The sequence below is a fragment of the Oncorhynchus keta genome, chromosome 35 (assembly GCF_023373465.1).
Source record: "Oncorhynchus keta strain PuntledgeMale-10-30-2019 chromosome 35, Oket_V2, whole genome shotgun sequence".
Lineage (NCBI taxonomy): Eukaryota > Metazoa > Chordata > Actinopteri > Salmoniformes > Salmonidae > Oncorhynchus > Oncorhynchus keta.
In genome coordinates, this window is record NC_068455.1 from 15,700,483 (window position 1) to 15,827,635 (window position 127,153).

At 44.2% G+C, this 127,153-nt stretch overlaps 3 protein-coding genes across 10 annotated transcripts in view; all 3 read left to right on the top strand.

The window, feature by feature from the left end:
• Positions 1-50,730, top strand: part of gphna (gephyrin a) — a 136,542-nt gene extending 85,812 nt beyond the window's left edge. For 3 of the 8 annotated variants that reach the window (XM_052496635.1, XM_052496639.1, XM_052496641.1), the window contains 14 exons: positions 14,658-14,700; positions 14,856-14,993; positions 33,626-33,718; positions 33,905-33,960; positions 37,544-37,663; positions 38,039-38,097; positions 41,872-42,025; positions 42,260-42,381; positions 42,617-42,704; positions 46,033-46,106; positions 46,241-46,305; positions 48,718-48,821; positions 48,947-49,043; positions 49,267-50,729. In XM_052496635.1, the coding sequence (XP_052352595.1) occupies positions 14,658-14,700; positions 14,856-14,993; positions 33,626-33,718; positions 33,905-33,960; positions 37,544-37,663; positions 38,039-38,097; positions 41,872-42,025; positions 42,260-42,381; positions 42,617-42,704; positions 46,033-46,106; positions 46,241-46,305; positions 48,718-48,821; positions 48,947-49,043; positions 49,267-49,400 (1,347 nt within the window). In that variant the 3' untranslated portion in view covers positions 49,401-50,729. Of the gene's footprint in view, positions 1-14,657; positions 14,701-14,855; positions 14,994-33,625; positions 33,719-33,904; positions 33,961-37,543; positions 37,664-38,038; positions 38,098-41,871; positions 42,026-42,259; positions 42,382-42,616; positions 42,705-46,032; positions 46,107-46,240; positions 46,306-47,020; positions 47,149-48,717; positions 48,822-48,946; positions 49,044-49,266 lie in introns of those variants that run through there. The other 5 variants (XM_052496637.1, XM_052496636.1, XM_052496638.1 and 2 more) reach the window with 4 other exon arrangements.
• Positions 50,731-52,400: 1,670 nt separating this feature from the next.
• On the top strand, positions 52,401-106,150 carry pals1a (protein associated with LIN7 1, MAGUK p55 family member a). The gene is made up of 12 exons (XM_052496643.1): positions 52,401-52,598; positions 80,057-80,600; positions 81,880-82,088; positions 88,902-88,979; positions 92,363-92,506; positions 92,922-93,161; positions 94,573-94,756; positions 96,185-96,328; positions 97,330-97,497; positions 101,833-102,035; positions 102,191-102,301; positions 102,619-106,150. The coding sequence occupies exons 2-12, from the start codon at positions 80,228-80,230 to the stop codon at positions 102,793-102,795; spliced, it is 2,031 nt and encodes a 676-aa protein (XP_052352603.1). The 5' UTR covers positions 52,401-52,598; positions 80,057-80,227; the 3' UTR covers positions 102,796-106,150.
• A 609-nt stretch (positions 106,151-106,759) lies between these two features.
• eif2s1a (eukaryotic translation initiation factor 2, subunit 1 alpha a) lies at positions 106,760-111,069 on the top strand. The gene is made up of 8 exons (XM_035760603.2): positions 106,760-106,928; positions 107,501-107,749; positions 107,847-107,926; positions 108,201-108,352; positions 108,570-108,676; positions 108,815-108,912; positions 109,124-109,267; positions 109,871-111,069. The coding sequence occupies exons 2-8, from the start codon at positions 107,509-107,511 to the stop codon at positions 109,994-109,996; spliced, it is 948 nt and encodes a 315-aa protein (XP_035616496.1). The 5' UTR covers positions 106,760-106,928; positions 107,501-107,508; the 3' UTR covers positions 109,997-111,069.
• The last annotated feature ends 16,084 nt before the right edge of the window (positions 111,070-127,153 follow it).

The window sequence follows — 127,153 nt, forward strand, 5'->3', positions numbered from 1 at the left end:
GTAACCATGACCGTTTGCTTTGTTTGTGTTTAGAAACAGTTTGGGTTCCTTGCCCTTTGGATTTTCAGATTGAGTCAATAAAAGTGAATGTAGAAATTGTAGAGCCATATCCATATCCATGTGGTTCAGTGCGGTTTGAGTTTTTTTCCATATTTGATTTGGCTCCATTTGTTTGGCTAAATGTCTGCAGTCTCCATCCCATACCAGTCCCTGCAGGCGTACTTCCTTTGTAGTGTGTTTGGCCAGTGTGTGTCAGGACAATTGGGAATTGGTGGGTAGTGTGCTTGTGTGTGTATGCGTTACCTGTGGTTGTGTGTGTGCTTGAGACATACCTGTGTTTGTGTCTGTGTGAGCCATACCTGTGTTTTTGTGCACAGATGAGCCTAATTTGTATGTGCCATGTTTGGTGTGTGTGTGTGTGTGTGGTCCAGGCGAGTGACTGTCCTGTGGCTTTCTCAAGGCTGCACGGAGAGAGTTCAGGGCTCACCTGGATGAGGTCATCACGCTCCGGTCTAGGTACTCTACCTTGGACCAGGTAAATGGTTACACACACACACCACGCCCAGGGCCATCAGCAAGTCTTCCTGTCATCTCAGGTTTGTGACAGGCTCACTTTATCACTAGAGGACATGACATGTTGTCCTGTTAACACTATTGGAATCCTGGCCCACAGGCGCTGATCAATCCCTCTGATTGGGTCATCTCCTAGTAAGTATTTTCTTTTGATTGGGCTTGACAGTCACGTCTTTCTTTTAGTCCAAAGGTAATCAGAGTCCTTATTGGCATTCATCAACATGCTGACTCATCTGTTTCTGCTTGACCCTCATCTCATCTTGATGACTTTGTGTGTGTGTGTGTGTGTGTGTGTGTGTGTGTGTGTGTGTGTGTGTGTGTGTGTGTGTGTGTGTGTGTGTGTGTGTGTGTGTGTGTGTGTGTGTGTGTGTGTGTGTGTGTGTGTGTGCGCGCGCGTGCGTGCATTCACTTGTTTATTCATCCAATCCTTCCCTTCTATGTTTGCCTCACTTTCATTCATGACCTCTGTTGTGGGAGGAAGGGAGAGAGAGCGGTAGAGAGAGAGCAGAAAGGGAGGGAGAGAGAGAGCAGAAAGGGGGAGGAAGGGAGGGAGAGACGAAAGTGATGGAGAGGTGAGAGAGAGAGGAGAAAGGGAGGGAGAGAGAGGAGAGGATAAGGGAGGGAGAGGGGGAGGGAGAGAGGAGAAGGGGAGGGAGAGATGAGGAGAGATAGGGAGGGAGAGATGAGGAGAGCTAGGGAGGGAGAGATACAGAGGAGAAAGTGAGGGGGGGAGGAAGGGAGGGAGAGACAAAAGTGATGGAGAGGTGAGAGAGAGAGGAGAAAGGGAGGGAGAGAGAGGAGAGGATGAGGGAGAGAGAGGAGAGGATGAGGGAGGGGGGAGAAGGGGAGGGAGAGAGGAGAAGGGGAGGGAGAGAGGAGAAGGGGAGGGAGAGATGAGGAGAGCTAGGAGGGAGAGTAGAAAGTGAGGGAGAAAGGGGGAGAGGAGAGTGAGAAGAGAAAGTTATGGAGAGAGTGCTGGCAGATGGACAGCATCAGCGACCATACAGTGAAGAAAGTCACTGTGTTCTTACGATGGCAGTCCTCCTCTCCTCTTGTCATGTTCCCATGAGCCCGTTGTCATGGTAAAGGCAGTCAAGCCTGCTGTACATAACATATCCCACAGGCAGCTGTGTCTCCTCTGATATTTTCCCTCCAGTCTTGTTGTGTCCTCGCTATTGTGATGATCTTTCATCCGTGCCTGTTGTTTGACTATTGTAATGTCGTTAGTGTTTAGGTTGAGTGCTTAAGGAGGCTGACCTCCTGTCCTACTATTCTTCATGTAGTCCAGAGTGTTCATCTCCAGCTTAGGTGGATAGATTCATAGGGAGAGATGAAGAGACAAGTTGTTTAAACTCTTGTGGTTAGGGATGTTTCACAATAGTATCACAGAAGGCCCATGTTGACAGGATTTCTCAAATCACTGCTAGCCTTTGTTACCTGCACGACCATATCCCACAGCACCTATGGTACTGAGAGTGTACAGACCAAGATATCAGGCCAGATGGTTCTACACTGAGCAAAAATATAAACAGAACATGTAAAGTATTGGTCCCATTTTTCATTAAATAAAAGATCCCAGACATTTTCCATACGCACAAAAATCTTATTTCTCCACAAATTTGTTTACATCCCTGGGCTCCCGAGTGGTGCAGCGGTCTAAGCCACTGCATCTCAGTCCTAGAGGCGTCACTACAGACCTGGTTCGATTCCAGGCTGTATCACAACTGGCCGTGATTGGGAGTCCCCATAGGGCAGCACAATTGGCCCAGCGTCGTCCAAGTTAGGGTTTGGCCGGGATAGGCCGTCATTGTAAATAAGAATTTGTTATTTACTGACTTGCCAAGTTAAATAAAGGTTAAAAAGCTGATTTAGTATGATCATTACACACGTACAATTGTGCTGGGGACAATGAAGGCCACTCTAAAATGTGCAATTTTGTCACACGTGTCAAGTTTTGAGGGAGCGTGCAGTTGGCATGCTGACAGCAGGAATGTCCACCAGAGTTGTTGCCAGAGAATTGAATGTTAATTTCTCTTCCATAAGCCACCTCCAACACTGTTTTAGATCATTTGTCAGTATGTCCAACCGGCCTCATAACTGCAGAACACGTGTGTGGCGTTGTGTGGATGAGCAGTTTGCTGATGTTGTGAACAGAGTGCCCCATGGGGCTATGGTATAGGCGGCCATAAGCTACAGACAGTGGACACAATTGCATTTTATCGATGGTAATTTGAATGCACAGAGATTGCGTGATGAGATCCTGAGGCCCATTATTGTGCCATTCCTCCGCCACCATCACCTCACTGTTTCAGCATGATAATGCACAGCTCCATATCGCAAGGATCTGTACACAATTCCTGGAAGCTGAAAATGTCCCAGTTCTTCCATGGTATACATACTCACCAGACATGTCACCCACTGAGCATGTTTGGGATGCTTTGGGTCGACATGTCCCAGTTCTTCCATGGTATACATACTCAGCAGACATGTCACCCACTGAGCATGTTTGGGATGCTCTGGGTCGACATGTCCCAGTTCTTCCATGGTATACATACTCAGCAGACATGTCACCCACTGAGCATGTTTGGGATGCTCTGGGTCGACATGTCCCAGTTCTTCCATGGTATACATACTCAGCAGACATGTCACCCACTGAGCATGTTTGGGATGCTCTGGGTCGACATGTCCCAGTTCTTCCATGGTATACATACTCAGCAGACATGTCACCCACTGAGCATGTTTGGGATGCTCTGGGTCGACATGTCCCAGTTCTTCCATGGTATACATACTCAGCAGACATGTCACCCACTGAGCATGTTTGGGATGCTCTGGGTCGACGCGTGCAGCAGCGGTTTCCAGTTCCCAGATACTGAATGGTTTTCTGATCCACACCTCTACCTTTTTATTAAGGTATCTGTGACCAACAGAAGCATATCTGTATTCCCAGTCATGTGACATCCATAGATTTGGTCCTAATTCATTTATTTAAATTGACTAATTTCCTCATATGAACACTAAATCACTAAAATATTTGTCTTGCGTTTTGACTTTTTTTCAGTATACTAGATATACCCACTACCACCCGGGTCAGAACTGCTCAATGTGGTACTGTTCATCTGTGTTAAGCTCAGTAACACTGTTACACTACATCATGCCAGCTGCTGTTGATCCGTTCTCCTTTTCCCAGAGTCCACTTCATTCTGTATTCTCTCGTTCTTTTCTTCACTTCATCCCCTACCTCGCTTTTGACCTCTGGTACAGCTGTTCACTTCTCAACGACCTCTTGTCCAGTCATAGATCTTTGTTTCATTCAACGGTGGTGGGTTACCTATTAAAATGCTCATGTTGATAACTTCTAGTTATTCTACTGTCTCCTAGCATTCCTCTGTCTGTCTGTTGTAAACCTCTTGACTCTGTGCTGTTCTGTCCATACGTTACTGTACTGTAGCTCCACTCGAGGATGGGGCTCAACAATGACCACAGAGGCCATAGCAGGACCTATGACCTCTCCCTCCCTCTATCTGTCTCTCAATCTATCACTCACTCTTTCAGTTGCATTCTATGTATTCTTGTAACATACATGTTCTCCTTTGAGAAGCTGTATGGTGTGCTGGTGGATTCTGGAGATGTTCCAGTCAGTTCTCTAGTCGTCTTTTTCTCTCTGCTCATACTCCGTTCTTTTCTCCATTTAGATGCAGTGTATCCTCTGTTCTTTTCTCCATTTAGATGCAGTGTATCCTCTGTTCTTTTCTCCATTTAGATGCAGTGTATCCTCTGTTCTTTTCTCCATTTAGATGCAGTGTATCCTCTGTTCTTTTCTCCATTTAGATTCTTTTCTCCCATTTAGATGCAGTGTATCCTCTGTTCTTTTCTCCATTTAGATGCAGTGTATCCTCTGTTCTTTTCTCCATTTAGATGCAGTCTATCCTCTGTTCTTTTCTCCATTTAGATGCAGTGTATCCTCTGTTCTTTTCTCCATTTGATGTATCCTCTGTTCTTTTCTCCATTTAGATGCAGTGTATCCTCTGTGTATCCTCTGTTCTTTTCTCCATTTAGATGCAGTGTATCCTCTGTTCTTTTCTCCATTTAGATGCAGTGTATCCTCTGTTCTTTTCTCCATTTGGATGCAGTGTATCCTCTGTTCTTTTCTCCATTTGGATGCAGTGTATCCTCTGTTCTTTTCTCCATTTAGATGCAGTGTATCCTCTGTTCTTTTCTCCATTTAGATGCAGTGTATCCTCTGTTCTTTTCTCCATTTAGATGCAGTATATCCTCTGTTCTTTTCTCCATTTAGATGCAGTATATCCTCTGTTCTTTTCTCCATTTAGATGCAGTGTATCCTCTGTTCTTTTCTCCATTTAGATGCAGTGTATCCTCTGTTCTTTTCTCCATTTAGATGCAGTGTATCCTCTGTTCTTTTCTCCATTTAGTTCTTTTCTCCATTTAGATCAAATCAAATCAAATCAAATTTATTTATATAGCCCTTCGTACATCAGCTGATATCTCAAAGTGCTGTACAGAAACCCAGCCTAAAAACCCAAACAGCAAACAATGCAGGTGTAAAAGCACGGTGGCTAGGAAAAACTCCCTAGAAAGGCCAAAACCTAGGAAGAAACCTAGAGAGGAACCGGGCTATGTGGGGTGGCCAGTCCTCTTCTGGCTGTGCCGGGTAGAGATTATAACAGAACATGACCAAGATGTTCAAATGTTCATAAATGACCAGCATGGTCGAATAATAATAAGGCAGAACAGTTGAAACTGGAGCAGCAGCACAGTCAGGTGGACTGGGGACAGCAAGGAGCCATCATGTCAGGTAGTCCTGGGGCACGGTCCTAGGGCTCAGGTCCTCCGAGAGAGAGAAAGAAAGAGAGAATTAGAGAGAGCATATGTGGGGTGGCCAGTCCTCTTCTGGCTGTGCCGGGTGGAGATTATAACAGAACATGGCCAAGATGTTCAAATGTTCATAAATGACCAGCATGGTTGAATAATAGTGCAGTGTATCCTCTGTTCTTTTCTCCTTTTAGATGCAGTGTATCCTCTGTTCTTTTCTCCATTTAGATGCAGTGTATCCTCTGTTCTTTTCTCCTTTTAGATGCAGTCTATCCTCTGTTCTTTTCTCCTTTTAGATGCAGTGTATCCTCTGTTCTTTTCTCCATTTAGATGCAGTGTATCCTCCGTTCTTTTCTCCTTTTAGATGCAGTGTATCCTCTGTTCTTTTCTCCATTTAGATGCAGTGTATCCTCTGTTCTTTTCTCCATTTAGATGTAGTCTGTATCCTCTGTTCTTTTCTCCATTTAGATGCAGTGTATCCTCTGTTCTTTTTTCCTTTTAGATGCAGTGTATCCTCCGTTCTTTTCTCCATTCAGATGCAGGTTATCCTCTGTTCTTTTCTCCATTTAGATGCAGTGTATCATAAATGACCAGCATGGTCGAATAATAATAAGGCAGAACAGTTGAAACTGGAGCAGCAGCACAGTCAGGTGGACTGGGGACAGCAAGGAGCCATCATGTCAGGTAGTCCTGGGGCACGGTCCTAGGGCTCAGGTCCTCCGAGAGAGAGAAAGAAAGAGAGAATTAGAGAGAGCATATGTGGGGTGGCCAGTCCTCTTCTGGCTGTGCCGGGTGGAGATTATAACAGAACATGGCTCTGTTCTTTTCTCCATTTAGATTCCTCTGTTCTTTTCTCCATTTAGATGCAGTGTATCCTCTGTTCTTTTCTCCATTTAGATGCAGTATATCCTATGTTCTTTTCTCCATTTATATGCAGTGTATCCTCTGTTCTTTTCTCCATTTAGATGCAGTGTATCCTCTGTTCTATCCATTTAGATGTTCTTTTCTTTTCCATTTAGATGCAGTGTATCCTCTGTTCTTTTCTCCATTTAGATGCAGTGTATTTATATGCAGTCCATCTGTTCTTTGTACTCCATTTAGATGCAGTGTATCCTCTGTTCTTTTCTCCATTTAGATGCAGTGTATCCTCTGTTCTTTTCTCCATTTGGATGCAGTGTATCCTCTGTTCTTTTCTCCATTTATGATCCTCTGTTCTGCAGTGTATCCTCTGTTCTTTTCTCCATTTAGATGCAGTGTATCCTCTGTTCTTTTCTCCATTTAGATGCAGTATATCCTCTGTTCTTTTCTCCATTTAGATGCAGTATATCCTCTGTTCTTTTCTCCATTTAGATGCAGTGTATCCTCTGTTCTTTTCTCCATTTAGATGCAGTGTATCCTCTGTTCTTTTCTCCATTTAGATGCAGTGTATCCTCTGTTCTTTTCTCCATTTAGATGCAGTGTATCTTCCGTTCTTTTCTCCATTTAGATCAAATCAAATCAAATCAAATTTATTTATATAGCCCTTCGTACATCAGCTGATATCTCAAAGTGCTGTACAGAAACCCAGCCTAAAAACCCAAACAGCAAACAATGCAGGTGTAAAAGCACGGTGGCTAGGAAAAACTCCCTAGAAAGGCCAAAACCTAGGAAGAAACCTAGAGAGGAACCGGGCTATGTGGGGTGGCCAGTCCTCTTCTGGCTGTGCCGGGTAGAGATTATAACAGAACATGACCAAGATGTTCAAATGTTCATAAATGACCAGCATGGTCGAATAATAATAAGGCAGAACAGTTGAAACTGGAGCAGCAGCACAGTCAGGTGGACTGGGGACAGCAAGGAGCCATCATGTCAGGTAGTCCTGGGGCACGGTCCTAGGGCTCAGGTCCTCCGAGAGAGAGAAAGAAAGAGAGAATTAGAGAGAGCATATGTGGGGTGGCCAGTCCTCTTCTGGCTGTGCCGGGTGGAGATTATAACAGAACATGGCCAAGATGTTCAAATGTTCATAAATGACCAGCATGGTTGAATAATAGTGCAGTGTATCCTCTGTTCTTTTCTCCATTTAGATGCAGTGTATCCTCTGTTCTTTTCTCCATTTAGATGCAGTATATCCTCTGTTCTTTTCTCCATTTAGATGCAGTGTATCCTCTGTTCTTTTCTCCATTTAGATGCAGTGTATCCTCTGTTCTTTTCTCCATTTAGATGCAGTGTATCCTCTGTTCTTTTCTCCATTTAGATGCAGTGTATCTTCTGTTCTTTTCTCCATTTAGATGCAGTTTATTTATATAGCCTCTGTTCTTTTCTCCATTTAGATGTAGTCTATCCTCTGTTCTTTTCTCCATTTAGATGCAGTGTATCCTCTGTTCTTTTTTCCTTTTAGATGCAGTGTATCCTCCGAGTTCAAATGTTCATAAATGACCAACATGAAAATAATAAGAAAGTTGAAACTGGAGCAGCAGCACAGTTCTTTTCTCCATTTAGATGCAGGTTATCCTCTGTTCTTTTCTCCATTTAGATGCAGTGTATCCTCTGTTCTTTTCTCCATTTAGATGCAGTGTATCCTCTGTTCTTTTCTCCATTTAGATGCAGTGTATCCTCTGTTCTTTTGTATCTCCATTTAGATGCAGTAAATAAATCCTATCAGCTTATCTCAAAGTTGTACTCCCAAACAGCAAACAATTTTGGCTATATAGCAGTGTATCCTCTGTTCTTTATAACTGACCATTTAAATGTTCATAAATGACCAGCATGGTATCAGAACAGTTGAAACTGTCAGGTGGACTTCATGTCAGGTCCATTTAGATGCATATGTGTATCCTCTTCTGTTCTTTATAACTCCATTTAGATGCAGTGGTATCTTCCTCTGTTCTTTTCTCCATTTAGATGCAGTGTATCCTCTGTTCTTTTCTCCATTTAGATGCAGTGTATCCTCTGTTCTTTTCTCCATTTAGATGCAGTGTATTTAGATGCAGTTATCCGTTCTTTTCTCCATTTAGATGCAGTGTATCCTCTGTTCTTTTCTCCATTTAGATGCAGTGTATCTTCCGTTCTTTTCTCCATTTAGATCAGCTGATATCTCAAAGTGCTGTACAGAAACCCAGCCTAAAAACCCAAACAGCAAACAATGCAGGTGTAAAAGCACGGTGGCTAGGAAAAACTCCCTAGAAAGGCCAAAACCTAGGAAGAAACCTAGAGAGGAACCGGGCTATCCAGTCCTCTTCTGGCTGTGCCGGGTAGAGATTATAACAGAACATGACCAAGATGTTCAAATGTTCATAAATGGTCGACCCAGCAGAACAGTAAAAACAAACAGCAAACAATGTGCCGCTGATATCTGTTCTTTTCTCCAAGTGCCAGATTTAGATGCAGTAATTTAATGCAGTGTATCTTATTTAGATCAAATCAAATTTATTTATATAGCCCTTCATAATCAATGATATCTCAAAGTGCTGTAAGAAACCCAGCCTAAAAACGGCAAACAATGCAGGTGTAGCTAAGCACGGTGGCTAGGAAAACTCCCTAGAAAGGCCAAAACCTAGGAAGAAACCTAGAGAGGAACCGGGCTATGTGGGGGCCAGTCCTCTTCTGGCTGTGCCGGGTAGAGATTATAACAGAACATGACCAAGATGTTCAAATGTATCCTCTGTTCTTTTCTCCATTTAGATGCAGTGTATCCTCTGTTCTTTTCTCCATTTCAAATGAGATGCAGTGTATCCTCTGTTCTTTTCTCCTTTTAGATCCTCTGTTCTTTTCTCCATTTAGATGTATATCCTCTGTTCTTTTCTCCATTTAGATGCAGTGTATCCTCTGTTCTTTTCTCCATTTAGTATCCTTTTCTGTTCTTTTTTCCCTTTTAGATGCAGTGCTGTCAGAAACTCCCAAACAGTTGCAGGTTTTCTCCAAAACCTTAGATGCAGTGGGGTATCCTCTGTTCTTTATAACTCCATTTAGATGCAGTGTATCTTCCGTTGGACTTTTCAGGTCCTGGGGCACGGTTTAGATGCAGTGTATCCTCTGTTCTTTATAACTCCAAGATTTTAGATGACAGCATGGTATCTTCCTCTGTTCTTTTCTCCATTTAGATGCAGTGTATCCTCTGTTCTTTTCTCCATTTAGATGCAGTGTATCCTCTGTTCTTTTCTCCATTTAGATGCAGTGTATCCTCTGTTCTTTTCTCCATTTAGATGCAGTGTATCCTCTGTTATTTTCTCCATTTAGATGCAGTGTATCCTCTGTTCTTTTCTCCATTTAGATGCAGTGTATCCTCTGTTCTTTTCTCCATTTAGATGCAGTGTATCCTTCTGTTCTTTTCTCCATTTAAAAGATGGCAGTCCCTAGTATCCGGGCTGTTCTTTTCTCCATTTTCAGATGCAGTGGTTATCCTCTGTTGGACTTTGTCAGGTCCTGGGGCATTTAGATCCTCCGCAGTGTATCCTCTGTTCTTTATAACAGAACATCCATTTAAATGTTCATGACCAGTGGTATCCTCTGTTCTTTTCTCCTCATTTAGATGCAGTGTATCCTCTGTTCTTTTCTCCATTTAGATGCAGTGTATCCTCTGTTCTTTTCTCCATTTAGATGCAGTGTATCCTCTGTTCTTTTCTCCATTTAGATGCAGTGTATCCTCTGTTCTTTTCTCCATTTAGATGCAGTGTATCCTCTGTTCTTTTCTCCATTTAGATGCAGTTTCAAAGTGTTCTAAAAAACCCAAACAGCAAACAATTTAAAAGCTCCTATTTAGAAGAAACCTGCTGTTCCTCTTTCTTTTAACTCCATTTAGATGCAGTGTATCCTCTGTTCTTTTCTCCATTTAGATGCAGTGTATCCTCTGTTCTTTTCTCCATTTAGTTATCCTCTGTCTTTTCTCCATTTAGATGCAGTGTATCCTCTGTTCTTTTCTCCATTTAGATGCAGTGTATCCTCTGTTCTTTTCTCCTTTTAGATGCAGTCTATCCTCTGTTCTTTTCTCCATTTAGATGCAGTGTATGCTCTGTTCTTTTCTCCATTTAGATGCAGTGTATCCTCTGTTCTTTTCTCCATTTAGATGCAGTGTATCCTCTGTTCTTTTCTCCATTTAGATGCAGTGTATCTTCCGTTCTTTTCTCCATTTAGATGCAGTGTATCCTCTGTTCTTTTCTCCTTTTAGATGCAGTGTATCCTCTGTTCTTTTCTCCATTTAGATGCAGTGTATCCTCTGTTCTTTTCTCCATTTAGATGCAGTGTATCCTCTGTTCTTTTCTCCATTTAGATGCAGTGTATCCTCTGTTCTTTTCTCCATTTAGATGCAGTGTATCCTCTGTTCTTTTCTCCATTTAGATGCAGTGTATCCTCTGTTCTTTTCTCCATTTAGATGCAGTGTATCCTCTGTTCTTTTCTCCATTTAGATGCAGTCTATCCTCTGTTCTTTTCTCCATTTAGATGCAGTGTATCCTCTGTTCTTTTCTCCATTTAGATGCAGTGTATCCTCTGTTCTTTTCTCCATTTAGATGCAGTGTATCCTCTGTTCTTTTCTCCATTTAGATGCAGTGTATCCTCTGTTCTTTTCTCCATTTAGATGCAGTGTATCCTCTGTTCTTTAGATCTCCATTTAGATGCAGTGTATCATTTGTTCTTTTCTCCATTTAGATGCAGTGTATCCTCCGTTCTTTTCTCCTTTTAGATGCAGTGTATCCTCTGTTCTTTTCTCCATTTAGATGCAGTGTATCCTCTGTTCTTTTCTCCATTTAGATGCAGTGTATCCTCTGTTCTTTTCTCCATTTAGATGCAGTGTATCCTCTGTTCTTTTCTCCATTTAGATGCAGTGTATCCTCTGTTCTTTTCTCCATTTAGATGCAGTCTATCCTCTGTTCTTTTCTCCATTTAGGGAGATGCAGTGTATCCTCTGTTCTTTTCTCCTTTTAGATGTTCATTTAGTGTGTATCTTCCGTCCTCTGTCTTTTCTCCATTTAGATGCAGTGTATCTTCTGTTCTTTTCTCCATTTAGATGCAGTGTATCCTCTGTTCTTTTCTCCATTTAGATGCAGTGTATCCTCTGTTCTTTTCTCCATTTAGATGCAGTGTATCCTCTGTTCTTTTCTCCATTTAGATGTAGTCTATCCTCTGTTATTTTCTCCATTTAGATGCAGTGTATCCTCTGTTCTTTTCTCCATTTAGATGCAGTCCATCCTCTGTTCTTTTCTCCATTTAGATGCAGTGTATCCTCCGTTCTTTTCTCCATTTAGATGCAGTGTTATCCTCTGTTCTTTTCTCCATTTAGATGCAGTGTATCCTCTGTTCTTTTCTCCATTTAGATGCAGTGTATCCTCTGTTCTTTTCTCCATTTAGATGCAGTGTATCCTCTGTTCTTTTCTCCATTTAGATGTAGTCTATCCTCTGTTCTTTTCTCCATTTAGATGCAGTGTATCCTCTGTTCTTTTCTCCTTTTAGATGCAGTCCATCCTCTGTTCTTTTCTCCATTTAGATGCAGTGTATCCTCCGTTCTTTTCTCCATTTAGATGCAGTGTATCCTCTGTTCTTTTCTCCATTTAGATGCAGTGTATCCTCTGTTCTTTTCTCCATTTAGATGCAGTGTATCCTCTGTTCTTTTCTCCATTTAGATGTAGTCTATCCTCTGTTCTTTTCTCCATTTAGATGTAGTCTATCCTCTGTTCTTTTCTCCATTTAGATGCAGTGTATCCTCTGTTCTTTTCTCCATTTAGATGTAGTCTATCCTCTGTTCTTTTCTCCATTTAGATGCAGTGTATCCTCTGTTCTTTTCTCCTTTTAGATGCAGTCCATCCTCTGTTCTTTTCTCCATTTAGATGCGGTGTATCCTCTGTTCTTTTCTCCATTTAGATGCAGTCCATCCTCTGTTCTTTTCTCCATTTAGATGCAGTGTATCCTCTGTTCTTTTCTCCATTTAGATGCAGTCCATCCTCTGTTCTTTTCTCCATTTAGATGCAGTGTATCCTCTGTTCTTTTCTCCTTTTAGATGCAGTCCATCCTCTGTTCTTTTCTCCATTTAGATGCAGGTGTATCCTCTGTTCTTTTCTCCTTTTAGATGCAGTCCATCCTCTGTTCTTTTCTCCATTTAGATGCAGTGTATCCTCCGTTCTTTTCTCCATTTAGATGCAGTCCATCCTCTGTTCTTTTCTCCATTTAGATGCAGTCCATCCTCTGTTCTTTTCTCCATTTAGATGCAGTGTATCCTCTGTTCTTTTCTCCATTTAGATGCAGTCCATCCTCTGTTCTTTTCTCCATTTAGATGCAGTGTATCCTCTGTTCTTTTCTCCATTTAGATGCAGTGTATCCTCTGTTCTTTTCTCCATTTAGATGCAGTGTATCCTCTGTTCTTTTCTCCATTTAGATGCGGTGTATCCTCCGTTCTTTTCTCCATTTAGATGCAGTCTATCCTCTGTTCTTTTCTCCATTTAGATGCAGTGTATCCTCTGTTCTTTTCTCCATTTAGATGCAGTGTATCCTCTGTTCTTTTCTCCATTTAGATGCAGTGTATCCTCTGTTCTTTTCTCCATTTAGATGCAGTGTATCCTCTGTTCTTTTCTCCATTTAGATGCAGTGTATCCTCTGTTCTTTTCTCCTTTTAGATGCAGTGTATCCTCTGTTCTTTTCTCCATTTAGATGCAGTGTATCCTCTGTTCTTTTCTCCATTTAGATGCAGTCTATCCTCTGTTCTTTTCTCCTTTTAGATGCAGTGTATCCTCTGTTCTTTTCTCCTTTTAGATGCAGTGTATCCTTTGTTCCTCAGTGTTCTTTCTTTTCTCCATTTAGATGCAGTGTATCCTCTGTTCTTTTCTCCATTTAGATGCAGTGTATCCTCTGTTCTTTTCTCCTTTTAGATGCAGTCTATCCTCTGTTCTTTTCTCCATTTAGATGCAGTGTATCCTCTGTTCTTTTCTCCATTTAGATGCAGTGTATCCTCTGTTCCTTTCTCCATTTAGATGCAGTCTATCCTCTGTTCTTTTCTCCATTTAGATGCAGTGTATCCTCTGTTCTTTTCTCCTTTTAGATATTTCTATCCTCTGTTCTTTTCTCCATTTAGATGCAGTGTATCCTCTGTTCTTTTCTCCATTTAGATGCAGTGTATCCTCTGTTCTTTTCTCCTTTTAGATGCAGTCTATCCTCTGTTCTTTTCTCCTTTTAGATGCAGTCTATCCTCTGTTCTTTTCTCCTTTTAGATGCAGTGTATCCTCTGTTCTTTTCTCCATTTAGATGCAGTGTATCCTCTGTTCTTTTCTCCTTTTAGATGCAGTCTATCCTCTGTTCTTTTCTCCTTTTAGATGCAGTCTATCCTCTGTTCTTTTCTCCTTTTAGATGCAGTGTATTTCTGTTTCTGACTGTTGGTGTGTCAGTAGTGCTGGTCCTTTTTGATTTGTGGTTGGTTAGTTGGTTGTTTGATCTTGGTCATACTGTATGTACTGTCGTAGAGAGGATCTCATACGGTCTGTTGCACCAGACCCTAGCTAGCCCATGTGCCACTGTCCTCTAGGCCAGGGGCATTGGGTGTCCGAGGTTCCAGCTAGGGGTTCCTACATACTTTGGGGCGGCAGGTAGCCTAGTGGTCAGAGCGTTGGACTAGTAACCGAAAGGTTGCTAGATCGAATCCCTGAACTGACAAGGTAAAAAAAATTGGTCGTTCTGCCCCTGAACAAGGCAGTTAACTCACTGTTCCTCGGCCGTCATTGAAAATAAGAATTTGTTCTTAACTGACTTGCCTAGTTAAATAAAGGTAAATAAATAATACTGCAGTGTTATATGCTACTGGCCTATGGGGACAGTGGCACATGGATTAGGACAGTCTTACATAAATTAGGACAGCCTTACATAAATTAATTAGGACAGCCTTACTACTGAGATGTGAAGCGAACACCTCCAAAACCAACTGTAAGCCAAGCCTGAAACCCTGGGATCTAACCCCACCCTACCCTGGGATCTAACCCCGCCCTACCCTGGGATCTAACCCCGCCATCCCCACCTCGCTTCCTCCTACCCCATACACATGCTCTGCTCGGCCACACTAAACCACTATCCTTGGCTTGAGATCCTCATCTTATCTATTATTAATTGCCATTCATGTTCTGAAGATTGTTTGATTGTGGTTGTCTTTATGTTCTGCATTAGTAGCATTAGTAGCTGGATGTGTAGATGACCATTCCAATCTGTTGGAGCCAGAATGATTGGATCTATTGTGGTTTCACCTCAACCATGTCTTTCTCTCGTCTTACTCCATTTCTTCTTTCTCTTTATCTATCTGTCTGTAGGTTCAGTCACGGTGTGGCAGCAAAGAGAACATCCTGAGAGCTAGTAAGTTATTTTATTGAGAGTTTTCTCTGTGGCTGTGTGAGAGAGAGAGTGAGAGTATGTGTGTACGCTCACATGCGTGTTTGTGTGGATGTGAAAGACACGTATTCTCTCCGTCACACTCCTCCTGTCTTTCTCTCTCTCACTCTGTCCATCAGGTCACAGTGCAGTGGACATCACCAAGGTGGCTCGCCGGCACCGCATGTCTCCCTTCCCCCTCACCTCCATGGATAAGGCCTTCATCACTGTACTGGAGATGACCCCTGTGCTCGGCACCGAGATCATCAACTACAGAGGTGGGTCAGAAAGATAGGCTGACTGACTGACTGAGAGACAGACGGAGGGACAGAGAGGCAGACAGACAAACAGACGGACAGGAAGCTCAGTCATACCTGCATCACTGGACACGCCTTCCTTTCCACCCCCTAACATCAGTCATACCGCACACTGGGCCTTCACTACTGTCTGTAGTACTGTCTGTCTGTAGTACTGTCGGTCTATAGTACTGTCGGTCTGTCTGTCTGTCTGTCTGTCTGTCTGTCTGTCTGTCTGTCTGTCTGTCTGTCTGTCTGTCTGTCTGTCTGTCTGTCTGTCTGTCGCACTGTGTGTCTGTATGTCTATCAGTCTGTAGTACTGTCTGTCTGGATGTCTGTAGTTATGTCTGTATGTCTGTCTATCAGTCTAGTGCTGTCTGTCGGTCTGTGGTGCTGTCTGGCTGTCTGTGGTGCTGTCTGTGGTTCTGTCGCTCTGTCTGTCTGTCGTTCTGTCTGTCGTTCTGTCTGTCTGTCGTTCTGTCTGTCTGTCGCTCTGTCGCTCTGTCTGTCTGTCGCTCTGTCTGTGTATCTGTCTGTCGTTATGTCTGTCTGTCGTTATGTCTGTCTGTCTGTCTATCAGTCTGTAGTACTGTCTGTCTGGATGTCTGTAGTTATGTCTGTCTATCAGTCTAGTGCTGTCTGTCGGTCTGTGGTGCTGTCTGTCGGTCTGTGGTGCTGTCTGTGGTGCTGTCTGGCTGTCTGGCTGTCTGTGGTGCTGTCTGTCTGTCTGTCTGTCTGTCTGTCTGTCTGTCTGTCTGTCTGTCTGTCTGTCGTTCTGTCTGTCGCTCTGTCGCTCTGTCTGTCTGTCGCTCTGTCTGTCTGTCGCTCTGTCTGTCTGTCGCTCTGTCTGTGTGTCTGTCTGGATGTCTGTAGTTATGTCTGTCTATCAGTCTAGTGCTGTCTGTCGGTCTGTGGTGCTGTCTGTCGGTCTGTGGTGCTGTCTGTGGTGCTGTCTGGCTGTCTGGCTGTCTGTGGTGCTGTCTGTCTGTCTGTCTGTCTGTCTGTCTGTCTGTCTGTAATGTCTGTCTGTCTGTGTCTGTCTGTATGTCTGTGTATAATCTGAAGTAATGTCTGTCCGTCTGTCTGTCTGTCTGTCTATGTCTGTAGTACTGTCTGTCTGGATGTCTGTAGTTATGTCTGTCTGTCTATCAGTCTAGTGCTGTCTGTCTGTTTGTGGTGCTGTCTGTCGGTCTGTGGTGCTGTCTGTCTGTCTGTGGTGCTGTCTGTGGTGCTGTCTGTGGTGCTGTCTGTCTGTCTGTCTATCAGTCTGTCTGTCTGTCTGTCTGTGTCTGTAGTTATGTCTGTATGTCTGTCTATCAGTCTAGTGCTGTCTGTCTGTCTGTGGTGCTGTCTGTCTGTCTGTGGTGCTGTCTGTCTGTCTGTGGTGCTGTCTGTGGTGCTGTCTGTGGTGCTGTCTGTCTGTCTGTCTGTCTGTCTGTCTGTCTGTCTGTCTGTCTGTCTGTCTGTCTGTCTGTCTGTCTGTCTGTCTGTGGTGCTGTCTGTCTGTCTGTCTGTCTGTGGTGCTGTCTGTCTGTATGTCTGTCTGTCTGTCTGTCTGTCAGTCTGTCTGTCTGTCTGTCTGTCTGTCTGTCTATAATCTGAAGTAATGTCTGTCTGTCTGTCTGTCGCACTGTGTGTCAGTCTGTAGTTATGTCTGTCTGTATGTCTATCAGTCTGTAGTACTGTGTGTCTGTATGTCTATCAGTCTGTAGTACTGTCTCTCTGGATGTCTGTATGTCTGTCTATCAGTCTAGTGCTGTCTGTCGGTCTGTGGTGCTGTCTGTGGTGCTGTCTGTCTGTCTGTCTGTCTGTCTGTCTGTCTGTCTGTCTGTCTGTCTGTCTGTCTGTCTGTCTGTAGTACTGTCTCTCTGGATGTCTGTAGTTATGTCTGTATGTCTGTCTATCAGTCTAGTGCTGTCTGTGGTGCTGTCTGTCGGTCTGTGGTGCTGTCTGTGGTGCTGTCTGTCTGTCTGTGGTGCTGTCTGTCTGTCTGTCTGTCTGTCTGTCTGTCTGTCTGTCTGTCTGTGTATAATCTGAAGTAATGTCTGTCCGTCTGTCTGTCTGTGGTGCTGTCTGTCTGTGGTGCTGTCTGTCTGTCTGTGGTGCTGTCTGTCTGTCTGTGGTGCTGTCTGTCTGTGTCTGTCTATGTATAATCTGAAGTAATGTCTGTGTCTGTATGTCTGTGTATAATCTGAAGTAATGTCTGTCTGTCTGTCTATCAGTCTGTAGTACTGTCTGTCTGGATGTCTGTAGTTACAGTGCCTTGCGAAAGTATTCGGCCGCCTTGAACTTTGCGACCTTTTGCCACATTTCAGGCTTCAAACATAAAGATATAAAACTGTATTTTTTTGTGAAGAATCAACAAGTGGGACACAATCATGAAGTGGAACGACATTTATTGGATATTTCAAACTTGAAAAATTGGGCGTGCAAAATTATTCAGCCCCTTTACTTTCAGTGCAGCAAACTCTCTCCAGAAGTTCAGTGAGGATCTCTGAATGATCCAATGTTGACCTAAATGACTAATGATGATAAATACAATCCACCTGTGTGTAATCAAGTCTCCGTATAAATGCACCTGCACTGTGATAGTCTCAGAGGTCCGTTAAAAGCGCAGAGAGCATCATGAAGAACAAGGAACACATCAGGCAGGTCCGAGATACTGTTGTGAAGAAGTTTAAAGCCGGATTTGGATACAAAAAGATTTCCCAAGCTTTAAACATCCCATGGAGCACTGTGCAAGCGATAATATTGAAATGGAAGGAGTATCAGACCACTGCAAATCTACCAAGACCTGGCCGTCCCTCTAAACTTTCAGCTCATACAAGGAGAAGACTGATCAGAGATGCAAGCCAAGAGGCCCATGATCACTCTGGATGAACTGCAGAGATCTACAGCTGAGGTGGGAGACTCTGTCCATAGGACAACAATCAGTCGTATATTGCACAAATCTGGCCTTTATGGAAGAGTGGCAAGAAGAAAGCAATTTCTTAAAGATATCCATAAAAACTGTCGTTTAAAGTTTGCCACAAGCCACCTGGGAGACACACCAAACATGTGGAAGAAGGTGCTCTGGTCAGATGAAACCAAAATTGAACTTTTTGGCAACAATGCAAAACGTTATGTTTGGCGTAAAAGCAACACAGCTCATCACCCTTACACACCATCCCCACTGTCAAACATGGTGGTGGCAGCATCATGGTTTGGGCCTGCTTTTCTTCAGCAGGGACAGGGAAGATGGTTAAAATTGATGGGAAGATGGATGGAGCCAAATACAGGACCATTCTGGAAGAAAACCTGATGGAGTCTGCAAAAGACCTGAGACTGGGACGGAGATTTGTCTTCCAACAAGACAATGATCCAAAACATAAAGCAAAATCTACAATGGAATGGTTCAAAAATAAACATATCCAGGTGTTAGAATGGCCAAGTCAAAGTCCAGACCTGAATCCGTGGAAAGAACTGTAAACTGCTGTTCACAAATCCTCTCCATCCAACCTCACTGAGCTCGAGCTGTTTTGCAAGGAGGAATGGGAAAAAATTTCAGTCTCTCGATGTGCAAAACTGATAGAGACATACCCCAAGCGACTTACAGCTGTAATCGCAGCAAAAGGTGGAGCTACAAAGTATTAACTTAAGGGGGCTGAATAATTTTGCACGCCCAATTGTTCAGTTTTTGATTCGTTAAAAAAGTTTGAAATATCCAATAAATGTCGTTCCACTTCATGATTGTGTCCCATTTGTTGTTGATTCTTCACAAAAAAATACAGTTTTATATCTTTATGTTTGAAGCCTGAAATGTGGCAAAAAGTTGCAAAGTTCAAGGGGGCCGAATACTTTCGCAAGGCACTGTCTGTGGTGCTGTCTGTGGTGCTGTCTGGCTGTCTGTCTGTCTGTCTCTATCATATGTGTGGTGAGCCCATGATGTTTCTGTTCCTACAGCTGTTCCACCTGACCCAGATGCTCTCCATTCCACCCTGTCTATCGGTCTGTCTGAGTCCCTGCCTACCTACCTGCCTGTTCATCTCTTGTTGGCTTGATTGTTTATTGATTGCACACACCTCTTGATTGTTACGTAGCTAGCCATCCAAACCTTTGGGCAAGGGAGTCCCCCAGACCCCACATCGATGGTCCAGGTATTGACTTCACATAGGTCAACGTCAGGTGCTTAGGCTGCTTGTTTACACCAAGTGAGCTGTAGTTTATGAAGAAATACTTGACAGTACATTTTACACCATAAATAGATGTATGTAAACTAGCTTCAGATAGCATTAGTCTAGTGATTAGAGCATTGGACTAGTAACCAAAAGGTTGCTAGATCGAATCCCTGAGCTGACAAGGTAAAAATATGTCTTTCTGCCCCTGAACAGGCAGTTAAACCCACTGTTCTTAGGTCGTCATTGTAAATAAGAATTTGTTCTTAACTGACTTGCCTAGTTAAATAAAAGTAAAAAAAGGCTTTCTAGAATAGGGAACGTTATCATACATAACATTATCATGACTCTCTAGAACAGGGCACATTATCACCCATATATAACATTATCATGACTCTCTAGAACAGGGCACATTATCACCCATACATAACATTATCATGACTCTCTAGAACAGGGCACATTATCACCCATAACATTATCATGGATCTCTAGAAGAGGGAACATTATCACCCATACATAACATTATCATGGATCTCTAGAAGAGGGAACATTATCACCCATACATAACATTATCATAACATTATCATGACTCTCTAGAACAGGGGACATTATCACCCATACATAACATTATCATGGCTCTCTAGAACAGGGGACATTATCACCAATACATAACTGTGTTACTGTTGGGAATATATATGGCTTCTGTTCTGTGGCTTCTGTTCTGTGGCTTCTGTTCTGTGGCTTCTGTTCTGTGTCTGTGGCTTCTGTTCTGTGTCTGTGGCTTCTGTTCTGTGTCTGTGGCTTCTGTTCTGTGTCTGCGGCTTCTGTTCTGTGTCTGCGGCTTCTGTTCTGTGTCTGCGGCTTCTGTTCTGTGGCTTCTGTTCTGTGTCTGTGGCTTCTGTTCTGTGTCTGTGGCTTCTGTTCTGTGTCTGTGGCTTCTGTTCTGTGTCTGTGGCTTCTGTTCTGTGTCTGTGGCTTCTGTTCTGTGTCTGTGGCTTCTGTTCTGTGTCTGTGGCTTCTATTCTGTGTCTGTGGCCTCTGTTCTGTGTATGTGTTCTGTTCTGTGTCTACGTGTTCTGTTCTGTGTCTATGGAAGGGGGTGTACAGTGCTACAGTATGGCTGGCTAGTGCCTTCGAAAAGTATTCAGACCCCTAAACTTTTTCCACATTTTGTTGAGTTACAGCCTTATTCTAAATTGTATTAAGTAAATAAATAATCTCAGCAATCTACACAGAATACCCCAAAATGACAAAGCAAATGTATTAAAAATAAATTATGTAAAGGTATCTGCTTTTTATGTAATTACATAAATATTCAGACCCTTTGCAATGAGACTTGAAATTTAGTTCAGGTGCATCTTGTTTCCTTTGGTCATCCTTGAGATGTTTCTACAACTTGATTGGAGTCCACCTGTGGTAAATCCAATTGATTGGACATGACTTGAAAAGGCACACACCTGTCTATATAAAGGTCCCACAGTTGACAGTGCATGTCAGATCAAAAACCAAGCCATGAGTTTGAAGGAATTGTCTGTAGAGCTCCGAGACAGGATTGTATCGAGGCACAGATCTGGGGAAGGGTACCAAAACATTTCTGTAGCATTGAAGGTCCCCAAGAACAGAGTGGCCTCTGTCATTCTTAAATGGAAGAAGTTTGGAACCACCAAGACTTCCTAGAGCTGGCAGCCCGGCCAAACTGAGCAATCGAGGTAGAAGCCCTTGGTCAGGCAGGTGACCAAGAACCTGATGGTCACTCTGACAGAGCTCTAGAGTTCCTCTGTTGAGATGGGAGAACCTTCCAGAAGGACAACCGTCACTGTAGCACTCCACCAATCAGGCCTTTATTGTAGAGTGGCCAGACGGAAGACACCCCTCAGTAAATGACAGCCCGCTTGGAGTTTGCCAAAAGGCACCTAAAGACCCTCTGGTCTGATGAAATCCAGATGTAACTCTTTGGTCTGAAGGCCAAGTGTCACATCTGGTAGAGACCTGGCACCATCCCTATGGTGAAGCATGGTGGTGGCGGCATCATGCTGTGGGGATGTTTTTCAGCAGCATGGACTGGGAGTCTAGTCAGGATAGAGGGAAAGATGAAAGGAGCAATGTACATAGAGATCCTTGGTGAATACCTTCTCCAGAGCGCTCAGGACCTCAGACTGGGGCGAAGGTTCACCTTCCAACAGGACAACGACCCTAAGCACACAGCCTAGACAATGCAGGCGTGGCTTCAGGACAAGTCTCTGAATATCTTTGATAGACCCAGCCAGAACCTGGACTTCAACCTGATCGAACATATCTGGAGAGACGAGAAAATAGCTGTGCAGCAATGCTCCCCATCCATCCCGATAGAGCTTGAGAAGATCTGCAGAGAAGAATGGGAGAAACTCTCCAAACACAGGTGTGCCAAGCTTGTAGCGTCGTACCCAAGAGGCGGTGTTGTAATCACTGTCAAAGGTGCTTCAACAAAGTTGAGTAGAGGGTATGAATGCTTATGTAAATGTTCTATTTAAGTTTTTTATGTTTTATAAATTAGCTACCGTTTCTAAAAACCTGTTTCTGTCATTATGGGGTATTGTATGTAGATTGATGAGGGGGAAAACATCTATTTAGTCAGTTTTAGAGTATGGCTGTAAAGTAACAAAATGTGGAAAAAGTCAAGGGGTCTGAATACCTTCCAAAGGCACTCTATTGGGGGTGGTTGAGGAAATGTAGCACGTCTATGATCTACAACAACCGACTCTAACCTGCGCAGCCCCCGGCAGGCCTCAGTGGAGCAGACTCCGTTAAGCCCGTTTGGCCCCTGAGTGGCTGTAAAAAGCCCCCTTACTTTATCTCTGCCACAAGAGGAGCGTCAAAGCAGGGGAGGAGAGCCTTGGCTGGGGTCCTGGGTGCCAATCATGTTAATGCCTCCTCCTCCCTGCCACCCTGGCATCACACAGGTCAGTGATGTCATGGGTGATGCCATGCCTCCCTCCTCTCCAACTCGACAACTCTACTGAAAACAAAGCAAAAAAACACCACCACCCCACCGAAAAAAAACACAAAAACAACACCGCCCCACTGAAAAAACAACACACCGCCCCACTGAAAAAACAACACACCGCCCCACTGAAAAAACAACACACCGCCCCACTGAAAAAACAACAACACACCGCCCAACTGAAAAAACAACAACACCGCCCCACTGAAAAAACAACACACCGCCCCACTGAAAAAACAACACACCGCCCCACTGAAAAAACAACACACCGCCCCACTGAAAAAACAACACACCGCCCCACTGAAAAAACAACACACCGCCCCACTGAAAAAACAACACACCGCCCCACTGAAAAAACAACACACCGCCCCACTGAAAAAAACAAAAAACACACACCCCCCACTGAAAAAACAACACACCGCCCCACTGAAAAAACTGAAAAAACAACAACACCGCCCCACTGAAAAAACAACACACCGCCCCACTGAAAAAAAACAACACACCGCCCCCACTGAAAAAACAACACACCGCCCATGCCACACACCGCCCAACTGAAAAAACAACACAACAACACCGCCCCACTGAAAAAAACAACACACCGCCCCACTGAAAAAACAACAATGCCGCCGAACTGAAAAAACAACACACCGCCCCACTGAAAAAACAACACTGAAAAAACAACAATGCCCCCACTGAAAAAACAACACACCGCCCCACTGAAAAAACAACACACCGCCCCACTGAAAAAACAACACACCGCCCCACTGAAAAAACAACAAACCACCCCACTGAAAAAAAAAACAACAACACCGCCCCCACTGAAAAAACAACACACCGCCCCACTGAAAAAACAACAACACCGCCCCACTGAAAAAACAACACACCGCCCCACTGAAAAAACAACACACCGGCCCACTGAAAAAACAACAACTCCGCCGAACTGAAAAAACAACAACGCCGCCCCACTGAAAAACAACAACACCGCCCCACTGAAAAAACAACACACCGCCCCACTGAAAAAACAACACACCGCCCCACTGAAAAAACAACACACCGCCCCACTGAAAAAACAACAACGCCGCCCCACTGAAAAAACAACACACCGCCCCACTGAAAAAACAACACACCGCCCCACTGAAAAAACAACAACACCGCCCCACTGAAAAAACAACAACGCCGCCCCACTGAAAAAACAACAACACCGCCCACTGAAAAAACAACACACCGCCCCACTGAAAAAACAACACACCGCCCCACTGAAAAAACACCGCCTCACTGGAAAAAAAACCACCCCACTGAAAAAAACACCGCCCCACTGAAAAAACACCACCCCACTGAAAAAAAATGCAAAAAAACACCACCCCACTGAAAAAAAACCACCCATTGAAAAAACATCACCCCATTGAAAAAACATCACCCCACTGAAAAAATGCAAAAAACACCACCCCACTGAAAAAAACACCACCCCACTGAAAAAACAGCACCACCCAACTGAAAAAACAGCACCACCCAACTGAAAAAACAATACCACCCCACTGAAAAAAAAACACCACCTCACTGAAAACAAAATAATTCAACTTCATGAAAAAAAGAAACACCTCCCCACTGCTTGCCCAGATTGCCCACTGCCCAGGCTGTGGCGTGTCTTGGGGATACACAACCAGGGGACACAGGAGGGGCTCCAGTGTCCTCTCTCTTCACTCCACCGGGTCAGTTCACCTCCTGACCGCTAAGGGGCGATAGGAGACCTCAGGCCTGGCCCATGGGCTACTACTGTTACTAGTCCTGATGTTGCCATTGCTTCTGAATCTGTTGCATGACCTGGCTTCTAGCATCACCCTGGCTGCTCATCCGTTGTTCTTTACAAATGCTGTTTTGAATTAAAAAGAAAATTGTACCTTCACACTGAAGAAGTCTGTGAAGCTGAAATAACTGTATTCTATCCCAGATGCAGTGAAAATATTACAAAAACATTGAATAATGACGTAACCTTTATGCAAAGTGTTTGGAAGTGCGAACCCATTACACCTTTGTTTCTGTGAATTGGCGGGTTTTTCGCCCCCAGCCAAGCTTCTGGGAGAGCACCATAGTTATCTTTTGATTTTCTAGCAACACCCACCCACTATGCTCCTCCTCCTCATATTACATTAGTATTCTACATTAATGGAGGAAGTTTCACCCTGATGTCCTGAGCAGTTCAGTCCATGCACCATGTTAGAAGAACACAGGAGTTTGTAATGTAAACATTTATGTAAATGATTATTGAACAGCACACACCTCTTAATCACCTCCCAAACCTTTGGGCAACCATCCAAACCTGGAAGACGAGGTTCAGCCAGAGGGTTAACTGGGCAATCTGATACTGGGACCTGTTGCCGGGTAGACCTCACATTGATGGTCTAGCCATTAAGGCCTGTCAGGACCTCCTGGTGGTGGGACAGCATGAACCCGGGTCTGCCTCTGGGTTCGGCTCTGTGTGAGAAACAGTCACTTAACCAACTGAGCCACGAATAGTAGGCAGAACCCAGAAGATGAGGCAGACACAGCAGTACTTGAGATGGTGTATTTAATGAAGTAAAAAGCTAAGTTATTCAGGAAAACATGTAACTCCACAACCTCAAAAGGAATTCCACAAGAACAAAGGTAATCCTCCAAGACAAAAAGGTAAATCCACAAGGTGGAAGGTATAGCACAAAAAGCCTCAAAAGATACTCAAAAACAAACAAGAACAAAAAACAGAATTCCACAAGAGAGTCCACCGGGATCAACAAGAGTTCACAGAGTACTAGGGCTGGGTGCTAACATACAAACACAGAGCAAAGAACTGAGGAAAACAAAGGGTTTAAATACAATCAGGGGAAACGAGGCACAGGTGCAAATAATAATGGGGATCAAGGGAAAACAAAAGGTCAAAAGGCACAATGGGGGCATCTAGTGACCAAAAACCGGAACAACCCTGGCCAAATCCTGACAGAACCCCCCCCCCCTAGGAACGGCTCCTGATGTTCCTACCAGCTCTCTCAGCGTGGAGGGCCCTGAACTGACGAATGAGGTCAGGGTCCAGTATGTCTTTGGCAGGAACCCAGGAGCGCTCCTCGGGACCGTAGCCTTCCCAGTCCACCAGATACTGCCAGGACCGCTGCAACCGGCGGGAATCCAGTATCCGATGGACGGTATAAGCCGGCTGGCCTCCAATGACACGAGGCGGAGGGGGAAGTCTGTCTGCCGGGACAAGGGGAGAAAAAACAACAGGTTTTAATAAGGAAATGTGAAACGTGGGATTAATCTTAAGGGATCTGGGTAAGTGTAGGCGATAAGAAACTGGGTTAACTCTCCTGGCAACCTTAAAGGGACCAATGTATTTTTGGGACAGCTTGCGAGACTCCACCCGTAGTGGTAAGTCTCTTGTGGAGAGCCAGACTCTCTGGCCGGGCGCAGGGTAGGCCCGGGACGGCGACGTCTGTTGGCTTGTTGTTGGTACTTCTGTGAGGAACGCATAAGATTAAGACGGGTCTTCCTCCACATAAGCCGACAGCGTCTGACGAACTTCAAGGCTGAAGGCACTCTGACTTCTGCCTCCTGGTCCGGGAACAATGGAGGGGCATAGCCAAACTGACACTCGTGCGGGGACATACCAGTGGAGGAGGAGCGCAAGGTGTTGTGCGTGTATTCGGCCCAAACAATGAAGGACGACCATGTGGACGGGTTGTTATGAGTCATACATCGGAGGGTGGTTTCCAGCACTTGATTCATCCTCTCTGTTTGGCCGTTGGACTCCGGATGGTACCCTGAAGATAGACTGGCAGAAGCCCCCATGAGTTGGCAGAAGGCCTTCCAAAACCTTGAGGCGAACTGGGGACCTCTGTCAGAAACCATATCTTGAGGAATGCCGAAGACTCGGAACACATGATTAATTACCAACTCAGCCGTTTCCTTGGCAGAAGGTAACTTAGTCAGAGGGACGAACCTGGCCGCCTTTGAAAACCTGTCGATTATGACTAGAATAGTAGTATTGCCATGGGATGGAGGAAGGCCAGTAATAAAGTCCAACGAGATATGGGACCAGGGTCTGTGGGGAACAGGTAAAGGGTGAAGGAGTCCTTGCGGGCGGAGGTGAGAAGATTTGCCCTGGCAGCACATGGGGCAGGCATTGACGAAAGTGGCAACGTCTTCTCTTATGGTAGGCCACCAGAACTTACGCTGGATGAACTCCAAGGTGCGACCTACGCCCGAGTGACAGGTGAGGCGAGAGGAGTGCCCCCACAGAAGGACCTGAGTCCTCACTGCCTTGGGGACAAACAACCGATTGGCAGGACCTCCTTTCGGGTCCGGTTCAATAGCTTGAGCTCGTCTCAAGGTATCCTCAACTTGCCACGAGATCGGAGCCACGATCTTAGCAGCAGGAAGGACAGGCATCTCGAATGGCAGGAGCGTAGACTCGGGACAGGGCATCCGGTTTGAGATTCTTCGACCCGGGCCGATAGGTGAGGATAAACTGGAATCGATTGAAGAAATGAGACCATCTAGCTTGTCTAGAGTTCAACCGCTTCGCCTGCTGGATATACTCCAGATTTTTGTGGTCCGTAAGCACTTGAAACGGGTGAGAAGCCCCCTCGAGCCAGTGTCTCCATTCCTTCAATGCCATCTTAACCGCTAGGAGTTCACGATCCCCCACATCGTAGTTCCTCTCAGCCGGGGTAAGCCGGTGTGAGAAGAAAGCGCACGGATGAAGCTTCTTGTCTTCACCCCTCTGAGACAGGACAGCTCCAACACCAACCTCTGAGGCGTCTACCTCCACCACAAACGTTTCATCCGTAGTCGGTAGTATCAGGATGGGAGCAGAGAGGACGCGCTGCTTGAGTCCTTGGAAGGCCGTCTCAGCTTCTCTTCCCCACAAAAACCTTGCATTGCCACCCTTGGTTAAAGCTGAGAGAGGGGCTGCCACCAAGCTGAAGTTCTTGATGAACTTGCGGTAAAAGTTAGTGAAGCCCAGGAAACGCTGAACTTCCTTAACGGATTTTGGGGTGGGCCAATCCGCTACCGCCCCTACCTTCCTGGGGTCCATTTGGACTCGACCGGGTTCCACTACAAATCCCAGGAATTGTACTCGGGATGAATGGAATTCACATTTTTCCGGCTTAACGTACAGATGGCTGTCTAGGAGGCGTTTGAGTACTTGTCTGACATACTTTGTGTGTTCTTGAAGAGAGCTCGAATAGATGAGGATGTCATCCAAGTAAACAAACACAAATATGTTAAGCATATCCCTAAGCACATCGTTTATGAGCGCTTGGAACACCGCTGGGGCGTTGGTCAGGCCGAAGGGCATCACCAAGTATTCATAGTGACCAGTAGGCGTGTTGAAAGCGGTCTTCCACTCGTCACCAGGTCTGATCCGCACAAGATGGTATGCGTTCCGCAGGTCAAGCTTAGTGAAAACAACTGCTTCCTGGAGCAGCTCGAAGGCTGTGGCCATAAGGGGTAGCGGGTAACGGTTACGGACGGTTATGGTATAGAGTCCCCGGTAGTCGATGCAAGGACGTAATCCACCGTCTTTCTTGGCTACAAAGAAAACCCTGCTCCCGCCGGGAGGGTGGATGGACGCATGAGGCCTGCTTCCAGAGCGTCCTTGATGTAGGTATCCATAGCAGCTCGTTCGGGTGGAGATAGGGAAAAGATCCGACCCTTGGGGGGGCAAGTGCCCGGAAACAGTTCGATGGGGCAATCATAATGTCTATGGGGTGGTAGCATGGTGGCCCTCTGTTTGCTAAATACCAGTTTGAGGTCATGATAACACTCGGGAACTTGGGTCAGGTCGATGGATTCTAAAGACTCGGGAGTAGAACTCGGGGAATTCGGGAAAATACAAGTAGCTTGGCACGTAGGACCCCACTGCTTGATAGTGCCCACAGACCAGTCGATGTGAGGGTTATGGCTGTGAAGCCAGGGGTATCCAAGGACGAGAGGGAACTCGGAACAGGAGATCAAATGAAAGTTAATCAATTCCTGGTGTTGTGACACTGAAAGTCGCAAGGAGGTAGTGACATGAGTAACAAGTCCAGATCCCAAAGGGCTTCCATCCAATGTAGTAACCCTCATGGGGTCACTTAGAGGTTCAGAGGGAAAGCCATTCTCCTTCGCCCAGACACCATCCATGAAGTTACCTGCGGCTCCAGAGTCTACCAAGGCTTGAAGGTGAAGCTTGTGGTTGTCCCAGGAAAGGGTGACTGGAATGAGCAGACGGGAGTTGGACGGATGGGAGGAGGTTGTTTCCCGTTACAGTTCCCCCGGTCTGTACGGGACAGAGCGTTTCCCTGGAGCCCGGGACACGTGGAACGGAAATGGCCCGGTTTGCCGCAATATAGACAGCGTCGCTCCTCATCCGGCGGTCTCTCTCAACCTGGGAGATGCCATTCTGCATGGGTTCCGGTGGAGCCAGCGAGGATAAAGGTGGGGACTCGGAGCTGGGACTGATAGGGGCTAGAGGTCTACGGTTGAGTTCTCTCTCTCTCAGACGCTGGTCAATGCGTGAGGCCAACTTGATCAGGGACTCGAGATTGTCCGGTGGTTCCCGAGTGGCCAGTTAATCTTGGATAGTGTCCGAAAGGCCTTTCAGAAAGCACACCGTGAGCGCCTCGTTGTTCCAGCCACTCGCTGCTGCCACCGTGCGGAACTGGATGGCATAGTCCGTCACGCTGCGCCGACCTTGGTGGAGAGTCAGGAGCTGTTTGGCTGAGTCAGGACCACTGCTTGGGCCTTGAAACACTCGTTTGAATTCCTCAGCAAAGGCAGAGTAGCTGGCACAGCAGAAACTATGAGCATCCCACACAGCAGTAGCCCAGGCCAGGGCTTTTTCCAACAGCAGGGTGATGATATATGCGACCTTAGACCGGTCGGTGGGGAACGACGAGGGTTGCAGCTCGAAGGAGAGAGAACATTGGGTGAGAAACCCTTTACAAGCACTTGGATCACCTGAGAACCGTTGGGGAGGTGGAAGACGAGGTTCAGCCAGAGGGTTAACTGCCATGGGTACGTGAATCTGAGGTACTGGGACGGGAACTGTTGCCGGGGTAAGTCGATCAGATATCTGCTTTATGGAAGTCAGCATCTCCGACAGAAGATGAGAATGTCTAGCCATTAAGGCCTCTTGCTGAACCAGGGCGGCTTCGTGGCGTTGGACAGTCTCCTGGTGGTGGGACAGCATGGCAACAAGGTCCTGGGCACTGGCTGCCTCTGGGTTCATTTTTGGCTCTGTGTTTCTGTCAGGACCCGGTTTACGAACCCGGGTCTCCGGAGTGAGAAACAGTCACTTAACCAACTGAGCCACGAATAGTCGGCAGAACCCAGAAGATGAGGCAGACACAGCAGTACTTGAGACGGTGTATTTAATGAAGTAAAAAGCGGAGTTCTTCAGGAAAACATGTAACTCCACAACCTCAAAAGGAATTCCACAAGAACAAAGGTAATCCTCCAAGACAAAAGGTAAATCCACAAGGTGGAAGGTATAGCACAAAAAGCCTCAAAAGATACTCAAAAACAAACAAACAAGAACAAAATACAGAATTCCACAAGAGAGTCCACCGGGATCAACAAGAGTTCACAGAGTACTAGGGCTGGGTGCTAACATACAAACACAGAGCAAAGAACTGAGGAAAACAAAGGGTTTAAATACAATCAGGGGAAACGAGGCACAGGTGCAAATAATAATGGGGATCAAGGGAAAACAAAAGGTCAAAAGGCACAATGGGGGCATCTAGTGACCAAAAACCGGAACAACCCTGGCCAAATCCTGACAGATGGGTCCAGGTTTTGACTTCACATAGACCAACTTCAGGTGCTTAGAGACATAGTTCTCGCTTTCTCTCTCTCTCATTCGGTCTCTTTATCTTTCTCTCTGTCGGTGTGAATGACCCAGTTCTGGGAGCGTTGGCTGTGTTGTCATGTTCCATTCTCCGTCATCTGCTTATGCCACATCCGCCCAGCGCCGGGACGCAGTCCGACACTGGGGGCAGCCAAGCAATCAGGATCGAGCGAGCAACGGGCAGGAAGGAACAAACACTCTTTGTGACAGGGACACTTACCTCACTAACGTAACAAAAAAAAAAAAACATTTAGGGAGGTGACAATAAAATAATTCACTTAACGGCCAGGTCGCAGTTGTAAATGAGAAACTTGTTCTCAACTGGCCTACCTGGTGAAATAAAGGTGAAATAAAAAATGTTAAAACCAAAGGTCTTCAAAGTGACACTTTGACCTCACCAGTAGACTTACTGTATGACCCTGGTCAACAGTTATTGTAGGTCGCCTGGGGTGCTCTAGCAGTTTGAATCCCACCCACTGTCCTTTAAAAACTCACTTTTATGTCACTCTTTACCTGATTTCTGAAAGAAAACGTTGGGTGTGTGGATACAGTTGAGCATCACTCACACAGTGAGCTTGTGCATTGCAATGAGCCATATGCTCTCTGAGACCAACCCAACGTAAATATGGGCAATAGTGTACTGTCAACATGCTGCTGTTCACACTTTCCGATGGCAGTAAAGTTGTGGACTCAGGTTACTTTACAAAGTGCTATTTTGTCTTGCTGGTTAATATATTGTTTAAATTAACACCTAAAAAATTGATGGGCCCGTAGAGCGATGAAATAGATTGGCTATACATTTTAAACTGAATTGAAAAGGTGGAGGCTGTGTGTGTGTAGCAGAATGGTGTCGTACGATTCACTTTGTTGGTTGTAAAACTATCTGAGGTCTCTCTCTCTCTCTCTCTCTCTCTCTCACACACACACACACACACACACACACACACACACACACACACACACACACACACACACACACACACACACACACACACACACATGGACTGTGTCTAATGGTCACATATTGAAGAATACTGAGAAGCTTGTGTTTTGGGTTGTTCAACAGGGCTAGTGTACACTGTGCATCTGTCTGTCTTCAACAGGGCCAGTGTACACCAAGCATCTGTCTGTCTTCAACAGGGCCAGTGTACACTGTGCATCTGTCTGTCTTCAACAGGGCCAGTGTACACCATGCATCTGTCTGTCTTCAACAGGGCCAGTGTACACCATGCATCTGTCTGTCTTCAACAGGGCCAGTGTACACCATGCATCTGTCTGTCTTCAACAGGGCTAGTGTACACCATGCATCTCAACAGGGGGCCAGTGTACACCATGCATCTGTCTGTCATCTGTCTGTCTGTCTTCAACAGGGCCAGTGTACACCGTGCATCAGTGTACACCATGCATCTGTCTGTCTTCAACAGGGCCAGTGTACACCGTGCATCTGTCTGTCTTCAACAGGGCCAGTGTACACCGTGCATCTGTCTGTCTTCAACAGGGCCAGTGTACACCATGCATCTGTCTGTCTTCAACAGGGCCAGTGTACACCATGCATCTGTCTGTCTTCAACAGGGCCAGTGTACACCATGCATCTGTCTGTCTTCAACAGGGCCAGTGTACACCATGCATCTGTCTGTCTTCAACAGGGCCAGTGTACACCATGCATCTGTCTGTCTTCAACAGGGCTAGTGTACACCATGCATCTGTCTGTCTTCAACAGGGCCAGTGTACACCGTGCATCTGTCTGTCTTCAACAGGGCCAGTGTACACCGTGCATCTGTCTGTCTGTCCTCTAATTAAATAATTAGACCCGAGGAGGTGTGGTATAGGGGCGGCAGGTAGCCTAGTTGTTAGAGTGTTGGGCTAGGAACTGAAAGGTTGCTAGATCGACAAGGTACAAATCTGTCGTTCTGCCTCTGAACAAGGCAGTTAACCCACTGTTCCTAGGCCATCATTGTAAATAAGAATTTGTTCTTAACTGTCTTGCCTAGTTAAATAAAGGTTAAATAAAATAAACCAGCTACAGTTTGGATGTCTTCTCAGTCAGTTTGGCGGTGGTGAGGCGAATGTGTTGTGGCACTCCACTCCCTGTATATTCTGTGTATTCCTCTGTTTCCATAGATACCTCTGTATTCATCTGTTGATCTATATTTAGCTGCTCATCAGATGTGGTATTTCAGAGCATTAAGTCTCCTCTAATTAGCCTTCAACAGAGAAGCCTGCTCTCTCTCTCTTTCTCTCCCTCTATCTTTAGTTCTCTCTCTTCATTAGCTCTTCTCCCACCCACCCACCCTCTCCCTCCCCCACTCTCTCTTTCTCTCTCTTGCTCTCTGTCTCACACACACACACATGTTTGTTTTACTATATTTTTGGGGACCAAACGGTTGATTCCCATTCAAAACCTTGTACCTTATACCTAACACTAATTCTAACACCTAATTCCGGCTGGCAAAATGTCCTTGTCTTACTATCCTTCTGGTCCCCACAAGGATAGATAACCCAAAAGCACACACACACACACACACACACACACACACACACACACACACACACACACACACACACACACACACACACACACACACACACACACACACACACACACACACACACACACACACACACACACACACACACACACACTCAGTCACACTCAGTCACACTCAGTCACACACACACACACACACACACACTCAGTCACACTCAGTCACACTCAGTCACACACACACACACACACACACACACACACACACACACACACACACACACACACACACACACACACACACACACACACACACACACACACACACACACACACACACACACACTCAGTCACACTCACACTATCTTTTTTTCTCTCTATTCATTGCTCTCCGTTTTTTGCTCTTTCTTTCTCTCTCTCTTTGTCTTTCTTTCTCTCTTTCTATTATTCACTCTTTCTATCATTCTCTCTCTTTCTATCTTTCTCTCTCTCTCTATCTGTCTCTCTTTCTGTCTTTCTCTCTCTCTTTCTGTCTTTCTCTCTCTCTTTCTGTCTTTTGTTTCTCTCTTTCTATTATTCTCTCTTTTTGTCTCTCTCTTTTTTCTCTTTTTCTCTGTTATTCCTGTCTCTGTTTTTTCTTCTTTCCTGTGTTGAGTGATCTCCTCACTCTCTCCCTAGAGGTGCTTGTCTCTGAATGCCTGTGTGTGTGTGTAGGAGAGGCTGTAATAAATAGCTCCTCTTGCGTAAGCGTCAGAGCTAGCTAGCGTCACCCCTTTCTCTGTCACTCACATATAGCAAAGGTTTCATGTGATGTAGGCCTTTCTGTGTGTCTGGCTTTTGTCCTCTTCACATTCAACAACAGCTACTCAACACTGTCTTGTCCTACCATCATCTGTCTCTGTGCTGTTGTCAACAGATTGTGACAGCATGGTTATAACTTCTCTGCCCCATCCTCACTGCACTGCGCACACACACACGCACATAGAGGGACTCTGCCTCCCCTGCCGAGGGACACAGCTTATCCCACCAGCATGCATATCACATCTTGTGTACTCCTTAATGTATGTGTGAAATTACAACCTTTTTTCTCTCTCTCTTTCTCTCCTTCCTTTATCCTATTCTATCCTACTCTAGATGGGATGGGTCGAGTCTTAGCTCAGGACGTCTATGCCAAAGACAACCTGCCTCCGTTCCCTGCATCAGTCAAAGATGGTTACGCCGTGCGAGGTGAGACGCCAGTTTTAGTAGGTGTAGAGTTCTGTAGTTTGAGAGATTACAAACTTTTCATGCTTGTTTTTGTGTGAGTTTGACCCTTGCAGCTTGTTTTCAGATATAGAGGCATTACTGTTCTCTCTCTTTCTCTCACCACCTCTCTCTCTTTCTATTTCTCATCCCTCTCTCTGTTCCTTTAAGCGGCCGACGGTCCTGGAGATCGCTTCATCATTGGGGAGTCACAGGCAGGACAGCAGGTGAGCTCCTTACAGTTTGAGCCCTGATATTTTGGAGTATCCCTCCCTCCATCCCTCTCTGTATCTCAGTGTATTCCCATGGGCTATCCTGCCATGTGGAGTTACACAGGTCACTGGCTCACTGTGATTACAAGATAATCCAGAGACTACACAGAGACAGACCCCGTCTCTCTCTCTACCTCTACACAGAGACAGACCCCGTCTCTGTCTCTACCTCTACACAGAGACAGACCCTGTCTCTCTCTCTACCTCTACACAGAGACAGACCCCGTCTCTCTCTCTACCTCTACACAGAGACAGACCCCGTCTCTCTCTCTACCTCTAAACAGAGACAGACCCCGTCTCTCTCTACATCTACACAGAGACGGACCCCGTCGCTCTCTCTACCTCTACACAGAGACAGACCCGTCGCTCTCTCTACCTCTACACAGAGACAGACCCGTCGCTCTCTCTACCTCTACACAGAGACAGACCCCGTCTCTCTCTCTACTCTACACAGAGACAGACCCCGTCTCTCTCTCTACCTCTACACAGAGACAGACCCCGTCTCTCTCTCTACCTCTACACAGAGACAGACCCCGTCTCTCTCTCTACCTCTACACAGAGACAGACCCCGTCTCTCTCTCTACCTCTAAACAGAGACAGACCCCGTCTCTCTCTCTACATCTACACAGAGACGGACCCCGTCGCTCTCTCTACCTCTACACAGAGACAGACCCTGTCTCTCTCTACCTCTACACAGAGACAGACCCCGTCGCTCTCTCTACCTCTACACAGAGACAGACCCCGTCTCTCTCTCTACCTCTACACAGAGACAGACCCCGTGCTCTCTCTACCTCTACACAGAGACAGACCCCGTCTCTCTCTCTACCTCTACACAGAGACAGACCCCGTCTTTCTCTCTACCTCTACACAGAGACAGACCCCGTCTCTCTCTCTACTCTACACAGAGACAGACCCCGTCTCTCTCTCTACCTCTACACAGAGACAGACCCCGTCTCTCTCTCTACCTCTAAACAGAGACAGACCCCGTCTCTCTCTCTACATCTACACAGAGACGGACCCCGTCTCTCTCTACCTCTACACAGAGACAGACCCCGTCTCTCTCTACCTCTACACAGAGACAGACCCCGTCTCTCTCTACCTCTACACAGAGACAGACCCCGTCTCTCTCTCTACCTCTACACAGAGACAGACCCCGTCTCTCTCTCTACCTCTACACAGAGACAGACCCCGTGCTCTCTCTACCTCTACACAGAGACAGACCCCGTCTCTCTCTCTACCTCTACACAGAGACAGACCCCGTCGCTGTCTCTACCTCTACACAGAGACAGACCCTGTCTCTCTCTCTACCTCTACACAGAGACAGACCCCGTCTCTCTCTCTACCTCTACACAGAGACAGACCCCGTCTCTCTCTCTACCTCTACACAGACAGACCCTGCCTCTCTCTCTATCTCTACACAGACCCTGTCTCTCTCTCTACTCTACACAGACCCTCTCTCTCTCTCTACTCTACACAGACCCTGTCTCCCTCTCTCTACTCTACACAGACCCTGTCTTTCTCTCTCTACTCTACACAGACCCTGTCTCTCTCTCTACTCTACACAGACCCTGTCTCTCTCTCTACTCTACACAGACCCTGTCTCTCTCTCTCTACTCTACACAGACCCTGTCTCTCCTCTCTACTCTACACAGACCCTGTCTCTCTCTCTCTACTCTACACAGACCCTCTCTCTCTCTCTACTCTACACAGACCCTGTCTCTCTCTCTCTACTCTACACAGACCCTGTCTCTCTCTCTCTACTCTACACAGACCCTGTCTTTCTCTCTACTCTACACAGACCCTGTCTCTCTCGCTCTACTCTACACAGACCCTGTCTCTCTCTCTCTACTCTACACAGACCCTGTCTCTCTCTCTCTACTCTACACAGACCCTGTCTCTCTCTCTACACAGACCCTGTCTCTCTCTACAACACTCGACTCTGCTTTCTGGGTTAAATCCATAATAATACATTTACATTTTAGAATTCTCACACTGCCTCCGCTATGGACACACAGCCTCCGCTACGGACACACTGCCTCCGCTATGGACACACTGCCTCCGCTATGGACACACTGCCTCCGCTATGGACACACAGCCTCCGCTATGGACACACAGCCTCCGCTATGGACACACAGCCTCCGCTATGGACACACTGCCTCCGCTATGGACACACAGCCTCCGCTATGGACACACAGCCTCCGCTACGGACACACTGCCTCCGCTACGGACACACAGCCTCCGCTATGGACACACAGCCTCCGCTATGGACACACAGCCTCCGCTATGGACACACTGCCTCCGCTATGGACACACAGCCTCCGCTATGGACACACAGCCTCCGCTATGGACACACTGCCTCCGCTATGGACACACAGCCTCCGCTATGGACACACAGCCTCCGCTACGGACACACTGCCTCCGCTATGGACACACAGCCTCCGCTACGGACACACTGCCTCCGCTACGGACACACAGCCTCCGCTACGGACACACTGCCTCCGCTACGGACACACTGCCTCCGCTACGGACACACTGCCTCCGCTACGGACACACTGCCTCCGCTACGGACACACAGCCTCCGCTACGGACACACTGCCTCCGCTACGGACACACTGCCTCCGCTACGGACACACAGCCTCCGCTACGGACACACAGCCTCCGCTACGGACACACTGCCTCCGCTACGGACACACTGCCTCCGCTACGGACACACTGCCTCCGCTGCGGACACACTGACTCCGCTACGGACACACTGCCTCCGCTACGGACACACTGACTCCGCTACGGACACACTGACTCCGCTACGGACACACTGCCTCCGCTACGGACACACTGCCTCCGCTACGGACACACTGCCTCCGCTGCGGACACACTGACTCCGCTGCGGACACACTGACTCCGCTACGGACACACTGACTCCGCTACGGACACACTGACTCCGCTACGGACACACTGACTCCGCTACGGACACACTGACTCCGCTGCGGACACACTGCCTCCGCTGCGGACACACTGACTCCGCTACGGACACACTGACTCCGCTGCGGACACACTGACTCCGCTACGGACACACTGACTCCGCTGCGGACACACTGACTCCGCTGCGGACACACTGACTCCGCTACGGACACACTGACTCCGCTGCGGACACACTGACTCCGCTACGGACACACTGACTCCGCTGCGGACACACTGACTCCGCTACGGACACACTGACTCCGCTGCGGACACACTGACTCCGCTACGGACACACTGACTCCGCTGCGGACACACTGACTCCGCTGCGGACACACTGACTCCGCTACGGACACACTGACTCCGCTACGGACACACTGCTTCCACTATTGATGCTCATGTTAATAAGTATATCTTGTGAAAATTGTATATAGTCGATTTCTGATAATTCAGCTTCCCAATTGAAATGTTGATAACACTACTTCATGCTGGTAGTTATGTTGCAGATATAATGCCTTGGAATATGTGTTATAAGCATGTTTAGCACCTTTATAATGTCCAACCTGCATGTGTGTCTCTGTAGCCGACCCACACAGTGATGCCGGGCCAGGTGATGAGGGTGACAACGGGGGCTCCTGTCCCCTGTGGGGCAGATGCTGTAGTGCAGGTGGAGGACACAGAGCTGCTTCGAGAGTCTGACGACGTGAGTCAACACCCGACTTCTCTCCTTCTTTCCTCCTTCTTCCCTCTCTCTCTCTCTCTGAAGACGTGAGTCAACCAGCACTCTCCCTCTCCCATCTCCTGTGGCAACTTCCTGACCCCCTCTCAATTTATTTCAATGAACTTTATCCACATGGAATATACTATACAAATACATTACAATAACATACAATATGTCTCTCGCCTCTCTGTTTTGCAACTTTCCCTCAATCCTTTCTCCTGTCTCCAGTATCTCCTCTCCACAAACAGACAGGCTTTCTGTATTGTACATGTAGACTTCCTCATCTGCCACAAACCTCTTCCTGCCAATAGTACGGAATGTAATCTCCTTCATTAACCGCTCTGTTTGTCGTTGCAGGGCACAGAAGAGCTGGAAGTGCGGATCTTGGTACAGGCCCGCCCTGGACAGGACATCAGGTGAGTGACAAGTTTCAGGTTGGGCTCCATTTTTATTGAAATCCAGTTAAATCAGGAAGTAAACTGAAATTCCAGTTTTACTCAACGCTTTTCTGTAACAGAACTCTACCTCCAGTGCTGAGAGATGAACCATTTCCCCAACGCGCCGTTTCTCTAGAGAGAAATCAAATCATTCACAAGAGAAATCAAGTTAAGAACCATGTGGGATGCTGAGCGGAAGGGAGTTCTAGTTTTCATGAAGCAAATATTCAATTTAGTTCAGCGCAGAAACGTGGTGATTAACTACAATCATCAAATCAAGTTTTCTTTATACAGCACATTTCAGACATGGAATGCGACGCAATGGTTTTTTTGAACAATGAAAATAAAAGCTGAAATATTTACTACACAACAAACATGAGGATAAAAAAACAGCAACAATAAAGACTGAAAAGCACCCCGAGGTAAAGCAAAGCTAAAAATGTGTTTTAACATCTCTTCTAAATATGTCAACAGTTTCAGCCCCCTCAGGTTCTCTGGCAGACTATTCCAGAGGCTGGGGGTATAGTAACTAAAGGCTGCCTCTCCATGCCTCTTGGTCCTAGACTTTGGGATAGTTAAAAGGCCAGAGGACCTGAGGGACCTACTTGGGTACATGACTTAAAGCATGTCTGACATGTATTGGGGTGCACCATCGTGGATTGATTTAACAACCAATAGAAGAATCTTAAAATGAATTATAAACTCACAGGCAGCCAGTGACCATAATCCATTGTGCTTGTTCTTTCTTTCGCCTGTTCCTTCCAGCTCGGACAGTGATGGATACACCTTTACACCTGCTATGTTAAGTTAGATACACATAGACTGCATAGACTGCATGAGAGAGGAATGTACACAACACAAGGACGAGAGAGAGGGATAGAGACCGTTTGTGAAAGTATACCATATCTACTTTGAAGAAGTAGTAAAATGATTTTGTCAGACAGCTCTGCAGCATACTTAGGCAGGCTAGTCTTGCTAAATAGGATGACTGAAGACAGTACAGTATGGAGAGAACAGAGATCATGTTGTCTGGCTGGCTGACTGTTACTGCCTGAGCAGAGATGAGACGATGACTTTAAGGAGGGAAACATAATTAAAGTAATATACACAACTGCAGTATTTTATTATTTCATAGTAATTTCTACCGAATGTGAACCTTACAAAGACAATGGAATATTTTAAATATTTTGGCAATTGAATGTTAAAAGCTCTAAAGTCATTTTACATGTACATTTTTTATCATTTAGCAGACACTCTTAGACAGAACAACTTACAGTTAGTGCATTCATCTTAAAATAGCTAGGTGGGACAACAACATACAGTTCAATAAATTATTTATATTGCTTGACTTATTCCACATTTTGTTATGTTACAGCCTTTTTTCTCTCGCCCCATCTACACACAATACCCTATAATGACAAAGTGAAACATGTTTTGAGAAATGTTAGCAAATTTGTTGAAAGTAAGTGTTCACACTTCTGAGTCAATACATGTTAGATTCACCTTTGGCAGCGGTACAGTTGTGAGTCTTTCTGGATAAGTTGGCTGTGATTGGGAGTCCCATAGGGTTTTGGTTTGGCCGGGGTAGGCCATCATTGTAAATAAGAATTTGTTCTTAGCTGACTTGCCTAGTTAAATAAAATTTTAACATTTAAAACAAAAGTCTCTAAGAGCTTCGCACATCTGGATTGTACAATATTTGCCCAGTTATTATTAAAATCATTCTACAAGATCTGTCAAATTGGTTGTAGATTATTGCTAGACAAACATTTTCAAGTCTTGCCATAGATTTTCAACCAGATTTATGTCAAAACTGAAAGGTGAATTCATCTCACAGTGTCTGGTGGAAACCAGACTGAACCAGGTTTTTCTCTAGGATTTTGGTTGTGTTTAGCTCCATTCCGTTTCTTTTGATCCTGAAAAACTCCCCAGTTCTTAACAATTACAAGCATACTGATAACATGATGCAGCCACCAGTATGCTTGAAAATATGGAGAGTGGTACTCAGTAATGTGTTGCATTTTTGCAGTATTACTTTAGTGCCGCCTTGTTTAGTGCCAGGATGCATATTTTGGAATATTTCTGTATAGTCTTCTTTTCACTCTGTAAATTAGCTTAGTATTGTGGAGCAACTACGGTGTTGTTGATCATTCCTCAGTTTTCACAGCCATTAAACTCTGTAACTGTTTAAAAGTCTCCATTGGCCCCATTGGCAGTTTTGTTCCTCTCCGGCAACTGAGTTAGGAAGGACGCCTGTGTCTTTGTATTGGCTGGGTGTATTGAAACCCCATCCAAAGTGTCATTAATAACTTCACCATAGTCAAAGGGATATTCAATGTCTGCTTTTTTATTTTTTACCCATTTACCAATAGGTTCCCTTCTTAGCGAGGCACTGGAAAACCTCACTGGTCTTTGTGGTTGAATCTGTTTGAAATTCACTGCTCCACTGAGGGACCTTTCAGATAATTGTATGTGTGGCGAGGTAGTCATTAAAAAATTATGTCAAACACTATTATTGCACACAGAATGAGTCCATGCAACTTATTATGTGACTTGTTAAGTACATTTTTACTCCTGAACTTATTTAGTCCTGCCATAAGAAAGTGATTGAATAGTTAATAACTCAAGACATTTCAGCTTATCATTTTTTATTCATCTGTATATTTTTTTTTTTTTAAGATATTGAAGAACATCATTCCACTTGGACATTATGGGGTATTGTGTGTAGGCCAGTGACCCAAAAATCTAAATGTTATCAATTTTAAATTCAGGCTGTAACACAACAAAATGTGGAAAATGTCAAGGAACGTGAATCCTTTCTGAAGGCTCTGTATCACAGTCGTAGTAAGTACATTTTTCCTCAATAAAGCAGCAAAGTCCAAGCTAGTAAAAGGGAGAAGGGAGTCAAGTGTGAGTCATTTATATATAATCACGGTTCCCAATTCTCCTTTATAACAATAAGACTGTTCTAATTACTGACTACTCCTTTAACCCTTACTTTCCCCTATTGTCTGTGAACTAACCTGTCTTTAGGTTTGACTTCGCTTTTCTTCACGCTGTCTTCCTTTGTCAGTACTGCTCTTGGTTGGTTCGTAGATCTGCTACCATGCTACAGTACTAGTGTAATGTGTGTAGTGTCACGTCTGCTCCCGCTCTTCCCCCCTGGTGCTTGAGGGCGCCAGGCTGCCCTGTATCACTCACTCCTATCATCTATCACTCACACCTGCCTTCCCTCGTCACGCGCATCAGCGATATTGGACTCACCTGGACTCACTCACTCATTTGTATATTTCCTCCCCTATATTTGTCAGTTCCCTTGCTCTGTTCCCCCCTGCTGCATTGATTGTCTTTTGTTTGTGTTACTCGTTTGCTGACGCTGTTCCTGTCTCGTTCCATGTCCGTTCCACATGAAATGTTTGACTCCCCATACCTGCTTCGCCTCTCCAGCGTCATTCCATGTGACACATAGTCTAGATACTGTGATCATTTTTTAACCGAACCGACCTCAAAAAGCACTAATAGCTCAGCACTATGTATTGCACAGCCATGTCTACAGTATCTGAGTGCCTGCCACTCACCCAGCTCCCTCTGTTCCTTCATCCAGGCCTATAGGTCATGATATAAATCTTGAGGTACTACTAGGGATGCCACACTGGGGGTCACGAGTCATGAAGGCAGTGAAATTCCACGTGACCGTAGTACCAGTACTGTCTCTGCCACTCACCCAGCCCCTTCTGTCTCCCCTCCCTCCAGGCCTATAGGTCATGATATAAAGCGTGGGGAATGTGTCCTGTCTAAGGGTACCCACATGGGCCCTTCTGAGATTGGCCTGCTGGCCACCGTAGGAGTCACTGAGGTGGAGGTGCAGAAGTTCCCAGTGGTGGCTGTCATGTCAACTGGCAACGAGGTGAACACACAAACACATATCCATGCACACATATTTTGCCATCGTTCATGGTATCTTTAATACCTGGGATTGCAGTGGCAGGTAGCCTAGAGGTTAGAGAGGTGGGTAAGACATCAACCGATTGCCGGTTTGAATCCCAGGTTCTGACAGGAAAATATTGCAGGATGTGAGATGGTTTCCTGTAGAATATGAACAATAAAGTAAACTTCTGTGTGTGTGTGTGCGCACGTGTAGCTGTTGAACCCAGAGGATGACCTGCACCCAGGGAAGATCAGGGACAGTAACAGATCTACACTGCTGGCCACCATTCAGGAACATGGCTACCCTACCATCAACTTGGGCATCGTCGGAGACAAGTCAGTCAACAACACTCAATCATAAGCCTCAGTAACAATGGCTTCATCTACCCTCCTAGAAAATATTGTGCTGGTTTCCTGGACACACATTAATCCTAGTCCTGGACTAAAAACGCATGCTCGATGGTGAATCTGAAAGCACAAGGCTAAAATCTGTGTCTGGAAAGCTATAGATTCATCTACGATCAGAAAGATGGGAGGGTATGAACTGTGACCTGTGACCTTTCTCATACAGCCCAGACGACCTCCTTAATGCCCTGAACGAGGGGATCAGCCGTGCTGACGTCATCATCACCTCAGGAGGTGTGTCCATGGGAGAGAAGGTAAGATTATATAAAAATAAAAAAAAGTTTAAAAAGAACAAGGTTCTTTTTAAACAGTGACCTCATAAAAATACATCTAAATAAGCGTCACTGCAGACACTGGTTTGATCCCGGGCTGTATCACAAATGGCTGTGATCGGGAATCCCATAGGGCGGCGCACAATTGGTCCAGTGTTGTCCGGGGTTATGGGAGGCTGGGGTAGGCCGTCATTGTAAATTCTTCTTTGTTCTTAGCTGACTTACCTAGTTAAATAAAGGTTAAATAACAAATTAGTGGTGAGGCAGTGTGCTTATTTAGATGTATATTTATGAGGTCACTGTGTTTGTGAGAGCAAATGAAATGGCTAGGGAGTAGGGGCTAGGGGCATTGTCCTTTGTCAGATGGCATCATTCTAATGTTACACGCAGTTGAGACAATGGGGCTAGGGGTGGAGTTTGGTCTCTATGTTGAACCACGAGTACTGTGCATCTGCTGTTCTGTTCCAGCTGTTATTCCTGCTGTTCTGATCCAGCTGTTCTGTTCCAGCTGTTACTCCTGCTGTTCTCATCCTGCTGTTCTCATCCTGCTGTTCTCATCCTGCTGTTACTCCTGCTGTTCTGATCCAGCTGTTATTCCTGCTGTTCTGATCCAGCTGTTCTGTTCCAGCTGTTACTCCTGCTGTTCTCATCCTGCTGTTCTCATCCTGCTGTTACTCCTGCTGTTCTCATCCTGCTGTTCTCATCCTGCTGTTCTCATCCAGCTGTTACTCCTGCTGTTCTCATCCTGCTGTTCTGTTCCAGCTGTTACTCCTGCTGTTCTCATCCTGCTGTTACTCCTGCTGTTCTCATCCTGCTGTTCTCATCCTGCTGTTCTCATCCTGCTGTTACTCCTGCTGTTCTCATCCAGCTGTTACTCCTCCTGTTCTCATCCTGCTGTTCTCATCCTGCTGTTACTCCTGCTGTTCTCATCCTGCTGTTACTCCTGCTGTTCTCATCCTGCTGTTCTCATCCTGCTGTTCTCATCCTGCTGTTACTCCTGCTGTTCTCATCCTGCTGTTCTCATCCTGCTGTTACTCCTGCTGTTCTCATCCTGCTGTTCTCATCCTGCTGTTCTCATCCTGCTGTTACTCCTGCTGTTCTCATCCTGCTGTTCTCATCCTGCTGTTCTCATCCTGCTGTTACTCCTGCTGTTCTCATCCTGCTGTTCTCATCCTGCTGTTACTCCTGCTGTTCTTATCCTGCTGTTACTCCTGCTGTTACCACACCATCTGTCAGACATAGAAACGTGTACACCTCACCATCTGTCAGACATAGAAACGTGTACACCTCACCCTCTGTCAGACATAGAAACGTGTACACCTCACCCTCTGTCAGACATAGAAACGTGTACACCTCACCATCTGTCAGACATAGAAACGTGTACACCTCACCCTCTGTCAGACATGGAAACGTGTACACCTCACCCTCTGTCAGACATAGAAACGTGTACACCTCACCCTCTGTCAGACATAGAAACGTGTACACCTCACCATCTGTCAGACATAGAAACGTGTACACCTCACCCTCTGTCAGACATAGAAACGTGTACACCTCACCCTCTGTCAGACATAGAAACGTGTACACCTCACCATCTGTCAGACATAGAAACGTGTACACCTCACCATCTGTCAGACATAGAAACGTGTACACCTCACCATCTGTCAGACATAGAAACGTGTACACCTCACCCTCTGTCAGCCATGGAAACGTGTACACCTCACCCTCTGTCAGCCATGGAAACGTGTACACCTCACCATCTGTCAGACATAGAAACGTGTACACCTCACCCTCTGTCAGACATGGAAACGTGTACACCTCACCATCTGTCAGACATAGAAACGTGTACACCTCACCATCTGTCAGACATAGAAACGTGTACACCTCACCATCTGTCAGACATAGAAACGTGTACACCTCACCCTCTGTCAGACATGGAAACGTGTACACCTCACCCTCTGTCAGCCATGGAAACGTGTACACCTCACCATCTGTCAGACATGAAACGTGTACACCTCACCCTCTGTCAGACATGGAAACGTGTACACCTCACCATCTGTCAGACATAGAAACGTGTACACCTCACCAGACATCTGTCAGACATAGAAACGTGTACACCTCACCCTCTGTCAGCCATGGAAACGTGTACACCTCACCCTCTGTCAGACATAGAAACGTGTACACCTCACCATCTGTCAGACATAGAAACGTGTACACCTCACCCTCTGTCAGACATAGAAACGTGTACACCTCACCCTCTGTCAGCCATGGAAACGTGTACACCTCACCATCTGTCAGACATAGAAACGTGTACACCTCACCCTCTGTCAGCCATGGAAACGTGTACACCTCACCCTCTGTCAGACATAGAAACGTGTACACCTCACCATCTGTCAGACATAGAAACGTGTACACCTCACCATCTGTCAGACATAGAAACGTGTACACCTCACCATCTGTCAGACATAGAAACGTGTACACCTCACCCTCTGTCAGCCATGGAAACGTGTACACCTCACCATCTGTCAGACATAGAAACGTGTACACCTCACCCTCTGTCAGACATGGAAACGTGTACACCTCACCCTCTGTCAGCCATGGAAACGTGTACACCTCACCATCTGTCAGACATAGAAACGTGTACACCTCACCCTCTGTCAGCCATGGAAACGTGTACACCTCACCCTCTGTCAGCCATAGAAACGTGTACACCTCACCATCTGTCAGACATAGAAACGTGTACACCTCACCATCTGTCAGACATAGAAACGTGTACACCTCACCCTCTGTCAGACATGGAAACGTGTACACCTCACCATCTGTCAGACATAGAAACGTGTACACCTCACCATCTGTCAGACATAGAAACGTGTACACCTCACCATCTGTCAGACATAAACGTGTAAAGACGTGTACACCTCACCCTCTGTCAGCCATGGAAACGTGTACACCTCACCATCTGTCAGACATAGAAACGTGTACACCTCACCCTCTGTCAGACATAGAAACGTGTACACCTCACCATCTGTCAGACATAGAAACGTGTACACCTCACCATCTGTCAGACATAGAAACGTGTACACCTCACCCTCTGTCAGACATAGAAACGTGTCAGTAGAGATAATCAAAGTCTCCGTTTAAACTCACTGATTTGATAAGAAGTTTAACACTGTCCTATGACAACTTCTTCCTCAACGTCAATATAATGAAAGGAATTTTATAATTCAATGAACATAATTCAATTAACTTTATAGGCATGAAATACACTGTAAACAAAACACAATAATATACTCTATATGTTTTTATGTTTCAGGACTATCTGAAGCAGGTGCTTGACATTGACCTCCACGCCCAGATCCATTTTGGACGCGTCTTTATGAAGCCAGGGTAAGACATATTTTTTTATTTTATAGTTTAGAGGTATATGCCTTGTTAATTCATCAAGTGAGGATGGTTTAGGAGAGATGGATAGTGAATCACGGAAGGTCTTAGTTGGTTCATCTTCTGTTTTCTTCTCTTAGTCTCCCCACCACGTTCGCCACTGTGGACATTGACGGGGCACGGAAACTCATATTTGCCCTACCAGGTATGTGTTTATGAGCTGTGCAAGTCGTATGTACTGTGTGTACAGTATCTGTTGTTTGTGTGTAGATCCGTAAATGATGTTGTTGAGTCTCAGGACTGGCAGGGGATCGCCGGCCTTGACTGCTCTGAGTCCAAAACGCCACCATTTAACAACCAAATATAAGTTTCCCTGAGAGAAACATGTTGTATTAATCCAGCAGCATGCCCTCAGACTGAGGTAATGTTTCTCTTTAATTACACCCCCCTTTCAGTTCCTACAGCATCCTGGAACAAAACAGCCTTCCTTCCACAGTAGCAGTTTTTTCCCCGATTGATCATTTACATTTTGTATTTGAGTTGTTGTTTATATTATAAATATGTTTGTGTGAGGGAATGTTTTATAAAAGCCCTCCAAAACCGTGTTCCTAGAGTTTACCTAAGACCCACCCAGCTCTAAACATCAGACCTCAGCCAGCCCCCTTATCCACACCAAACCTGAAATTGGACCCCTATTTGACCCACCCAACCAGCCCTGCTGACAACAACCTCTTGTCCCTCTACTTTCCTAGCCCCCCCTGCACCTTGACCTCTCCATTGCCCCCAGCAGGCCCCCTTGCCTCTGCCTGTCCTATTGCCTCCCCCAGCCCCCCTGCCTTGCCTCTGCCCGTCCTACGTATGTTCGGAGGGCTAGTCTGTGGCTGTGGTGACTGCCACTGTTTTTATATTCCCCCTTTAAGGTAATTTCACCTTCAGAGACACAGGTGCCATTTTCATCGACCATGTCCCCGACAGTGAGGCAAGCAGGGTGCCTGTGCCACCGCGCGGAAGTAGGTGCTACCACCGTGGTTGACCGTACCGTTCAGTGTGCTCACTGCTCTCTACCGGAAAGCAAGCTTACTTCAAATGAGCTCAGAAAACGGAATTTAAACTGAAAATGGGAAGAAAAAAAATTTGCTTTAAGTGATAAACTGAAACTTGGCCCAACCTCAAATGATATGAGCTTAAAATGATCTCAAAATGCAAACTTGAGGCCAAATGAACTTTTTATCTCCCAAACTCAGTTTGGGCATGTTTGGGGGCATTTTTGTTCGTTTTTTTAGTAGTGATTAAGCAAAATAAGATCACTACACCTTTTAGTAAACCCAAACTTGAATCTTAACAAAAAATGTTCACATAAAATATAGAGTTTTTTTATTTTCTTATGTGATTTTCTGTTCGGTTTTCTGAGAGAGAAATATTGTTTTGTTTCTGTGGCGTTGCTGTTGGTTCTGTCGCGCCTCGTTCTGTTTCTCAGTGTGGTCCCGAGCCCCTGTGGGTATCTATCCCATCATTCCATGCTGTTGCTTGTTGTTATGATTTGAGAGCGCTACTCACCCTTCCCCTGCTGTTTGATTTCATTTGACCTTTTTTGACACCTCCCATCACTGCTGCTGGTTGGTGTAAAGACTTTTCCCACTCTCCCCAAAGAGCGCTCACCCACTTCTCCCACGCTCCCCAAAAAGTGCTCACCCACTTCTCCCACGCTCCCCAAAAAGTGCTCACCCACTTCTCCCACTCCCCTAAAGAGCGCTCACCCACTTCTCCCACGCTCCCCAAAAAGTGCTCACCCACTTCTCCCACTCCCCTAAAGAGCGCTCACCCACTTCTCCCACTCCCCTAAAGAGCGCTCACCCACTTCTCCCACGCTCCCCAAAAAGCGCTCACCCACTTCTCCCACTCCCCTAAAGAGCACTCACCCACTTCTCCCACTCCCCCAAAGAGCGCTCACCCACTTTTCCCACCCTCCCCAAAGAGCGCTCACCCACTTCTCGCACTCCCCTAAAGAGCGCTCACCCACTTCTCCCACTCCCCTAAAGAGCGCTCACCCACTTCTCGCACTCCCCTAAAGAGTGCACCCCTCCAGTCCCTCTTCTGTGCAACCTTAAGTCAGAAGCGTACCTGTCTCAACTGTCTGCCTCCTCATCCCCCCGGCCCCCAGCCCAAGTCCCCGGCCCAGCCCCCAGCCCGGCCCCCAGCCCAAGTCCCCTGCCCAGCCCGGCCCCCAGCCCAAGTCCCCCGGCCCAGCCCCCAGCCCGGCCCCCAGCCCAAGTCCCCCTGCACAGCCAAGGCACCCAGCTTGGTCCCCCGGCACAGCCCGGCCCCCAGCCCAAGTCCCCCTGCACAGCCAAGGCACCCAGCTTGGTCCCCCGGCCCAGCCCGGCCCCATACTGACAGGCCAGTGGGGTGAGAAGAGAACCACTCTGCATTGAGCCTTTATCCTGTCCTACAGGGGCTGCCAGCTGGAGCATGTCAATAACAATAATGCTCCTACACCCCAACCCGTCCAAACCTTCTCTGGCCTATCCTGTCATCTCCCACCTTAGCCCTCTGAACAGTGGTAATGTCCCGTCCTTTTCTCCCTCTCATCCTCAGCCCCTCTCTTTCTGTTGGTCAGGTAACCCAGTGTCTGCGGTCGTCACCTGTAACCTCTTCGTAATCCCTGCTCTAAGGAAGATGCAGGGGATCCTGGACCCTCGGCCCACCATCATCAAAGCCAGGGTAAGTTAACAAGAGTTTTTATTTTTTGATTTTTTTACACATAGCTTAATGCAAATACATTGGGGTTTAAAGTTGAGTGTGATGTCATCATTCTGTGCCCTGCTTTCTCCTGTGTGTGTAAACAGCTTTCCTGTGATGTAAAGTTGGACCCTCGTCCAGAGTACCACCGCTGCATCCTGACATGGCACCACCAGGAGCCTCTGCCATGGGCACAGAGCACAGGTATTATCTCATACACACAATACTTTGTCATCAGCACGTTTGCATGTAAAAAATGGATAAGGGAAAGTGTGTATCAAAAAGTTGATCCTTGTCATGTTATTGGCTCTCTCTCTATCTCCCCACCCTCCTCCCTCTCTCTCCCCCCTCTATCCCTCTCTGCCAACACTCTCCTTTTTTTATCTTGCTCACTCTTTATCTCTCTCGGTCTCTCTCCCCCCTAAAGGAAATCAGATGAGTAGTCGACTTATGAGCATGAGGAGTGCCAACGGGCTGCTGATGTTGCCTCCTAAAACAGAGCAATACGTGGAGCTGCATAAAGGAGAGGTTGTGGACGTGATGGTCATAGGACGACTATGATGATGTCATCTTACGGGGACAGATAGATAGACAGGGAGAGAAAGTGGTGCATGTCCACATATCATAACTATTCTGTAATATGCAATGGCACAGCTAGTTTTTGTTGATTTGAAGTTCATCAAGTATAATTAACCAACATCTCGAACACAAAGTAAATGAAGTACATACATTGATCATGAAATCTGAATTTGAAAAGATCATTGTATTTCATAGAAAGACAATGTTATACCTTTTAAAAGTGAAAAAAAATAAGAGATTTATTCTGTATTATATTATTATAATTATTATTATTAATATTATATTGTCATATTAAGCAACTCTGTTTCTCTTTCATCCTTGCAATTGCTTTGTGTGTTCAACCCTAGACCTTATAGATAGATAGCAGTAGCATTTCAATAACAAGCTGTAGGTGCTCAAAAAAAAATACAAATAAATTACTATTTTCTTATCTCACAAAAAAATGACAGTAAATACATATCTTCTTTTTGAACAACGGAAACCCTTTTGAGATAATGTCAGAAGTCCCTCTTGGGGAACGTCCTGATTCTCCACCCTTCTCCTGAAGTGTACACTTGCACACTCCCCATCATTTTTAAAGGTATTGGATTGGTGAAGGTAGGCATTGACTGGAGGGAGTTTCCACCATGACTAGATCCATGCAGGAATAGAGTGAAGAATCAGGATGTAGCCTTGGTGCTCTGTCTTATTAGGAGTGTTTTCAGGGTCCCGAGGGTGCCTTTAGCTATATTTCCCCTTCCTTTAGTATTCTTCTTCTCTTCTATGCCTCATTATATGGGCTTTATAATGCCTCATAATGGCTTCACACACAGCTTTGCTTGTTGTTTTTCTTGTGAGTCGTGTTTGTGTGCAGTTGCCAAAAGTGGTGGGTATCTTGGGCCAAAAGTCATAGGGTCATCATGATGAGACCTGGGCCTGTATTCATAAAGTGGCTCGGAGTAGTGATCTAGGACCAGGTCCCCCCGTCTATATAATCTTATTCATTATGATAAACTGATCCTAGATCAGCACTCCTACTCCTTTATGATTACAGGCCTTGAAGGTGGAGAAAGGCTGCGAGTGGCCTGCCTGTGCCCCCTAGGCTGACTGTTTCCCCTAGCTGCCCCCCAGGCCCACTACTGTAGCTTCCCCTCCAGGCCCACAGGCTGCCCCCCAGGCACCCTAGCTGCCCCCTAGCTACCACCCAGGCCCACTAACTTCCTTCCAGACTGATCGTTCCCCCTAGCTACCCCCCAGGCCCACTAGCTACCCCCCAGGCCCACTAACTTCCTTCCAGGCTGATCGTTCCCCCTAGCTACCCCCCAGGCCCACTAACTTCCTTCCAGGCTGATCGTTCCCCTAGCTGCCCCACAGGCCCACTAGCTACCCCCCAGGCCCACTAACTTCCTTCCAGGCTGATCGTTCCCCCTAGCTGCCCCACAGGCCCACTAGCTACCCCCCAGGCCCACTAACTTCCTTCCAGGCTGATCGTTTCCCCTAGCTGCCCCACAGGCCCACTAGCTACCCCCCAGGCCCACTAACTTCCTTCCAGGCTGATCGTTTCCCCTAGCTACCCCCCAGGCCCACGAGCTACCCCCCAGGCCCACTAACTTCCTTCCAGGCTGATCGTTTCCCCTAGCTGCCCCCCAGGCCCACTAGCTACCCCCCAGGCCCACTAACTTCCTTCCAGGCTGATTGTTTCCCCTAGCTACCCCCCAGGCCCACTAGCTACCCCCCAGGCCCACTAACTTCCTTCCAGGCTGATCGTTCCCCCTAGCTACCCCCCAGGCCCACTAACTTCCTTCCAGGCTGATCGTTTCCCCTAGCTACCCCCCAGGCCCACTAACTTCCTTCCAGGCTGATCGTTTCCCCTAGCTACCCCCCCAGGCCCACTAGCTACCCCCCAGGCCCACTAACTTCCTTCCAGGCTGATCGTTCCCCCTAGCTACCCCCCCAGGCCCACTAGCTACCCCCAGGCCCACTAACTTCCTTCCAGGCTGATCCCCCCTAGCTGCCCCACAGGCCCACTAGCTACCCCCAGGCCCACTAACTTCCTTCCAGGCTGATCCCCCTAGCTACCCCCAGGCCCACTAACTTCCTTCCAGGCTGATCGTTTCCCCTAGCTACCCCCCCAGGCCCACTAGCTACCCCCCCAGGCCCACTAACTTCCTTCCAGGCTGATCGTTCCCCCTAGCTGCCCCACAGGCCCACTAGCTTCTTCATAGTCTGACCTGGTCCTGAAGTCCCACCCAGAGACGTGTATTCTTACACATATCTAAATATATGCCTCTGGTCCCACCCTGTCCCCTGACCTTCTACTTTACCAACACGGCCTGTCTCCCTCCCACCCTCACCCCTCCAGGACTGCTCACCTCACACATACTAGTACAGATATGTGAGGGAACTGGAGGAGGGAGGAAACTTAGTCTTTTATTTGTTTAATTTCAGAAGGAAGAAACAGCTTATTTAAAGTGCTGACTGCCTTTTTAACAACTATTCAAACAATGTACAGAAAAATACATGAATACAAAAGAGTGATATTGTACAGATTATGGTGACCAGCAATCCTGACTAAATTAATGAAGCAATGGGGAGATATTGAACTCTGTACTATAAACGTTTTCTGTAATATTGATGAAACGAATGAAAAATTAAACATCCTTGATCATTATGTAAAACAATTTCTTCAGTCTCTTATTTATAAACTGACGTGTCCAATTTGAAATATAAAACGATTATATTGTATTCTATGCTACATAGAGAGTACATCAAAATATTTCTACAGCATTGGTCCTTGATTTCAGCAAAAGCTTGCCCTGGGTAAAAATAAAAACATCTAAATCAACCCTGTCACTTACAGACGTAAAGCATAGACTGTATATATGTAAAGTCGTCTTTCATTGGACAAAATATAATTGTTTCGGGTCCTGTGAGCAGCATTGTCCAATCGCGAACGTTGTTTCATGCGAAATTACTGGGCGCTGTAGAGCAAAAGGGAGACCCTTCACGTCTGAACAACTCTCGAGTTGGAAATGACTCCTAAACGCACGGCTACGGAAGAGAGGATCCGGACTGATATTGTGGCACAAAGTTAGCAAAGTTTTTTTTATTGTTTTTTTAACTCAACTGATACAAAAAACAGTGGAGTAATATTGGACATGTCAATGAAGAATATATTCTCGACAGGGTTGCGGGAATAAAGTGAGTAGTTCTCTTCCATTTCCTATGTATTTTGGAGTGTCATTGTCTGCGACGCGTTGCCAGGGAAGAGCTAGTTAGCTAGCGCGATCTTTTAAAGTTTGTTCTACCTGATGAACTAACAGAAGAGCATCTTACATCAGTTTGAACTAAAGCTGTTGTTTCAACTTCGTGTGATAACAACGAAATTGTGTATTTACTTTGATAAAATTGTCACCGAATGCCACTTTCCGTCCAATGGCATAGCATTGGACTGGCTAGCAACTGCTACAAGCTAGAAAGGCGGACTAGGTACTTTTGCCCAACCTGTTGCGTGCGTGAGGTGTGGGTGCGCTAATCGATGCACTCTTTAGACATATTTAGTTCGTCCATGTCTTTTGAAAAATACATGTTTTTCCATAACCATCTAGGTGGCTGGGTATTTGTAAAAAGCAGACTAGAATCTAGAACTGTCTGCTACTAGCTAGCTCGCAAGGTGTAATTCTAGCTATGAAAAGGGCTCGTGCATCTAAAACATAATAGTATTCCAGCCAGGACACCCATGTCTCAAAACATTATATTTAACTAATTTACTAATCCAGTACAGATGTATGATAGTCTGTTCTTGACAGTAATGCAATAAAGTCTGACCAGAAAGTCCTCCTCAATCAACATAAGGATGACGGTGATCTTCGTTTGGTCACCATATGGCCTGTGTCAACATGAACATCAGCACGGATGTCTGACACCGAGGTTATGCCCGTATTGTGATCAACTACTCCCTTCAATGGCTGTCTTGGGCATCAGTGACTAACACATGCAGGCTATTTGTTCAGTACAAATATCTATTTTTAGATATATTAGAAAAGCAATACAATCAATGTTGGGGCGGCAGGGTAGCCTAGTGGTTAGAGCGTTGGACTAGTAACCGGAAGGTTGCAAGTTCAAATCCCCGAGCCGTCGTTCTGCCCATGATAATAATAATAAATAAGAAGAATTTGTTCTTAATAATTTAATGAAGCCCACATCCATAACTCAAATCTAATCAAGCAGCAACCACACACTGGGTGCTTATCAGCTACTGCCCAGCCTGATACCATAATGGTAAAAAAATAACAATCTTATCAGTCTCCATACTCACATGCCTCCAGTCACACGACTGTTCTACTAAGTGGGTTCCCTCCTTTTTAGGTGACCTAAATCACGGACCTAAAATTGCTGGGAAGGACCCCACTGACCTTGCTTAAAAACACAATGGTTAATTGATAATCACAGTGTTGTATTGTCAACAATAAGGCCTGAATTCTCAAATTAGCTGATGACCAGCTATAGAATGCACGGCAACCAAGAGTTTTCCCCTTAATTTGACAAGTTCGTCATCAAGGTATTCAGGTGCTGGTATCTCAGATACTTCACCTCATTCGTTAGCAGCCAATCCTAAACTAAAACAGCTCCTAACTGATGTGGAAGTCTCCCACCCCCGGCTCTGCTGTCCACCCTGGCTAGGCCACCCCCATAGTCATGGTTGTAGTAGCGAGGCTTCTATTTATCGAAGTATGAATGTTTTGTTGTGACTGGCAGAATGTTGCCCATATAGTAGTAAAAAGTTCACATTAAAAGAAGTTTGGTTTACAAATTAACTGAGCTGCCTTCGCTTCCGTTTATGTCCACTGCCACGTTGAAGGTCATTGTCCAGTTTTGAGCAGGTAGAATAGCTGAAAGCACTCCACTTTAATTTTTGAGGAGTTCGATAGCTGTTGAGTGTACTTCTGCAACATGTTATCAAAATGTAACACTTACTATAAATGCCATTGTCTTAAATGGACTAGAGACTGTCATAGGCCCCTCTGTCGTTCTCTCCACCTTCATGCATCCCGTCTCTCTGCCCCCTCTCTACCACCCTGGTGCTGTTTGTTTTTATTTCACCTTTATTTGAAACCCTGTTACGAGGTGGTTCAGTATGTTACATGATCTCTCATTTCCTCTTCCCTGGAATCTGGAAGGTTCTTTATTCTGTGTGTGGAGTGTTGGAATGTGGAGTGAGAGTTCTGGAGAAGATCAGAATCCTGGTCTGTTTCTCCTCCACAGTGACAGGCTAAGGGAGGATAGGATACACTGACCCACAGCTGAGGTGTCACTGGGGACTCTCTGATTACATGTAATCAGAATAAATAAGTTCACAGGCCTAGTTGATTTCCCTAGCCTATATTTCTCTCCTTTAAATGTGAGCCAAGAAGTGAGAATAAAAGCAGCGTGTGGGAATGAAAATATCTTGAGTGGAATGTTAGACTCTGCCCAGTGTTGTTTATATTTGGTTTGGCTCAGGACAGTGGGCTGGAGGAGGAGGGCTTCTCAACCCCATCTGTGGTCTCAGAAGGCTAGACCAGGAAAGACCAGACAGACACCACCCTTTAAGAGCTCCCGAGTGGCACAGCGGTCTAAGGCACTGCATCTCAATACAAGAGGTGTCACTACAGTCCCTGGTTCGAATCCAGGCTGTATCACATCCAACCCATGGGGTGGTGCACAATTGTCCCAGTGTCATCCTGGTTAGGGGAGGGTTTGGCCGGGGTAGGCTGTCATTGTAAATAAGAATTCCTTCTTAACTGACTTGACGAGTTAAATAAAAGAATAAGGTTGTCAAGTGGGCTGGTTCTAGCTGCCTGCTGTGCCCGTGACAAGCTGCCTCATGCCCGCGGTAGTACAGGTCTGTCCTGTAGAGATGACACCTGCAGTGCGAGCAGGGCCATGTGTGATTCACCTCGCATAACCTAGCCATCAACAAGCCTCGAGGGTAGTATATGACATTCTAGTGTTGTTTATGGCTACACACCACCAGGTCCGGTCAGGACACGGACAGACCAACCTCACCCCAAACACCACCATGATGTTACCATGCTGTTTGCACAGTGTTAGTCTGTAAATCAGATTTAGCCTGGACCAGGACTGGTATGTTTGGAGGAGAAGACAGTGATGTAGCCTGGACCAGGTGTGGTATGTTTGGAGGAGAAGACAGTGATGTAGCCTGGACCAGGTGTGGTATGTTTGGAGGAGAAGACAGCGATGTAGCCTGGACCAGGACTGGTATGTTTGGAGGAGAAGACAGTGATGTAGCCTGGACCAGGACTGGTATGTTTGGAGGAGAAGACAGTGATGTAGCCTCGACCAGGAGTGTATATGTTTGGAGGAGAAGACGGTGATGTAGCCTGGACCAGGAGTGTATATGTTTGGAGGAGAAGACTGTGATGTAGCCTGGACCAGGTGAGTGTATATGTTTGGAGGAGAAGACAGTGATGTAGCCTGGACCAGGAGTGTATATGTTTGGAGGAGAAGACAGTGATGTAGCCTGGACCAGGTGTGGTATGTTTGGAGAAAGAAGACAGTGATGTAGCCTGGACCAGGACTGGTATGTTTGGAGGAGAAGACAGTGATGTAGCCTGGACCAGGTGTGGTATGTTTGGAGGAGAAGACAGTGATGTAGCCTGGACCAGGTGTGGTATGTTTGGAGGAGAAGACAGCGATGTAGCCTGGACCAGGAGTGGTATGTTTGGAGGAGAAGACAGTGATGTAGCCTGGACCAGGAGTGGTATGTTTGGAGGAGAAGACAGTGATGTAGCCTGGACCAGGAGTGGTATGTTTGGAGAAGAAGACAGTGATGTAGCCTGGACCAGGAGTGGTATGTTTGGAGGAGAAGACAGTGATGTAGCCTGGACCAGGACTGGTATGTTTGGAGAAGAAGACAGTGATGTAGCCTGGACCAGGAGTGGTATGTTTGGAGGAGAAGACAGTGATGTAGCCTGGACCAGGACTGGTATGTTTGGAGGAGAAGACAGTGATGTAGCCTGGACCAGGAGTGTATATGTTTGGAGGAGAAGACCAGCCTGGACCAGGAGTGTATATGTTTGGAGGAGAAGACGGTGATGTAGCCTGGACCAGGAGTGTATATGTTTGGAGGAGAAGACTGTGATGTAGCCTGGACCAGGAGTGTTTGGAGGAGAAGACAGTGATGTAGCCTGGATATGTTTGGAGGAGAAGACAGTGATGTAGCCTGGACCAGGAGTGGTATGTTTGGAGGAGAAGACAGTGATGTAGCCTGGACCAGGAGTGGTATGTTTGGAGGAGAAGACAGTGATGTAGCCTGGACCAGGAGTGGTATGTTTGGAGGAGAAGACAGTGATGTAGCCTGGACCAGGAGTGGTATGTTTGGAGGAGAAGACAGTATGTTTGTTTGAGGAGAAGACAGTGATGTAGCCTGGACCAGGAGTGGTATGTTTGGAGGAGAAGACAGTGATGTAGCCTGGAACAGGAGTGGTATGTTTGGAGAAGAAGACAGTGATGTAGCCTGGACCAGGAGTGGTATGTTTGGAGGAGAAGACAGTGATGTAGCCTGGACCAGGACTGGTATGTTTGGAGAAGAAGACAGTGATGTAGCCTGGACCAGGAGTGGTATGTTTGGAGGAGAAGACAGTGATGTAGCCTGGACCAGGAGTCAGTTCAGTTTGCCCAGTGGTTGAGAGGACCAGGAGGATGACCACTCTGTCTCCACCAGGGTGCTTAGCTAAGCCACACAGCAGCAGATGGTCCACTCAAAGGGCCCAGTGTGTGCAGGGCTTGAAATTGAGGGCGTTTCTTCATCTCAAGGACTTTAAAAAGATGTCTAAGACGGTTCAAAACAGACTTTGGCACAGTCCCGGGACGATAGATCCAAAAATCATACAACCACTGTTGCGTCCAAAGGAATGTTTTGCTTAAAATTTTGATAACTATATTATTTCATATTTTAATTGCAACAATGTGCACACGGCGGCAGGCCAACATGCAAATGTTCCAAAATGCAAATTGTGGGAAAACACATTTTCTAAAATGCACAAAATAGATGGGACTGTGATAGACTGTATCCAGTTTGCTGAGTAGAGTGTTGGAGGCTATTTTGTAAATGACATCGTCGAGGATTGGTAGGATAGTCAGTTTTACAAGAGTATGTTTGGCGGCATGATTGAAGGAGGCTTTGCTGCAAAATAGTAAGCTGATTCTAGATTTAACTTTGGATTGGAGATGTTTGATATGAGTCTGGAAGGAGAGCTTACACCTAGGTATTTGTAGTTGTCGACATATTCTAAGTCAGAACCGTCCAGAGTAGTGATGCTAGTTGGGGGTGCGGGCAGCGATTGGTTGAAAAGCATGCATATAGTTTTACTTGCGTTTAAGAGCAGTTGGAGGCCACGGAAGAAGAGTTGTATGGCATTAAAGCTCGTTTGGAGGTTAGTTAACACAGTGTCCAAAGAAGGGCCAAAAGTATACAGAATTATGTTGTCTGTGTAGAGGTGGATCAGAGAATCACCAGCAAGAGCGACATCATTGATGTATACAGAGAAAATAGTTGGCCCGAGAACTGAACCCTGTTGCACCACCATAGAGACTGCCAGAGGTCCGGACAACAGGCCCTCCGATTTGACACACTGAATTCTATCTGAGAAGTGAACCAGGCGAGGCAGTCATTTGAGAAACCAAGGCGGTTGAGTCTGCCGATGACCTGTCTGCCGATGACCAGCTCGGAAACCGGATTGCACAGGGGAGAACGTACGGTAGGATTCGAAATGGTCGGTCATCTGTTTATTAAATTGGCTTTCGAAGACTTTGGAAAGGCAGGGCAGGATGGATATAGGTCTGTAATAGTTTGGGTCTGGAGTGTCACCCCCTTTGAAGATGGGGATGACTGCGGCAGCTTTCCAATCTTTAGGCATCTCAGACAATACGAAAGAGATGTTGAACAGACTGTTGCAACCCCTATTAACAATGGCAGCGGATCATTTTAGACAGAGGGTCCAGATTGTCTAGTCCAGCTGATTTGTACGGGTCCAGGTTGTGCAGCTCTTTCAGAACATCTGCTAGTTGGGTGAAGGAGAAGCTGGGGAGGCTCGGGCAAGTAGCTGCGAAGGGTGTGGAGCTGTTGGCCAGGGTTGGGGTAGCCAGGAGGAAAGCATGGCCAGCTGTAGAGAAATGCTTATTGAAATTCTCGATCATCGTGGATTTATCGGTGGTGACCGTGTTTCCTAGCCTCAGTGCAGTGGGCAGCCGGGTGGAAGTGCTCTTATTCTCCATGGACTTTACAGTGTCCCAAAACCTTTTGGAGTTAGAGCTACAGGATGCACATTTCTGGTTGAAAAAGCTAGCCTTTGCTTTCCTAACTGACTGCGTGTATTGGTTCCTGACTTCCCTGAAAAGTTGCATATCGCGGGGACTATTCAATGCTAGTGTTGTCCGCCACAGGAAGTTTTTGTTCTGGTCGAGGGCAGTCAGGTCTGGATTGAACCAAGGGCTATATCTTTTCTTAGTTCTACATTTTTTGAAAGGGGCATGCTTATTTAATAACGACCAGGCATCCTCTACTGACGGGATGAGGTCAATATCCTTCTAGGATACTTGGTTGACAGCCTCATTTATCTATTTCAATAGTAGGCCTACTTTTAAATCACTGTCAATTACCTAGGTCCTAGACCCTTATTGTCATAATAATTGTGAAGTGTTTTAATAAAAAATATTTATTAATATTGTTATTACATTTTTGGTTTTATTTGGGACGGTTGCTGTTTGGTTGAAATTGCACTTCGGGATGATTCTTGTACAGTGATGAGAAAATATTAGTCTCGATCCCTGGGTGTGTAGTAGCCCTGGGTGTGTCATTTGTCCTCCTTACGGACACAGCTCTTCTAGGGGGAGGGGAAGGTCTGTCATACTAAATTAGCTCAAGATCTTGAGATGGAATGTGTCAGGCTGCCATTTGTATGTGTGTAGTTAATTTGAGGTGCCTAGTGTGAAAATGGTTGAGTAGTGTGCACCACTGCTCTTAACTACCACTGTATTCTCTAAACTTCCAATTCAGATCTGACTTCCCACCCCCTCTCATAAACAAATATACACTCATCCTTCTCATGACTAACCATGCTACTACTGTTGTTTTAAAAGGGAGCAACAGAGTGACTGGTTGACTGCCCTAAAATATCACTCCTCAGGTTTGTCAGGTGTGTGTTTATAAGAGACAGATGTCAGGCTGGCCTGGAGCTTACTGGAGAGACACAATCTTCAGGCCTGACCTTCCGTAGTTAATCAATACACAGCCCATGGCATAACTGAAATGGCTACTTATAGCACGTCTACTGTGACGTTATAAACTGTGTGGTTCGAGCCCTGGATGCTGGTTGGCTGACAGCCATGGTATATCAGAATGTATACTACAGGTATGACAAAACATTTATTTTTACTGTTCTAATTATGTTGGAAACCAGTTTACCTCAGTGGTTTGTGATATATGGCCAATATACCATGGCATATGCCTGGGTCCAGGCACTCGCGATGCGTTGTGCCTAAGAACAGCCCTTAGCCGTGGTATATTGGCCATATACCAACAGTCCTCGGGCCTTATTGCTAGAGTTGTAATTTTAGAGTAAAAGGAAACTGAACGTAGAGGTTTTTAGAATGGCCATCTTTGTTTGGCTGCACATAGTTCATACTTTAAGCGATGCAGGCTTGTTTTCAACCACTATTGTCATCTTATTGTATGGTCTTCACCTGCATTGATGCTCTTGAAATGGTAACAGGATGGACTTTGAGAGGCTGGGAAGGAAGTCCGTGCTTGTTTGCATGACTCCGTAAGGAACATGGACAATAAGGTGTTCTTCTCTGGCCACCTCATGTAAATTGTGTCCACTGAACACAACAGAGGCGTCAGTATCAACACATGAGTCAGTCTGACACTCACAATATGGTGGGCAAACCTTATCCATACACTGTGTTCTGCAAAATTGTTGTAGCAACACAAAGGGGGCAGGCAACAGGATACTCAAGGACATAAAATATATAGACTACATTGGCCACTGAAGTGTGTGTGTGTGTGTGTGTGTGTGTGCATGTCTTGAAAAATCCTCGTGTGTCATTTGCCTCCATAAATTCCAATTAATTTCTTGAATTTGACTAGAATAAAAAAAATGTAATTGAAGTAGTGAACAGGATACAGAATTTGAATGAAAGGAAATACAATTGAGCTAAATGAAATTGAAATGCCTATTCTATAATAGGTGAAGTCTGTACAAACATACATCTTGTACATAAAACATCAATCATGTCGTTATATACATGCCAGGGCTCGACATTAACGCTTGTCTAGACAAGTTAAAAAAATAAAAAATAGTCGGACAAAATAATATAGATTTAAGAGTAAAAATAAATATCACCATCAAACAGTGTCTAATTTTCATGTAGGCCTAAATAAATAAACAGGCTTGCATGTCAGTGCGCCAGAAAATGTAGCCCAACCTTTAATTACAAAAATGTAAACTCCAGTCATGTTTGAAATAGAACCAGTCAAAGGTTTAGACACACTGACTCATTCCAGGGTTTGTCTTTATTTATTTTTTAAATTTACGTTGTTGAATAATAGTAAGGACATCAAAACAACAAGAAATAACACGAGTGTTAAACAAATCGATATATATTTTATATTCTTCAAAGTAGCCACCCTTTGCCTTGACTGCTTTGCACACTCTTGGCATTTTATCAACCAGCTTCACCTGGAATGCTTTTCCAACAGTCTTGAAGGAGTTCTCACATATGCTGAATACGTGTTGGCTGCTTTTTCTTCACTTTGCAGTCCAACTCAACCCAAACCATCTCAATTGGGTTGAGGTTGGGGGATTGTGGAGGTCAAGTCATCTGATGCACCACTCCTTCTTGGTCAAATAGCCCTTATACCTGGAGGTATGTTGGGTCATTGTAAAGTTGAAACACAACTGATAGTCCCACTAAATGCAAACAGATGTGATGGTGTATCGCTGCAGAAAGCTGTGTTAGACATGCTGTTTAAGTGTGCCTTGAATTCTAAATATATCACAGACAGTGTCACAGCAAAGCACCATCACACCTCCATGCTTCACGGTGGGAACCACACATGCAGAGATAATCCGTTCACCTACGCTGAGTCTCACAAAGACGCGGCGGTTGGAACCAAAAATCTCACATTTGGACTCATCAGACCAAAGGACAGGTTTCCACCAGTCTAATGTCCATTGCTCGTGTTTCTTGGACCAAGCAAGTCTCTTTTTCTTATTGGTGTCCTTTAGTAGTGGTTTCTTTGCAGCAATTTGATAATGAAGGCCGGATTCACACAGTCTCCTCTGCACCGTTGATGTTGAGATGTGTCTGTTACTTGAACTCTGTGAAGCATTTATTTGTGCTGCAATTTCTGAGGCTGGTAACTCTAATGAACTCTGCAGCACAGGTAACTCTGGGTCTTCCTTACCTGTGGCGGTCCTCATGAGAGCCAGTTTCATCATAGCGCTTGATGGTTTTAGCGACTGCACTTGAAGAAACTGTCAAAGTTCTTGAAATGTTTCGCCTTGACTGACCTTCATGTCTTAAAGTAATTATGGACTGTCGTTTCTCTTTGCTTATTTGAGCTCTTCTTGCCATAATATGTACTCAGTATTTTACCAAATAGGGCTATCTTCTGTATACCACCACTACCATGTCACAACCCAACTGATTGTCTCAAATGCATTAAGAAGGAAATAAATTCCACAAATTAACTTTTTAACAAGGAACACCTGTTAATTGAAATGCATTCCAGGTGACTACCTCATGAAGCTGGTTGAGAGAATGTCAAGAGTGTGCAAAGCTGCCATCAAGGCAAAGGGTGGCTACTTTGACGAATCTCAAATATATCTTGATTTGTTTAACACTTTTGGTTACTGCGTGATTCCATATGTGTTTTTTCATAGTTTTGATGTCTTCACTATTATTCTACAATGTAGAAAAAAATCAAGAAAAACCCTTGAATGAGTATGTGTGTCCAAACCTTTGACTGCACGTCTTGTTCAGATGAAATGGTCACAAGACAGGAGAGTGAAGGACAGTGGCTGTTGTGCACCACTCATCACCCACCTTATGTAAGTTCATGAAGCATGTCTTGCCTTGTTTCTAAGTAGGCTAGCCAAAATACAACCATTGAAATGTTGAGGGAATTATTTTATAAATGCTTAATATGCCATTGAAACCAGCATTATTCTCATATTCTATTGGTTTTCAAATCAACTTAATTTTGTCCAGTAGCTAGTCATATTATTATTATTATTATTATAACCCTAATCATATTAGTAACCCATGCTAGTTGATGATAATCCCAATCATATTAGTAACCCATGCTAGTTGATGATAAACCTAATCATATTAGTAACCCATGCTAGTTGATGATAACCCTAATCATATTAGTAACCCATGCTAGTTGATGATAACCCTAATCATATTAGCAGTCCATGCTAGTTGATGATAACCCTAATCATATCAGTAACCCATGCTAGTTGATGATAATCCTAATCATATCAGTAACCAATGCTAGTTGATGATAATCCTAATCATATCAGTAACCCATGCTAGTTGATGATAACCCTAATCATATCAGTAACCCATGCTAGTTGATGATAATCCTAATCATATTAGTAACCAATGCTAGTTGATGATAACCCTAATCATATCAGTAACCCATGCTAGTTGATGATAATCCTAATCATATCAGTAACCCATGCTAGTTGATGATAATCCTAATCATATTAGTAACCCATGCTAGTTGATGATAATCCTATTCATATTAGTAGTCCATGCTAGTTGATGATAATCCTAATCATATCAGTAACCCATGCTAGTTGATGATAATCCTAATCATATTAGTAACCCATGCTAGTTGATGATAATCCTATTCATATTAGTAGTCCATGCTAGTTGATGATAATCCTAATCATATCAGTAACCCATGCTAGTTGATGATAATCCTAATCATATTAGTAACCCATGCTAGTTGATGATAATCCTATTCATATTAGTAACCCATGCTAGTTGATGATAATCCTAATCATATCAGTAACCCATGCTAGTTGATGATAATCCTAATCATATTAGTAACCCATGCTAGTTGATGATAATCCTAATCATATTAGTAACCCATGCTAGTTGATGATAATCCTAATCATATTAGTAACCAATGCTAGTTGATGATAATCCTAATCATATTAGTAACCCATGCTAGTTGATGATAATCCTAATCATATTAGTAACCCATGCTAGTTGATGATAACCTAATCATATTAGTAACCCATGCTAGTTGATGATAATCCTAATCATATTAGTAACCAATGCTAGTTGATGATAATCCTAATCATATTAGTAACCCATGCTAGTTGATGATAATCCTAATCATATTAGTAACCCATGCTAGTTGATGATAACCCTAATCATATTAGTAACCCATGCTAGTTGATGGTAATCCTAATCATATTAGTAACCCATAATCATATTAGTAACCCATGCTAGTTGATGATAATCCTAATCATATTAGTAACCAATGCTAGTTGATGATAACCCTAATCATATTAGTAACCCATGCTAGTTGATGATAATCCTAATCATATTAGTAACCCATGCTAGTTGATGATAATCCTAATCATATTAGTAACCCATGCTAGTTGATGATAATCCTAATCATATTAGTAACCCATGCTAGTTGATGATAATCCTAATCATATTAGTAACCCATGCTAGTTGATGATAATCCTAATCATATTAGTAACCCATGCTAGTTGATGATAATCCTAATCATATTAGTAACCCATGCTAGTTGATGATAATCCTAATCATATTAGTAACCCATGCTAGTTGATGATAATCCTAATCATATTAGTAACCCATGCTAGTTGATGATAATCCTAATCATATTAGTAACCCATGCTAGTTGATGATAATCCTAATCATATTAGTAACCCATGCTAGTTGATGATAATCCTAATCATATTAGTAACCCATGCTAGTTGATGATAATCCCAATCATATTAGTAACCCATGCTAGTTGATGATAATCCTAATCATATTAGTAACCCATGCTAGTTGATGATAATCCTAATCATATTAGTAACCCATGCTAGTTGATGATAATCCTAATCATATTAGTAACCCATGCTAGTTGATGATAATCCTAATCATATTAGTAACCCATGCTAGTTGATGATAACCCTAATCATATTAGTAACCCATGCTAGTTGATGATAATCCTAATCATATTAGTAACCCATGCTAGTTGATGATAACCCTAATCATATTAGTAACCCATGCTAGTTGATGATAATCCTAATCATATCAGTAACCCATGCTAGTTGATGATAACCCTAATCATATTAGTAACCCATGCTAGTTGATGATAATCCTAATCATATTAGTAACCCATGCTAGTTGATGATAATCCTAATCATATTAGTAACCCATGCTAGTTGATGATAATCCTAATCATATCAGTAACCCATGCTAGTTGATGATAATCCCAATCATATTAGTAACCCATGCTAGTTGATGATAATCCTAATCATATTAGTAACCCATGCTAGTTGATGATAATCCTAATCATATTAGTAACCCATGCTAGTTGATGATAATCCTAATCATATTAGTAACCCATGCTAGTTGATGATAATCCTAATCATATTAGTAACCCATGCTAGTTGATGATAATCCTAATCATATTAGTAACCCATGCTAGTTGATGATAATCCTAATCATATTAGTAACCCATGCTAGTTGATGATAATCCTAATCATATTAGTAACCCATGCTAGTTGATGATAATCCTAATCATATTAGTAACCCATGCTAGTTGATGATAATCCTAATCATATTAGTAACCCATGCTAGTTGATGATAATCCTAATCATATTAGTAACCCATGCTAGTTGATGATAATCCTAATCATATTAGTAACCCATGCTAGTTGATGATAATCCTAATCATATTAGTAACCCATGCTAGTTGATGATAACCCTAATCATATTAGTAACCCATGCTAGTTGATGATAATCCTAATCATATTAGTAACCCATGCTAGTTGATGATAATCCTAATCATATTAGTAACCCATGCTAGTTGATGATAACCCTAATCATATCAGTAACCCATGCTAGTTGATGATAATCCTAATCATATTAGTAACCAATGCTAGTTGATGATAACCCTAATCATATCAGTAACCCATGCTAGTTGATGATAATCCTAATCATATTAGTAACCCATGCTAGTTGATGATAACCCTAATCATATCAGTAACCCATGCTAGTTGATGATAATCCTAATCATATTAGTAACCAATGCTAGTTGATGATAACCCTAATCATATCAGTAACCCATGCTAGTTGATGATAATCCTAATCATATTAGTAACCCATGCTAGTTGATGATAACCCTAATCATATTAGTAACCCATGCTAGTTGATGATAACCCTAATCATATTAGTAACCCATGCTAGTTGATGGTAATCCTAATCATATTAGTAACCCATGCTAATCATATTAGTAACCCATGCTAGTTGATGATAATCCTAATCATATTAGTAACCAATGCTAGTTGATGATAACCCTAATCATATCAGTAACCCATGCTAGTTGATGATAATCCTAATCATATTAGTAACCCATGCTAGTTGATGATAACCCTAATCATATTAGTAACCCATGCTAGTTGATGATAATCCTAATCATATTAGTAACCCATGCTAGTTGATGGTAATCCTAATCATATTAGTAACCCATGCTAATCATATTAGTAACCCATGCTAGTTGATGATAATCCTAATCATATTAGTAACCCATGCTAGTTGATGATAACCCTAATCATATTAGTAACCCATGCTAGTTGATGATAACCCTAATCATATCAGTAACCCATGCTAGTTGATGATAACCCTAATCATATTAGTAACCCATGCTAGTTGATGATAATCCTAATCATATTAGTAACCCATGCTAGTTGATGATAATCCTAATCATATTAGTAATCCATGCTAGTTGATGGTAATCCTAATCATATTAGTAACCAATGCTAGTTGATGATAATCCTAATCATATTAGTAACCCATGCTAGTTGATGATAATCCTAATCATATTAGTAACCCATGCTAGTTGATGATAACCCTAATCATATTAGTAACCAATGCTAGTTGATGATAATCCTAATCATATTAGTAACCCATGCTAGTTGATGATAACCCTAATCATATTAGTAACCCATGCTAGTTGATGATAATCCTAATCATATTAGTAACCCATGCTAGTTGATGATAATCCTAATCATATTAGTAACCCATGCTAGTTGATGATAATCCTAATCATATTAGTAACCAATGCTAGTTGATGATAATCCTAATCATATTAGTAACCCATGCTAGTTGATGATAACCCTAATCATATTAGTAACCCATGCTAGTTGATGATAATCCTAATCATATTAGTAATCCATGCTAGTTGATGATAATCCTAATCATATTAGTAACCAATGCTAGTTGATGATAACCCTAATCATATTAGTAACCCATGCTAGTTGATGATAATCCTAATCATATTAGTAATCCATGCTAGTTGATGATAACCCTAATCATATTAGTAACCCATGCTAGTTGATGATAATCCTAATCATATTAGTAACCAATGCTAATCATATTAGTAACCCATGCTAGTTGATGATAATCCCAATCATATTAGTAACCCATGCTAGTTGATGGTAATCCTAATCATATTAGTAACCCATGCTAGTTGATGGTAATCCTAATCATATTAGTAACCCATGCTAGTTGATGGTAATCCTAATCATATTAGTAACCAATGCTAGTTGATGATAACCCTAATCATATCAGTAACCCATGCTAGTTGATGATAACCCTAATCATATTAGTAACCCATGCTAGTTGATGATAATCCTAATCATATTAGTAACCCATGCTAGTTGATGATAACCCTATTCATATTAGTAACCCATGCTAGTTGATGATAACCCTAATCATATTAGTAACCCATGCTAATCATATTAGTAACCCATGCTAGTTGATGATAATCCTAATCATATTAGTAACCCATGCTAGTTGATGATAATCCTAATCATATTAGTAACCCATGCTAGTTGATGATAACCCTAATCATATTAGTAACCCATGCTAATCATATTAGTAACCCATGCTAGTTGATGATAATCCTAATCATATTAGTAACCCATGCTAGTTGATGATAACCCTAATCATATTAGTAACCCATGCTAATCATATTAGTAACCCATGCTAGTTGATGATAATCCTAATCATATTAGTAACCCATGCTAGTTGATGATAACCCTAATCATATTAGTAACCCATGCTAGTTGATGATAACCCTAATCATATTAGTAACCCATGCTAATCATATTAGTAACCCATGCTAGTTGATGATAACCCTAATCATATTAGTAACCCATGCTAATCATATTAGTAACCCATGCTAGTTGATGATAACCCTAATCATATTAGTAACCCATGCTAGTTGATGATAACCCTAATCATATTAGTAACCCATGCTAGTTGATGATAACCCTAATCATATTAGTAACCCATGCTAGTTGATGATAACCCTAATCATATTAGTAACCCATGCTAATCATATTAGTAACCCATGCTAGTTGATGATAACCCTAATCATATTAGTAACCCATGCTAGTTGATGATAATCCTAATCATATTAGTAACCCATGCTAGTTGATGATAACCCTAATCATATTAGTAACCCATGCTAGTTGATGATAACCCTAATCATATTAGTAACCCATGCTAGTTGATGATAATCCTAATCATATTAGTAACCCATGCTAGTTGATGATAACCCTAATCATATCAGTAACCCATGCTAGTTGATGATAATCCCAATCATATTAGTAACCCATGCTAATCATATTAGTAACCCATGCTAGTTGATGATAACCCTAATCATATTAGTAACCCATGCTAGTTGATGATAATCCTAATCATATTAGTAACCCATGCTAGTTGATGATAACCCTAATCATATTAGTAACCCATGCTAGTTGATGATAACCCTAATCATATTAGTAACCCATGCTAGTTGATGATAATCCTAATCATATTAGTAACCCATGCTAGTTGATGATAATCCTAATCATATTAGTAACCCATGCTAGTTGATGATAACCCTAATCATATTAGTAACCCATGCTAGTTGATGATAACCCTAATCATATTAGTAACCCATGCTAGTTGATGATAATCCTAATCATATTAGTAACCCATGCTAGTTGATGATAACCCTAATCATATTAGTAACCCATGCTAGTTGATGATAACCCTAATCATATTAGTAACCCATGCTAGTTGATGATAATCCTAATCATATTAGTAACCCATGCTAGTTGATGATAACCCTAATCATATTAGTAACCCATGCTAGTTGATGATAATCCTAATCATATTAGTAACCCATGCTAGTTGATGATAATCCTAATCATATTAGTAACCCATGCTAGTTGATGATAACCCTAATCATATTAGTAACCCATGCTAGTTGATGGTAATCCTAATCATATTAGTAACCAATGCTAGTTGATGATAATCCTAATCATATTAGTAACCCATGCTAGTTGATGATAACCCTAATCATATTAGTAACCCATGCTAGTTGATGGTAATCCTAATCATATTAGTAACCAATGCTAGTTGATGATAACCCTAATCATATTAGTAACCCATGCTAGTTGATGGTAACCCTAATCATATTAGTAACCCATGCTAGTTGATGATAATCCTAATCATATTAGTAACCCATGCTAGTTGATGATAATCCTAATCATATTAGTAACCAATGCTAATCATATTAGTAACCAATGCTAGTTGATGATAACCCTAATCATATTAGTAACCCATGCTAGTTGATGGTAACCCTAATCATATTAGTAACCCATGCTAGTTGATGATAATCCTAATCATATTAGTAACCCATGCTAGTTGATGATAACCCTAATCATATTAGTAACCCATGCTAGTTGATGGTAATCCTAATCATATTAGTAACCAATGCTAGTTGATGATAATCCTAATCATATTAGTAACCCATGCTAGTTGATGATAATCCTAATCATATTAGTAACCCATGCTAGTTGATGATAATCCTAATCATATTAGTAACCCATGCTAGTTGATGATAATCCTAATCATATTAGTAACCCATGCTAGTTGATGATAATCCTAATCATATTAGTAACCCATGCTAGTTGATGATAATCCTATTCATATTAGTAACCCATGCTAGTTGATGATAATCCTGATCATATTAGTAACCCATGCTAGTTGATGATAATCCTGATCATATTAGTAACCCATGCTAGTTGATGATAATCCCAATCATATTAGTAACCCATGCTAGTTGATGATAATCCTAATCATATTAGTAACCAATGCTAGTTGATGATAATCCTATTCATATTAGTAACCCATGCTAGTTGATGATAATCCTAATCATATTAGTAATCCATGCCAGTTGATGATAATCCTAATCATATTAGTAACCCATGCTAGTTGATGATAACCCTAATCATATTAGTAACCCATGCTAGTTGATGATAATCCCAATCATATTAGTAACCCATGCTAGTTGATGATAATCCTAATCATATTAGTAACCAATGCTAGTTGATGATAACCCTAATCATATTAGTAACCCATGCTAGTTGATGATAACCCTAATCATATTAGTAACCCATGCTAGTTGATGATAACCCTAATCATATTAGTAATCCATGCTAGTTGATGATAATCCTAATCATATTAGTAACCCATGCTAGTTGATGATAATCCTAATCATATTAGTAACCCATGCTAGTTGATGCATCTTTAGATCTCCCCTCTTTCTGGCACATGAATCCTCTCGTGGGTGCGGTGAACTTTTGAAAACTGTTTTCCGGCTAATTGCATTTTGGATCATTTGTGAGTAGCCTTCGGCCTTCAGAGCTTATAATATGAAGGAAAAAGAACTATCAGCATTTTTAAGATAAACGGTCTCATCTGTTGCGTCAGCCTCATTGCTTTTTACATTTGATGTGCAGTGATTATGAATTTTGTATCTGTTGTTCCAGAACTGTCTGTCTGTTTAGAACCATAGACGGGGCCTAAAATGAACACCTGTCAAATGCGGGTCGATTTTGGCATTTGCGGCTAATATGTCTATTTCACCAGCCACGTTGGTGTGTGGTCAGGACTCCACAGTGTGAGCATTTCAATAGCATTTGTGAATAAAAATAGTAAAGTATGATCACAGTTATAGTCAAATAAATGCTGCAGTAGCTGTTTTGTTTCATGGCTGGTAAATATCGCACTCTGGCTGTCTCCCGACAAAAGAATTCTGGGTTGACTGAGAGTTTTCTGTTCTTTCGATTGGTCAACATTTTAAAACATTTTTTTTCAATATACAGTGCAACAGATACCTTATTTACTTAAGTATTCAGACCCTTTGCTGTGAGACTCGAAATGGAGCTCAGGTGCATCTTGTTTCCGTTGATCATACTTGAGATGTTTCTACAACCTGACACAGGATTCCACCTGTGGTAAATTCAATTGATTGGACATGATTTGGAAAGGCACCCAGCTGTCTATATAAGGTCCCACAGTTGACAGTGCATGTTAGAGCAAAACGCAAGCCATGAGGTCGAAGGAATTGTCCGTAGAGCTCCGAGACAGGGTTATGTTGAGGCACAGATTTGGGGAAGGGTACAAAAACATTTCTGCAGCATTGAAGGTCCCCAAGAACACAAACACAAAACAAGTCATGTATAGTGTAGAGAATCATTGTACCATCTAAACCACTGTGAAATATATTTTCAATAACCAAAGATTGTGTGTTTTAGCTTTTTTTTCTAAGCTGGTGTACAAAAATCTAATTGTATATCCTGTCGGATGTGACCAATTTGAATTTCAACTAATGAGTTGAATGGGAGTCAATTCTGAATTGAGCACTATTCATGTGTTGGAATTGACTCCCATTCAGTTGAATTGGCCACGCCCCACAGAATGTAGAGTTTTAGTGACTGGAAGTAGAATTAGCAATTTAAAGAAATTCCACTGTCATAGAGCATTAGATTCAAACTTCAACACCAAAGAATATATCACCTTCCTCTGGAAACGATGTTCAGTTACTCTTTTAACCTTAGTGCTTAGAATAGCCAGTTATATGTCCACCAACCATTTTAATTTGTGTGTCTGACCTCCAGCTCCAAATCATCCAGTGAGTGATACTGTCAGCCATCTAGCCTAATCCTACGTCACTTACAGAAACTACATTATTAATTCAAAACGTCTGCTCTGCGTGTGTGTGTGTGAGAGAGACTGAGTTTCCAAGGACAAACGGGCTCCTTCACTTTTCACCCAGGGAGATTCTCTTCACCAGCCTTAAACGCTTAACATTCTTTCTACTCAAAAACATCCATGTTTTCTGTTTGGTATGACAATTGATACAAGCACTGTCTATTGAGTATGTTAATTTTCTAGTCCTTTTGGAAATACATTTAGCTTGATTTCAATGAATGGGATGTGTATTTTATATTTAATAGGCTATACAAAATACACACAACCTTGGAAAGGCTAGTACCACCCTCTTGCCAACACTGGACCACATGTAGCCTGTGTACGGCATGTTTATGGGTGTTTGTTTGCCATACTTATTTAGTGCAGGTGAGTGGGCAATCCTCTCATCTAATAGAAACGATTACACCAACTTAGGCTTGTTGTTTACACCTCTGCTCCTCCCATTAAGCCCTCTGTGTGTTTACTGTTTGTTGCCGAGGGCTCAGAGCAAGTGTTTTCCATTATAAACCTATTAGATATCAAACAGTACACGCTTCCTTCATCTATCCCTCTGCCACACTCTGTTTCATATTTAATAAGGGAGGAAGTTTGCTTTGATTCCACGCGCGCACACACTGGCAATATAGGTCCCTTATGCTCTGCTCGGGAATGCTGTTTTACATTCTTACCATTTGCATCGTGGGAATTTTCCTCTGTCACTGCAACGCTTTGACCTTTGAGACAGCACAGGGCCCAGTGTAGTGTGTGTGTGCCTGTGCTGTGTTCTTCCTGACTCGGATTAGTGACATGCCTTAGTGTGGCCATATTTTCTCCCTCAGGTAACTTCCTCCATTTATCTTAATTGGTAGATTCCCCATACTACTACCTTGAAGAATAAAACAAATATCTTCACAGTGCCAGCACAGAATAACATTTTATTTTTTTGTACAGTTACTTCCAGCACAACCTGGTCTGAAACAATGTTGTTTTTGAAATGTGTAATGGCGCTGTCATAACACATCAGTCCTCTCCATTCCCACCTGACTGAGCAAGCAGACTGAGTGCCTGCCTGTTGATCCTAAGAGGAGGGTAGAGTCACTGATCCACAGCCTGGGAGAGGACCCACTCCCCTGGGGGAAATCTACAGAGAGGAGAGCCCTCAGCCTAGCTACTACTATAGAGCAGAGCACCAACAAATTAACTAACTAACCAACACCTGGGTAAGGACAGAGGACCCTATTTCTTGCCCCCCCACATCTCCCTCTTTCTACAGTCCTCCCTGTGTGTCTTTGTGTTGTTTCCTTACCTCCTGCCTGCTGACAAAGCTGTTGTCATGGAGATGCATAAGGGTGCTTTGAGGCACATAATCTCCACACAGCAGAGAGCCTGACAGAGAGGGAAAGGGAGGGAGGGGGAGGAGAGGAGAGCCCAGACAAAAAAAGAGAGGCAAAAGAGGTAGATGAGGGATTTCTTGAGATAAGGAGGAGGGCAGATTGAGGTCTTGTTCAGATTCAGACCTGTGCTGAGGAGGTTAGAATGCGTGCCATGTCAATCTCACTCACTCACTGACTCACTGGGACACAGCTCAGTAGTGCAGGACCTGGGGAGTATGTCCAGCTCGGAGTGGAGCTAACTAGGAAGAGGAATGTGACGGGACCTGTGGAGGAGGGGTTGATCCACGGATGGAGGGACAAAGGTTATCTATTCTTCTAGTGTCCGGCTTCATGTGACCAGTGCTGGCCTGTTGGAGCGAGGGAGAGAGCTGATACTGGTTATCTTCCTGAGATTCCAACAGAAAGTGTGTTCCACTGAAATGTCAGCTATGTGTACTGACTCCACAGTCACCTTTATAATCAAATCAATATAATTAAATCAAATGTATTTATATAGCCCTTCGTACATCAGCTGATATCTCAAAGTGCTGTACAGAAACTCAGCCTAAAACCCCAAACGGCAAGCAATGCAGGTGTAGAAGCATGGTGGCTAGGAAAAACTCCCTAGAAAGGCCAAAACCTAGGAAGAAACCTAGAGGAACCAGGCTATGTGGGGTGGCCAGTCCTCTTCTGGCTGTGCCGGGTGGAGATTATAACAGAACATGGCCAAGATGTTCAAATGTTCATAAATGACCAGCATGGTCAAATAATAATAATCACAGGCAGAACAGTTGAAACTGGAGCAGCAGCACGGCCAGGTGGACTGGGGACAGCAAGGAGTCATCATGTCAGGTAGTCCTGAGGCATGGTCCTAGGGCTCAGGTCCTCCGAGAGAAAGAGAGAATTAGAGAGGGCATACTTAAATTCACACAGGACAACGGATAGGACAGGAGAAGTACTCTATATTACATCACACATTATGCTCTCTCTCCTATACCCTCTGTATTTGGGGAGTTTCTCCCATTATTTTCTGCAGATTCTTTCAAGCTCCCAGGTTGGATGGGGAACGTCGCGGCACAGCTATTTTTGATCGCGTTCAAGTCCGGGCTCTGGCTGGGCCACTCAAGGACATTCAGAGACTTGTCCTGATACCACTCCTGTGTTCTCTTGGTTGTGTGCTTATGGTCGTTGTCCTGTTGGAAGGTGAATCTTCGCCCCAGTCTGAGGTCCTGAGTGCTCTGGAGCAGATTTTCATCAAGGTTCTCTCTGTACTTTGCGCCGTTCATCTTTTCCTCAAACCTGACTAGTCTCCCAGTCCCTGCCTCTGAAAAACATCCCCCCAGCATGATACTGCCACCAGCATGCTTCACCGTAGGGATGGTGCCAGGTTTCCTGCAGACGTGGTGCTTGGCATTCAGGCCAACGAGTTCAATCTTGGTTTCATCAAACCAGAGAATCTTGTTAATCATGGTCTGAGAGTCCTTTAGGTGCCTTTTGGCAAACTTGAAGCGGGCTCTCATGTTCCTTTTACTGATGAGTGACTTCCGTCTGGCCACTCTACCATAAAGGGCTGATTTGTGGAGTGCTGCTGAGTTGTATTTTTGGAAGATTCTCCTATCTCAACAGAGGAACTCTGTCCAATCAATTGAATTTACCACAGGTGGACTCCAATCACGTTGTAGAAACGTATCAGGGATAATCAATGGAAACGGAATGCAACAGAGTCTCATAGCAAAGGGTCTGAATACTGATGTAAATAAGGTATATCTGTTTTTTTATTTGTAATACATTTGCAAAGATGTCTAAACCTGATTCCGCTTTGTCATGATTGTGTGTAGATTGGGGGGGGTTGTTATTTGATCCATTTTAGAATTAGTCTTCCCAGCCTGGTGCAGGTCTACGATTTTGTTTCTGGTGTCCTTTGACCGCTCTTTGGTCTTGGCCATAGTGGAGTTTGGAGTGTGACTGTTGAGGTTGTGGACAGGTGTCTTTTATACTGATAACAAGTTCAAACAGGTGCCATTAATACAGGTAATGAGTGGAGGACAGAGGAGCCTCTTAAAGAAGAAGTTACAGGTCTGTGAGAGCCAGAAATCTTGCTTGTTTGTAGGTGACCAAATACTTATTTTCCACTGTAATTTGCAAATAAATTCATTAAAAATCTTACAATGTGATTTTTGTTTGTCATAGTTGAAGTGTACCTATGAAAATTACAGGCCTCATCTTTTTAAGTGGGAGAACTTGCACAATTGGTGGCTGACTAAATACTTTTTTGCCCCACTGTACATGTTTCACGTAAAGCGAGCAAAGGGTTAAACTAATAGGGGTCAACAAATGAGGTATTTCTGTAACAGAACTTTTCAGTCAGAGAAACGAGTAAGAAACAAAATGGCTGTAATTATGTTGCAGCTTTAGCACAGTGTGATAAACACTTGCTGTGCTGTGGTGCCTGTTCACTGAAGGAGAATGGGACAACATGTGCCAGTCACAGGCACTTTTTTGTATTTTTTTTAAATGTTTAAACAGCATGGTCATCGGGCTCCCTCTTGAATCATTTGTCTTAATTATTTAATCAAACTGCATTAAACACTGGAGACACTGGACTTCGAGGGACCTCCCATCTAGCTAACTAGCAGTCATTCTGACTGCAACATTCTAACAGTATAATTAATACATTTCATATATGCTATTGCCAAATTAATCATTTGGTTGTGTTCATGAATGTGTTTAGGTAACATTTAGAATACAATATTTTTTCATTTCAAATAACAAAATAGCATTTTCATTAGTTTTTTTACTATGTAAAAACAAAACACATTCAACTGTTCAAGACATTTTATTTGTGGAGTGCCTAACTATGAAACAGAAACCAGCTTCTTTATATATATATATATATATATATATATATATATATAAATTACAAAATATCCTAACCACAAAGACACACAGTCAAATGATGAAAATATCTCTAGTCTAAACATGAGTAGCCTAAACAGTCTAGTTGATGACCCTGATATGTGGCGTATTATGTCATATTGACATGCATTTGGTTGTAGTGTGTAATAGTATCTGTTTTTTTTATCTTTGTTCTGTCGATGACAGATGCATGGTGCTCATGACGACAGAAACGTTCTTTCTTGCCTTGCATTGGTATAGTGGAAGCGTTGTCTTGTCATTCTTCAGCATTGTACTGCTGTGCAGGTGCCTTATTTTGTGCAGAGGGAGGGAGCTCCCTTCTCCCTTTGGCCATGGTGCCAACAAGGTTTTTATTTTTTTCACAAGCAACTTATTCACCAGTGGAATTGAAGTGAAGTTGTAAGTCGCTCTGGATAAGAGCGTCTGCTAAATGACTTAGACGTAAATGTAAGTTGTCCATGATGATGACATTCCTCTCCTTGCCAACGTAAGGTTCCACAAGCCTCGTCACTGTTTCATTTGGTGGTGTTGCAGACACCTGCTCAATGCGTATTGTTGTGATTTGTTTTGCACTTCGGATATGTAGGTTCAGGCTGTGGCTCAGAATCAGAAGAGAAATCATCCGAGATGTCATGATTAATTCCTTGCCAGAATCTGGGAACCTTTCATTCAGATCTTGTAGCTGCACTAATGCAGCATGTGCATCCATTCTTCTTGGTCTTCTTGCCATTTGTAAATTACACCACACTCTCACTGTGTATTCCTAGTAGACAGATAAGACTGCGTGGATTTTGTGGGCTGGTATAGGGTACATACCATTTTGAGATTAGAATTAGAATATACCAATCCACTAAAATGACTGTTTTAGCGGTTCTAGTGTCAAAGCATCAGACAAGCTCAGTGCATATAGTTGATTTGATTCAAACACATAGGATGTTTTATATATGGAAAATGTAACTTTTAACAATGTTGTCTAATCGATTGGTTGAAAGTAGAGTTCGACCGATGATGATTTTTCAACGCCGATACCGATTTTATTGTAGGACCAAAAAAGCCAATGGCGATTTAAAAAAATAATAATAATTTAAGAGTTTTATATTTTGTAGTAATGACAATTACAACAATACTGAATGAACACATTTTAACTTAATACATAAATTAAATCTATTTAGTCTCAAATAATGAAACCTGTTCAATTTGGTTTAAATCATGCAAAAACACAGTGTTGGAGAAGAAAGTAGAGTTCCTTGCTCAGAACATGAGAACATATGAAAGCTGGTGGTTCAATATTCCCAGTTAAGAAGTTTTAGGTTGTAGTTATTATAGGAATTATGACGTGTCGACTATTTCTCTCTCTACCATTTGTATTTCATATACCTTTGACTATTGGATGTTCTAATAGGCACTTTAGTATTTTCAGCCTATTCTCGGGAGTTGATAGGCTTGAAGTCCTAAACAGCACTGTGCTTCAAGCATCGCTAAGAGCTGCTGTTTGAATGAATGCTTACGAGCCTGCTGCTGCCTACCACCGCTCAGTCAGACTGCTCTATCATAGACTGCTCTATCATAGACATTAATATTATTAACACAGATATGAGCCTTTGGTCATTAATATGGTCAAATCTGGAAACTATCATTTTGAAAACAAAACGTTTATTCTTTCAGTGAAATACGGAACCATAAATATTGCATTGACATGTTATGTCATAATTATGTAAAATTCTGGCAAATTAATGGTGGTCTTCACACAGTTCGCAACGAGCCAGGCGGCCCGAATTGTTGCATATACTCTGACTCTGCGTGCAATAAACACAAGAGAAGTGACACAATTTCCCTAGTTAATATTGCCTGCTAACATTAATTTATTTTAACTAAATATGCAGGTTTAAAAAATATATACTTCTGTGTATTGATTTTAAGAAAGGCATTGATGTTTATGGTTAGGTACATTTGTGAAACTATTGTGCTTCTTTTTCCCACGAATGCGCTTTTGTTAAATCATCACCCGTTTGCCGATTTTAATCGGTCAACCTCTAGTTGAAACAACAGATGACTTGGTCGACCAGGATTTAGTTTTTTTGTCGGGGACAGCCCTAAAGGTTTTACTTCTGAAGTGTAAAACTGCAGAGCTGTTTCTCTGAGTGCCCTTTGACCCTTTTGTTAGAGAGATCCATTGGAGAGGGGAGTGTGTCTGTGGGTCAAGGGTTAAAAGTGTGTGTGTGGTGTTTGACTGACTGTGAGAGACTCTGTTTGTGTGCCTGCGAGTGTGTGTGAGGCCTGAGGTATTTGTTTGGTTTAAAACAGTCTGTGTATGTAATATAAGGTGATTAACTGAGTGATAATGGCCTCTGGTCTGGCCTGGTCTGGCTCAACCAGCTGACAGACTGACGGCGGAGGGAGCTGTAGAGAACAGCAGGGATAACGAAGGGAGGGAGGGACCTTTAGAGAATAGCAGGAACCTTTAGAGAATAGCAGGAACCTGTAGAGAATAGCAGGGACCACAGTGGGAGGGAGGGACCTGTAGAGAACGGCAGTGACCACAGATTGTAGTAGCTTGGTGTCTCTGTTTTGGTTGGCTTATTTAGTATTTTAATATTTTATTAGGATCCCCATTAGCTGTTGCGGAAGCAGCAGCTACTCTTTCTGGGTTCCACGTGTGTAAATAGCTTCGTCTCTGGGTTCCACTTGAAGTGTATTTTAGGTTGTTTACAGTGGGTTGGGGATATTGTTTTTATTTTTTATTTCACCTTTATTTAACCGGGTAGGCTAGTTGAGAACAAGTTCTCATTTGCAACTGCGACCTGGCCAAGATAAAGCAACAATTAAGAAGTCAATAACACAGTAGAAAAAAAGCGAGTCTATATACATTGTGTGGAAAAGGCATGAGGAGGTAGGCGAATAATTACAATTTTGCAGATTAACACTGGAGTGATAAATGATCAGATGGTCATGTACAGGTAATAATAATAATAATAATATATGCCATTTAGCAGACGCTTTTATCCAAAGCGACTTACAGTCATGTGTGCATACATTCTACGTATGGGTGGTCCCGGGAATCGAACCCACTACCCTGGCGTTACAAGCGCCATGCTCTACCAACTGAGCTACAGAAGGACCACGCAGGTAGAGATATTGGTGTGCAAAAGAGCAGAAAAGTAAATAAATATGAACAGTATGGGGATGAGGTAGGTAAAAATGGGTGGGCTATTTACCGATAGACTATGTACAGCTGCAGCGATCGGTTAGCTGCTCAGATAGCAGATGTTTGAAGTTGGTGAGGGACATAAAAGTCTCCAACTTCAGCGATTTTTGCAATTCGTTCCAGTCACAGGCAGCAGAGAACTGGAAGGAAAGTCAGCCAAATGAGGTGTTGGCTTTAGGGATGATCAGTGAGATACACCTGCTGGAGCGCGTGCTACGGGTGGGTGTTGCCATCGTGACCAGTAGAGGTTTTAGATGTTGGCTGGGGAGGTGTGTGTGTAAAAAGCTAATTATTTGGGCTGAATCCTGGATGTTGAATGTACAGTAAGTGTCTGACTGCTCTGTGGATTCATTTGGTGTTTTGTTTTTTTCTGGATAAAAAAACAGGCTTAGGTGGTGGGCGGGGCATTGAGCGTGGTCAGCCAATGGGAACAGGTACATTTTAGAGGCCCCATCTTCGCAATGTAGAGACATTTGTTTTTGTATGCCAATCTACTGCAATTCTACACATTTCTCCATGGAGCTTAGACATTTTTGCAGTTTTAAATTAATTGTTTTTGGAATTATGTCCACTTCTCTCCAAACTTTATCTGATTTTATTTTATTTTTATGTTAATACTGAGATCGTATTTCCATTTGTTTGGACTCAGGCGGCCTGAAAATAAACGCTTAGGCAGCCTGCCCAAAGATTACAGTGGCAGAAAAATCCCTGGTATTGAAATGTAAGGTCGTGTGGCTGTATTATGTTGTGGTTTGTCTGTGACCAACAGCATTGCAGTACCATACTAACCATTCTTCACTTCCTGTTCTGCAGGTGTCCTTCCCTCCTGGAATCCCAGCATCTGCCGAGTCGTCATCAGTAGTGAGTTAGGGTGTCATGGCCGCTGGGTCCCGGACATGCAGAAATCACACCTCATAGTGCTTCCCCCAGCCAACCACTTGCAAACACACACACGGAGGAGGAGGAGAAGGAGCAAGGGTGATAATGATAACCACATCCTATATGAACGGTCACATGACTGAGTCAGACGGAAGAGGAGGAGTTGAGGCCAACCAGGAGGAGCCCCAGCAGTGGCACAGGGAGATGGCGGTGGACTGCCCGGGGGACCTGGGTTCCCGTACCCTGCCTGTGAGGCGCTCTGCCCAGCTGGAGAGGATCCGTCAGCACCAGGAAGACCGGAGGAGGAAGGAGGAAGAGGGCAGGAACAGACAGGAGCTGGATCTGACCGCCTCCATACGGCTCAAGAAGCTGTCTCAGAACCCCAAGGTGGGCATCGATAACCCCACCTTCGACCCCATCGAGGGCCCTGGAGGGCCACTGGGACTGCCACCCAACCTGGGGGCCCCCACTCTACTGGGTGAGTAGGACTGAATATGAGAACAAAGATATACAATATTAAATGCTCTATTAAGTGCCCGTTGTTTGGCATCAGTCTCTGGTCACTAGCCAAGATAAAGTTCTAACAAGTTGGTGGTTGTGTCCTGCTGAATTTAAAATCAACCACACTATGTAAGTATGGCAACATTACTGCTCAGATAGTGTGGTGAAGGAAGTGCCATTTTGCTTAAGTTTATCTTTTTAGATTTACAGGAGTGGGTGGGGTCCATCTAGAATTCAGAATACACCTCTAGAGCTGTCAGAACAGCATAAAGCTATTATTTAACAAGGTTAGTCTCGTTGAGAAACATCTCTTCGAGAGGCCTGGACCAAGCTGCAGCATCAACACATCAGTATCAGACAGACACATTACACCAACCAGACTAAAATGACAGCTTAATAGCCCTGACTTTGACATCTCTAGCTTTTATAATCATCCATCTCTTTTCTCTCAGTACACATGTATCCTTTGTGTCGGTCTGTGGCTTTCCCTCAGTCTCTTAACCCAAGTTCACTGTTCCAAGTAGGCTTATGAATGACACAACACCCCCCCTAGTCTGTAGGCCTATGGTGGGTGCATTCCTGTTCTAAAGCTCTGTGAGTGAGTGATCCTCTGGGGGAGGGGAGGGCCCTGTGAGGGGACATTAATTAAAAAGTCTGTTCCAAAACATTCTGAACTAGGGTACAATGGCTGCTCTCTCTCCTTGAGTGGCTGCCCCATCTCCCGCCTGGCCGAACGGGTCGCATAGCCCGCCTGGCCTAAAAAAAACTATATGGAGAGAGACAGTAGGTCCTCCATCAGATGAGATGACACTAGCCTCCTAATAACATACCCCCTTAGACACACCAACCCTCTCCTTATTTTGGCATTACTTACACTGGACAGATATGCCTAAAAGAGGGGTCTGGATTTGAGAGAGCTGGTAAGATTGAAGAATTTGATTTATTTTGGAGTTGTATCCCAGCTATTAATATTCTGTCTTGGCGGGCTATGTGACCCGGTAGGCCAGGCGGGCTATACAACGCGTTATTAACTTGGCAGGAAGAGTGGTAGAGCAGGCAAGAACAGCGATGGGGCAGCCATTTTGTAGCCTGGTTCAGAATGTTTTGGAACAGAATCTTTTTATTTTTTTTATTTTTTTTTGAGTTCACTGTTATTTTTTTTTCTGCATGTGTGTGTCTGGCTTTTGTGTACTATATTTCTATGGGTGACCTGTCAGTACAGTATATGTATGCCTGACTCACTTTCCTCCGTACAGAGTTGGAGGAGCTGCTGATGTCCCTGAAGCAGGTGCAGCACTGCCTGTCCGATGGCCAGAGCCAGGAGGATGTGGAGCTGGTGCTGCAGCTGGTCCAGAAGACTGACTTCCAGAAGGCCTTCAACATCCACAACGCTGTGGCCCAGCACATGAACAGGCCCAGCCCGCCCTTCCCACACACAGACCGCGCTCAGGGCCTGGCACACGAGGTGAGTCCTGGTCTGGAGTCATTTTGGGGTGTTCTGATTAGAACGGTTCAGGTTAGGGTAAACTGATCATAGATCAGGGCTTACAGATCTCACAGCAGCACGTGAACCGGCCCAGCCCACCCTTCCCCACTCTTACAGACAGCTTGGGTATTTAGCAACAAAACCGACGCCTGGGCAACTATGGGACAAAACAGTGAGGGTTGGAATAGATTGTTGACAGCATGTAAACTATATTTAGTTTCCAATGTTTATTGAAAACATAAAGTTCCACAATGATCACTTTTCTCTCAAATACATTTGTCACAGTTGTTGAGCAGCTCACTAGCAGATTTTAGCCGTCTTAGCAAGTGTGATGTGGCAGACACCTTATTCACCACAGAACGCATAGCCCCTCGTTGATTATTCCCTACACACACCACGCTCCGGGCCTGGCCCAGGAGATGACACCTAGATGCTGATCTCAGTCAGTTTGGGGTATTACTACGTCAGGGTTAAGGGTAGGGTTTGCATCGAAAAAACTGATCCTAGATCAGAAGTGGCTCAGCACATGAACTGGCTCGGGGGGGTGCTGATCCAGAGACAGTTTTGTGTTTTGCATTAGAATGCTTAAGGGTAGGATTTCCAGAGGAGTAAGCTGACCTTAGGATCTGTTGCCTGTGGGCAACTTGTACCTGGAGCGTATTGAGTAGGTCTGGGTGAAGAGGTTGGTTGTTTGGGGCTGGGGGGGAGAATGGTGTGGGTCTGGGGAAGGGGGTAGAATGAGGCAGTAGGGGTTAGTGCTCCTGTATACTCAATTCCAAATCAACCTGTGCGTCGCTCCACTGGTCTTTGGCTGAGCCCCCACCTCAAACTTCATGGAAACTAGAACAGAATGAAATGAGAGGGATACACACTTGATCTGAGGCCAAGAGGTAAGGACTGGGGAGGGTCTGTGTGACGCAATGACAGGAATATATACAGTGGGGCAAAAAAGTATTCAGCCACCAATTGTGCAAGTTCTCCCACTTAAAAAGATGTGAGAGGCCTGTAATTTTCATCATAGGTACACTTCAACTATGACAGACAAAATGAGAAAGAAAATCACATTGTAGGATTTTTAATGAATTGATTTGCAAATGAAATACTTTTTTGCCCCACTGTACCACATGCACACACACTGAGACTTGCGTGCACACACACACACGTGTGTGTGTGTGTGTGTGTGTGTGTGTGTGTGTGTGTGTGTGTGTGTGTGTGTGTGTGTGTATATATATATAAAATATGTGCACGCATGCACACACTAAGATGCACACAAGCAATCGAGTAGGAGTTGTAGAAACCTTTGCCTGAATTAGGTAGCCTACTAGCCGTGAGTTTGACGTTCACCAGAGTTTGTGCCTAGTATGAGGTTTTAAATGGACAAGAACCTCCACAAAGTACTCCAAATGTATTTTTGTATGTTTTGTCCACTAATGAAGCTTGATTGAGGAGAAAGCCTCTTTGCCTGGAATCACTGTGTTGTGAAAAAGTGTTAATGAAACACCATAATAAACTCATGTCCTCTCATTCTGCCCCAGCCAGCAGCACATAACAGCTCCTGTCCTCTCATTCTGCCCCAGCCAGCAGCACAGAACAGCTCATGTCCTCTCATTCTGCCCCAGCCAGCAGCACAGAAAAGCTCCTGTCCTCTCATTCTGCCCCAGCCAGCAGCACAGAACAGCTCCTGTCCTCTCATTCTGCCCCAGCCAGCAGCACAGAACAGCTCATGTCCTCTCATTCTGCCCCAGCCAGCAGCACAGAAAAGCTCCTGTCCTCTCATTCTGCCCCAGCCAGCAGCACAGAACAGCTCCTGTCCTCTCATTCTGCCCCAGCCAGCAGCACAGAACAGCTCATGTCCTCTCATTCTGCCCCAGCCAGCAGCACAGAAAAGCTCCTGTCCTCTCATTTTTCCCATTCTGCCCCAACCAGCAGCACAGAAAAGCTCCTGTCCTCTCATTCTGCCCCAGCCAGCAGCACAGAACAGCTCCTGTCCTCTCATTCTGCCCCAGCCAGCAGCACAGAACAGCTCCTGTCCTCTCATTCTGCCCCAGCCAGCAGCACAGAACAGCTCCTGTCCTCTCATTCTGCCCCAGCCAGCAGCACAGAAAAGCTCCTGTCCTCTCATTCTGCCCCAGCCAGCAGCACAGAACAGCTCCTGTCCTCTCATTCTGCCCCAGCCAGCAGCAGCCATTCTGCCCCAGCCAGCAGCACAGAAAGCTCCTGTCCTCTCATTCTGCCCCAGCCAGCAGCACAGAACAGCTCATGTCCTCTCATTCTGCCCCAGCCAGCAGCACAGAAAAGCTCCTGTCCTCTCATTTTTCCCATTCTGCCCCAACCAGCAGCACAGAAAAGCTCCTGTCCTCTCATTCTGCCCCAGCCAGCAGCACAGAACAGCTCCTGTCCTCTCATTCTGCCCCAGCCAGCAGCACAGAACAGCTCCTGTCCTCTCATTCTGCCCCAGCCAGCAGCACAGAACAGCTCCTGTCCTCTCATTCTGCCCCAGCCAGCAGCACAGAACAGCTCATGTCCTCTCATTCTGCCCCAGCCAGCAGCACAGAAAAGCTCCTGTCCTCTCATTCTGCCCCAGCCAGCAGCACAGAACAGCTCTTGTCCTCTCATTCTGCCCCAGCCAGCAGCACAGAACAGCTCCTGTCCTCTCATTCTGCCCCAGCCAGCAGCACAGAACAGCTCATGTCCTCTCATTCTGCCCCAGCCAGCAGCACAGAAAAGCTCCTGTCCTCTCATTCTGCCCCAGCCAGCAGCACAGAACAGCTCCTGTCCTCTCATTCTGCCCCAGCCAGCAGCACAGAACAGCTCCTGTCCTCTCATTCTGCCCCAGCCAGCAGCACAGAACAGCTCATGTCCTCTCATTCTGCCCCAGCCAGCAGCACAGAACAGCTCCTGTCCTCTCATTCTGCCCCAGCCAGCAGCACAGAACAGCTCCTGTCCTCTCATTCTGCCCCAGCCAGCAGCACAGAACAGCTCATGTCCTCTCATTCTGCCCCAGCCAGCAGCACAGAAAAGCTCCTGTCCTCTCATTCTGCCCCAGCCAGCAGCACAGAACAGCTCCTGTCCTCTCATTCTGCCCCAGCCAGCAGCACAGAACAGCTCCTGTCCTCTCATTCTGCCCCAGCCAGCAGCACAGAACAGCTCCTGTACTCCGCTCGCCCCATCATTAGAGCCCAAACTAATCAAGAACTCAAACTCACTGACCTGGACTAGAAGGGAAACTTACAATACGGCCTTGTGCACTCTCTCACTATGTCTCTCTGTCTGCCTTTCTCTCAATTCAAAGGGCTTTATTGGCATGGGAAACATATGTTTACATTGACAAAGCAAGTGACATAGACAAGGGAAATAAATCAGAAATTAACAGTAAACATTACACTCACAAAAGTTTTTAAATAATATAGACCTTTCAAATGTTATAATGTGCAAATAGTTGAAGTATGAAAGGGAAACTAAATAAACAGATAAATATAGGTCATATTTACTACATGTATGGTATTTGTACTCCACTGGTTGCCCTTTTCTTGTGGCAACAGGTCACACATCTTGCTGCTGTGATGGCACACTGGTATTTCACCCAATAGATAGGGGATTTTATCAAGATTGAATTTGTTTTAAAATATTTGTCTGTGTGATCTAAGGGAAATATGTGTCTCTATGGTCATACATTTGGCAGGAGGTTAGGAAGTGCAGCTTGGTTTCCACCTCATTTTGTGGGCAGTGTGCACATAGGCAGACCTGGCTCTCAAGAGAAGACAGGTTATCTGTACGTAGTCAAAACTGTTCTTAGTTTTGATTCACAGTGGTCAGATATTCTGCTACTGTGTACTCTGTTAAGGGCCAACCAGCATTCCAGTTTGGTCAGTTATTTTTGTTGATTATCTTTTTGTTTCCTATGTACGGAGTGTCCTATTGGCCAGTCCTCATGTGAACCACGTCACCAGAATACTAGAGACACAAACAACACCATCGTGGGATTAGCCTTGCTCTGGAGGAGACCAATTAAGTGAGGGGTGTTTTCTGCCTGTGTCCACCCTTGTGAAACCCCACCTCTCATAGGCTTAGTGTTAGGCTTAGTTGACAGGAAAGGAGGGATTTTGTCTTGACTAGCTAAAATTGAACTTTTGTATAATTTCAAATTTGTTGGTACCCCTCCGCAAAAAACTAAAATGTGCAATTTTCTCTGAAATAACTTGAAACTGACCAAAGCAATTTGCATCCACCATTGTTTATTCCATATTTAATAGAAATCAGACTTTGCTTTTGATTTTTTTTTTTATTCAACATAATATTGTAAGTAATAAAACAAGTGAAAATGGTATGGCCAAAAATGATGGGACCCATAACCTAATATTTTGTTGCACAACCTTTAGAGGCAATCACTGCAATCAAATGTTTTCTGTAGCTCTCAATGAGACTTATGCACCCACTCTTCCTGAGCAAACTGCTCCAGCTGTCTCAGGTTTGATGGGTGCATTCTGTACCTGTTAACAGGTATTTCGGCCTACTCTTCCTGAGCAAACTGCTCCAGCTGTCTCAGGTTTGATGGGTGCATTCTGTACCTGCTAACAGGTAGTTTGGCCCACTCTTCCTGAGCAAAATGCTCCAGCTGTCTCAGGTTTGATGGGTGCATTCTGTACCTGCTAACAGGTATTTCGGCCCACTCTTCCTGAGCAAACTGCTCCAGCTGTCTCAGGTTTTATGGGTGCATTCTGTACCTGCTAACAGGTATTTCGGCCCACTCTTCCTGAGCAAACTGCTCCAGCTGTCTCAGGTTTGATGGGTGCATTCTGTACCTGTTAACAGGTAGTTTGGCCCACTCTTCCTGAGCAAACTGCTCCAGCTGTCTCAGGTTTTATGGGTGCATTCTGTACCTGTTAACAGGTAGTTTGGCCCACTCTTCCTGAGCAAACTGCTCCAGCTGTCTCAGGTTTGATGGGTGCATTCTGTACCTGCTAACAGGTAGTTTGGCCCACTCTTCCTGAGCAAAATGCTCCAGCTCTCAGGTTTGATGGGTGCATTCTGTACCTGTTAACAGGTAGTTTGGCCTACTCTTCCTGAGCAAAATGCTCCAGCTCTCAGGTTTGATGGGTGCATTCTGTACCTGTTAACAGGTAGTTTGGCCCACTCTTCCTGAGCAAAATGCTCCAGCTCTCAGGTTTGATGGGTGCATTCTGTACCTGTTAACAGGTATTTCGGCCTACTCTTCCTGAGCAAAATGCTCCAGCTCTCAGGTTTGATGGGTGCCTTCTCCAGACAAATCTCTCCTTTCCTTTCTCTGGTCCATGTTCAGTGTGGTGCACACAATGATACCAAACTGCTCAGTGACTACTTTACTCTGGTCCATGTTCAGTGTGGTGCACACAATGATACCAAACTGCTCAGTGACTACTTTACTCTGGTCCATGTTCAGTGTGGTGCACACAATGATACCAAACTGCTCAGTGACTACTTTACTCTGGTCCATGTTCAGTGTGGTGCACACAATGATACCAAACTGCTCAGTGACTACTTTACTCTGGTCCATGTTCAGTGTGGTGCACACAATGATACCAAACTGCTCAGTGACTACTTCTGTCCATTTAAATCAGCTGAATAACTGGTTCACAAGATTGGAGATGTGTGTGTGAGATACGAAATAGTTTGAAATATCACTATAATCCAAGTATTTATTATATTTTCTAAGGGGTACCAACAAATGTTCCCAGGCCATTTTAGAATATCTTTGTAGAATAAGCAATAATTCATCTATTTTCACAGCTTCTTTGCTTTATTCTATGACAAACCAAAGGCATGCAAGTATACATGATAAAATAGCTTTTAATGTCATCTCTTTTCAGGAGCAATGAAGCATTATTTCAATGAGCTGTAAGGGTACCAACACATTTGAGCACATCTGTATGTATGTTTTTGTTGCAATTTGTATGATATGTTATGAATCTAGGTGCTTAGGATCTTTAAAAGGCATCTGTAACCAATAAGAAACGCTCATTAGCATTGCAAGACATTCTGTCATTCTGCTGCGTGCCCTAATGAACATAACCCAAGCTGAACCTGGGGCCTAGGCTGTGGTTATTTTACTATTCCGCTTGCATGGCCTGCGTGGGCTGGGCCTGCGTGGGCTGGGCCTGCGTGGCCTGCATGGCCCGGGGCTGGGCCTGCATGGCCCGGGGCTGGGCCTGCATGGCCCGGGGCTGGGCCTGCATGGCCCGGGGCTGGGCCTGCATGGCCCGGGGCTGGGCCTGCATGGCCATTGGGCCTAAATGGGCTGGGCCTGCATGGCTCGGGGCTGGGCCTGCATGGCCCGAGGCTGGGCCTGCATGGCCCGGGGCTGGGGATGCATGGGCTGGGGATGCATGGCCTGGGGATGCATGGCCTGGGGATGCATGGCCTGGGGATGCATGGCCTGGGGATGCATGGCCTGGGCCTGCATGGCCTGGGGCTGGGGATGGGGCCGCTCTAAAGGCTTTTAAAGGCCCATCAACAGAGCATGGATCACCAGATCTTAGAATAATTCACTTTTTCACCCCACAAGGAAAAAATGAAAACCACTCAACTAAATGTTTTAACACAAACCCTATGCCCTCTAATCTGGTGAACAAATGTAGCCTATTGTATCAAATGGGTGGAAATATTTAAATACTTCAAACCTTTCTGTAGATGCGTTACTTTTTGATGCGTTTCTTTGATCGGAGAGAACAGCTGTAAATCATTCATGTGTTTCAAGTTTCCGGGCGTGACTCCTATCCCTCATCTTTCTTTGACTTCCTGTGTGTTCATCTTCAGGTCCAGTCTATGGTTCAGAACAGCCAACACAAGGAGGGTTTGGAGCTCAACACCCTGCTCTCCTTACCACATGTCCAGGTGAGGCTTCCATCCATTCATACTGGAATGACGAGTTATGTGTCTCTGTGTAACTGCTGTGTCTCACCTGCGTCTCTGTCCCAGCATAACCCATATCCCCCTCAGCATAACCCATATCCCCCTCAGCATAACCCATATCCCCCTCAGCATAACCCATATCCCCCTCAGCATAACCCATATCCCCCTCAGCGTAACCCATATCCCCCTCAGCGTAACCCGTATCCCCCTCAGCATAACCCATATCCCCCTCAGCATAACCCATATCCCCCTGGGAGTTTGTTCAGGTCAGGAGTGTGTTGATTCAGCTGTGATCAGCTGTTGTCTCCTAATCTCTCTCCCACATCCTTGCTCTGAGTTTATACTATATGACCAAGCTGTCTTCCCCTGAGCCCTGTATACTGCTTCTGCATTGTGACCAAGCTGTCTTCCCCTGAGCCCTGTATACTGCTTCTGCAATGTGACCAAGCTGTCTTCCCCTGAGCCCTGTATACTGCTTCTGCATTGTGACCAAGCTGTCTTCCCCTGAGCCCTGTATACTGCTTCTGCAATGTGACCAAGCTGTCTTCCCTGAGCCCTGTCCTTCTGCAATGTGACCAAGCTGTCTTCCCCTCCCTGTATACTGCTTCTGCATGTGACCAAGCTGTCTTCCCCTGAGCCCTGTATACTGCTTCTGCAATGTGACCAAGATGTCTTCCCCTGAGCCCTGTATACTGCTTCTGCATTGTGACCAAGATGTCTTCCCCTGAGCCCTGTATACTGCTTCTGCAATGTGACCAAGCTGTCTTCCCCTGAGCCCTGTATACTGTTCTGCAATGTGACCAAGCTGTCTTCCCTGAGCCCTGTCCTTCAGCATGTGACCAAGCTGTCTTCCCCTGAGCCCTGTATACTGCTTCTGCAATGTGACCAAGCTGTCTTCCCCTGAGCCCTGTATACCCTTCTGCAATGTGACCAACCTATCTTCCCCTGAGCCCTGTATACTGCTTCTGCAATGTGACCAAGCTGTCTTCCCTGAGCCCTGTATACTGCTTCTGCAATGTGACCAAGCTGTCTTCCCCTGAGCCCTGTATACTGCTTCTGCATTGTGACCAAGCTGTCTTCCCCTGAGCCCTGTATACTGCTTCTGCATTGTGACCAAGCTGTCTTCCCTGAGCCCTGTATACTGCTTCTGCAATGTGACCAAGCTGTCTTCCCCTGAGCCCTGTATACTGCTTCTGCAATGTGACCAAGCTGTCTTCCCCTGAGCCCTGTATACTGCTTCTGCATTGTGACCAAGCTGTCTTCCCCTGAGCCCTGTATACTGCTTCTGCAATGTGACCAAGCTGTCTTCCCCTGAGCCCTGTATACTGCTTCTGCAATGTGACCAAGCTGTCTTCCCCTGAGCCCTGTATACTGCTTCTGCATTGTGACCAAGCTGTCTTCCCCTGAGCCCTGTATACTGCTTCTGCAATGTGACCAAGCTGTCTTCCCCTGAGCCCTGTATACTGCTTCTGCATTGTGACCAAGCTGTCTTCCCCTGAGCCCTGTATACTGCTTCTGCAATGTGACCAAGCTGTCTTCCCCTGAGCCCTGTATACTGCTTCTGCAATGTGACCAAGCTGTCTTCCCCTGAGCCCTGTATACTGCTTCTGCAATGTGACCAAGCTGTCTTCCCCTGAGCCCTGTATACTGCTTCTGCATTGTGACCAAGCTGTCTTCCCCTGAGCCCTGTACACTTCTACCTTCCCCTTACACTCAGACTTGTCTCTGTCCCCCACATCTACAATTTATTTTTTATTTTATTTAACGAGGCGAGTCCGTTAAGAACAAATTCTTACTTACAGTTATGGCCTACCCCTGCCAAACCCTCCCCTAACCCTGCCAAACCCTCCCCTAACCCGTATGACGCTGAGCCAATTGTGTGCCACCCTTTGGGACTTCCGATTACGGCCGGTTGTGACACAGCCTGGAATCAAACCAGGGTCTCTAATGACGTCTCTAGCACTTCAATGCAGTGCCTTAGACCGCTGCGCCACTCAGGAGGCCAGTGATGCTGCTGCTCCTCTGAGACACCAGGGCATGTTCAGTAGGGAGGGACGGTTTGAAACAGATTGATAAGGGAGGTACTACCTGAATGTTTTGCTACAGTGTGCACTACTGAACATGACCCAACACACAGGAGGATGGAGGAGAGGAAGAAGGTAGACCTAGTGAGGTAACTAAACCAGGCCTTTCTCCCCAGGGGATGATATGGCTGTTAGTCTGTTACAACTTATTTAAGGTTTCTTATATCACGTTTCTCCTCCTGGATTTTCTTCCTTCCACATGAATCAAATCCAAGTTTATTGGTCGCATAAACAGATCTGCAGATGTGCAGGTGCAGCGAAATGCTTGTATTTCTAGGTCCAACCTTGTAATAGAAATACACACATAATCCAGAAAATAAATATAGGATGAGCCTTGACTAGAATACAGTATATACATATAAAGTGGGTGAAACCGCATGTAAACATTATTAAAGTGACCAGTGTTCAATGACTCAATGTACAGCAGTACCGGGTGGTAGCCGGCTAGAGCAGTGACTAAGGTTCAGGGCAGGAAATAGAAGAATATCAGGGGGCTCTGGAAGTAAAGACTACAGTACTGTTAAAGACAGGTCTCTGTGGATGTGTGCGTTCATGCGCCTATCTCTGCCTGTGTGTTTGCTTTACAAGTCACTGAAGGTTAACCTACGAAGTCTGATTGTTATCTCCAAGGAAGCCTTGTCTGAGCCAGAACTGCCCATAGGGGCAGGAGCATATCTCCTGTTTCTGTAGAGTGAGGCAGCTTGATGTACAAGTGCACCCACTAGACATGATGCTAGTCTTTCACATGGCCTTGCCCCCCAATCCATCTCCTTAAAGCTGACTGGTAAGCAGAGAGGTGTGACTCGACCGGGGATCGAACCCCTACCTTCCAACCTCAGGTCGGACACTAACCACAAGGCCACTGAGTTGGTGTGTGAGCATATTGTAAAAGTCTAGTAGTTAACCCAGAATGTATGACTGCTCTCTGTGCCTTTCAGTGCTGCTGGCCAGTGACTGTTTGGTGGAGAGAGGACCGGGAGGGATGTTGTTTTTCCTATAAAAGTGTCTAGTTAACCCAGTAATTCTGACCAGTACATCCCCGGTGTCCCCTGTCCCTCCCCAGTAGGTACTACTGGCCCATGACTATATGGACTCTGTGTCTTGGTGTGCCAGTCTAACCTGTGTCTTGGTGTGCCAGTCTAACCTGTGTCTTGGTGTGCCAGTCTAACCTGTGTCTTGGTGTGCCAGTCTAACCTGTGTCTCTGCATCCAACCCTCTAGCAGCTAGAGTCTGGTTAGTTAACCCAGTAAGGCTAACCCTATGTCCCCTGTACCTCCCCAGGCAGTGCTTCTGGCCCATGACTGTGTTGCGGAGCAGGAGATGCAGCTGGAGCCCCTGACCCCTGACCCCTGTGAGGCTCTCACCCAGTGGGGAGGGGAGACTGTCAAGATAGTCCGCATGGAGAAGGCCAGGGACATCCCACTGGTGAGACTCCTTTAAAACACACCAACAGTCATGAATCATCATATGAGTAGACATAGGCTGTCTGAAAAGTCCCAGCTGTCAAATCCTCGGTTCTTCCAGTCTTTGTTTTCTCAATTCCTCTCTCAAAGCTTATTGGAGGAGAGGCTCCAAGGTCCTGCCCTTCGGGATCCCCCCTCCCAATGAGCTTTGAGAGTGTAGCGACGAATCAAGGATGGGAGGAATCGAGAATTTGACAGCTTGTATTTAGGTTTTAGGCTGAGTATCTGTAAACAACTGTTGATGTAAAAAGGGCTTTATAAAATGCATTTCAATGAATGTACACTTTTCAGACAAAGCCATCTCTCATATCAGAAAAGTTGAATCCCTCCTGTATCTATCACTAACCTCTGTTCCTCACCCTGTGTATGTGCGGCAGGGTGCGACAGTGCGTAACGACATGGACAGCGTGGTAATAAGCCGCATCGTGAAGGGCGGTGCGGCGGAGCGCAGCGGGCTGCTACATGAAGGAGACGAGGTTCTGGAGATTAATGGAGTGGAGATCAGAGGGAAGGACGTCAACGAGGTCTTTGACATCCTGGCCGAAATGCACGGCACCCTGACCTTCATCCTTATCCCCAGCTCACAGAACAAACCCCCGCCCATCAAAGAGACTGTGGTGAGTACAGACCAAACCCCCGTCCATCAGAGACAGGGGAGTACAGACCAAACCCCCGTCCATCAAAGACTGGGGAGTACAGACCAAACCCCCGTCCATCAGAGACAGGGGAGTACGGACCAAAACCCCGCCCATCAGAGACTGGGGAGTACAGACCAAAACCCCGCCCATCAAAGAGACTGTGGTGAGTACAGACTAAACCCCCGTCCATCAAAGACTGGGGAGTACAGACCAAAACCCCGCCCATCAAAGAGACTGTGGTGAGTACAGACTAAACCCCCGTCCATCAAAGACTGGGGAGTACAGACCAAAACCCGCCCATCAGAGACAGGGGAGTACGGACCAAAACCCCGCCCATCAGAGACTGGGGAGTACAGACCAAAACCCGCCCATCAGAGACAGGGGAGTACAGACCAAAACCCGCCCATCAGAGACTGGGGAGTACAGACCAAAACCCCGCCCATCAAAGACTGGGGAGTACAGACCAAAACCCCGCCCATCAGAGACTGGGGAGTACAGACCAAAACCCCGCCCATCAAAGACTGGGGAGTACAGACCAAAACCCCGCCCATCAAAGACTGGGGAGTACAGACCAAAACCCCGCCCATCAAAGACTGGGGAGTACAGACCAAAACCCCGCCCATCAAAGACTGGGGAGTACAGACCAAAACCCCGCCCATCAGAGACTGGGGAGTACAGACCAAAACCCCGCCCATCAGAGACTGGGGAGTACAGACCAAAACCCCGCCCATCAGAGACTGGGGAGTACAGACCAAAACCCCGCCCATCAGAGACTGGGGAGTACAGACCAAAACCCCGCCCATCAGAGACTGGGGAGTACAGACCAAAACCCCGCCCATCAGAGACTGGGGAGTACAGACCAAAACCCCGCCCATCAGAGACTGGGGAGTACAGACATCTCCGACCACCTCTCTTCTCAGCTTCTATCCAAACCTTGGCTGTGATGTCAGTCCGTCTGTAGCATTCACACTGTTCCAAGTTCCAATGGTTCTTAGTGGGTTGGACAGCATGGTTCTGACCCATAGCCAATGCTGCTTTGATTCCCACATGGGCCACCACATACTGAATATGTCCTTATGAACACTACATGGTTTTGGATTATAAACTGCGTGGTTCGAGCCCAGAATACTGATCGGCTGACAGCCATGGTATATCAGACAAAAAATGTATTTTTACTGCTCTAATTACTTTGGTAACCAGTTAATAATAGTAATAAGGCACCTCAGGGGTTTGTGGTATATGGAAAATATAACATACATTCTCGGGCCTTATTGCTTAATTAGAGCATCTGCTACATGACCATATTTACAAATGTTAATCTTAATGTAATTCTAGAATATACAGATTAACTAGAAAAACTAAGGTAATGTCTTGTCCTCTTTTCCACCAGGTCCATGTGAAGGCTCACTTTGACTACGACCCGTCTGATGACCCCTACGTGCCGTGTAGGGAACTGGGCCTGTGCTTCCAGAAGGGAGACATCCTCCACATCATTAGCCAGGACGACCCCAACTGGTGGCAGGCCTACAGGGACGGAGACGAGGACAACCAGCCCCTGGCCGGGCTAGTACCAGGTACACTACCCTGACCCCAACCAGCCCCTGACCGGGCTCGTACCAGGTACGCTATCCTGACCCCAACCAGCCCCTGACCGGGCTCGTACCAGGTACGCTACCCTGACCCCAACCAGCCCCTGACCGGGCTCGTACCAGGTACGCTACCCTGACCCCAACCAGCCCCTGACCGGGCTCGTACCAGGTACGCTACCCTGACCCCAACCAGCACTTGGCCGGGCTAGTACCAGGTACGCTACCCTGATCCCAACCAGCACCTGGCCGGGCTAGTACCAGGTACACTACCCTGATCCCAACCAGCACCTGGCCGGGCTAGTACCAGGTACGCTACCCTGACCCCAATCAGCACCTGGCCGGGCTAGTACCAGGTACGCTATCCTGACCCCAACCAGCACCTGGCCGGGCTAGTACCAGGTACGCTACCCTGACCCCAACCAGCACCTGGCCGGGCTAGTACCAGGTACGCTACCCTGATCCCAACCAGCACCTGACCGGGCTAGTACCAGGTACGCTACCCTGACCCCAACCAGCCCCTGGCCGGGCTAGTAGCAGGTACGCTACCCTGACCCCAACCAGCCCCTGGCCGGGCTAGTAGCAGGTACGCTACCCTGACCCCAACCAGCCCCTGGCCGGGCTAGTAGCAGGTACGCTACCCTGACCCCAACCAGCCCCTGACCGGGCTAGTACCAGGTACGCTACCCTGACCCCAACCAGCCCCTGGCCGGGCTAGTACCAGGTACGCTACCCTGACCCCAACCAGCACCTGGCCGGGCTAGTACCAGGTACGCTACCCTGACCCCAACCAGCCCCTGGCCGGGTTAGTACCAGGTACGCTACCCTGACCCCAACCAGCCCCTGGCCGGGCTAGTACCAGGTACGCTACCCTGACCCCAACCAGCCCCTGGCCGGGCTAGTACCAGGTACGCTACCCTGACCCCAACCAGCCCCTGGCCGGGCTAGTACCAGGTACGCTACCCTGACCCCAACCAGCCCCTGGCCGGGCTAGTACCAGGTACGCTACCCTGACCCCAACCAGCCCCTGGCCGGGCTAGTACCAGGTACGCTACCCTGACCCCAACCAGCCCCTGGCTGGGCTAGTACCAGGTATGCTACCCTGACCCCAACCAGCCCCTGACCGGGCTAGTACCAGGCACGCTACCCTGCCTCTACACAGATTGAAGGACTGTTAAGGAGAACTTAGCTTGGAAACCTCGGAAAGTTATCTTATGCTATTTGCAGTTAGTTTTGTGAGTGTGTGTTGCTTTTTTGGCCAGGTCTGTCTTGAAAAAAAGATGTCTATCTGAATGTGACTTTTCTGGTTAATTAAAGGAGAAATAAAATGCCTCCTAACAAACTGGACCAGTTTCAGGTCATTAATGTAGATCATCAGACCGTGTTTAACAACATCTCTTCTCTTTGTAAATGTAGGCAAGAGCTTCCAGCAGCAGAGAGAGGCCATGAAGCAGACCATAGAAGAGGATAAAGAGCCAGAGAAGTCAGGAAAGCTGTGGTGTGCTAAGAAGAACAAGAAGAAGAGGAAGAAGCTCCTTTACAACGTCAAGCAGAATGATGGTAAAGCCAGCTGCGAAGAATTCACCAAGTACATTACACACACACCCCCATGCCTTTTCCATGACCAACTGATCAGGTTGTGATCCCTTACTGATGTCACTTGTTAAATCCACTTCAAATCAGTGTGGATGAAGGGGAAGAGACAGGTTAAAGAATGATTTTGAAGCTTTGAGACATGGATTGTGTATGTGTGCCATTCTTACCCTAATGGGTCAGACAAAATATTGAAGTGCCTTTGAAAGGAGTATGACAGTAGGTGCCAGGCGCACCGGTTTGTGTCAAGAACTGAAACGCTGCTGGGTTTTTCACGCTCAACAGTTTCCTGTGTGTATCAAGAATGGTCCACCACCCTAAGGACATCCAGACAACTTGACGCAGCTGTTGGAAGAATTGGAGTCAACATCCCTGTGGAAAGCTTTTGACACCTTGTAGAGTCCATGCCCGACCAACTGAGGCTGTTCTGAGGGCAAAAGGGGGGTACAACTCAATATTAGGAAGATGTTAGTAATGTTTTGTACACTCAGTGAATATTGCAGGTGTCGTGCCATTATTTGATTGCAGTTTAGGATATGAGTCCTGGTTGCTGGGGGGGCTGTTTGTCTCTGGTCCTGGAATGTGCAGACTGTGCTTGTTTTAATGCTTATGCATTATGCATGTGAAGTTATTCACACTTACTCTTCCCTTATCACTATTGACTGTTACTCATATCTCTTATACCCCGGGTTACTATTTTATAACCTGAGCAAAAAATAGCACTAGTAGTCGTAGGCCTGAGAAAGAGAGATTACTTACTTTAGCCAGCTTTAGCCAAAAAAACATGTACTATGAATGACCCCAAGATATAGTAGAAGAAATTACAAGAACAGGATAAATGTTGGCGTTTCAACTAAAGGTCTTTCTCAGGCTCAAGTCTTTTTCATTATACCAAGACAGGAATAGTGTTTGAAATGAAACTAAAACTGTCTTGTTCCTGCTTTGTCTGTGTCTCTGCTGCTCCTCAGACAACGACAGTGAGGAGATCCTGACCTATGAAGAGATGGCGCTCTACCACCAGCCAGCCAATCGAAAGCGACCCATCGCCCTGATTGGTCCTCCCAACTGTGGGCAGAACGACTTGAGACAGAGACTGCTGTCCAGCCAGCCAGACAGATTTGGGGGAGCAGTCCCACGTAAGTGTCAAATTGATCAAACGTTTATTTTCAAGGGTGAACTTTCCCCTTGAACTGCACACCTGTGGTTCCTGAAGGCTTTCCTCAAACTCTCTTGAATTCACTGTACATGTATTATCAGGCTGATCTATGTAGGTACTAGTCCATTGTCAAACGTCAGGTACTGCGCCAGCTGAGGGACGAGCTTTGTGTAGGAGTGACACCATCTGACGCCAGACAATGGGTACTAGGTAATGATGCACTCATATGACATTCTTGGCCGATATGATATCCAATATTTTCCTTGACAAAAAAAACGATACCGACATTTAAAATTTGAGCGGCCTTTTAAGCATTCTAGTACAGTTAAATAGTTAACACACACATGGATGCAGTGGTCTAAGGCACTGCATCTCAGTGCAAGAGGTGTCACTACAGTCCCTGGTTCAAATCCAGGCTGTATCACATCTGGTCGTGATTGGGAGTCCCATAGGGTGGCGCACAATTGGCCCAACATCGTCCTGGCTTGGCTGGGGTAGGCTGTCATTGTAAATAAGAATTTGTTCTTAACTGACTTGCCTAGTTAAATACAGGTTACACACACCACACTGACCAAATAGTTATTTTGTTAGCAATTACGTATGTCCCCATTACCAATAAAACATAATCAAAACCTTATTTGCTGTGCTGTTTCGTTGTTCATTTGTTCAGTCGTTTCATTCTCAACCAGGATTTCTATGGAACACGGTTGGGTCTTTGCTGTCAAAGAAAGATGCACATCAAATAACACTGATGTGTCATGTAAGCTTGCTGACCAATCAGAACCTGAATATGACTGCACGTCACATAACACTATGATGTGTCATGTAAGCTTGCTGACCAATCAGGACCTGAATATGACTGCACGTCACATAATAATTTAACTCGTTCATACATTTTGTACGTAGTTATTACACATTGATTACATTATCACTTGTATTTCATATGTCACAATGATTCATCAATACTTATGCTATGATGCTGGTAAAGTTGTCTCGCACACCTACAGTGCTGGTCATTGAAAAAATGATAAGCTAACTAATGGATGCAAACAATGTTCTTCTCCAAAAACATAGCAAAACGACAAATCTGTTTCAGCAAGCTAACTATATAGCTAGGTGTCCTCTAAAATAACCCTAATTTATAAGACTGTTCTTGTTTGATTAATGGTCGGACCCATCTATGTGAAGCTAGACACAATAAGGATTAGCCACAATAGTGGACTTTGCGGTTAGCCTTCAAAATAAGTTTGTCATTGTCGGTGATGCAAATGAATACAAATAGTAGAATAGTGCCATAATTGAATAGATCATGCTAAATGAGGTTGGAATGTTATATAAAATCAAGAAAAGACTATTTGTTCATTTGACAAAAATCTCTTTAAATCATTCTGAATGTATTATACTTTAGAATTTCATTGGGAGCATACATATTTCACTGTACAGCCTTACTTATGGTTTGTGGATCAATGACAACCAGAGAACATTAGCATCGTAGCTCTTATCGCGGGACTCAAACAACTGTGAATTGAGACACATTTATTGTCAACCTATGTGTATTGAAAACTATTCCTGAGGAAAAACAATACTGCGTGGATGTTTGAGTCTGATAACTCTGAGGAGGAGTATTGAGTAGACTGATACCCCATTTCATTGCTCCCCAATCATTAGGTAAAGCTATACAATGCAATATGAATGTCAATACACCCAATAGGCTGACTGGGGAGGTGATGTCACAGTCCCGCGATAAGAGCAACACCGCTAATATTTGCGTAAACTCTTAACAGTTGTGTTCTGTGTGTGTCACCGAGTAGACTTTTACCCCATTTCACATGTCAACCTTGTTTAACATTATCTAGTCTAAATATGGCATGATTCCACCAATTGTAACCTTCTGCATTACTTTCAAATAGGTACTTTTATTTTGAAGGCGAACTGCAAATTCCACTATTGTGCCTAATCCTTATTGTGGCTAGCTTCACAACACATAACCCGGTCCGTTTGAGCCTCACGAGCCAGATGAAGCTTGCTGGCTGCTTATAACGTTAGCTTTGGGCTGGCTAGTGTTAAGGGTTGCGTCAATCGAATCTGGTATCAGGATAAGTATGACACTGAGTCACCGAATTGTATACTATGTATTTTTTATTAGCTAAGCAATAAGTGGTAAATGCAATTTTCATATATACGGGCTCTCTGTCACACCTCGCAGGGCAAACAGAACTGACTTGTTCCTGACAAAAATATTGTAATATACTCTTGACAGAAGTAGTTCCTGCTTCCGAGCCGGGCCTGTCAGAGTAGAGACTGGGCGTGGTTTAAAGTCACCCAGCCTATCATTGATTGTTGGCGCACAAGCTGGTCCCAGCCTCCTAGGCGCTTCAGCGGTCAGTCGTTGTAGTTGTGTAGAATATCTAGGCGCTCACACACTCAATACAGTTATCTCACACCTGGCTCCTGTTATCTAACAAAAGACCGTTTGTTCTCGCAACACTACGTTCTGAATGTGCCCCTCACAACTCATTGCACAGTTCCTGTCTTCATGTTATTCTGTATTTTTCCATCACGAGAAAGGCCCATGGCCCTGAAACTTAACAATGTCTCAAGTCAGCTATGTTGCATAACACATATACCCACACAAGCCAACAGCAGATAATATTCCATCACATATGATATGGTAAGGGCCATAGTGTATAACACAGAACCTCACACTAGCTATTTATTTTCATGAACTGAAGCTCAATTGGTGAACAACAAGTGGCTACCTAGCTAATACTTATTCACAAGAATTCATAAATCATTGCTAAGGATAGTAAAAATCACTGCAGTTTCTACTGGTCATTGTTTTCATGCTGGTTGTATTGGTGCTACCTTGGTACCAAGCTAAATCTAGCTACCTACCCCAGAAGTTGCGGTCGAACAAACAATACTTTATTACCATTGCGGTATTGTAAACACATTGTTCGTGGTTGCTTGTTTGCAGACGTTTTTGTACAGCTTTGACAGTGCTACTGATCGTAGTGGTGGCGCTTGGCTTGCACGTGTAAATTCACAACATTCTACAATAAAACTGCTATTTGACGTGTCAAATTAAATGCGTATTTAACTTGTCAAATATATTTTTTGACACGCAAAGACCCAAATGGCCTTCCATAGTATGTCATGAAGCTATTACTGTGTAACTTGGTAGGGCAACATTTGAAAAATAGCGCACTTGGTAACGTTAATGTGTACCGGTGCTCGACCAGTCACGAAAGCCAACATCACCCACGACAGAACGGTTGATTATCTTGGCGTTAATGGATTTCGCCTTTGAGTTGTTGCTGAAATGATCTTATTATTTCAAACGACTGCTCGACTTGTTGACTACTCGACTTGTTGATAGGTTAGGAATGCTGTGTTGCAGTGTAGAGCAACATTTTACATGGCGTCGTTTACATACACCTTAGCCAAATACATTAACCCAGTTTTTCACAATTCCTGACATTTAATCCTAGTAAAAATTCCCTGTCTTAGGTCAGTTAGGATCACCGCTTTATTTTAATAATGTGAAATGTCAGAATAATAGTAGAGTGATTTATTTCTTTCATCACATTCCCAGTGGGTCAGAAGTTTACAAACACTCAATTAGTATTTGGTAGCATTGCCTTTAAATTGTTTATATTGGGGCAAATGTTTCAGGTAGCCTTACACAAGCTTCCCACAATAAGTTGGGTGAATGTTGGCCCATTCCTCCAGACAGATCTGGTGTAACTGAGTCAGGTTTGTAGGCCTCCTTGCAAATACATTCATTAAAAATCCTACAATGTGATTTTCTGGATTTTCTTTTCTAATTTTGTCTGTCGTAGTTGAAGTGTACCTATGATGAAAATTACAGGCCTCATCTTTTTAAGTGGGAGAACTTGCACAATTGGTGGCTAACTAAATACTTTTTTGCCCCACTGTATGTGCACGTCAGCTTGACATCGGTTTTGCACATCGGCGTTAAACTAGACATCGGGCCGATACCGTTTTTGGCATTTTTAGCTAATATCATCCGATTCTGATATGTTCACCGATATATTGTGCATCCCTTGTACTAGGTAGTAAAGATTCTAGATGTTTTAGGGGCAATACCTTCTGGTCAATGAGAATGTCTTTGTACTGTAGGGAGTAAATATTCCTCAACACATTTAGAGGGTATAGAATTTGATCATTTGTATCCATTCCAGATATGATTTTTCAGTCAATGTCTGTTGTATCCCTTCCACTGTCCTGTTCTTGTTTTGTTTTTTTAATCAATAAAAATGTCAATCATTTGTTTTATTTTTGCTTATTCCAGACACGACGCGGAACAGGCGTGATGTAGAGGTGAGTGGGAGAGACTACCACTTTGTCTCCCGCCAGGCCTTTGACTTGGACGCCACTGCGGGGAAGTTCATTGAGTCTGGAGAGTTTGAGAAGAACCTGTACGGAACCAGCACTGACTCTGTCCGCCAACTCATCAACATGGGCAAGATCTGCCTGCTCTGTCTGCACACACAGGTGAGGGGGAGAGTGATTGGTGGGAAGGAAATAATATAGAGAGTTGAGAGAGAGGAGGCCAGACAGAGAGGGAAAAGAAGAGGTATTATAAGAGAACATAAATTGTCTATGTTGCTGCCGTGTCTGACTGGGAGTTCTCTCCATCCTCTCTCCAGTCGCTGAAGACTCTGCGTAGCTCGGATCTGAAGCCTTACATTATCTTCATCGCTCCTCCCTCCCAAGAACGGTTGCGAGCCCTCCTGACCAAAGAGAGCAAGAACCCAAAGGTAAGGAATCCTTCGAACACCACATCTGTTTTCTCCATCGTTTTGACCCCGAAGAGTCCTGTCTGTCAGTAAGATTGGTTTACTAAGCCTTGGTCAAGCTCATCCACTTGACATCTAGCAATTAATCATTATTCGAATGTATTTTCTAAAGCCCTTTTTACATCAGCAGTTGTCAGTGCTTTGCAGATACCCAGCATAAAACCCCAAAGAGCAAGCAATGTAGAGGCAGAAGCACAGTGGCTAGGAAAAACATCAAGCTAACCTGGGGAAACATGCTGTGTTCCTTCTCTTTATCCCTAACCCCTTCTCTACATCAGCCAGAGGAGCTGCGTGACATCATCGAGAAGGCCCGTGAGATGGAACAGAACTTTGGCCACCTGTTTGATGCAGCCATTGTGAACACAGACCAGGACAAGGCCTATCAGGAGCTGCTGAGGCTGATCAACAAACTGGACACAGAGCCACAATGGGTCCCCTCCTCCTGGCTACGCTAAGGGCCGGGGTAGTATAACACACCCACAATGCTAACCTGACTAGAGCCCTGTAAAATCTGCAATGCACAGAAAGTGAACGGAATCACAGAATCAATCAATATATTGAAACATAATTCAACAATATGCTAACATTTATTGAACTTTGTAGGCGATCAACTAAATGTATTAATTTTCCCAAGTTTATCATAAGACATGAACAGAATGCATCAGTGATTCTTATTTCCTGCAAGTTTCTGAATAAGCAAAGATAATTCCTTGTCTGTATGCGTAGTGCGTGCGTTTATCACTTTGTGTAGCCATTAGCAATGATGCTAATGAAAAGTCTTCTGGTAGATGGAAAGGCTTTCACAAAAACCTTCATTTAAATGTTAACTACAAAGTAGCCTATGCTGACCTGGCAGAATGATATTATTTGCATCAATCCAGTGGGTATTTGTTTTGCAAACTCTGTCATTGCATGCGAGCTACAAAAACACTGCTAAACAACAGCCTCTTGCTAGCACTGGAATTAAAGGGTAACTACACCCGAAAATGAACATTTAAAAAAAAAATGTTCCTAGACATCAAAAGTGGTCTCCAGATGTGGTTTGAGCATTGTTGTGGACTTAGAACATCCAATTTAGTTGTTTTATATTTAGAAAAGTGTGATTTTGAGAGTGAAAATCTGGAAAAACTAAAAGGAGAAAACGATATTGGGGGGAAAACTAAACGGAATCCTACAGATTTTTTTTTTTAAATTGTAAAAAAATGTATAGGGCCCTACCTGACACACACACACCGCTGAAGATTTGCCTTGACTCATTTCTCCAACCACAGTCTCTGTGTGAGACTGGAGGTAGATCCTCAATCACCACAAGCTGAAGATGAATGAAACAGTTACAGCTCTTATCACTATTATGCTGAACTGAGCTCTTCTATTCACTTCTGAGACTGCCTGGGGAAATTAATTTGAGGTATTATTGCTCTGATAATTTGTCCTTTTTTTTGTTTCTGTATTTCTCTTCACTAAATTAACTATTCACATTCCAGGTAGGAAGTATGTAAAGACGTGGCACTTGTGGCAGAAATATAATTAATGCTTCTATCCTGCTTTTGATAATTATTTATAATTGTAAATATATTGTATTTTAAATAAGTTTTCAAAGATGAGAAGAACCCATAGCTTCTATGTATGACATATTATTATCCAGTCCGTGAATGTCTCTCCTACATTACACAGAGGTTGTTGTACCCATGCTCTGTCCGTGTGTGAGGTCAGGTGTGTCTGTGTTCTCTAATGTCGAACTGACATCACTCAGCCATAGTCGTGAGTGTTGGCAGTAAGGTGCCTCTGATCTCTAACATAGCAGATGGGAATGGGATTAGTCTACTACAAGTATCATCATGGATGGGATTTGTTCACCTAATGAAACTATCTGTGAGGTGATCACACCCAGGTGTCAGATTACATTATCTCAGCATCTGGGCTCTCTTTCCACTGCAGCAGCCCTGGTTTCAAGTACAATTTGAATCATTTCAAATACTTTAGCTGTGCTTGATTGAACAATAGAATAGTCCCACAAGTGCAAACCCTACCCCCATCTGGCACTCCAGATACATGAAAGCAAAACCTGAAAGTATTTGAATTATTTCAAATGCTATTTGAACCCAGGTCAGCACTACCCTACAGCACAGCACAATGCTGGAGGTTTATCTAACTGGTGTTTTGACATAACAATAATTAGATCTGAGAAGTGCTTAAGAGTCACTGCCTCATTCTAATCTACTTGCCTTATACCCTTTTCAAACTATCGTGCAAATCAACACTACCGTGCTGGCTCTGATATTTTCTTTTCACATTGTCCTCCAGCATGGTCTTAAACTATGCTGGGTCATAACCAGGCCAGTTCTGCTCATTTTGGATCGGCTCAGTACTAGAGGATAATAAACTAGCCCTAACACCACCTCTCACTTCTACCCAAGCGCTATAGGGTGTATTTATTACGTTTTGCAACAGAAACCATTTACCGTTTTAAGAACCAAATGGTACTAAATGGGGAGGGACCTGCCTGAATTTGTCCAATAGACATTTTGTCGTTCCAAAGCGTTTTTCCGTTTGTAATAAATGGTTTCTGTTGCTAAGTGCTTTGCAACCGATTAAACCTTTTACAACAGAAACGGCGTAAATAATATACCCCTGGTCATAACTAAATACAAAACTGTCCTGTCCAGAATCCCAGGATTTAAATCAACATTTATGATAATGAAGAAAGATTATTAGAGGTGTTTAAAAGTTTTGACACTAAACCCTCCTGGGATAGTTTTAGTTTTATCTCAGTATTCATCATGCATAGTTCCTGTGCTACTCTGTAGGAGTGGAACCATAGTGAATGTAACCAGTACTATTCTATTCACAGAAAACACTAAAGAGTATCTGAGCACCGCTGTCTGTGGGATTATATTAAATGCATTTTGTAATTCACTGAGATTCATTATGAACGATCCATCTATGCTGTATTTTTAATCTGATGGTTTTCACCACAGGTGATATTTTAATTGTGTGACATACATCTGTGTTTTGTTTTCAGAGGTGTTACTGAAATGGGTCTGAAATGAACTTGAACGAACCGATAAGCCTAAATGCGGGGAAAATAGCCACAATTACATAAAAACTGTTTGTATGTTTGTTGTTGCATGTGGTGATGGTATGTTCATAGGTTTGTGTGTGTGTGTGTGTGTGTGTGGAGGCAGGACTCACTGAAATGTAAGTATTATCTCTAGTAGACACAATGGGGAAACGGTCTTAACAAAGATCTGTTTCACATATTATAACACCATTTTAATTTGGGTTATTATTGATGATATTGTGGTGTCTAGATATTTGACATCGATATATATGTCATGTTAAAAATAGATGTATTATGTACAGAGTAATGCACTTGTAGAATGATCACTCTGCCACCCTTCCATCCGTTCATATTGCTTCTGGAACCAGAACTGAGGTTCTGCTGGTACTGTCTCCATGACCCCCTCAATTCAAGCCTGATCCCAGATCTGTTTGTGTTGTACCCAACTCCTCTGACTATTTCTGTCATGTATGCCATATTCAGAGGAGTTTGTAACAATTGGCTTTATTCATTGTCTCAGAGTTGGAGAACAGATCTAGGACCTTGTCATCCCTGCCCATATAATATGATTCATTATAATATCTCTTCAGTCTGTGCAGTACACACCTTGTGTAGATGTTGAGCTGTTTATTGGAAGTAGTTGTTGAATGTAAGGTTACTATATTATAAAAAAAAAAACGTTTTTATTCCTGTAGATCTGTTTTTGTAGGAATTATTCATGTGAATTAAAGACCAGATTGATAAAAGTAGTGTTTGGTTCTTTCATTTCTTCAGCACTGTTCTCTATTGCTCCTCTAATGTTCCGCAAGGAAGGAAAGAGGGAGGCAGATGACACATCAGACCAAAGATTTGAATACCCTACTCCTTGAAGTTTGCCCTTTAGGGTGTACTTTACTGTATTTATACTTGGGATATCACTTTGCAACAGTAAAAGTTCACAAATCACTGGAGGACGTCTAACATGTTGTATTTAACCTTTATTTAACTAGGCATGTCAATTAAGAACACATTCTTATTCACAATGACTGCCTACCCCGGCTAACCAATTGTGCGCCGCCCGCCCTATGGGACTCCCGAGCACAGCCCGTTGTGATACAGCCTGGGTGTCTAGTGACGCCTCTAGCACTGAGATGCAGTGGCTTAGACTGATGTGCCACTCGGGAGCCCCTTTCTGAATCATATTCATGCCATTTTTATTGTGTAATACTGTATGTAAGTGGTCAACTCAATGTGAAAGAGTAATCGATCTACCAGTTATGTCCAGTATTTATTAACTTGCTTCAAAAGACTCAGAGCGACACCTTGTGGGGAAAAAGAAAACTACTAATTTAAGTGGAAACACTATCAGATTCTTTTTTTTGAAGGTTTCCAGTTCCGCTTCCGGGTCAGATCGCATGTTCACGCATGCTGATGAAATAGTTGAATTCGATCTTTGAAATTGTTACTTTTTGAAATTACTACAATTTTAATGTAACAACTTAAGGATATAGTTAAATATCAAGATTTGGATATATCTGTAGCTATAAGGTGAGTACTTAACGTCTGAGTGTTATGTTCTGAATGAATGAATAACTGTTGATGAACGCATGAGACTCAAAGCGGCGTTAGCTAGCTAACATATTCATCTGGCTATCCTATCCAGCTGATCCTCTTCTATACATTATCAGTAGCTCGCTGATGGGGCTAACTAACAAATAATACCAAAAAATGTAGCTGAACTAGAAGCTAACTAACGTTAGCTAAATAAAACCGTTATTTGAACTAGAAGCTAGCTTACTAACGTGAACTTGCTTGCTACTGTAGCCAGCAACCTTTACTATAAGGTTGCTAGCTACAGTAGCAAGCAAGTTGTCCTTATACAAGTTAACATATGCTCATCCTTTAGTTAGCTAGCTTCTAGGCCAGCTACAAGTTATATGATAATTTGCTGTATAACGTTAATGGTCTGCCTCTTTCAAGCATTACCGCCTGTGCCATAAAGGTCCAGACCTCAGAGATGGCATAATGACATAGGGTAGTGGCTACACGCAGAATGAGAATACAATAACTAGTTAACTATCCTCTGCAATATACTTTATGGTATCCTCTCGTTCACACAGAGTGAAGAATGCCGTCATTCAGCTGTAGATTCTACCAGCACAGGTTTCCAGAGGTGGAAGATGTGGTGATGGTCAACGTGCGCTCCATCGCAGAGATGGGCGCCTACGTTAGCCTGTTAGAGTACAACAACATCGAAGGCATGATCCTGCTGAGCGAGTTGTCTCGCAGACGTATCCGCTCCATCAACAAACTCATCAGGATTGGACGCAACGAGTGTGTGGTCGTCATCCGAGTGGACAAGGAGAAAGGTGAGAGGAAGAGTCCTGTCTATGTGGATGTGATGGCTTGTTTTGCAGCCTGGTCCCGAGGATTGATGGTTAATTTCCCTACTCTCTCTCTCTCTAGGTTATATTGATCTGTCCAAGAGAAGAGTTTCACCCGAGGAGGCAATCAAGTGTGAAGACAAATTCACCAAATCCAAAACGGTATGTTGTCTAAGTCCTCACATCTCCATGTGCATAGTGTAATACCTAGTAATACCAGCTAGTACAATGTCATCTTTTGCCTTTGGCTGAAAATGCAGAAGGCCTGGTTATGTTAAATTATAGTACTTTTAAATGTGTTGTCAAATTATATATATATGTGCACTCAAATATTTTTGCCGGTAAACCTAGACCTGTGTGTCTTCTGTCATGAGCGACTTTGGGTCTTTGAAAAACGCAATATAAATATGTAATATTATTGATATTACTATGACAGGTGTACAGCATATTGAGGCATGTGGCTGAGGTTCTGGAGTACACTAAGGAGGAGCAGCTGGAAAGCCTGTTCACGCGTACTGCCTGGGTGTTTGATGAGAAGTACAAGAGGCCTGGATACGGAGCCTATGATGTCTTCAAACAGGCTGTGGCGTGAGTACTGACATCCTGGTCAGGGCTGGTGGAGGGGATTCTCTTGTTGAGATCCACAAAATTATTTCCTAGTTCCAATGTGTTGAAAACAGCGAAGTTCTGTAACTAGAAATGGAAGAAAATGGTTCTAGAGCAGATCCACACCAATAGACATATTTGGCTATTGCACTGGACGTCCCAGGGTTGAATGTGTTAATATGTCTGTTTTGGCCCACAGGGACCCAGCCATTTTAGATTGTCTGGACCTGACAGAGGAGGAGAAGGCTGTGCTCATTGACAACATCAACAGAAGACTCACACCACAGGCTGTCAAAATCAGAGCAGGTATGCACATGCTGTACAGTGCACCTAAAGCTTACCTGTCTACTTGTACATCATTTACATAGCAGTAGCTTGATGAGTTTTGATATAGTATGACAGAATGTTTTATTCTAACATATGACTAACACGTCTCTCCCCCAGACATTGAGGTGGCCTGCTATGGCTACGAAGGCATTGATGCTGTCAAAGAAGCATTGAGGGCGGGTCTAGGCTGCTCCACAGAGGCCATGCCCATCAAGGTCAATAACAACAACACACCCCTCAACAGTCTGTTTTTCTGAACCCAGATTAGACATAGTATAGTCCTAGACTAAAAAAGCATTCATTAAAAGTGACTTCTAGTCCAAGACTGGGCTTAATCTGTGTCCGGGAAAACATCTGTGTATCACAACAACATAGTCCAACACATGATTTATCCCTTATAAACCTGTGTCTTCTGCTCTCTGACAGATTAATCTGATAGCGCCGCCGCGCTATGTCATGACTACCACCACGCTGGAGCGCACGGAGGGTCTCTCTGTCCTCAACCAGGCCATGGCTGCCATCAAAGAGAAGATCGAGGAGAAGAGAGGAGTCTTCAACATCCAGATGGACGTCAGTGCAATAGGATGCAACTTTATTGTCCAATTTGCAGATGAAATATTTGTTGCTGTCTTTTGATGCTACAGGAAGAGAGGGGAAATGGGAAAGACCAAGCTTGGTTGGGGTGAGGTGGTGGAGGTTTCATGGAAACTTTCTTGAAACGCCTGCCATACAGCTGTGGCCAAATATACTGTCACTCTTGTAGTTTTCGTAAATAATCATCTATTTCTTCTGAAATAATTAGACATTTAAAAAAATTGGTTGTCGCCACATCTTATTGGCTTTTCAACATTGCAGAACCAATTTAATTGTAAACTTAATTTTACAATTTGAAATTGAGAAAATAAAAACAAATGGCATGGGCAAAATTATTGTCACCCTGGAGATAGTACTTGTTTTCAATTTCAACTTGTTTGAAAATAAATAGCGAATTATTTAAGAAAACTACAATAGTGCCGAGATATTTGGCCACAACTGTATGTAATAATTACATTGGAAATCTTACTTACCAGAGATACCACATTAAAACAGCATTAAAAATGGCAAGAAGGTTCAGGACATAGCGCATTTAATGTCAATTTCTTTTGTCTTCCTGTGTGTTGTCTTCCCCTCCAGGCAAAGGTTGTGACAGACACCGATGAGACAGAGCTGGCACGCCAGCTGGAGCGACTGGAGAGAGAGAACGCTGAGGTGGACGGAGATGATGAGGATGGAGAGATGGAGGCCAAGGCAGAGGACTAATCTAGAGGAAAAACAGACGGATTGGATACAACAACAAGACCAATTATACACAGTCCAGGGCCAGTATTAGTAAAGCATCTCTGAGTAGGAGTGCTGATCTAGGATCAGGTCCTCCATGTCAATGTTATTCATAATAATCTTTAAAGGCTAAACTGATCCAAGATCACCAATCCTACTTTGAGATGTTTCATGAATACCCACCCCAACAAACTTTAATTTCAAATCAAATCGTGCATTCTAGAACGTCTCTCCAACTGAACACGTCTCTGTTGGTCAGTACCAGGGACCCTCAGGAAGACTGAACCAGAGAGACGGCTACAGGTGCTAACTATCATACTGCCAAACACAGAGCTGGGAAATGCAGCTGTCATTCTCCCAATGGACAAAATAAACACATTCATATTATCACTGAACCCTAGCTGTTTGAATTGAGTCCCAAAGGTGAACAGTGTGGTCGGTTGGGTTAGGTTTAGCCTACTTGTTCAATCTGTTTTGTGCTGTAGCCAACTCCTCTGTGTGGAAGTGAGGATACAATAGAGAATAGGACCAGGTTTAGTGGGGTGGTCATCTCATGTAGACTGACTATGTAAACATAAACACCTGACCAAATGACTCCAGATTTTTGCTCTGGGTTAACTGAGATTAGTGGGGTGGTGACTTGGTCCCATACTTAATGATCTGTAGCCAACTCTTTGTTACACATACGGGATGAGACCAAGGTAGAGTGAGTAGAGGTTCACTTGAAGATAGATTCTGGGAATATCATTTGTTATTAGATATGCATATCAAGCAAATAAGGACATTTTTTTAGGATTGAGGCGTTTTGAAAGTGGCCTTGTCTTTCTCCCCAACTCCATGTAAGGACAATGGTTTTCTGGTCTTTTTCCACCTCACTCTTTTTCAAGTGAAATGTTGGAAAGAAAAGGAGAAGTATACTGCTCATCCTGGACTTGCATGGATCTTAATAGGGATGCATTTGTAAGGCTATTTTAAGAGTTTACTCTGGGTTCATTTCTATGTTTACAGGGCTACATTCTTCACATAACATTAAACAAATTATTATTTTTGTTGAATATTTTCAAATACATTTGTGTTGTCTGGTTAGAAGTGATTGAAAGTGACACCCACCTAAATGTGAGATGCATTTGTAGTTTGCACTACAAATCCAATTTCTTGTTAGCAATTGGTGGTAGTTGCCGTGTTCACGTCGTGTCGGGAACTTGCTTACTCGTAGAAAGATGATACTCGAGTTTCCCACATGGAAAGTATCAGAATCAACCAATAGGAAGCTCTATGCAAATAACCTAAGTTTATCTCAAAGGCCCCAAATTTCTGACAATGCCACATTCATGTCATGTCTGTCCATGTGAGGATACAGCAATAAGCAGACTGTCTGCCTTTGGGACAACTTTGGTATTCAAGCCTACTTGTTGTTTTTTTTAGGTGTACTGTGATCCTGCCGCTACCGTTTCTCAGGAAAGTATTATGTTTATCCTTAACCAATGATTCCTCATCTGGTCTCTTCTCTGTATCTGGGTCCAACCGTGCCACCTCACAGGAACAAACCCCTGCAAAGCCTGGGGTCGCCAGGACCAGAACTACAATTCCCTGCCTTGTGTGAAGGTCTGGTTGTGACTGTGAGACTCAAGACAATACCATCTTTGTTGGTCCATTATATGTAGGATACAACAGAAATGTGTTAGTTTTTTTTTTAAGTCACCTGTAGATGCAGGAGATGTCTCTGACCAAGTCAATCATGTCACAGCACAGCTCGTAGGTCTGCATGTCCACAAGACTGTCTGAAGCGATATAGATCTTGCTGACACGTCAAACAGAAAGGCCTTCTCTATGCCCGAGTTCGGAAGGGACACACATTTTGGAAACCACATTATAGAGTAAAAGGATTAGAAGGTGCAGGTTGGCGTGATATTGTCTCTGAATCAGAATACCAGCTGTAATTTTCTGTACATTTCCAGATGATTCTACGTGTTGAAATGCCTCTGTTCGTCACTACGTATCAGTTGGTCGCTAGCACGCCACGGCCCCCCTCTGCTTATAACCGTTGGTCGCTAGCACGCCACGGCCCCCCTCTGCTTATAACCGTTGGTCGCTAGCACGCCACGGCCCCCCTCTGCTTATAACCGTTGGTCGCTAGCACGCCACGGCCCCCCTCTGCTTATAACCGTTGGTCGCTAGCACGCCACGGCCCCCCTCTGCTTATAACCGTTGGTCGCTAGCACGCCACGGCCCCCCTCTGCTTATAACCGTTGGTCGCTAGCACGCCACGGCCCCCCTCTGCTTATAACTGTTGGTCGCTAGCACGCCACGGCCCCCCTCTGCTTATAACCGTTGGTCGGATCTCTCCATGACGTGGTCAGAGACATCTCCTGCATGCATCTACAGGTGACTTAGAAATTGTGTGGTTGGACTGGCTACTCTGACCACAAAAACAAACACATTTCTGTTGTTCTGCTCTGATTAAAATGATGGCAGCTCACTTCACATTATACAGGATCAATGTTGTACACATCAATTATTACATTTGCCCTGTCAGTCTAACAGAGTCAACACAAGTTCACTGACTTACTATATCTGAGATGGAATATTTTGCCAAAAGACTGAACAAACAAATTGGACCTAAGACCAGGAAGGGGATAAACAATATTCATCATCTAGACCAGTGGTTCCAAACCTTTTTCGGTTACTGTACCAACTGAATTTTGCTCTGCCAGGAGTATCTCTGAAGTACCCCCTTGTGCATTTTACTAGTAAGTCCATAGTCTCATCTGATAAATTCAATTGATTGGAGATGATTGGGAAAGGCTCACACCCGTCTGTCTATATAAGGTCCCACAGTTGACAGTGCATGTCAGAGCAAAAACCAAGCCATGAGGTTGAAGGAATTGTCCGTAGAGCTCTGAGACGGGACTGTGTTGAGGCACAGATCTGGGGAAGGGTAGCAAACAATTTCTGCAGCATTGAAGGTCCCCAAGAACACAGTAGCCTCCATCATTCTTAAATGGAAGAAGTTTGGAACCACCAAGACTCTTCCTAGAACTGGCTGCCCGGCCAAACAGACTAATCAACAGAGAAGAGCCTTGGTCAGGGAGGTGACCAAGAACCCGATGGTCACTCTGACAAAGCTTCAGTTCTTCTGCGGAGATTGGAGAACCTTCCAGAAGGACAACTACCTCTGCAGTACTCCACCAATCAGGCCTTTATGGTAGTGTGGCCAGACAGAAGCCACTCCTCAATAAAGGCACATGACAGCCTGCTTGGAGTTTGCCAAAAGGCACTTAGAGAACTCAGACCATGAGAAACAAGATTCTCTGGTCTGACGAAACCAAGATTGAACTTTTTGGCCTGAATGCCAAGCATCACGTCTGGACGAAACCTGGCACCATCCCTACAATGAAGCATGGTGGTGGCGGCATCATGCTATTGGGGTGATTTTCAGCAGCAGCGACTGGAGACGAGTCATGATCGAGGGAAAGATGAACGGAGCAAAGTACTTCTCCAGAGCGTTCAGGATCTCAGACTGGGGCGAAAGTTCACCTTCCAACAGGATAACGACACTAAGCACACAGCCAAAACAACGCAAGTCTCTGAATGTCCTTGAGTGGCCCAGCAGGAGCCTGGACTTGAACCCTGATCTAAAATCTCTGGAGAGACTTGAAAATAGCCATGCAGCGGTGCTCCCCCCTCCAACCTGACAGAGCTTGAGAGAATCTGCAGAGAAGAATGGAAGAAATTCCCACAAAAAGGTGTGCCAAGCTTCTAGCATCATACCCAAGAAAACTTAAGGCTTTAATCACTGCCAAAGGTGCTTCAACAAAGTACTGAGTAAAGGGTCTGAATAGTTAGATTTAAAAAAAACTGTTTTGCTTTGTCATTATGGGGAATTGTGTGTAGATTGAGGAGGAAAAAACGGTTGAATCAATTTTAGACTAGGGCTGTAGTAACGTAACAAAATGTGGAAAAAGTCAAGGGGTCTGAATACTTTCCGAATGCACTGTATGTGGTGTGTAGACCAATACAAGTTTCCATGTAAAGTCCAGAGATTAAAGGGATCTCATACTGTGTACTTATTTATTTATGAACATACATATTTATGAACATACTAATGAGATACAACAAACACTTTGCTAATTACATTGGTGAAGGCTTTCAAACGTTGCCTCCTCTCAATATTCTAGGCAGATGAATAAGTATAAAAGCTCATTTAAATGTTTTTATTGTAAAGTTTAACCTTGATATTAATAATTATTTCATCCGTAAAATAAGAATTTTCTCATATGTGTTTGCAGTTATAAACTGAGGGTGAGGGTATGAGTTTGGTTTCATCTACTGTAAGATGTTAGTTTGCAAATTAAATACGAGCAACAACAGGTTGTCATAATAGTACTTAAGCAATTATCTCTCACGCTGTTCATTTTCTGTGCAGTTTGTTTACAAAAGAACCTCAATGAAAACAAATCAGCAATCTTCTCTTTACACCGTATATTCCTCTTTCTACAATACGCCTGCGATGCTTTACTAATTACTGCCACCTTTTGGATGAATTTTGAAGTGTTTATAATCAACCATTTGATTCAGCAATGTCATTCACCTTTGTTTCTGTCAAAGCACTTCTGCCCAAACAACCAGCCTGGTTGGTCTCTATGGGCCCTGGTCAAAAATGCTGAATTATACCCTATTACTCCTGAGGACAGTTCTGTTAATTATATTGACATCTTAATGTTAGATGGTTGCTTGAAGAGGGCACTCTGGCCATCCACTAGTAATTCATGCTATGGTAGCTTCATTTGAAGACACCTCCTTATAGAGTCATACTACCCATAAACCCTAGCAGTCAAACAGGGAAATGCTTTCATTCGTTTTCCACCATTCTTTTTCCCATTGGGGATTTTTAGAAAGACTTGAAATAAGGGTTATGTTTCGTGATGTTTTGATATCCGTCTAAATCTCTCTAGGACAAGGGGACTTTTATCAAAATATTTGCCTGTATTTACCCCCCAAAATGAAATGCCAAATTGCTGTTCATAAATAATTAAAAATGCCATGATGATCTGCAAAATTGAGGCAAAGGTAAGACTCTGGATTAACTATCAGCTAACTGTTAGCTAAATGTAGTCACTTTTTACAGAGGTAGATTTATTGAACCTGAAAAGATTTTGTTATGGAGCCACGACAGATTTGGCCCTTCTTACTAAATTGCCGCTGACGGTATTACCTTAGATGTATCCTCTCCAAGCTGACGTCAGCCAGGTCGTCATTGGCCCATTTGTATATGTCCCTGTGCTTCTAGAACTTAGTGTCGTCCGACAGCCTGTCCACCTTGTGGATAAACACCTCAAAGATGATGTCTGGGTTGACCTTGTAGGCCCTGGTTATTGTGAGGTGGAGCCGACTCAGTGCCTCCTCATCCTAGAGACAGACAAGGACAGGAAACAAAATTATGTTTTATTTAATTTATTTAATGTGTACAATTGCAGCTAAAACCTAATTGCAGTAGCACCTACAGGAAAACACGCAAAGCAATAAAAATTGAGATACAAAAAAATGTCATTCATAAAGAGAGTTGAATCAGGAATGTAAAGGTCCATCACGGTCTGAGTGGTGGAGGGAGGTTCTCACTGGTTTAATACAGCAAGTTAGATGCTATTCTACTGTTTTAACAGAAGGTAGCTAACGCTTTCTGTGCACAACCTGAGTGTAATTAATGCATTTATAGTGCCTTATATGGTTACTATTACACTCACAGTAGTCTCTCGAGTCTATCCTTCTAAATCTTGTTTCGTTGACAACGTGAGCGATGTCTGTGCATCCGAAGCAAAACTCTAGACATGCTTTAAACATTTATAATATTGTTATACAAATATCCACAAATCTCTTTTGATGCATTCACAATAGATAACACCAAAGTCACCAAAAGGAATTGCTGATTGAAGCGCCTCACAGCGAGACTCATCAAAGAGGAGTGGAACACATCTAACAACTTTTAGTTTCTATCCCAAACCAAAGAGACTTTGCTTTTCTACTTTCACTGTACAATAGACAGTTGTGAGAAATTTTTTAAATGTATTTGAACTGAACTGAACTTTATCAATCCCAGAAAGAATCCTGCAACCTGGAATTCTTCAACCAGGTTTTCTGGAAAACCAAGGACTTTTCAGAAAGTTTTGGGAACTTTGCAACCCTAGCACGGACACCACAGTTTCCATGTCGTCCCCTATGAGTTGATGATGAAGATGAGGGCCCCTGTGCCTCGGAAATCATCTTTAAAATTACAATTTTTTGCATAGTCAACTTACACACAGCTCTGACAGACACACTTACCCCACCCAACATGCCACCAGGGGTCTTTTCACAGTCCCCAAATCCAGAACAAATTCAAGAAGGCATACAGTATTATATAGAGCCATTATTGCATGGAACTCCCATCTCATATGGCTCAAATGAACAGTAAACCTGGTTTTTAAACGGATAAAGCAACATCTCACAGCACAACGCTTCTCCCCAAATGAACAGTAAACCTGGTTTTTAAACGGATAAAGCAACACCTCACAACGCTTCTCCCCAAATGAACAGTAAACCTGGTTTTTAAACGGATAAAGCAACACCTCACAGCACAACGCTTCTCCCCAAATGAACAGTAAACCTGGTTTTTAAACGGATAAAGCAACACCTCACAGCACAACGCTTCTCCCCAAATGAACAGTAAACCTGGTTTTTAAACGGATAAAGCAACACCTCACAGCACAACGCTTCTCCCCAAATGAACAGTAAACCTGGTTTTTAAACGGATAAAGCAACACCTCACAGCACAACGCTTCTCCCCAAATGAACAGTAAACCTGGTTTTTAAACGGATAAAGCAACACCTCACAGCACAACGCTTCTCCCCAAATGAACAGTAAACCTGGTTTTTAAACGGACAAAGCAACACCTCACAGCACAACGCTTCTCCCCAAATGAACAGTAAACCTGGTTTTTAAACGGACAAAGCAACACCTCACAGCACAACGCTTCTCCCCAAATGAACAGTAAACCTGGTTTTTAAACGGATAAAGCAACACCTCACAGCACAGCGCTTCTCCCCAAATGAACAGTAAACCTGGTTTTTAAACGGATAAAGCAACACCTCACAGCACAACGCTTCTCCCCAAATGAACAGTAAACCTGGTTTTTAAACGGATAAAGCAACACCTCACAGCACAACGCTTCTCCCCAAATGAACAGTAAACCTGGTTTTTAAACGGATAAAGCAACACCTCACAACACAACGCTTCTCCCCAAATGAACAGTAAACCTGGTTTTTAAACGGATAAAGCAACACCTCACAACACAACGCTTCTCCCCAAATGAACAGTAAACCTGGTTTTTAAACGGATAAAGCAACACCTCACAACACAACGCTTCTCCCCCTGGTTTTTAAATGAACAGTAAACCTGGTTTTTAAATGGATAAAGCAACACCTCACAGCACAACGCTTCTCCCCAAATGAACAGTAAACCTGGTTTTTAAACGGATAAAGCAACACCTCACAGCACAACGCTTCTCCCCAAATGAACAGTAAACCTGGTTTTTAAACGGATAAAGCAACACCTCACAACACAACGCTTCTCCCCAAATGAACAGTAAACCTGGTTTTTAAACGGATAAAGCAACACCTCACAACACAACGCTTCTCCCCAAATGAACAGTAAACCTGGTTTTTAAACGGATAAAGCAACACCTCACAGCACAACGCTTCTCCCCAAATGAACAGTAAACCTGGTTTTTAAACGGATAAAGCAACACCTCACAGCACAACGCTTCTCCCCAAATGAACAGTAAACCTGGTTTTTAAACGGATAAAGCAACACCTCACAGCACAACGCTTCTCCCCAAATGAACAGTAAACCTGGTTTTTAAACGGATAAAGCAACACCTCACAGCACAACGCTTCTCCCCAAATGAACAGTAAACCTGGTTTTAAACGGATAAAGCAACACCTCACAGCACAACGCTTCTCCCCAAATGAACAGTAAACCTGGTTTTTAAACGGACAAAGCAACACCTCACAACACAACGCTTCTCCCCAAATGAACAGTAAACCTGGTTTTTAAACGGATAAAGCAACACCTCACAACACAACGCTTCTCCCCAAATGAACAGTAAACCTGGTTTTTAAACGGATAAAGCAACACCTCACAACGCTTCTCCCCAAATGAACAGTAAACCTGGTTTTTAAACGGATAAAGCAACACCTCACAGCACAACGCTTCTCCCCAAATGAACAGTAAACCTGGTTTTTAAACGGATAAAGCAACACCTCACAGCACAGCGCTTCTCCCCAAATGAACAGTAAACCTGGTTTTTAAACGGATAAAGCAACACCTCACAACACAACGCTTCTCCCCAAATGAAAAGTAAACCTGGTTTTTAAACGGATAAAGCAACACCTCACAACACAACGCTTCTCCCCAAATGAACAGTAAACCTGGTTTTTAAACGGATAAAGCAACACCTCACAACGCTTCTCCCCAAATGAACAGTAAACCTGGTTTTTAAACGGATAAAGCAACACCTCACAGCACAACGCTTCTCCCCAAATGAACAGTAAACCTGGTTTTTAAACGGATAAAGCAACACCTCACAGCACAACGCTTCTCCCCAAATGAACAGTAAACCTGGTTTTTAAACGGATAAAGCAACACCTCACAGCACAACGCTTCTCCCCAAATGAACAGTAAACCTGGTTTTTAAACGGATAAAGCAACACCTCACAGCACAACGCTTCTCCCCAAATGAACAGTAAACCTGGTTTTTAAACGGATAAAGCAACACCTCACAACACAACGCTTCTCCCCAAATGAACAGTAAACCTGGTTTTTAAACGGATAAAGCAACACCTCACAACACAACGCTTCTCCCCAAATGAACAGTAAACCTGGTTTTTAAACGGATAAAGCAACACCTCACAGCACAACGCTTCTCCCCAAATGAACAGTAAACCTGGTTTTTAAACGGATAAAGCAACACCTCACAGCACAACGCTTCTCCCCAAATGAACAGTAAACCTGGTTTTTAAACGGATAAAGCAACACCTCACAGCACAACGCTTCTCCCCAAATGAACAGTAAACCTGGTTTTTAAACGGATAAAGCAACACCTCACAGCACAACGCTTCTCCCCAAATGAACAGTAAACCTGGTTTTTAAACGGATAAAGCAACACCTCACAACACAACGCTTCTCCCCAAATGAACAGTAAACCTGGTTTTTAAACGGATAAAGCAACACCTCACAGCACAACGCTTCTCCCCAAATGAACAGTAAACCTGGTTTTTAAACGGATAAAGCAACACCTCACAACACAACGCTTCTCCCAAATGAACAGTAAACCTGGTTTTTAAACGGATAAAGCAACACCTCACAGCACAACGCTTCTCCCAAATGAACAGTAAACCTGGTTTTTAAACGGATAAAGCAACACCTCACAGCACAACGCTTCTCCCCAAATGAACAGTAAACCTGGTTTTTAAACGGATAAAGCAACACCTCACAACACAACGCTTCTCCCCAAATGAACAGTAAACCTGGTTTTTAAACGGATAAAGCAACACCTCACAACACAACGCTTCTCCCCAAATGAACAGTAAACCTGGTTTTTAAACGGATAAAGCAACACCTCACAGCACAACGCTTCTCCCCAAATGAACAGTAAACCTGGTTTTTAAACGGATAAAGCAACACCTCACAGCACAACGCTTCTCCCCAAATGAACAGTAAACCTGGTTTTTAAACGGATAAAGCAACACCTCACAACACAACGCTTCTCCCCAAATGAACAGTAAACCTGGTTTTTAAACGGATAAAGCAACACCTCACAACACAACGCTTCTCCCCAAATGAACAGTAAACCTGGTTTTTAAACGGATAAAGCAACACCTCACAACAACGCTTCTCCCCAAATGAACAGTAAACCTGGTTTTTAAACGGATAAAGCAACACCTCACAGCACAACGCTTCTCCCCAAATGAACAGTAAACCTGGTTTTTAAACGGATAAAGCAACACCTCACAACACAACGCTTCTCCCCAAATGAACAGTAAACCTGGTTTTTAAACGGATAAAGCAACACCTCACAGCACAACGCTTCTCCCCAAATGAACAGTAAACCTGGTTTTTAAACGGATAAAGCAACACCTCACAGCACAGCACTTCTCCCCAAATGAACAGTAAACCTGGTTTTTAAACGGACAAAGCAACACCTCACAACACAACGCTTCTCCCCAAATGAACAGTAAACCTGGTTTTTAAACGGATAAAGCAACACCTCACAACACAACGCTTCTCCCCAAATGAACAGTAAACCTGGTTTTTAAACGGATAAAGCAACACCTCACAACGCTTCTCCCCAAATGAACAGTAAACCTGGTTTTTAAACGGATAAAGCAACACCTCACAGCACAACGCTTCTCCCCAAATGAACAGTAAACCTGGTTTTTAAACGGATAAAGCAACACCTCACAGCACAACGCTTCTCCCCAAATGAACAGTAAACCTGGTTTTTAAACGGATAAAGCAACACCTCACAACACAACGCTTCTCCCCAAATGAACAGTAAACCTGGTTTTTAAACGGATAAAGCAACACCTCACAACACAACGCTTCTCCCCAAATGAACAGTAAACCTGGTTTTTAAACGGATAAAGCAACACCTCACAACGCTTCTCCCCAAATGAACAGTAAACCTGGTTTTTAAACGGATAAAGCAACACCTCACAGCACAACGCTTCTCCCCAAATGAACAGTAAACCTGGTTTTTAAACGGATAAAGCAACACCTCACAACACAACGCTTCTCCCCAAATGAACAGTAAACCTGGTTTTTAAATGGATAAAGCAACACCTCACAGCACAACGCTTCTCCCCAAATGAACAGTAAACCTGGTTTTTAAACAGATAAAGCAACACCTCACAGCACAGCGCTTCTCCCCAAATGAACAGTAAACCTGGTTTTTAAACGGACAAAGCAACACCTCACAACACAACACTTCTCCCCAAATGAACAGTAAACCTGGTTTTTAAACAGATAAAGCAACACCTCACAACACAACGCTTCTCCCCAAATGAACAGTAAACCTGGTTTTTAAACGGATAAAGCAACACCTCACAACGCTTCTCCCCAAATGAACAGTAAACCTGGTTTTTAAACGGATAAAGCAACACCTCACAGCACAGCGCTTCTCCCCAAATGAACAGTAAACCTGGTTTTTAAATGGATAAAGCAACACCTCACAGCACAACGCTTCTCCCCAAATGAACAGTAAACCTGGTTTTTAAATGGATAAAGCAACACCTCACAGCACAACGCTTCTCCCCAAATGAACAGTAAACCTGGTTTTTAAACGGATAAAGCAACACCTCACAACGCTTCTCCCCAAATGAACAGTAAATCTGGTTTTTAAACGGATAAAGCAACACCTCACAGCACAACGCTTCTCCCCAAATGAACAGTAAACCTGGTTTTTAAACGGATAAAGCAACACCTCACAACACAACGCTTCTCCCCAAATGAACAGTAAACCTGGTTTTTAAACGGATAAAGCAACACCTCACAGCACAACGCTTCTCCCCAAATGAACAGTAAACCTGGTTTTTAAACGGATAAAGCAACACCTCACAGCACAACGCTTCTCCCCAAATGAACAGTAAACCTGGTTTTTAAACGGATAAAGCAACACCTCACAACACAACGCTTCTCCCCAAATGAACAGTAAACCTGGTTTTTAAACGGATAAAGCAACACCTCACAACACAACGCTTCTCCCCAAATGAACAGTAAACCTGGTTTTTAAACGGATAAAGCAACACCTCACAGCACAACGCTTCTCCCCAAATGAACAGTAAACCTGGTTTTTAAACGGATAAAGCAACACCTCACAGCACAACGCTTCTCCCCAAATGAACAGTAAACCTGGTTTTTAAACGGATAAAGCAACACCTCACAACACAACGCTTCTCCCCAAATGAACAGTAAACCTGGTTTTTAAACGGATAAAGTAACACCTCACAACACAACGCTTCTCCCAAATGAACAGTAAACCTGGTTTTTAAACGGATAAAGCAACACCTCACAACACAACGCTTCTCCCCAAATGAACAGTAAACCTGGTTTTTAAACGGATAAAGCAACACCTCACAGCACAACGCTTCTCCCCAAATGAACAGTAAACCTGGTTTTTAAACGGATAAAGCAACACCTCACAGCACAACGCTTCTCCCCAAATGAACAGTAAACCTGGTTTTTAAACGGATAAAGCAACACCTCACAACACAACGCTTCTCCCCAAATGAACAGTAAACCTGGTTTTTAAACGGATAAAGTAACACCTCACAACACAACGCTTCTCCCCAAATGAACAGTAAACCTGGTTTTTAAACGGATAAAGCAACACCTCACAACACAACGCTTCTCCCCAAATGAACAGTAAACCTGGTTTTTAAACGGATAAAGCAACACCTCACAACGCTTCTCCCCAAATGAACAGTAAACCTGGTTTTTAAACGGATAAAGCAACACCTCACAGCACAACGCTTCTCCCCAAATGAACAGTAAACCTGGTTTTTAAACGGATAAAGCAACACCTCACAACGCTTCTCCCCAAATGAACAGTAAACCTGGTTTTTAAACGGATAAAGCAACACCTCACAACACAACGCTTCTCCCCAAATGAACAGTAAACCTGGTTTTTAAACGGATAAAGCAACACCTCACAGCACAACGCTTCTCCCCAAATGAACAGTAAACCTGGTTTTTAAACGGATAAAGCAACACCTCACAGCACAACGCTTCTCCCCAAATGAACAGTAAACCTGGTTTTTAAACGGATAAAGCAACACCTCACAGCACAACGCTTCTCCCCAAATGAACAGTAAACCTGGTTTTTAAACGGATAAAGCAACACCTCACAACACAACGCTTCTCCCCAAATGAACAGTAAACCTGGTTTTTAAATGGATAAAGCAACACCTCACAGCACAACGCTTCTCCCCAAATGAACAGTAAACCTGGTTTTTAAACGGATAAAGCAACACCTCACAGCACAGCACTTCTCCCCAAATGAACAGTAAACCTGGTTTTTAAACGGACAAAGCAACACCTCACAACACAACGCTTCTCCCCAAATGAACAGTAAACCTGGTTTTTAAACGGATAAAGCAACACCTCACAACACAACGCTTCTCCCCAAATGAACAGTAAACCTGGTTTTTAAACGGATAAAGCAACACCTCACAACGCAAATGAACAGTAAACCTGGTTTTTAAACGGATAAAGCAACACCTCACAGCACAACGCTTCTCCCCAAATGAACAGTAAACCTGGTTTTTAAATGGATAAAGCAACACCTCACAGCACAGCGCTTCTCCCCAAATGAACAGTAAACCTGGTTTTTAAACGGATAAAGCAACACCTCACAACACAACGCTTCTCCCCAAATGAACAGTAAACCTGGTTTTTAAACGGATAAAGCAACACCTCACAACACAACGCTTCTCCCCAAATGAACAGTAAACCTGGTTTTTAAACGGATAAAGCAACACCTCACAACGCTTCTCCCCAAATGAACAGTAAACCTGGTTTTTAAACGGATAAAGCAACACCTCACAGCACAACGCTTCTCCCCAAATGAACAGTAAACCTGGTTTTTAAACGGATAAAGCAACACCTCACAACACAACGCTTCTCCCCAAATGAACAGTAAACCTGGTTTTTAAATGGATAAAGCAACACCTCACAGCACAACGCTTCTCCCCAAATGAACAGTAAACCTGGTTTTTAAACAGATAAAGCAACACCTCACAGCACAGCGCTTCTCCCCAAATGAACAGTAAACCTGGTTTTTAAACGGACAAAGCAACACCTCACAACACAACACTTCTCCCCAAATGAACAGTAAACCTGGTTTTTAAACAGATAAAGCAACACCTCACAACACAACGCTTCTCCCCAAATGAACAGTAAACCTGGTTTTTAAACGGATAAAGCAACACCTCACAACGCTTCTCCCCAAATGAACAGTAAACCTGGTTTTTAAACGGATAAAGCAACACCTCACAGCACAGCGCTTCTCCCCAAATGAACAGTAAACCTGGTTTTTAAATGGATAAAGCAACACCTCACAGCACAACGCTTCTCCCCAAATGAACAGTAAACCTGGTTTTTAAATGGATAAAGCAACACCTCACAGCACAACGCTTCTCCCCAAATGAACAGTAAACCTGGTTTTTAAACGGATAAAGCAACACCTCACAACGCTTCTCCCCAAATGAACAGTAAATCTGGTTTTTAAACGGATAAAGCAACACCTCACAGCACAACGCTTCTCCCCAAATGAACAGTAAACCTGGTTTTAAACGGATAAAGCAACACCTCACAACACAACGCTTCTCCCCAAATGAACAGTAAACCTGGTTTTTAAACGGATAAAGCAACACCTCACAGCACAACGCTTCTCCCCAAATGAACAGTAAACCTGGTTTTTAAACGGATAAAGCAACACCTCACAACACAACGCTTCTCCCCAAATGAACAGTAAACCTGGTTTTTAAACGGATAAAGCAACACCTCACAACACAACGCTTCTCCCCAAATGAACAGTAAACCTGGTTTTTAAACGGATAAAGCAACACCTCACAACACAACGCTTCTCCCAAATGAACAGTAAACCTGGTTTTTAAACGGATAAAGCAACACCTCACAGCACAACGCTTCTCCCAAATGAACAGTAAACCTGGTTTTTAAACGGATAAAGCAACACCTCACAGCACAACGCTTCTCCCCAAATGAACAGTAAACCTGGTTTTTAAACGGATAAAGCAACACCTCACAACACAACGCTTCTCCCCAAATGAACAGTAAACCTGGTTTTTAAACGGATAAAGTAACACCTCACAACACAACGCTTCTCCCCAAATGAACAGTAAACCTGGTTTTTAAACGGATAAAGCAACACCTCACAACGCTTCTCCCCAAATGAACAGTAAACCTGGTTTTTAAACGGATAAAGCAACACCTCACAACGCTTCTCCCCAAATGAACAGTAAACCTGGTTTTTAAACGGATAAAGCAACACCTCACAGCACAACGCTTCTCCCCAAATGAACAGTAAACCTGGTTTTTAAACGGATAAAGCAACACCTCACAACGCTTCTCCCCAAATGAACAGTAAACCTGGTTTTTAAACGGATAAAGCAACACCTCACAACACAACGCTTCTCCCAAAATGAACAGTAAACCTGGTTTTTAAACGGATAAAGCAACACCTCACAGCACAACGCTTCTCCCAAATGAACAGTAAACCTGGTTTTTAAACGGATAAAGCAACACCTCACAGCACAACGCTTCTCCCCAAATGAACAGTAAACCTGGTTTTTAAACGGATAAAGCAACACCTCACAGCACAACGCTTCTCCCCAAATGAACAGTAAACCTGGTTTTTAAACGGATAAAGCAACACCTCACAACACAACGCTTCTCCCCAAATGAACAGTAAACCTGGTTTTTAAACGGATAAAGCAACACCTCACAACACAACGCTTCTCCCCAAATGAACAGTAAACCTGGTTTTTAAACGGATAAAGCAACACCTCACAACACAACGCTTCTCCCCAAATGAACAGTAAACCTGGTTTTTAAACGGATAAAGCAACACCTCACAACACAACGCTTCTCCCCAAATGAACAGTAAACCTGGTTTTTAAACGGATAAAGCAACACCTCACAACACAACGCTTCTCCCCAAATGAACAGTAAACCTGGTTTTTAAACGGATAAAGCAACACCTCACAACACAACGCTTCTCCCCAAATGAACAGTAAACCTGGTTTTAAACGGATAAAGCAACACCTCACAGCACAACGCTTCTCCCCAAATGAACAGTAAACCTGGTTTTTAAACGGATAAAGCAACACCTCACAACACAACGCTTCTCCCCAAATGAACAGTAAACCTGGTTTTTAAACGGATAAAGCAACACCTCACAACACAACGCTTCTCCCCAAATGAACAGTAAACCTGGTTTTTAAACGGATAAAGCAACACCTCACAACGCTTCTCCCCAAATGAACAGTAAACCTGGTTTTTAAACGGATAAAGCAACACCCAAATGAACAGTAAACCTGGTTTTTAAACGGATAAAGCAACACCTCACAGCACAACGCTTCTCCCCAAATGAACAGTAAACCTGGTTTTTAAACGGATAAAGCAACACCTCACAACACAACGCTTCTCCCAAATGAACAGTAAACCTGGTTTTTAAACGGATAAAGCAACACCTCACAGCACAACGCTTCTCCCCAAATGAACAGTAAACCTGGTTTTTAAACGGATAAAGCAACACCTCACAGCACAACGCTTCTCCCCAAATGAACAGTAAACCTGGTTTTTAAACGGATAAAGCAACACCTCACAGCACAACGCTTCTCCCCAAATGAACAGTAAACCTGGTTTTTAAACGGATAAAGCAACACCTCACAGCACAACGCTTCTCCCCAAATGAACAGTAAACCTGGTTTTTAAACGGATAAAGCAACACCTCACAGCACAACGCTTCTCCCCAAATGAACAGTAAACCTGGTTTTTAAACGGATAAAGCAACACCTCACAACACAACGCTTCTCCCCAAATGTTTTTCTTTGTTGGTGTTGTTTTTTAAACTTTTTAACCAATTTTTCTCCCCAATTGGTAGTTTCAGTCTGCAACTCCCGTACGGACTCACTAGAGGTGAAGTCTGAGAGCCATGCATCCTCTGAAATACAACCCAGCCAACCCACACTGATTATTGACACTGCCCGCATTAACCCAGAAGCCAACCACAAGAATGTGTCGGAGGAAACACCGTCCAACTGGCGACACGAGTCAGCGTGCATGAGCTCGCCACAAGGAGTTGCTAGAGCACGATGGGACATCCCGTCCGGCCAAACCTTCCCCTAACCCGGACGGCGCTGGGCAAATTATGCGACGCCTCATGGGTCTCCCAGTCGCAGCCGGCTGAGACACAGCCCGGGATCGAACCTTGGTCTGTAGTGACGCCTCTAGCACTGCAATGCAGTGCCTTAGACCGCTGCCCCAAACGAGAGGCCGCCTCTCGCCTATTTGACCTAGAT

Excerpts from the sequence above, each read along its gene's own strand:
- pals1a (XM_052496643.1), top strand. The coding sequence starts at position 80,228 with ATGATAACCACATCCTATATGAACGGTCACATGACTGAGTCAGACGGA. Across the intron at positions 92,507-92,921 it reads AGGCCAGGGACATCCCACTG|GGTGCGACAGTGCGTAACGA; the intron begins GTGAGACTCCTT and ends TATGTGCGGCAG. Across the intron at positions 96,329-97,329 it reads CAACGTCAAGCAGAATGATG|ACAACGACAGTGAGGAGATC; the intron begins GTAAAGCCAGCT and ends GCTGCTCCTCAG.
- eif2s1a (XM_035760603.2), top strand. The coding sequence starts at position 107,509 with ATGCCGTCATTCAGCTGTAGATTCTACCAGCACAGGTTTCCAGAGGTG. Across the intron at positions 107,750-107,846 it reads CCGAGTGGACAAGGAGAAAG|GTTATATTGATCTGTCCAAG; the intron begins GTGAGAGGAAGA and ends CTCTCTCTCTAG. Across the intron at positions 107,927-108,200 it reads AATTCACCAAATCCAAAACG|GTGTACAGCATATTGAGGCA; the intron begins GTATGTTGTCTA and ends TTACTATGACAG.